At 36.9% G+C, this 144179-nt stretch overlaps 1 protein-coding gene across 2 annotated transcripts; it reads left to right on the forward strand.

Moving 5' to 3' along the window:
• Positions 1-6020: 6020 nt before the first annotated feature.
• On the forward strand, positions 6021-87711 carry Clvs2 (clavesin 2). Of its 2 annotated transcripts, none has more exons than XM_048425432.3 (6): positions 6021-6689; positions 7245-8134; positions 25824-25998; positions 65044-65154; positions 76449-76669; positions 82682-87711. In XM_048425432.3, exons 2-6 carry the CDS (start codon positions 7746-7748, stop codon positions 82767-82769), a joined length of 984 nt encoding a protein of 327 aa, XP_048281389.1. In that variant the 5' UTR covers positions 6021-6689; positions 7245-7745; the 3' UTR covers positions 82770-87711. The 2 variants fall into 2 exon arrangements, with proteins under 2 accessions (XP_048281389.1, XP_085546149.1); XM_085690023.2 differs by having other exon boundaries at positions 6021-6319.
• Positions 87712-144179: the final 56468 nt, after the last annotated feature.

A 144179-nucleotide genomic window follows, 5' to 3' on the forward strand; every position in this document is an offset into this window, starting at 1 on the left:
AAGTGTCTTCTTCCCAGACCACTGATGGGCATCTTTGTGCTAAGAGTTCCAGTGTTTTCCATGAGGGCCCACACATGTGAGCCTGTTCCATCTTTTGAGCTTAGTTTTGTTCTTTCAAATTTCCAGAGGAACTTTCAGAATCTCAGTTCATAATGTCATGTAATTTTATAGGTATAATTATTTAATTTAATAAAATTTTTAACTTTTGCAGTCTTTGAATGCCTTTTCTATGTTTAGACATACACATGTGAACACTATTGCATTACACTTTGCTGTACTATTCAGTGTCGTAACATGTTCATGACTATAATCAACAAGCCATGCTATATAGTCAACAAGTGTAATGTCATGTATTGTTAAAGTTTGTATATTATGTTGACAAATGACAGCTCTACATCACATCAAACTTATCAGAAAATTTCTCTGTGATTAAGTGACAGATGACTATAATAAAATAATAAACACACAAGGAGAGAATGTACTATATATGTATATATATATGTATATACACACATATATTTATAATTACAAATGATACAACAATATTTATTCAGACATTTTAGTTAGAAAATATATCAAAATTATTGTTTGTTATTTATAAATAGATTGAAAAACTGGAACCAATATTACAGTATTACTGACATATCTCTGTGTATATGTCCTTGTACACATTCAGAAGAAATCCTCAAAAGAGTCAACATGATTTTATTGAAGAATTCAATGAAGTTAAGAGTGAAAGATAATTACAAAATGAAATAAATTAGAAAGAATGAATAATTATTTAACACACTCAGGGACAAGTATAAAAAAAGAGATGGGAAGAAAAATGATATCTAAAAAGAAAGTTTGGCGACTTACACTTTTTATACATCACCTGGAAGGCAGAATCCAGTGGATCTCCATGGAACTGAGGCTAGCCTTGCCTCTATAGGGAATTCCAAGCCAGCCAAAGCTAGATAGTAAGACTATGACAAGAAAGAGGAAATAGTAAAAAGATATAACATATGTATACCTGGAATTTGAAAGGCATAGAAAAAATGGAGTATAAAGAATACGTGCAGACAGTAGGATTTGCATCACTCCCAGAGTCTGTGAGTGCTTAGCATTGAGGAAAAGGCCCCAGTGCTCCAAACAGAATTTTTAAAACGTAAAAGGTTGCAAAAGATTTAAAGAATATTAGCAAAAATTGGTATAAAATGACTGAAATTTAAATATAACTAGACAAAATAGAGTCAATTAGAGCAATACCTTGATTACTTTTAAAAGAATAGTGAAAATGTTGCGAGTTTGCAACAGATATAAAAGTGAATCCCAGGAAAAAATGAAAAAAGTACTTAAAGCATTTAAAGAAAATTGTCATCAATCTAGAACCCAACAGTTATCACAATACTGTCTGAAAGTGAATGCAAATGAGATGATTTGGGTACACAGGCAAGTAATTTATGACCCTCGGATCTATACTGAAGAATGTGTTAAAATGTGTTCTTCAGATAAAAAGTAAAACAAAATAAATTCTGTACTGAAACTCAGAGATTTGGGAAGAAACACTGATAAGTATGAGATAGATAAATATGAGCATTAATTTCAAAATAATTAAAAGCACTGGTCCCCAAACTTTGTAAGTTCGTATGTCTTATAAGAATTTCCCAATCAGTAGATAAGATTTTGGATTTTTTTTTTTGCATTGGAATTTACATTTTGATCAAGTTCCCAGGTGTTTATCGGTATTACTGCTGGGACCCAACTATGAGAAACATCGAGGAATTTTGAGTATATAAAAGGCTGTAGGGTTAAATTTTATATTAAATTAAAATCTAGGTATACATGAACAGCTATTTGGTGAAAATGGTTGTCATATCTCTCCCACAGGGCAGGGGAAGGTAGTCTTCTCAATACATGATATCTATACATGGTGCAGAATCAATTGAATATTCTAGCAAAAAAATCATTTGTTGCCTTCCTCATGTCATTCACTATACTTATTACCAAGTGGACTGGGATATTACATGTTAAAGGAAGGATAAACCTTATAGGTGTATTGGAGAAACATGAAACAACAGTAGAAACCTCTTCAGAGGACCTAAAAAGTCCTTAATAAGGGGAAGTTGAAGCTACCTTAAGGTCTACTTGTAAATGGTCATTTTTCATCCTGACTGCCTGTTCCCGAATAAACACACTGAGGCTTATATTAATAGCAAATGTTCAGACAATAGCTCAGGTTTGTTACTAGCTGACTATTACAGTTAAATTAACCCATAAATCTAATCTACGTTTAGCCATGTCTTGGTACCTTTATTAGCATGGCATGTTCATCTCCTGCACCCTCTTTACCTGACTGGAGACTCCCGACTCATTCCCTTCTCCTTCCCATAATCTTTAGTTTGATCACCCCACATATATTTTCTGCCTGGCTACTGGCCAATCAGCACTTTATTAAACCAATTTGAGTGACAAATCTTTATAGTGTACAAGAGGATTATTCCACAGCATCTACCATTCTGATAGTCAATAAAACACCATCAGAGAAAGAAGAGTGAAGACAAAGAGTGGGCTATGCAAATCAAGGCTGCTTTGAGATTTCATCTCATACCTGTCAGAATGGCTAAGATCTGTTAGACAAGTGACAGCTCATACTGGGGAGGATGTGGAGTAAGAGGAACACTCATCCATTCCTGGTGGGAGTATAAACTCATACAGGCACTATGGAAATCAGTGTGGTGATTCCTTAGGAGATGGGAATTGATCTACCTCCAGATCCAGTGATCCCATTTTTAGGCACTTACCCAAAGGAAGCTTCATTCTACCAGAGAGGCACCAACTCAACTATATTCACTGCTGATCTATTCATAATAGTCAAAAATCAAAAACAAAACCTAGATGTTCCTCAATAGAACAAAGGATAAAGAATTTACACATTGCACTATTACTCAGTCACTAAAAAAACAGTGACATCATGAAATTTTCAGGCAAATGAATGGAACTGACAAAATCATGCTGAGTGAGGTAACACAGACTAAGTCAGAAAGATGTGTGGATATTAACTGGGAAGTTCGTGATAAGCTAGCTATAAATTGAACCAGAGATACAGAGTCAGGGACTAGAGGGAACAGACAGATATGACTAAACAAGTGAAGTAGAATGATAGTTAAGTATGGATGGACAGGGAGAGAATTACATCTAATGAAGTTGTGGACTGAAGAGGTCCCATGGAAAATCCCAACAACCCAGCTATTGCCAAGACAATATGAGTTTCTCTCCACAAACTGACAGCAAGGCCCCATTACTGCATGCACAAGGCAAGTGTGGGTCTGCACCAGGTCCTCTGAATATCTATTATTACTCCCAGTGTAGTGTGTTACGGATTCCCCAATTTGGGAACAAGTGTGTCTCTGATTCTTGTGCCTTCTCTTTAGCACTTTTCCTTCTGTGGATTGTCTTCTCCAACATTTATATGATCATTTTTGTTTCATCTTAGTGTATTTAATTTTTTTAATTTAAAAACACAAGAATGGATGAATAAAAACCTAGAGTAAAGGGTAAAGGTCAACAAATGAACTGTCATTTATACCTACTGGGAGAGGGAAAATCATTTTTCTCCATACAGTGACACTGGGTAGATAAACCACTCCAGGACAGGCTTTATGCTCACGAGTAGTTGACCAGCATGTAATGGACTCCATATTTTTTTTTGTTCTATTTGGTTACAATTTGGTGCTTTTGATTTGTTTTGTTTTGATTTTTTTTTTTGGACATGGTTTTGGGGAATTTTGTTCTTGTATTGGGTTTTTGTTTCTCAGAAGAAACTTAAAGTTAGATGCTGGGGGAGTGGTGAAAAGGATCTGGAAAGACTTGAGAGGGAAAAGAAAATGATCAAAATACATTTAAACTTAAATTTTTTTTAAATAATAAAAATACCATGACAAGGGTCTTGAGATATGTCTCAGTGGTAGGTAGAGTGCTTGTTAGCATGCTCAAAGGTTTTGGTTCCAACACCAGCACTCCAAGTAGCAACACTAGCATTAGAATTTATTTCTGTCTGTCTGTCTGTCTATCTATCTATCTATCTATCTATCTATCTATCTATCTATCTATCACCTATCTATCTGTAATTTATCTATTTAATTTAGTCAAATAGTTCTATTGTAGGGAATGATATTAGGCAGCTTCTAAAATTCACCAAGAAATCCATGTTTTAATTCTTTAAGGTAACAAGTGAACTGTCTATAGTTTCAAGGATACTGGTAGCAGATACGATGAATATTCCTGGGTTATTAACCCAGCACTCTGTATGAGCACCCCCATGCCAGGCTTTGGGTCCTGAGCTTCATTTCTACAGAGTTAAGAAAAAGGACTCAGGTGATATTTGTACATCCAGGAGGCACTTTTGGGGCAGTGTTCTCTAAATTCAGAGTATTTACAGAAACTGGTTGCCTTTTGCTCAGTGCAGAGACATTATAGTCCCATAGCTATATATAGACTTATCTTTATTGCAAATGGAGGTACTATTGTCTCCATCTTTCAAGGCCCCTCCAAGGTGACTGCTATATAAACATCTTGGGAAAGTTAGTCTGCAAAACAGACAGTATCCTTTTTTTGTAAAACAGAGTTGTAACTGGTGATAGCTCAAGCCTGTTTGTAAGCTGCTGACGCAGTAATTTCTTCCACCTTTTAGATATAATCTAAAGCAAATTCACATAGACACATTAAAATAGTCTTATCTGTGGTTTCTGTACCTTAAAATACTTGCAAAAGTTTCCTCTACTAACCATATATAGGCAGTCGTTTTCATCATTATTTTCTAAAGAATACAACACAGCAACTATTTAAACAGCATTTGGATTTTGTTCATTATCTTATGTAATAAAGAGATGATTTAAAGTACATTGAAGATGTGTGCAGAATATATACAAATACAGTAGCATTCTATACATGTAAGCCTCTGCAGAGTTTGTTATCTCCAGGGTGTGAGAATCAGTTTCCCATGGATTCCAAGGGATGTACAGTGTACATGTAAAATATATATCACAGACTCACACACCAGGTACATGCATAAACATACACATAACTATTTATATGACTAATTTCTCATCTCTTGCATTTAAAATACAATTCAATAACTATGTGTATATGATTTATTCCATTTTTTTTTCTGGTCCCTAAGTTATTTCACCAGAATTTAGTTAACAAATGGTATAACGTGTCATACCACACTCCTTTTGTTTTATCAATACCATGCTCAAGAAAACAAAAATAATGTTGTATAATTTGCGAGTCTATCAGTTCTAAATTGCACTAGCTTCCAGACCACTTCCTTTCGCAGACTTTATAACATTGCCCCAAACTGGAGTGCAGTAAAGAGTTGCTGCATCGGGGTTTTTGAACTCAGGACCCTTTCTTAACAGTTTGAGTAACACACATGGCGCTTTGAAAATTGAAAACATTTCTTCTTCCTTTTTAAAATACGTCTCCGGACACCATAAGCTCAAGGGCTCTCTTTATTTATGGTAATTCCAGTATAAACATACATCACAAGCGAAAAAGCCTGTCTCTAAAAGTAACTGAAAATAAAATTTATTAGGAGTCAAGTGCCTTCCCTCCACTCGCAACACGTCCTTTGACAATTGTCTTATTCTTGTGGGTATTGTTGATCTTGCCAGGTCATTTTCATTCCCTTCAACAGAAATTTAGTAGGGAGCATTTACAGCCCCAAACTAATCCCTGCAAGTTTCCTCAGGGGAGTAAACACCAGTATTGTGTTGAAACCTCTGTGGTCGTCCTTAAAATTAAATAGCTCTGTGTACCACTAACGCAGAAATTACAAAATGTTTCTGTACTCCTTCTGCGTCAAAAATCACTCCCCACAGGAACCAGAAAAAGATTTGTCAACCTCAATTACTGATCAAGAACAAGGGCTACTCTACCAGTACTCAAGAGTCAAGCACACAAAGGGTGGGCGAGGGGTGTGGGGAGGCTGTGAGGTAGTAGCTGTCCCTCCTGGTCAGTTGAAGCTCGCCCGGGCTGGGATCTGGGGACCTGAGGCAAGCTAAACTCGAGAATCGGGATAGATATTTGAACGCCTCCCAAATTGCGGTCCTACCCCTCCGAGGCAGGGAGAGGAGCAGAGTGCGTGCGTGAGCGCTTACGTCGCCTGAGCCCTGTGCTGGGATAATCAGGAGTTGGGCTGAGCCGAGTCCTCTTTTAGCAGCAGCAGCACAGGAGTGGCAGCAGCAGCCCCAGGGACGCGCGGGACCCAGCGGCTCTGAGCGCACGGGGGACAGCTGGTGCTGGCCGCGGCATACCACTGCTTGGGCGCACAAAGGTAAAGGCGGCCTCAGCTCTTGTGGCCTGCCTCGTCCCGGCGTTGCGGTCCTCTTCCTCCTTCCTCTCCCGAAGGCGATAATGGATGGGCCGGACGAGGACCTGGGAAAGAAGTGGTGGTAGCTCAGCCGGTCCCCACCCTTCCTGCTGATAGAGGTAGTCAGCTGTCCTTGGATGAGGTGGTCCAGGCTGCTTCCTGGCGAATCCTCAGCTGGGTCGCCGCCACGGGCTCTTTCTCTGCTTGCTCCATCCCTCTGAGAGGAGTTGATGCTGGCATCACCCCCGCCACCACCACCACCTCCGCGGAAGCCAGTGCTGATGGATGCTGGGGAGTGCCGCATTGCTTAGCGTCCCCGCCTCCGGGTTTGCTGGTAGGAACTGGCTGCTCTTTCTTCTTTCTGGCTTTGGGGGCGGCTGGGCTGGGATGGGGGGGTCACAGCAGAGATAGAGACATTTTTTTATTTCATTCTCTACAACTCCATACATCCACCCTGGGTTGGACATGTATGCGCCCAGAGAGGTCTCCTCCAGTTCTTATCCTCACCCTCCACTCCCTTGGCAAGTCCTCTGAAATAAAGGGCTAGACTAGACAGAAGTTGGGGGCGGGGATGGGGGAGCCCACGCCCGTGTCAACGGTACCCAAAACCCAGCTGGAGCCTTATGAGATCACGGTGTGTGGACGAGGGGCGGAGGGAAGGGTGCACACTATCTGCAGTCTCTCTTAATTGAACCACAATATCCTAAAGTAAAAATCGCACAAAGATATCCTGTAAAAATAGCATCTTTGAATAAGCAGAAGGAGAGATGAGCTCCCTTCTCCTTTCTCTTCTTTTCTTTCTGCCAAAGACTCTCCCTCCCCGCCCTGAAGCTCAGAGCTGAAGAGCCACCTTATTATTAATCAGAATTCCCGTCTTTATCCCTGGCAGGCACATCCTTCAGAAGGGACCGCAGCAGCAGCACGGTGCCGGGGCTGAGATGTGCGTGGGGGTTGTTTTCCTTACATCGTACAAGACAAGAGAAGAAGACAGACTCAAGACCCGGAGCGCCCATGCTAAGTGGAATTAGGGGTTCTTTTTTTCTTTTATTTTCCCCCTTTCTTTTTATTCGGAGAGATAAAGGACAAGAGGCAGGCTGGCAGGGCCTGCCCAGCGGCCCACTTCTAATGGGAGGCATTGTTTTTTAGTGGGGGCTGGGGTTAGAAGTTTAAGTACTCTCCAGAAAAGCTTTTGTGTGTGTGTGTATGGGGGGAAACAGGAGCAACAGGGTACTTGTCTGAACACGAAGAGAAACCATTTCCTGTACAGGAAAGGAAGCAGACAGTAGCTAGAACTGGGGGCTGGAGTGTGGTGTGGAGGTGGCAAAGGCCAGGTGCATTGTTGGACACACAAGGAGAGCTTCAGAGAGGACAGCTTGGGAGCAGGGGAACAATGACTCATTTGCAAGCTGGTCTCTCTCCTGAGACCCTGGAGAAAGCTCGCCTGGAACTCAATGAGAACCCAGACACTCTGCACCAGGACATCCAGGAGGTGAGGGACATGGTCATCACTAGGCCAGACATTGGCTTTCTGCGCACGGATGACGCTTTCATCTTACGCTTCTTGCGGGCCCGGAAGTTTCATCACTTCGAGGCTTTCCGCCTTTTGGCCCAGTACTTTGAGTATCGGCAGCAGAATCTGGATATGTTCAAAAGCTTCAAGGCTACCGACCCTGGCATCAAGCAGGCACTCAAGGATGGCTTTCCTGGAGGCCTGGCCAATCTGGACCATTATGGGAGGAAAATTCTCGTCCTGTTTGCTGCCAACTGGGACCAGAGCAGGTAAATCCTAAAGCTGAAACTTCACTTATGATCTTTTGATCTTCTATTTTTTTTTTTTAAGAGTCTATTCCGAGGAGTTTTGGAGTGTTGCAGCTTCGGTGCTTTTGATGGTTTGGCTAGAGGCAATGGGAAAATGGGACTGAGAAATGAGCTTTGGGTCGGCTCTTTGGGAAGGGTTTGTATTTTTTGCTTTTAAAACTTCCTTTGCTGACATAGTTCCTACTGTAGCTCTATGTGTTCCCAAAGCATATTATTATGCTGAGAACTAATTAACTACTGAATGGTGTTTGACTCCTAAATCCTGATGTTTAATAATGGGGGGAGAATAGAGCCAACTTTTTCTTCTTCTACCTCAAGAAATTCTTCAGTTCATCATTGCCGTTTTTGCCTTTCTCTCTCCCTTGTACTGGCATTTTATCTCACCCAAATAGGCTCGTGCTTAACCAAGAACAGGCAGCTTTATTGCTTGGGAACTTTTCTGCTTGGTGATGTGTAGATGAAGGCGTCATGTGATCTGTGTCACTTCAATGAGAAGGAAGAGTTGTCCCCTCTGTCGTGGAGCATGCTCCGCGACACTGAAAATAAAGGCTGACTGGTGTTCATGTTCGACACCTGCCACTAATCTGAAGGGTGTGCTTCCTGTCTGATGTGACTGCTCATCCTTTTGAAGTGGGAAACTTTAAGATACATGGGCTAGAAGACTGTGAGCTGAGGTGCTCTTCAGTGGAAGAGAAATACTGCTCTTCCTTCTACTTTACTGTAGAAAAAGGCTGACAGTGACGTTTCTATGTCCTTCATCACAACTATTTTCTCAGACTGGAAGACATAAAACGTATAAAAGGCTCTTAAGAAGGGTATGGTAGTTTCCTGCAATTACAAAGTTAAACGTATTTCATCAGATTCGTGAAACCAGTTGTTAAAACATTCGGTCTCTTTAGTCCCGTGAATAGTGTCTTGGATGCATCTGGTTAGTTTAACGTATTTCTGGAGCAATGCCAATGACTTCTGCAGTTAAAGAGAGATACAATAGCTCTAACAGATGCCCCGACAGAGTTCTGAGAGTATTATTGGTATCTTAAAATGTAAATAGATATTTTAATAGTTTTTTCTTTTAATTGGTCATGCTTTCCTGTAATTCTAGGTTGAGAGATTCTACTGATAATGTTTTTCTAGTAAATGTAAAAATTACCTATTATCTGAAGAATCAAAAACTTTAAGAGCTCACAGACAGGATTAGTCATAAAACGGGATGGCGTTCCCTTGCTGTGAATCTTATATTGATTTTTATTTGGAAGGGCGGGGAGTCAGGTAGAAAACTTTAAAAGACTATGAAATTCCACCCATTGACTACATGTTTTCTTTGAGTGTTTTTTCTCTTAATGTGAAAAGCTCACTATAGAGTTATGAAAACTATTTGTTTCTACCAAAATACAAAAATAAGATGGCACAGAACCTAATATTTCTTATGTCAGTTAGAGTGGAAGGGTACTCATTAAGCTATGATGCTATACTAAATTGGACCATGGTGATATAAAGAAATTTTATATTTAAATATGTCTTAAATCTGTTTGTAGTCTTTAGAAAGACAGGTTTCACACACACACACACACAGAGAGAGATTATATTGTATTTTTTTCTGTAAGTGTGCAAATAATCACAATTTAAAAGCCGCACCAAAGTGATTGTTACTTACAGTTCTCCTGCATGTAGGACGAGTTATTTTGGCCATAAGAAATAGAATGACTTTTAGTTGCTTATTGCATGCATTAATATAAAAGGCAGGCTATTAATCATCAAGACCGTCCTTGGAAATCTATAGTGGGAAGAAATTTATTGATTGGCATGTAGAATTATTTTCAATAAGCCAATATGAGATGATAAGCAATATTAAATGCATGTGTAGTTAAAATTAAAAATGAGAAGCCACCTTTTATGGACAAGGACTCTCAGGGTCTATGCCTAGGGTATCATTTCTCTGGTTGAGGGGGCACCTCTCTTCTAGAAGGCACAGTACATCAACAGGAAAAGGACAAACCTGGTTTAGGGCTTTTATAAAGTTCAGATATTTCCTCCTTCTTTACTCATAAAATACGCATAAAATTGTTCCGTTTCCTTTCTTACCTATACCACATTTCAAATCAGCATGTACTGATGGAAAGGGACACAGATAAAGAATTCTGAACCTTGGCATTCTCTGAGAGCCTTCATCTTCAGGATATGTGTTGAAATAGCGTTGTGATCTTTTCCCTAAGATGAAAGGGAAACTGTCTCTCCCAGGGCCAGAACTGCCCCAGTTCATCTCAGTCTGGATTTCCTCTTTCTGGTCTAAGTCTTGAGGCTTATATTACAGACGCCAGCAGAAATCTCTGGTAACTTCTCTATATGATACTTGGGAATAATGCTTTGTTAGGTGCACATGTCACACGCCACTTTTTCCTATTTCCTCTCCTGTTATGTGATTCAGATATTCACTCTTTCCTTTCTGTCATCTTGACAGTCCCAAATCACCTGAGTTCAAGAAGACTGCATGACTGAATTTAACTCTGACAACATACCTTGCACTGAATAGCTTTTTAAAAAAAGTAATGTTCTTTTAAGGAAAGAACACGAGGAGTGTAAATCACTATACAGTATCAATCAGAAATTGAGAAAAATCTTCAACCCACTGGGACTGAACGAGCATGTGATCAAACCGGATTCTCTGAATGTGGCTGACATGGGGGCTGACTGAGAAGCCATTGACAATGGCACTAGGTCTTGTTTCGTCTGCATGTACTGGCTTTTTGGGATCCTAGTCTGTTTGGATGCTCACCTTCCTAGACCTGGAGGGAGTGGGGAGGAACTTGAACTTCCCACAGGGCAGGAAACCCTGACTACTCTTAGGACTGGAGAGGGAAGAGGAGAGGGAGTGGGGGGAATGGGAGGGTATTGGGAGGAGGGGAGAAAGTGGAAATTTTTATAAATAAATAAATAAGTAAATTAAAAAAAAAAGCCAAGTCCACAGAAACTTAATCTGGTAAGAAAAGCTAGTGAACTAGAGTAAAGATACTCAGAGAGAAGCTGAGTTGAAATAAAAGTTACAGAGTTTTTACCAAAAATTCTACTTGGGAACTTATCTGTGATGAGTTTTCTCCTGTATTGAATAAAGAAGAAAAGTTTCGATGTTGCCCAGAACACTGGACCTTTAAGTGTATGTGAGAGGCAAACATGAAAAAATAGTGACTTTTCTATGGAAGTATAACACAACTTAGTTTGGATGTATTATGAAGAAATAAGAAGCATTTCCAAAAACTTTCTGAGATGTGGAGTCATCAAGAAGATTAAGTGGGAGTCAGTATTTGCAGTGTAGCCACTCTATAATAAATCTAATGCAACTGAAGATTCTAAAATGTCAAAGTGACTTTTGCTTTCATCTGCAGTTCTTTTAGAAAGGACTGGAATAGACTCAGATGACGTGCATTTCATCGATCAGGCTATACCTTGGAAGAGTCACACAAATTTGTCTTCTTCCTTTCAGATCGCCTAACATAAATTTTGAAAATAGAAGTAAACACAAGGAAATTATAAGCAACTTGATAGTCACGCTGCACCATCTGACTGTCACAGTTGCTTCTGGACCCCAGACAGCACATACCTCATTTGCCTCCTCAGTGATAGTGCCTTGCTTAGGACTAGTAGATAAATTCAATTTTTCCAGTCAATTTTGTCAAAAGTCTGGGGATAATGGTCCGTGAAGCTAAAAGAGATAGCTTCTTGTCGAAAGGAAGCTTAGAATAAAAAGGGAAAGCATTCTAGACCTTAGATTGTAAGAACAAATATCTGAGAAATTGGAATCCATAGATAACAGCTGTGCAGGTGGCTCAGTGTGAAAAAACAGTAGCCACCCACAGAATCATGGTAACTTAAGCTCAAATTCTGAAATCCATGTGAAAGCATCCCCTGTGCCTCTGTAAACCACAGTGCTCTTCTTTGTAAGAATATGATACAGGAGAATCCGTAGAATCTCATAGGTCAGTTTATTTTACACAGTGGCAAAACTGCAGAAACCCCCCTTTCAAAGAAGATGGGAGATGAGGATCGACAGCACCAAAGGTTGTCAGCTCTGGCCTCCACTTGTGTCTGGACACCATGCCTTTCACGTACGTGTACACAGAATGGGGGCTACTCTGTTGATGGACAGTAATATTGCCTGGAGATATTCCTGAATGAAACTTTCTCATCTGAAATGTGAGATGACATATTTGGAGGTGGATTGTGTATTGTCAGTTAGCTCACTACTAACACTTTTGTAGATAGAAACACTCTTACAGAACTGTCCATTCCATTCCAAACAGTCATTTATCTGGAACCTGGCTGGTAGTCACTAGAAAATAATTAAACGTAACTAGAGTTAAAACAATTCTTTTAATAGTGGCAATTCAGAGCATGTAGCCATCCTGTCCCTGTCTTTCACAAGGACTGGCGATCACATATAGTATTAAAGTTCTGGAAGAGGTAGGAAGCACACTGTTCAGATACGACTGGGATCCTCCAAGTTATCCAGACATTTTCTTTTTACTCTTGCATGTTTGTTAGTGTCGTACATCTTTTTAGTAGAAAAAAAATGTGTAAATGGACAATGATTTATGCCTTCCCTTCAAATTATGACCATGCTCCTATTTCTCCAAAGAGTGTGGTCAACATTCAAAAGAAATGCAGATTGCTCAGCCGCCTAACACTTAAGAACAGCCATAGAACCCAAAACTTGATTTAGTGCCAGGTGCAATGATTTAGTCTTCCTTAACGTGCTCTAAAAGATGTAAACTGAAGTGAAAAAAAATGACTAAGTATAGACTGAAATAGTCATGGACAATTAGCCGGAGAAGTAGGGAGACAAGCTGATAGCAATCCTGAAAAAAAAAGTTCATTAGTTTAGACTGATTTTTAAAAGACTTCCTTTCTCAGGAATATTTCTTAGTTGAGTCATTATTGTTATGTGCAGCACAGACCCGGCACCTTCTCAAACTCGAGGCCACTGTTGTGTGGTGTTACAGTCAGTTTTGATTAGGTTGAAGCTAGCAATGGGTGATGCGCATGTCATGGGATTTCTGTCCCGGAAGAACTCCCATAACTGTAAGGAAGTTCTCTCAACAATGTTCTGGAAGCAGCAACTGATGCCAAACGAAGGTACAGACCATAGAGAAACTGAAGGTGATTTAAAAAGCTGTCTTGGGAAGTGGTAAAGAGATAAGGTGACAGATTCCTGAAAAAAAAAAATAGGACAGTCTCTTAAAACTGGGCCAATTATGCCGCAACTAGTGAAATGGTATTAAAATAGCAGCAAAGATGAGAGAAACAACTCTTGCTAGCACGGTGACTAGGTTTGGCCCAGGCTCTTCTTATGTTACAAATAAACAGTATTAAACAAGGTTGAAGAGTAGCAAAGGACTTGCGTTACTACAGGATGACTCCAATGAGATGTTTAACAGTGTACCAACACAGGAGTCAACACTTAGTAGCTGGGATGGTTATGTTTAGTAACTGAATGAGTTTCTTCAATTTGGGGAAACAAAGACTGAGCTCCTATAATGTTGTCCTGAAGAGATACATAATTTTGTTATTATAATGAGCAGAGTTAACAGCAGGAGGAAAATCTATTCTGCTGTGTTATGCATAGTAAGCAACAAACTGAGTTATTATTTCATTCGATTTGATTTAAAAATAATTTTTGTCAGTGATTTGTTTTTTATCTAAAGATGTCTAAGTATTAAGGACGGGTATAATCACATATCATCTGCTTTGTTATGTTAAGGGTTATATAACTTTTCTGGAGAAAAAGGTGAAAGACCAAAGAACTAACCACCAATTGGGCCCCAAATTATTTGTTGAAGATACTATAGATACTGTTAGAATTTGGGGGCATCAGAGCAGCTGTGAACTACTCAGTTTGTGCGGGAAAACATTATCTATTTAGCTAAGTAAATTTAGTCTTATTGTTCGATTTCTTTCCTCCCTCCCTCCCTCCCTCCCTCCCTCCCTTCCTCTGTTTATCTATCTATTTATTCAAACACACTTCTGCATCTTTTGTCCACTAGGTTGTGGATGCCCCTGGCTTCCAATGATTAGTAAGTGAGTGAGTGATTTCTCTCTGTGAATAGATAGCTGCCAACCTGAATCAACCTTAATGTTAATTTTAAAAAAAATCCATTTGTGATTTAAAAAAACTTTTGCTTATCTTAAGAGTATAGAGAAAAGGGGGGGCACAAAATGCTAAGGTGAAAAAAGTGTTCTAAGAGCAAAACTGTTTGTAACAAGTGACATTTGCTTAGAGTAGCTAGTCTAGTCCTGGAATTTTGGCTTTCTGATGTGTTTTGTGTTGTCTGGAAGGAATCTGTTTTATTTTAGGCTGTGGATTTTGTTTTTTGCTTTTTTTTTTGTCCATAGAATGATTTTTTTTTCTGTGGCATAACTTCTTTCGTATTTCATCTCAGGCATGGAGACTTAGCCATTTCATCCTGCTTCCGTTGAATGTGCTACTGGTTTTCCTCTATAAAACCTTTTACTCTGGCTAGGTTTGAGAGTGCCATGTTGTATTGACTTTCCAGTATGTTCTGACACATACTTGCCGATAAGGCACAAAAATGCAGATCAAATTCATTAAACTGTGTTCTAGGTATAAGATACCAAAGGAAGTGGAAACAACCTTCTTCTACATGGTGACAAATAGACACTGACTTCTAATATACACTTCCCTCGTTCTTCCCACAAAGATTCTGTGAAAACTTTAAGTTCTCAGAGATCCATACAAAATAATAGACTCAAACCTGTACTGAGACATCATTATAATATTAAGATTTAAATAATATATTTGAAATTGCTTTGAAAGTCTTAACTATTACCCAGATAGAAGTATTATTATTATTATTGTTATTATTAATCATTATTGTCACCATATGGTAATATAAAACCTCTAGACACGTTCATCAGCTTTAGAACTAATGATACACTGCAGCATCAGGAAAGCAATTATTTGTCTTGTTTCAACCTCAAGCACATTTCCAACAGGAAATGCTTCCGACATTAGAAAAATGTGGTTTAATGAAAACTGAGGGGTTGGGCTAGCCTTAATGAAAAGTTTAATAATAGTTGATTGATTTAATGACAAAGGGAAATTGTTAGCTGTTGTGCTGTTCAGTCTGATACCGGGATGCTAGCTCTTATTTCCCCTGTGATACTGAAAAGGTTGGATATTAGAGGACACAACCTATTTGGCATTTCAGTTGGCCTATTTGCATGGAAAACAGGGATGCTGTAGACTCTAGCAGGGAAACATGGTCCAGGGAAAATATCGAAAATTGTTTGGCTGGAGGCAGGAGAACCTTGCCTGGTCACCTTGAGTATTTTTGAGAAGCACATTTTGTAATTCATTTTTTGTAATTCACTTCTTTGATTAAAAAAATTAAAGGTTTAATTTTTCTTCCCTACTAAGCACTATTATATAACTCTTTCTGTCCTATATAGGTAGCTTTTCTTATTGTTCTTTGGAGGGAGAGGGAAGTTTGAAGTGTGACATAATCCACATATTTACAACAAGCAATGGTAGCCTGTTTTCTTCTGTGTGGGGGAATAAACTATGTGCTTTGTATCCTCTGGAATATTTGATATTTTGCCTATCATGTTAGAGAACTGGGTATGAATGGCCTGTAGCTGTGGTATTGATGACATAAAGTAGTGTATTGAAAACCCAGTTGTAAAGGTAAGGTTAGATGTATGAGGTCAAAACCCAAACTAGGATTTCCTTGTTTGAGTTATGTAGATTTGTAGTGGAAAACAGTGCCAAAGTCTCAAATAAGTAGAGGCAATATCACATATCAGCATACTGGAGGAGAGAAGGGTAAAACTTAAGGAAAATGAGAAGACAGTGGCAAATTCAATAGACTGAGGAAAAGGAAGAGAAGAGACATATACCAGCGTTTTGGGAGGATTGCCATGGGACAGAATCTCAAGGTCTGGAGTGAGCTTGTTGGATGTGAGTCTGTAAGGTAAAAAGCAAGGGTTTTAAGGAAATGATAGGGTATGGGAAGAGCCATGGGTGACTAGTGCTATAGGCGGGTGTCAAGAAGACCAGATTCACACAAGAGAGTAGGTGAGATGTCTGGAAGACAAAGAGAAAGAGGCATAGTGTCATTAGACAACGGAGATCGGACTCTGGTAGAAAGGAGTCATTGGATACCAAAGACACATGAATAAACGGAAAAAGAAATAGTTGGGTTTTGTAGAGGCAAAAGGAAATTTAATGAAATATTATTCATTAAGTGCTTAGTGCAGGCAATCCCAGAGGAGAAGTTGGTTTGGATAACACCGAAATAAGTTACATTAGTACCAAATATTTCAGTCAACGAGGGATACTGACGTGTTGGTATTTACATAGCAACTGGGAGGATGAGGCATGCCTCAGAAGTGACACTGGCTCTGATTCCACCAATTGGGCTTTACCCAGTACCATGATCAAAGGTTCAGACCCATGACTCTGGAAGTCTGTGAGTTACCACATGAAGAAGCAGGCGACCGAATTCTATTTCTACATTTGGGAGACTGGAGGAAGAAGTGGAAGGGGAAAAGTAGTTTAGTGTAATAATGCAGAACAATTTAGTCTCAGCAGCATGATTGCAAAGACTCCTCTTGTTTTCATTACAGACCCAGCACCACTAATTGCTTGCTTACACTTCCCTTATTTCATTTTTATACTTATAAAATTTTTGTGAAACTAAGACTATTTACTCGGAAATCCAAATCCTGAGTGTAGAATAAGTGAATTTAGAAAGAAAAGATACCTGCAGGAATCATAGAACTGCACACCTGAGTATGGAGTCTGGTAGGCACAAAGCCGCACATTTTACAGTCTGTCCTACAGGGCCAATGGTATTATCTCTGACTTTTAAAAAGGAAATGAAAACTTAATGACATTCAACAGCTTCTTCAGTGCACAAAAGAAAGCTGGGATTAGAGAAATAAATAGTAGACTTCATTTTTATCTTCTATTTTGTATGACTGTAAGTTTTACATTAAGGTTTTAAGTTAAATAAAAATGACCCCAACTTATGAATTCAGGGCTGTATTATAGTCTGTAAGAAAGACTGATTTTTATAACTGATGGGCTCCAAGAGAGGTTCAATACTTTCTGACTACACAGTGAGTAAGGAGCTATGACTGTCAATGATTTTTTTTTGAAAAAAATTATTATAGAAGGTTTAATTTCCTTTGAGAGCAATGGTTTGCATAGTATGCTGCCCTTTGTTAGAAACGTGATTTCCTCTTATTATGTGTTCTGCATCTTTCAACTGATTCAAGCCTTGGTTCCTGCTATTTTGGGAAGCACAGTTGGTAGTCAGGAGCTGCAACAATGTGCTAATTTTTATTCATGACTCTTCCCTGGTCTGCAAGAGATGAACAGCAATGTCCAAACTCACACAGTTGAGGTCTATACCTCAAATGCGGACATGTAAAATGTTCCATTGTTGTGGACTTTAAAAAATATCATCTGAAAATAATTTTAAAGAGAAAATGATGGGAAGATACGTGAGAAGATGATTTTTTTTAGAAGATGTTATGTCTTTGCGGAGGAGATTTTCCAGGCAGTGGCGGGAGCCTGGAGTAATAATGCTCTGTTAAGCAAGCACCTGCTGCGTTGCTAATGGTGAGAATATGACATGTTTGACAACACAGGGCCAGAGGAAGTCGAGAGTGCTGTTGGCCTGCCCTCTGAATGAGCTTAGCTTGGAACCTTTTAATGTTTCTGTTCTCAAACTTAAACATTAAGATGATTTGTTTATATCAGGCTGTTTAGTTCCCTTTTTGAAGTAAGGCACTGAAGGTCTTTTAAAAGGTTAGACTTCCTCTTGAAAATTTTGCATGTCTGAGTCTTTCCCTCATTTATGCTGTGATTTGCCTTGTCTTGCTCCTTTAGGGATAATGATAAGCATGCATCTCTTGACTTTGATACAGGTTCGAAGGACCATGCTCCAAGTGTGTTTCTTGAAACAGATTGTCTCTTGGTTCATCCTCACTGGAGCCCTGATTGATTTTCACTACATACAATTTCATCACCCCCTTGAAGCATATTTCAGATTCAAATTACATTTTATAATGTTTTCATATCAATAATATTTGAGATTCTTAAGAATAAATCATCCCCATGAGGGAATACCCAAATTAGGCCTTTGCAAATGAAAATTTCTTTATTCAACATGGTTTTATTGTGAATTTCAGAAATTAAAAATGATTTTTTTGAATAGGTGCCCAATTTTAGCCTAAAACAAATTCCTTCTATTCTAACTTGCTGTGTCTGCAGGCTTAAAAACTCCAGTTCAGAACACTTTCAGAACATTGTGTTTACAGTGAATGTGGGTCAGCCACAGAGTGGGACCCAAACCTACCATGCACCTTCCTCAGATTCCAGGCACATAAGCTGCAGAGGTCTTCAGCTCTCCCTAAAAGTTTTCTGATATTGGTGACTGACAGGATGTGTCAAGGAACAAGAGCACTTGCCACATGACATTTGAATTTAACTCCTGGGACCCTGTTGGCGAAAGGAAATAACTTTTTTCCAAAGGTTGTTCTCTGATCTGCACCTAAACTCTATCATGTACACACCTGTACCCACCCTGGTCCAGACAAATAAATAAGAGTAATACAAATTTTGAGAAGTCTTATTTTACATATTCAAGGACTATCTTTAGACCTTTTACACTGAGACCTGTAGTAACCTGGATATATTCTAGGTAGCTGAAAATAATTTTGATGCTTACTTCTTATAAAAGTAGATAGTCTAACTTAAGATCATTCTTCTTAATTTTTTCTCAACTATGAGCATATGTATAATGAAATTTCTTTACTCTTACCTCCTACCTTCTCTTATTTCCCTCCTGTCTCTATCAAATTAGAGAGTGAGTGGTTGACTATCTCCATAACAGTCATGCATACCACTAGTGCACAAGAGTGCTTATCTTACCTTGTAGGTTGGCGTTGTATGTAAGACTATTGATAACTTTTCTCCTCTGGTACCCTGAATGGCACCTTCTGGAACTATGAAAGCTAGCCACTAGGGAGGAGACTTCTAGCTCAGTCTGACATCTATATATCTTGAAATCAAGGTTTGTAGTGTCTTCAGCAAATGGCTCTTACTGAATTCTGGTGTGGCAAGTAAGCGAAATAATAGGAACTGTCAATTATTTTGCTGTTCTTTGCCACCCATGACAAAGAACTCATAAACAATACTTGAAACCTGACAGTGGAATTTCATTTAATAATAATCTATAGCTTCTAGGAGCAGCATTGTCTAGTTATGCAGAACATGTCCTTTCAAATTCATTTAAAAAAATGTACTTTTTTTCCTTTTTTATTGATTTTTATTGAACTCTACATTTTTCTCTGCTCCCCTCCCTGCCTCTACTCTCTTCCCTTCAGCCCTTCCTCAAAGTCCCCATGCTCCCAATTTACTCAGGAGATCTTGTCTTTTTTACTTCCCATGCAGATTAGATCTATGTAAGTCTCTCTTAGTGTTCTCATTGTTGTCTAAATTCTCTGGGATTATGGTTTATAGGCTGTTTTTTTTTTTTGCTTTATGTTTAAAAAACACCTATAATTGAGTACATGTGATAATTGTCTTTCTGTGTCTGGGCTACCTCACTCAAAATAATGTTTTCTAGCTCCATTTATTTTCCTGCAAATTTCAAAATGTCACCATTTTTCTCTGCTGTGTAGTACTCTTTTGTGTGAATGTATCACATTTTCCTTGTCCATTCTTCAGTTGAGGGGCATTTAGGTTGTTTCCAGATTCTGGCAATGACAAACAATGCTGCTATGAACATAGTTGAGCACATGTCCTTGTGGCACGATTGAGCATCCTTTGGATATATACCCCAAAGTGGTATTACTGGGTCTTGAGTAACGTTGTTTCCTAATTTTCTTAGAAATCACCAGACTGACATCCAAAGGGGCTGTACTAGCTTGCATTCCCACCATCAATGCAGGAGTGTTCCCTTTACCCTACAACCCCTCTAGCGTAAGTTGTCATCAGTGTTTTTGATCTTGGCCATTCTTACAGGTATAAGATGGAATCTCAGAGTTGTTGTGATTTGCATTTCTCTGATGACTAAGGATGTTGAACATTTCCTTAAGTGTCTTTCAGCCTTTTTAGATTCCTCTGTTGATAGTTCTCTGTTTAGGTCTGTATTCTATTTTTTTTTTATTGGATTATTTGTTCTTTTGATGACCAATTACTTGAGTTCTTTCTACATTTTTGAGATCAGACCTCTGTCTGATATGGGGTTGGTGAAGATCTTTTCCCATTCTGTAGGTTGTCGTTTTGTCTTGTTGACTGTGTCCTTTGCTTTACAGAAGCTTTTCAGTTTCAGGGAGGAGTTTCAGTTTAATCGGTTTTACAAGATAATTGGTTTCTATATGACCATTTCATACATTTAATTTAGTCAGCCCTCCCTCTCTACCCCTGGTTTCCTTAGGCAGTATTCCCCCTTGTTCCTTAAGCTTTTCCAACCATGGAATTATCATGATATTATCCAACCCACCCCTGCCCATGGCTTCTTTCTAGCTTCCTGTTATCTGGGGGTACTTCAAGTTGAATACTCAAAATTGGAAATTTGAAGCTAAGATCTACATGTGAGAATGAAATACAGTGCTTGTCTCTTAGGGTCTGGGTCATTTCACTCAGTATAAGTTTTACAGTTGTATCAATTTGACCTCAAATTCCATAATGTCATTTTCCTGTACAGCTGAATAAAAAACTACATGGTGTAGGAACTACATTTTCTTTAGCTATTCGTTAGTTGATGAACATCTAGACTGGTTCCACTTCCTAGCTGTTGTAAACAGTGAAAATAATGGTTATGGGTGAGCAGCCATCTTTGCGGTAGAGTCCTTTGGGTATATGCCCAGGAGTTGAAAAGTTATGTCTCATATGGTTCCATTTCTAGTTTTTTTTTTTTTTGAGGAATCTCTATGTTGATTTCCATAGTGGATACACTAGTTTACACCCCCACCACCAATGAGCGAGTGTTCTTTTTTCACATCTTCTCCAGTCTTGGTTGTCATTTGACTTTTTGATAATAGTTGTTCTGTAATGGGAGAAATAAAAACTCAAAACAATTTTAGTTTGCATTCCCTTGAAAGTTTTCAAAATGGGTTTTAGCTATTAGTATCTCATTTCTTTGGGTCTCTTTCTTCAGATTTACAGCCTGATTTTGACTTGATTGTTTATTTTCTTGATGTTTTATGTTTCGTTTTTGTGATTTTTCAATAATATTAATTCTCTGTCCAAGGGTACATGGGAAAATTTTTCTCTCATTCTGTAAGCTGTTTTTCCACTCAATTGACTATTTTCTTTGCTGTATAGAAGCTGATTTGGAGTTAGTTTATATGAAAGGTGAGATATAAAGGTCCAGTTTAATTTTTCCACATGTAGATACCATCCATTTTCCCCAACATTGTTTGTTGATGACACTGTATTTTCTCCAATGTGTAGTTTTGGCTTCTTTGTGAAACAAATCAGTGGGTGGGTGATCTTAGTTATAAATTTTCTATCTACTTCATTAATACATGTGTCTATTTTGTGAGATCATCATGCTGCTTTATTATTATTCTGTGTTTCAATCTCAAGACTGGATATTATAATGCTCCCAGCACTATTTTTCCCAGGGTTGCATTTGATGTACGGGAATTTTGTGTTTATATATGAATTTGAGGATTATTATCTAGTTCTGTAAAGAATGGAATTGATATTTTGATTGGTATTGCATTGAATCTGTACATTGCTTTTTGTAAGCTGATCATCTTTATAATGTCAGTTCTTCTACTCTGTCAGTATAGGAGATTTTTGCATCTTTAGGGCTAACTTAATTTCTTACAAATATTTAATTTTTTTGTTAGTTTTACTTCAAATTTTTTTCTTTTTATTAAATATATTTTTTCATACAATATACTATGATTACAATTTCCCCTCTTCCTACTCCTTCCAATTTCTCCCCACCACTTCTCTCATCCACAGCCAGAAGGATGGAGAACACTAAGGAAAAAAAGCCTTCTAACACAGCTTGAATGATGCACACATGAACTCAAAAAGACTAGGACAGCATGCACAGAGCCTGTAGGATTCTGCACCAGATGGGTTCCAGGAACAGAAAGAAGTGAATACATGTCCCAATCTCTAATCCAAGAAACTATATCCAATTGATAACCACTTGCAAATAAAAACATTCGTTTTATCTAAGTGAGTCTTAGGGAAATAAACAGTTCTTAAGGGCAGGTCTCATGCCAGACATAGATGGCCAACACAAAACAAACTCAACATCATTGTTAGAAGTTCTTTGTCTCATAATGTTGAGTTAAGATGTATTTTTTTAAAACCTCATAGGGCCTTTGTGTATATACTGTGTTTTCATGTTTTTTTTTCTAAGATTTCTTTGTCTTCAGATGTGTGTGTTTATGCATCTATATACATTTCTTGTGCTTTTACTTTGTGTATGTTCATTTGTTTTTCTATTATGAATGAGAGCAGTTCCCCAGTTTCTCATTTAATATGCTTGGTCTTGGTATGTGGAAAGGCTACTAATTTTTGTTTTAATTTTGCATCCTGCTACTTTGCTGAAAGTTTAAGGACTTCAAGAAGTTTTTGGTGAACTCATTACTTATTTTATTTACAGAATCAAATTATTGGCTGATGGAGAGCATGACTAAATTTCCTATTTGTATCCTTTTAAAATTCTTTGCTATCGCATTGCTTGACTTTTCACATTCTATTGAACAGGAGGGCAGTAGTGAGAATAAAGCCCCTTCTTGTTCCTTATTTAAGTGGACTGCATCAACTATGTTAGTATGGGCTTTATCACAATTATTTTGTTGTGGTATGATTTCTCTAAATCTATCCTCTCTATGACTTTTATTGTGAAATGATGCTGGATTTTGTCAAAGTCCTTTTGTGCTTTTGTTAAAATAACCATGTGATTTCTGTTTTTAAGTTTACTTATATTATTTATTACACTTATTTGTTTGCCTATCTGTGAGATAAAACCAGAGTGATCATTTTGTTTTTGCAGTCTCAGTCCCAGTGATATACAGTTACTACTACTTTTCTCAGATACAGGAAGTGCATCTCAGAATTATAAACCAGCGCTACATTGGGGCCACACAGATCAGCTTACCATAGGTGTGATAGAGATTCCATCTTGAAATTTTCTGAGATCATGGCATTGCTCTGTCAAGGTTAGAATAATAAAGCTGAGTCTGGTTCAAAGTCTTAGCTTTACAGGCAGGGAATGGGATCTCAAGGGGGTAAGAAATCGATTGAAGATCCAGTGTTAACTATTTTTTTACTTCTAAACTAATATACTTTCTCTATCAGCCTCCAAATATTTTTACAAGTAAAGAGAGAATAACTTCCTTTTAAGTGTACACGGTCATCCTGCAATCCCTTCTCTTTCACTGAGTGATGAAAGTTTCTACTCCTAATTTACCCACTCTCCATTTTCTTCTTTGCCCCAAGTTCCCGGTTTCTTTATAGCTTTCACTGGGAATCTCCAGGTGAATTTATCTAGATAAAAGAATCAAAATCAAATACTACTGCTTAACAATTAAATTGTCAACAATGTTCATACATTTTCTGACTCATTTTAAAGTATGCTATTCCTAGCAATTACTTTCTTAGACTAATTTTTAGTGTTGTCTTATCCCTTAACTTATTTGATTATAGGGTCTATTTGCTTCTGATTCCAGCATTTTTGACTCTGAGCTCTTTCCTGAGTTAAAGATATACTTTCTCAAATGTTTTACTAATGTATCTTTCTGGGTACACTGTGTTTATCAACTACAACAGATTGTCTTCAAAAATTCTTTTCAAACCACTGCCTTGCTTTATTTACCTACATTGTTGGATTTTAGCAAAGATTTTTACTACTTCTCGGTGACTGAAGCTATACTCTTCATGGCAGCCTTTATTTTCTTCAGTCTACCAACTTTTCCTAAGATTACCTCTAAAACTACTTCTCAAATTAGCCATGTGATTCCTCCTTTTACTTTCCTTACTGAGGCCATGTCTTAACCTAAGTCTAGTGTCCTTACACTCATATTTGATGCTGTTTTACAGGAGAGTGTGTGCACCTATTGAGTTTCTAAAATATGTGAGGGCACAGTGCTAAGTGTAAGGCAGTAAAACTAAAGATACTAATCCTTAAATTTGGATAGCTTAGTTTATAATAGAGGTATGGATTTATTTAGTTTTTTCCTTTTGTTTTTATTTATTGTTTCTAATTCCATTCCTCCTATCTTCTATTTTTCATATTATGAGAGAAACACAGTAGAAGTAGTTAAGGACTTGTGATTTTTATACATAGCTCTCACATACAGTGTTCTTGTTTTTTGGATGAGAATCTGAATCTTCTCAATTTTTCTCAAGTTTAGTTCTTTCCCAGTGTCTTTGGGCATTGGTTTCAGCATTCTACATAGGCACCCAAAATTTTAGCATGCTTAAGTCTCTTGCTAAAATGGCAGTGTATTTTTGGTGATTTCTAAGCCTCTAATCTATATCTTAGTGTCTCTATTTAAGTATCTCTTGATGACTTACAATGTCTAATTAAGTAAAAAAGCTATGCAAATATTTGTATTTATTGGATAATAAAGAGTGCCCATACGTGTTCATGGTTGTAGACAGACTGCGTTTTCATTTCCTGGCCACCCAGACCCAAATAATCACATAGACGATATATTAAATGCAACATTGTTCAGTGAAAGGTTCAGGTGTATTTCTAGCTTAAGTTAATCCATTTCTATTTGTCAATATTTAGCCACGTGGCTTGTTACCTTTTATCAGTGCAGCATTTTCATTTTATTTCCACTGCATCTGGGTGGCAACTGACTCTCTGCCTTTCCTTTTTTCCAGAATTCTCCTAGTCTGGTTGCCCCACCTATATTTCCTATGTGGCTACTGGCCAATCAATGTTTTATTAAACTAATACAAGTGACAAATCTTTACAGTGTACAAAAGAATTGTCCCACAGCACATGGTTTAAACATTAACAAAATGTATTTGATCCTCAGTTGATTGAGTGCTCAGATCCATGGAGGGCCTAAAAGAAAATAAAAATACTACAAAATTTTAAATAAACTGTAGTGTTACAAAAAAGCAACATTGTCGTTTGTTAGGGGAGAATATATGCTTCTTTCTTAAAGTTTTTTATTATTTTAAATTATGTATGGGGGAAGTATGTGCACATCAGTGTAGGAACCATCAGAGGCAAGAAGCATTGGGTCTCTCCTAGAAATGAAGTTACAGAAGGTTGTGAGCCACTGGATACGGGTGCTGGAAACTGAACTTGCCTGTTGTGCAAGCAAAGTAAATGTTCATAACCCTCTGAACTGTTGAGCCACTGCTCCAGTCCCCGCCTGCCAACCTCTACTTTGTTCTCATGGCTCATTTCAAGTCACTCTCTTCTTAAAACCTTGCATGAAAATCTTTTCCTGGAAAATTTTGAGGGCTTTAAAAGAGAATCCTTAGTTTGCTAATGAAAAAAAAAGGTCAATCAAACAAATAAACAACACATCCTCCAAACTCCACCCAAATATAAAACCTTAATGATTTTTACCCACGCAGCTATGAAAAGTGGCTGGTAGCTTTAACTCAGTCCTTCTCTGTTGCTGCTAGGTACACACTGGTGGATATTTTGCGTGCCATCTTACTTTCTTTAGAAGCCATGATTGAAGATCCCGAGCTGCAGGTAAATGGATTTGTTTTGATCATAGACTGGAGTAACTTTACCTTCAAGCAAGCCTCCAAGCTCACACCCAGCATGCTGCGACTTGCCATCGAAGGCCTTCAGGTAAGGGTAGACTGGTGTCATTTCCTTGTCTCCTGTTCTTTACTTGTCTAATATGTTAGGATATTGGATATCCTATGAAATAATGAACAGAAAGCAAAAGGGTATAGTTTGTATTTTTAGCACAAATCATAAGGACAATACTGGAACAAAAAATTGAACAAGGAAAGTACAAAAATCTTCTAAGAGGTGAGGCCTGCCTGCTTTCAGTCTACACATAAGTATAAGGGTTGAATGAAGGTTTTTGTGTTGATGGCCAGAACATGTAACTTTATATTTTTGGTTTTGATGTATCAGTATTTAGTATTTGTTTTTTTGTTTCATTTCATTTTCTGGGATGTGAGCAAATTAACAAAACATTACTTAACGACTCTATAAACTAACGAACTTGAGACTGAATTATGCTTTCTTGTCTATAATAAATAATCAATGACTTTACAGCTCAATAAGTATAGAAATCTGTTTTGAATTATCTCTTCAGATGTAATTGGAGTTATTGCTTTCTTTTTTGTCAGTAGAAGGGGTGGTAATATGTAAGTTATGCAGCAATAGTGAGTCTTTCTAGGGAATAATATTTAACTCGTACGGAATCATAAAATGGGAAATGAGTCTTTATGTGTGTCATTCATAATCCTGCTATTGGTAAAGTACTCTTTGGGAAGGGTACTCTTTGTGAAGGCTCAAAAATGTGAACCGATTTTCACCATGTCCAAAGGTCAGAGAGTTTAAGCATATTTGAAGCTTTTAACATCAAGTCTAGCTAGACACTCAAACCTAAGTTGAGGTTACTTGGTGTTTTGGACATTAAGATGGCCTCTACAGGTAGATCCATTCCACCCTGACCAAAGGTCAGAGAATTCAAGCATACTTCTCTTCCTTCTTTTAATTGAAGAGGTTTCACCTAAGAAGTTGTTGTCTTCAAAATACTTGTTCTGGGGCAGTGATTCACTACCTAAACAACAGAATGCTTTTCTCATGAATTAGTGGCTTGTTGTCTCAAAGTACTGAAGCAAGTAATTGTTCTAGCCGTCCTATGTATCATGTTGAAACAGTATTTTGCCTTCTCCCCCCATTTTATTTGGGTATAAATGTGTATAAAAAATTAAATGCTTTAGCTTTTCAATAATTAGTGGAACTCCCTTCCAGTACTAGCCTGTGCTTCTGTTTTATTCTTTTCACTCGTATCTTCATTCTCTGTACTTATTTTTCTAATCCCATGCCTCTAACTTGGTAAGTGGTATCTTTGTTGAAGTTGGTCTCTAACACTCTTCTGTTTCTCTCTGTGTCCTGAATTCCACTTGTTTAATTTGTGGAACTCCTTTAGAGCTCATAGAACATTTATAAGTTCACTAAAATGTTGTTATTTAGTATTTATCGTATTACCAACATATATTCTAGAAGTATGTAGGTTACCATTTTTTTCAATCAGAATATCTCTTATTTTAAAATGACAAATTGTATATTTAATGCTCCCTTAGGAAAAATAGTGCACTTTCTTGAGATGATAAATAAACCAAAATAATATTTATCTCACTCTATCTTTGTTAGTTTCTGCAGGAAACTTAATCAGTAACCGCTGACCTCTTAACAATGGTGCTTCCTTCAGGCTGCAGGACATATTAACCAAATTTAGTTCACAGTTTTTGACTTGTCATTGTACTGAATCAGATACACTGATCTCCACATAGGTTTTTCATGAAGCAAGCATCCTGACTTGCTCTTGTTGAGTCAGCTTTGCTGCTGACTTATTCTTTTATAACTTCATAGAGACACTTAATAAGAACAGAAAGAGGGTAAGGATAATACATATTGCACAATGTGCATATCATGCATTCTGCCCCTTTCTGGCAATCCATAAAGTGTTCTTTAACTTGGGAAGAAATTATCACCAGCAACCACTTAATACAGAATGGTCACCTCAGCTAATTATTATTTCTATTTAGCATGGGTCTCATTTTTATTTATATAGAAGCTGAACTAGGCTTTCTGTTATAGGGAAGATGGAGAACTCATGAACATCCAACACGTGCTGGATGAGATACCCTTTAATAACTTCACTAAGTCATTGATAAAAATCAGCTTTGGGATTTAAAGTAAGCTCTTGTTCTGACAACTGTCAGAGCTTTAATTGGTTGGTGTGAACCTCACATGAACTACAGTCAGTTATATTAAAGCTTCATTTGTGTCTAGAATGGAAATGTTTTCTATTTTCCTGTACAGACTTTATTGTACATATTCCTTCTCTTTATTCTGCATAAATTACTCAAGTACCTATTTTCTCCAAAGTGAACATGTGGTAAACAGGACTAAAACATTTATAAGAATAGCCAGGAAATGTTTAAAAGAAAGAAGGTCTTCCTGAGAATGTATTTTACACAATGTATTAGTTATTGTTCTGCTGTTGAGAAAAAGAACTATGACCAAGGCACATATTGAAGAAAGAATTTATAAGGATTTATAGTTGCCAGGGGGTTAAAAGCGGATGATGGCCAAATGCAGGGGCATGGTGGCTTGAACAGGAAACTGAGACTTCAGTACTTGAACCAGAACACAAGCAGAGAAAAAAAAGGAGAGATTGTGAGTCTTTGAATTCTCAATAATAAATTCTCAATAAATTGCATACCTCTTCTTACAAAACAACACCTCCTAAATTTAACCAAACAACCCTACCAACTGAGCTCAAATACTCAGACATCTGAACCTATGGGAGTGGATTTGAACCACCACACAGTGTACTAAATTTTAACTCCAAATCATCTTCAGTTAAAATTATTTCTTTTGTTGAATCTGTGTCTATACAACTACCTCTAAAATGGTGGTGATTCTCCATCTTAATACTGCTGAAAGTTTTCCATTATGACACACCTAAGCTTACATTTAGTCTCATACTGAAGTAAGAAAATGGAGTTTTCAAATTAAGTCTCTAATTTAGCTTGCATTTACTATGTGCAAAAAAAACCCCACTATTACTGAGCCCTGTTTCTTATTCCAATCAGGATATAAAATTAGCTGTTTTTCAAGATAAACATGAGTGAAAAAATGTGTATGAAATAAAGACACACAATTTTAGATACCTCTCCCTAAAGTTATTTGAACCAAGACCACCACCAGTACCACAGTGTAAGCCCCCTCCCCCAACTAAATCAACCAGGGAAATTAAGAAATCTGAAGGTTTTTAGTAGCTCAGCGGTAGTATACTGCAATTCTGCAATAATGTGACTTTTACTTAGATAAATATAAATAATATTCTAAGGTGTTGAACCAAAAATAAGAAAGGCTACTGGTGAGCCTTATGGAAGATGGGAAGTTTATTTTAAGGAGGCCTTTTATGAATGCATGTTATTATTTTGAAGGGGTTCTATCTCTCTTCTTGATTCAGCTATGGAATTTGTCTTTATATAATTAATCCCCATTTTTCATGAAGAAAATTATTTTGAATGACTTGGATAGAGTTAGGATCTCATCCCCACATTATACAGATACATGGGAAGTACTGTCGGTCCACCTGTGAACCCAGGACAAGGTCGCCTGAGAGACCACATGAAAGGATGGGTGCAGGATATGCTCAGGAGCCAAGCAGATCTAGATCCAGATGGCAGCCCCGCTGCACATCAAGTACGTGTGAAATTGCATTCCTTGCTTGAATCTCATTCTAGGTCTTTACACTAACTTAAAGTGTCATTATGAATAATACATCTTGCACCTTGCAGGTGATATCTTAAGCTAAAGTTGGTGAGGATCAGATGATTTTCAGGTAACTTTTCTTTTTTTAGTTATAAGGATAGATTGTTTCCTTTTTGAGAAATTTAAGAATTTAGAAAGCCATCAATTTCTCAATCTGAGATATAATAGTCTCTTTTTTCTCTTGGTGCTCATGTTGTATATAAATAACTAAATTTTTAAATGCTTGTTTCCTGAAGTAAAATAGCCTCTATATACTTCACAATGGATATAAACCATCATATTCTTTCAATTGGGAAGTCAGGAAAAAAGAAAGAGATTATTTCTCTTGGAGCCATTTAGCATTTAGTTCTTTGATGAAACAGTCCTGCGGTAGCTGTAAAGGTGCTGTTTGTGAAGAAAGTGTTGGCTTTGAATGTTGTGTAAAAGTTTGCTAAGGGGACAAGGACAAGAAGGAGATTCAGGCAAGGGGACTTTGAACAATTCAACTCAGAACTAGAGAGACTTGGGAATACGTAATGAATCCATTCCTGTGACTACAGGAAGAAATAAAATAAGATCAACTTGGGGAGGCAGGCCATGATCTAAATCACTGGGATAGACGATTTCACTCTATGTCATTTGGCCAGTGCTCTCCAGACAGAAGAATTGGGGATGGGAAATGTCTTGATCACTTTTCTGCTTTGCAAAGATTTTCTGAGTAGAAGGAGAAATGGGGCAAAAGAATAAGAACTGGATCTTGAGAACCCCCAAATTACCCCTAAGTTAATCAAGTTCATTTACAGAGTTGGAAGTGAAAGTTCATAAATTTTCTCAGTGGATACTTAGTATTGAGTCCATATTACCTGTGTCTGGACATCAATGCCTTTCCGAAGTCTCGGGTTCCCAAGGATTTCTGTTGTTATTGTTGATTTCTGACTTAAAACAAAGAAATATTAGGTGGCATCAGCTTAAAGTAACTCCAAATCCTCACATTTAAATACAGTTGAAAGGTCCATAATATGGAACTTCACTTCTAGTGAAAGAAGTCACAAGTGACTGTCCTGTTTTTCTCACGTTGTCGACACTCTCCAGATTCATAATCTGTTCTCCGGTGAATAACCTCCTTGACTGCCTACTGACTCAATTCTCTGAGGGAGAAGGTAAAGACAGGTTTTGTTAGCATCCAGATCTTTTAAGAATATCATTATACATTGACAAGGTATTTAGTTTTGACACAAAGGAGGTTTTGTATGTTTTGCTTGTAAAGAATATCAAACATATTCAAAATATAAAAGGCATCAAATGTTTTGATCAACATAGTACATTTTCTTGACAAATATGGTCAATATTAGCTCTGCTTGAAGGAAGAATATATTTAAGCTTCTTTGAAGAGAAAGAAAAGAAAATTGTCTTACCACTTACAAAAAGTTAATTGATTAGTGTAGTCACGGAAACAGGAAGTTTCAATTAAAATCAATGTAAGATTTAATGAATGCGACCTATAGATGGAAGGCTCCTTCCTGGGAATCCCGTTAAAGCATGAAAAGTTTGGAAATACCTGGAACAGATCAGTCTTTGAGTTTGGAGCGAAATGAGGATATACTTTTTGAATGTCTTTTATTTCTCTTGATCTATTAATTTCTTGGGTACTTCTTTAAGCAATTTATAAACATTTTAAAATGTGCTCCTCTTCCCCCCCAGTGTTGTGTGCTGCCTCTCAGATATGCCTTTCTGCCATTCTCCTTGGTGCTATCCTGCTGTGTCTCTGTGGTTTTGCTTTCACAGTTGCCCTGGAATCCCCTAATTCCATCTGCATAATGCATCCAAGACATGCTTGCCAGCAAAGGGGTTGGCTGTGACAAGGGGCTGAATAGGTCTTTGATTGCTACATAAAACACAGATGTAGGACCATTGTAAAGTACCTAACATGGTGCCAACTACTCCAAGATTCCTTATTAAGTAGGACTTGAGAAAGAATAAAGAATATGTTGTCAATTCACTGGCTCTTTCATTTGACTCAAGGACCTTGCTAATGCAGAGAGCTCTGATAATTCATGCAAAAGGCAGAAAGTGCTGCCGCTACACATTCTGATTCTGACTCTTTGGAAGGCCAGTTACACATGGGGAATCTTGACGAAGTCCTAGTACACGCTAACAACTTGGAACATACCTGTTGAAGGCAAATGAGTAAGGAGATCCGTTAACTTCAGAATAGCCTTAGTGTATTTAACCTTGCGAATCCTACCTGTTAATGTGGGTAACTATGAAGCCATATGTGTGCATGCACATGTGTGAAGAGGCTAATCAAGAATAAGAAAAGAAATATTGATGGACTTAGGGGTTCATGGGAAACCTAGAGTCTGTTCTTTGTGGTGCTTGCTACAAGTTTTCAGGCACACAGCATTTGGACAATAGCAGACACCTCTTGCTTACAAATGACCTTTGAATTATAAGGCAGGATTGACTAGATGGTGTTGAAATGATACCTAGCTTGAATAGGAACACACAGTCTCATGATCTATATTCATTCAGACAGCCTGAGAAAGCAGCGTTTACATCCACATTTTGTATGCACAGACAGAACTGTATTGAGAAACAGTGACAAGGGCAGTGTGGGAAAAACAGTCACATTTTCTTATCACATGCATAGCTGTCTGGGCTAAGTATGCTTCCTTTCAGGGAGTTGTTACTGAGCCTGAAACAAAGTGAGTGAAAATACTGAAATCGCTTGATTTTGTGGTGTGAGAATGTTTTGACTGAGACGTTTAATTCGTAGAAGTAGGGCACTGCTTCCATTAAAACCTGACATTAGGTATATAAAAGTTACATATAAATTTAGTTCAATGAGCTGGTCAAGACATTGGTACTAGTATACACTAGTGTTTTATATATAGACTCACACATACGCAAGTATATATATATATTTACACACACATATATAGGATCTACATTTTTACTAGATCAGACTGCTATTCATTTCCTTTGTTTAACAGCAAAGTGTGCTCAAAATACCTAATTGTGAGGAACTAGGTGTTAAATTTGAGCAAATACAAAGATTTCTGTGCTGTAGAGTTATTTAACACATATTTTCCGACTCAAAAAGCAGTAGTAACTACCAATAAGACTTAATACGTGTCCTCTTTAAACTGTTGACAAAGAGGCTTATTATCATTTACCTTCAAGTAGTTGAACCAATGAAACTACAAAAAGGAAAGAAAGAAATTACATCTGTTTTTTTGTCTGTGCCATTGAAATTTTAATGAATGAAAAGGAAACAATTATCTATCAAGAATACTCAAGGATATAATGAAGTATTCTGAGTTTCATTTCTTTAACTCGGTTTAGATATATCTTCAACCAGAAGATAGAGATGAATGAATATATCTTCTCTCTCTTACTCATTACGGCAGCAACATAAATACATCATGCATTCTTTCCTCTTAGCATAATCTCATTTTAATCAGTATCTTCATATCAAAGATGTAAAATGGTTGGACTGGGGAGATGGCGCCAAGGGCAAAGTGTTTTCTGCACAAGCCTGAGGAACTGAATGGGAAGAATTCACAGAACTCACTTAGAAGCTGAATGGTCAACATGAACACTGCAATCCTAGCACCCTTCAGACACTGGAGGTAAACAAGAGAATCCCCAGTCAACTAGGTGAAAACAACAGAGACACTGTCACAAATATGGAGTAAGGTGAGGACGGACTCCCGCGGTTGTCCTCTATCTCCACACTCTGTGGCTCCTGTGTACCTGCATTCTCATACATGAACACAGAGATGTGCATGTACATAGTACAATGCCAAATGTGAACATCTACTTAAACTTTTATAGATTTGTTTATTACTTAAGTGGCATTGGGTCTATATGTTGCAAGGAGAGTGGGGGCCCTGCTTTTGGTCTCAGCCGCTTGGTGCCACACTGTTACAGGGAGAGTGGTCTCTTTTGTTCCCTCCTGCCTGGGAAGCTTACACCCAAAATAATTACACAGAAACTATATTCATTTAAACACTGCCTAGCCATTAGCTCTAGCCTTTTATTGGCTAACTCTCACATCTTGATTTAACCCATTTCTAATAATCTGTATATAATGACGAGGTCGTGACTTACTGGGAAAAATTTAGCATGGCTGACCTGGTGTCTCCATGGCGGCTTTCTCTGACCCTGCTTTCTTCCTCCCAGAATTCAGTTCTGTCTACTCAGCCTACCTAAGTTCTGCCCTATCAAAAGGCCAAGGCAGTTTCTTTATTCAACCAATGAAAGCAACACATAAACAGAAGGTCCTCCTACACCATCTATATAAAGGTATTATATATTATACTTACACACTTAGCCTTCAAATTTATACTCAGCTCTCCTTTAAAATTTCTAATCCTGAGCACTAATTGAAATCTTTTGAAATATCAAGGAAAGTGTTGTTTTGTTTTTCGTATATTTAAAATTCCGCTATAGTATTATCTCATTTGTGAATAAAACTGATTCTATTCACTTAACATTGTTCTGGAAATAAAAATACTTCCCATCTCTCATTGTCATTCTTGTGAGAGTCATTTCCTGCCCTAATGTGCCTACTTTCTTTTCTGCAACTGAAGAAGCCATAATAAAGGCATAAGAGGAATGTCTCCTTGGAGTTTTCTAGGGAAATCTTTGACGCACAGCTAATAGTGTGGTATTTCTGTAGCCTGAAGTGGACTGCATTTGAAACCCCACAATCAAACGAGATAATAAAATGTGAGAAAGGTACTTAAGTGAATGCTGGCTTCTGTAACTGACAAGCCAGAGTATATACCTCGGCTCAACCATCTCTTACATGAATTCTGTAGGCATTTTCCATCAGCAGCCAGTGCTACACGTGGCTCAGTGGCCTGGATTTTTTTTTCTCCTCATTGCCTGCCATCTTCTGCATGTGCTTCCCAGTGACTTTGCTCACTCTCATTCACTGACCTTGCCCATTGGTAAACCTGAAGGATCACTGTCTCAGATCCCCAAGCTGGGTTTGCAAGTAGTTCACATGTTGCTTTTGGCATTCCCTTTACTATAACTGAAGTAGTGAATGCCCACTGTTGCAAAGGAAGAAGCAAAGCATTCCTGTGATACCAGGGAGAAGAGGGATCCATGTTGACCAATGAAGTAACTTTGATGACTCTTCAGTAAGCCTTTTAAGGAATGTTTTGGCATTTTCCATGAAAGAAAGAGATAGCGATTAGACCGTCTTTCAAGGAACTCCAGTTTCTACATTTAAATCCAAAGGAATAACTACATCATTCCTAAAATCATCCCATGTCTTGACTACCATTTCTTGCCTAACTTGCATAATTTGCAGCCCATCTCTACCTTCCTATCTTAGTATAATATGTCTTTCCAATAGCTATAATGTAATGAATTCTGCATTCCAAACATTACTGTGGTTCCACAAATGATAAGAATGTCCTAAAATTTTGAATTTAAAAGGAGAAAAGTAAATCCTCTAAATTCTCTCCCCCATGCTCTAGTGCACATATGTGTTAATGTGGGTCTGTGTACAATGGAGGTCAAAGGTTGATGGTGATGTCTTTCTCCACTGCGCTCCACTTTATTCTTTGATGCAGGCTGTCCAGTTGATTCTGGAGCATATCAATTCTGGTAGGCTGGTTAGTTGATGAACTTTAAGGATGGGCCTGTTCCTACACTCTCAGAGCTAAAGTGTAATTTATTCATTTACTTTTTAATGTAATTCTCTATTGATTCTTTGGGTATTTTGCAACATGTACCATAGTTCTACCCACTTCCTAGTCCCTCCATATCCTCCCCTTACTCCTGCATTATGCCTCCTCAAATCCCTCCACTTAAAATCAAAATGAAACACACTCAAATAAACCACCTCAGTTCTTTGTCTTCCCAACAACTTTCGTTCATCCTAGGGACACTGGATGCTGTGTCAGGCAGTAGATCCTTTTGTCCAATCAGCCCCACTCACAAAATGTCCACTGCAATGACTCATTGACTTGGTTCAAGTCTTCTAGCCTCTTGTACATCATCATCACTGGGCTATCATTGAAAATTCTCTTGGACATTCTGCTGTTGCTCCAAGTGACAGTTACTCTTCTAGAGGACCAGACCCTTCACACACTTCAGCAGACTATAGATGTGTGAGATGTTAGTGTGGCCCAGTCGAAGGCCCAGGATGTGGGTCTGTGTGATAGTTAAGCTGGTCAGTTATGGCCACTGGGACCACACCCTCAGGAGAGTTGTAGAGCCAGCTCTTGTATGCTTATATCATAGGGGTTAGCCCTCTCATGCCCAGGTATGAATGGGGCAGGACCATCTCTCCTAAGTGTGGAGCCAGCTAATCCATGGGGATCAGGGCTAGCCCTTCTGCTTTAGTGTCCAATGTGATAGTGAGGGATAGGGTTGGCTCAGCACAGTCCTTGGATTTCAACATGCATGATTTCTATGCCCCCCCACCCCTCTGTGGCAACATGGGCCATTGATATCATCAAAGGCTTCAGGTTCAGTTGACAATGAAGCCAGACATGATCCTCAGTGGTCCTTCCACAGCCAGTGTATGTATTCACCGTGATACCAAAGGCCACATGGATGCCTACGATCTAGGTCAGGCCATGTTGATGTCTGAGAACTGTGACACCACGTGGCATTGCCGACCTGGGCTGCCTGCACTGCCACACTGAGCCATGGTGTTATCCAGGCCTGTGCTGCTGCCTAGGGCCATGTCTGGGTTCCTGTCCCAGCAACCGCCAGATTCTGGGTTGATGGACATGGCTCCTATTGCTATACAGATGCCCAGTGTCTGTCTGGACCTGAGACCAGCCACGTAAGACCCTGTTGGTGTTTGAGGACCTGGCTGCTACAGGAGCCACAATGGTCTAGGTGGCCTGTATAGCCACTGAAGCCATGGTGACATCTGGTCCTGACCTGCAGCTGAGAGCTCAGGTTTTAAATGCCTGCCACCATGAAGGGTTTTTACACACCTTCTGGAGATGTAAACTCAGGTCCACGGGAGCAGCAGACACAACCATCTCCCTAAAGTTCAGTCCTCTAAAAATGCTCAAGATGGTTTCCAGGAACACTGTATTCTCGGTTCTCTAGAGTACAGGAACCAATACAATGCAACAGATAGAGTGAGAAAAAGAATGAGTCTGGAAGGGCCTGGATCTTACAGACTGACAGAGCTGTTTTAGTTCTTCTCTGAAGGTTAGGTACGTCAGAGATTCAGAGGTGTCTGTGGTACAAGATAGATCTGAACCCAGGACTGAAGGAAGGGAGATATTAAACGACAATCTCAGGCAGAGTGAGGAATGGAGAAAGGGCATATGGGAGGAATTTCCTTTTTCTTTTATTCTGTCTTTTACACAGGCTTTCAGTCGATTGAATGGAGCCCACAGAATCTGGTTTATCATTCTAAATTCACATCTTAGTCTTTCCTAAATTCATCACCACGGATACCCAGAGTACACATTTACATAAATTCTGGATACCTCTTATTCCCTTTAAGTTCACACATTATATCTATTCTCTTTTTTGTTGAGACAAGGTCTCTCTATGTCTCCCTTGTTGTCCTGGAACTCGATATGTAGACCAGGCTGCTTTAAACTCACAGAGATCTTCATGCATCCACCTCTTACCAGTGCTGGGATTAAAGGTGTGTACTATGACTGACTTCTCTCAACTTTGATATGGGTGAGAATGAAAATACATTTTTCCTTTCTGTAGTATTTATTTAGACTGGAATAGTTACTGCTTAAAAGTCCTATGTGTTGTTGATTTACATTATTTCTGACACGTCGAAAGATGAGAGTGACATTTGTTTCCAACAGCTTATGAACATTTGCTCTGGGGTATGTGCTGCAGAATCATATCCGAGGGACTGCCATGATGCTAGTCTGGGTCATGAGTTTCTACCTAGTGTGCTTTACTACTCCTGTGCAAGTGTCTCAGTTATTCTTTATTGCTTTTTTGAGATGACATCTCTCAGTGTCTATTTTTGGTCTTAAATTCGCTACATAGCACAGGTTGGCCGCGAGCTCTTCTTTCTGCAGTTTTTACCCCAGGAGTCCTGGGATTGCAGGCACAGACTGCCATCCCTCACTTTTATTTTTTGAAGGGAGGAACAGAGAAAGATGTGGTTACCTTCCCTTGGAACGGACATAAGAGTTGCCTATATTTTTCCTCTCATGAAATTTATTCAAAATATCTGATGCATTAAAGTAATTTTACTTGTTTTGGTTATTTGTAAATTATTTTTAGTTTGTACCTTTGGCAGTCTTTTCTGTCATTTAAATTTCTGGATAGAGATAAAAATTATCCTTTAAACATCAATTAAGAAGTTAACCCTTTTCCTATTTTATGATCACAAGATCACAGAAATGAAGGACAGGAGGCACTGTTTTTACCAATTCTCTAAGACATGATTATTTTTCTGAATGACAATAGTAAGATGATGGTGATGGTGGTGATGAAGATGCTAATGCTCTTTGGCATGCATGAAATTTTAGAGTATATTTCCTCATGGGGTGAAATATACAATACACTTATTCCCCAAATTCAGAATTCCAAAAGATACACTAAAATTGATGATAAATAAATCTGGGCAGATTGAACTCACACTCTACATCTGAGAATGTCATTTTCATTTGCAAATAGACAGTGATTTAGGGAGATGGGATACTTTATTACCTAGCTTCATAATAAGATCTCAGAAAAATAAGTTTGGTAAACTCACAACAAGAGAGTCAAGGAGAAGCTCATTATTTGCCATATAGAACCTGTGAATTCTCAGAACCCATGTAAAAATGCAGGCATAATGCCTGGAAAGTCAGAGCTTAAGATGTGGAGAAAGTAGGATGCTCAGGCTCGCTGCCCAGCCATTCTAGCCCACCAGTGAGCTTCAAATTCAGAACCTTGGATCAAGAAATAAGCTGGTATGGGTTTGAGTTATGGCTCAAGGTGTAAAAGAACTCACTACTCATGAATGAGGATGTGAGTTAATATCTCTAGCACCCATGCAAAAGTGAAGCATGTCTGTACATACTTATAATCTTAGTGCTGTGAGAGAGGGGATTAGGAGAGAGAAGAAACAAGAGAGTCCCTTGTGCTTGCTGACCAGCAGCTTAGCCAAGAAAATAACAAGTTCCAGGTCAATGAGAGATCCTTGATAGAATAAGAAAGAGAGTTACAGAGAAATACACCCAACGACCTTCTCTGATATGCGAAGATGTGTGCACATGCATGATGTGGGATTCCCCTCTGTATGCTGTGAATACCGTTAGTTAGTAAAGAAACTGTCTTGGCCTGATAGGGTAGAGTAGAGCTAGACCAGGAAAAGCTAAACTAAATGCTGGAAAAAAGGAGGTGGAGTCAGGGAGAAGACATGGTGTTGCCGCTGGAGACAGGCACGCCGGGACCTTGCTGGTAGACCATGAGCTTCATGGTAAAATGTAAAATAATGGAAATGGGTTAAATTAAGATATAAAAGCTAGTCAATAATAGGCTATTAGGCCAAGCAGTGGTTTAATTTATACAGTTTCTATATTCTTATTTCAGGAGTCTGGGCGGCCCGGAAACAAAGAAGTGCCCTTCTACTACACATGCACATATACCTTCACACACATGTTCATGCATGCACATACATTAAGTCACACAATAAAGTGGAAACCAATTGAGAAAGACATGTTGTTGAACTTTGGCTTCCACACACATACAAGTACACATGTGTATCTCCTTCAAACATACACACACAGAGACACTTTTATATATGCAGACACACACAGATATACACGTAAGGAAATATAGACGAGAGGACAATAAATGCCCCATTTTAAATATTGAACAAAATGAAATTAATGGAGTGAGGACAGTGAGTCCAATAAATTTCAAATATCATGCCTCATTCCTAACGTGGACCAGTTTTCAGACTCCAAGTTCATAAAGTAAAGAATGTAAATTTACACACAGAAGAACATGTATCTTAAGATAATTTTTTCATTACTTTTTATTTCTTTTTTATTTTTGAGAGGATCTCATGTAACCTAGGCTGGCCACAAGCTTATTCTGTAACCAAGAGCAGTTTCTTGTTCTCTTGTCTTCTTGTCCTCTGTGTTGGGACTGAAGGGTATACATAATCATATCCAGTTTATATGGTTTTGGGAATAAAACTTTTGACCTTATACAGGCCAGACAGACACTTTACAAACTGATTTTTACCTCCATTTTCAGTTAGATCCACAGCCATTTATTTGGATCAGAGCACATTGGAATAAGTGAGTTACACAGCCATTTCAAGGGCAATTGAACACAGGAACCAAGGTGCCATTTATATCTGGTGACATGAAACACCTTAAACAAAATACTCTCTCTACATTGGAGTGGAATTTACAGGGATGGATAAAAGTTTACACATAGTATGTCCTCTTGATCCACAGGCTCATATCAGGCCCATCTCACTCCTTTCTGGAAAATAAACAATACATTGCAAGGAGGAAAGTCTTTGAGACCCATAGTTTTAGTGAAAGCTGAGTTATGCATAACCTTTTTCTTTTCACAATTCCAGTGTAAAGCAAACTCAACAGGACACTGGGGTTGCTGTTATGAAAGGTATGAGCTTGTTATATGAAGCAAGTGGAGGCGCATAGCATGAAGGGGTTGATGTACGTAGGGTGTTGCTCAGACTTCTCTCTAGAATCCAGGGAGTTTTTCTTCCAGGGACTAGATGCTGATGGGTTAATCTAGTGTCTTAGCTGTTGTTTTATCGCTGTGAAGAGACACCATGACCACAGAGACTTTTATAACATAAAACATTGGGCCTGGCTCAGAACATTGGTTCAGAGGTTTAGTCCATTTTCATCCCAGCAAGGATCATGAAAGCAAGCAGGCTGACATGGTGCTGGAGAGTGAGCTGAGCGTTCTACATCTGGATATTCAGGCAACAGAGAGAGACAGAGAGCAACTAGACCTTGAAGCCTCAAAGTCATACTCCCAAAAAGGCTACACCTCTGATTAGTACCATTCTCTATTGTCTTATGAGGGCCATTTTTATTCAAACTTCAAACTACCACACTTGGGTTTTTTTTTTTTTAAATAACTAACTACTTTCTCAGAGTATATTTCCCTAAGAGATCTACAAGCACATGGAATAAGAGGACCATATAAATACAAATACATTGTCTTCTTTCCTTCATTCTGAGTAGTCCTGCAGGATTCCACACCAGAGCATAAAGTGGGATAAGCCGAGGCCTTTGTTATAGCGGTTGGATGTCTATTTCAGCTTAGCTCTGCTTTCCTGGATTCTGATGAGATTTGTTCTTGAGCTATGGTAGATGTTCCTTTCATGTCAGGGATAATTCTTGGTTGCAGAATTTATAAATAATATGGGAAATGTTGCATATAGTGTTAAGTGGAAAATGACATATGCACCATAAATTAATGTAAAACATTGTCATATTTATGTTGCTAATATATTCAATGAGGGAGAGGAAAAAATTCATTTGAGTAGAAAAAGTGATGCACCCAAGTGGCAAAAGTAGGAAGAAATCTTATCTTTTCTGCTCTGTGTTTCCAGGCATCACCATTTTGGAATATAGTATTTCTACTCATAGAGATACTTTCATTCAAAGAGTTGTGATGCACAGTACAAAATAAAAAGTCATTTAACAAATAACCAAGCAATGTGACATGTTTGAAAGATAGTTTCTATTTAAAAATAATAGCATAATTTGATGAGTTAACGAATAAAATGAAGACAGCTGCAGCTGTTCTTCTTAGGCAGCTTTGCCATGCTTGGACAAGTCATTGTTAGCATCCTGATGGCTCATGTCTGAGTCTATAGCCCAAAAAAAAGGTTACATCAAGACCCAGGGAAACATGATCAACAGAAATCTAAACATATATTGGTAAAAAAACCACACATCCTTTAGAAAGCTTGTTTTTGAAGCCACCAGACACATATAAAATGCCAAATATAGTGCTAATATTAAACTCAGCATATGCTAAGCAGTTTTTGGTTGGAGGAGGGAAGTTGAATTTAATCCAGTAACCATCAGTAGCATGATTTAAAATATAATTTTTTTGCAGTGACAGATTAGCATAGCCTATGAAAGAAATACGTTAATGATGATAAAGATCATTTTATTAAGACACACATACTTTTATTATATATGTTGTAACTGTTATATGTGGCAATCTTGTATTATTGAAATTATTTCAAAGCACAAAATATGCATTTTGTAGATAGGAATTACTTAAGAATGTTGCTTAAAGTACACTGATGAAAATGCTGGAGAGGGTTTATGAAGCCTTTTAAAATTGAGCTAAATCTCTAAATATAGCACAATGGCTATATGGAGAGATGAAGTGAGAATATTTATTTGTTTATGTGTATATTTAGTAACAGTGGTTACAGAAGAAGATGCCCCATGAATTTGGAATGGAGTGAGGGTAAGTAAGTAAGAGAGATAGGAAGGAAAGAGAAAATTATATATTTATATTTTAATTAAATAAAAATTTATGGAATGTATTTTGGGCATAATGAGTCAAGAAATCTCAGGTGAAGGTTGTTCTAAGAGGGTCAAGAAAGAGAAGCTGAAGAAATCTGATTGATGGAGAAAAATAGGTCATTCTTTGAACTTAAACAATAAACTATCATGTCTGGTGCCAAATGGTTAGCCCTAGAAACATACACACAGGTAACACTATATGGACTAGGTAGGTTATATATAAGAATATATATGTATATGCACACACATACACATGCAATAGCAATTAATGAAAAAAAGAGTCCGTGAATTTGAAGGAGAGTAGGGAGGGGTATTGGGTGGCATTGGAAGAGAGAAAAGGGAAGCAAGAAATGTAGTGAGTATAATATCAAAGATTAAAAAACATTAAAAAATAAAAAGTTAATGTGTAATTTATTCTGTCATGGTTTTGTTCTACTTGTACTCATCAGGCGGTATAGTTTTAAGAACTAAAAAATTAAAAAATTATTTTTTCCTACGAAGGTGTGTTTGTGTAAGAGTATATGCACATAAATGCACATGCTCACTGTTGCCAGAACAGGGCATAATATCCCCTGGAGCTAGAGTTACAGGCAGTAGTGAGTCTCCCAACATGAATCCTGGGAGCCACGGTCAGTTCCTCTGTAAGGACAGTACATGTGCTCAACCACCGAACCATTTTCCAGCCCAATCTCAGAGATGTGAAATAGTCTACTAGAGAGATGATGGAGGACCATATAATAATGACTGTGGTCCTGGTCATGTAATAATGTACAGAATGAGAGGACACCTTTCCCCTTATTGTTTCCTATGTATTTTCTCCTGTCCTTACTTTATTCCTTGTCACAAACCACTTCAACTTTTTCTTTGGAAAGAGAGAAGTAGATTTGTCAAAAGCCTGTCACTGCTCCATACCTATAGATACTTATCACATTGATTCTCCCAAGCACAGGTTTTCTCAGTAGATACTCACTCATTCTTTTGCAGAGAGGAGAAATGAGGACTTACCAGAGTGTTTGTACTCAGAGCTCATCTGGCTTAAGAGATGATAGAATAATCTAGAGGTTTAGACAAAATAATGGTTTGAGACCAAAATCAGAATGTACTGAAAGAATAATGGATTTTCTAAGTTAAATTCTCTTGTGAAAAAGAGTTGCAGAAAAAGACTTGTGTTTGTGCTTGCTTAGACTCTAGTGATAAATTTTGTTCACCATATGAGTGTACTGCACATTTTTAGGGAAGTAAATTTATGAGAATATCAGGAAGTCTGCTGTGACACAGTCTTTCTTAGAAACGGCCGTAAAAACAAGACTGGAATTACAGCATTTTTGCTGGCATGTTAACATGGAAGATGAGAAATTTCAGGGTTCCACCCCAAAACAATGAACTAGAGGCAACTGTTGGGAGAAGGCAATTGGTCCATTCCAGAGATGAGGGTCCTTATTGATTGTCCAATGCAGGGTGGTCAGCTTTGGAACTGTATACACCTCAACAACACAAGGAACTCAGGATTTTGCATTTATGTATTTTTGCATACACATGTTTGCCTATATATGTCACAGTAATAATCAAAGAAAAGAGGCTATCAAGCTGAGAGTGGGGCTATGGATGATTTAGAAGGAGGCTAGGATGGAGGGAACAGAGGGTAAAGTGATGCAATTCTATTTGAACTGAAAACATTAGAAAACAAAAACAGTCATTCATTTTCTTCTAAAGTCTGGTAAAATATTAATAAGCCAAAATTAACTATTGTATGATTTTATTTCCTATGATTTTTTGATTAATATTTAGTCCTCGATAACTATAAATTTTAATATTAAAATTTCAGATTCCAAAATAATCTTCCTCAATTAATAGTTATGACATGGCATTTCTTTTATCTTTTTTGTGGTATACGTGTGTCTGTGTGTGCTATGTGCACATGTATGTCTGTTTACATGTATACATTTATTTGAGAGGGCAGGCATCCTTGTGACACAGTGCAAGTATGAAGTTCAAAGGAAAATTTTAAGTGTTAATCCTTACTTTTCTTTTACTCTTTTTGCGACAGGTTTTTTGCTAGCTGGGCCCTAAGATTTCAGGGTTTCTTCTATCCATCTTTACATAGATGCATTAAAATTATAGGTGTATGTTACTGCATTGAGCTTTACATAATTCTGGAGATCTGCACTCAGTCCTCATGCTTCTGTGACAAGTTCTTCACCCATTAACCTGTCTCCCTATCCCATGAATGCTGTTTATTAATGTTTTATGATTATATATGGCATGTCTGATTGGACAAATAGATCCAAATCACTGTTAGCAGATCCACACTGCAGATGTACATGCTGTGTCAGACTGTATAAGGGAAAACTTAGTGTAGAGGAAAAGTTGAGAATCCTAGACTCTTAGAAATCATGTGGGACACTACAATGGAAGATTATTTCTGCAGTCTTAAGATACTGCTTCTTCTTGTACAGGGAGTACTAAATCACTTCCTAAAGCAACATTTTCCATCTCTAAGACATGAAAGAATGTTCTGAACTTCAGCTAAAGTATGCCCAAGGACCTTCATTGTATAGCAGCTGTTGAACATAGGATTAATGTCCTCTTCTGAATGCACTGCTACATACATAAGCAATTTTTCAAAGACATAGAAGGTCTACTCCTTTAGAAATTTGAAGCTATACATTCCTGGTTAAGGAAATGTATTTGTGTGTCCAGTTGACAATAGGCTGTGATAGTTAATCTTGATTGCAGTATCAATTGGATGGGGAAATATTTATGAGGTGACTAAAGCACACCTGAGGGTACATCATGAGGGTAGTTACAGAAAGAAATAATTTCTGCAGAGAATTCCCTGAATGTGAGTGGCAGGATTCCATAGGCTGAGTACATGGATAGAATCCAAATGGGGGAAAAGACAGACAGCTAGTGTGTGCATGATGTCTCTGCTTCTTTGTCTCCATAATCCGAGCTGCCCCGTTTTGCCTCTTTACCCTTGCCAGGGTGCAGTGGAACCTCTTAAACCATAATCCCAAATAATTCTTCTCATCACTTGGTTCTCCCATGTATGTGACACAGCAATAAGAAGTCTGATTGATCAGTGCCCTCCCCATTACATTCCATTTATATATTTTGTCTTGCGTCTCCATTTCTTCATCTTATGAATTATTTTTTTAAAGAGTGCAGCTTTCAGGGGCTGGAGAGATGGCTCAGAGGTTAAGACCACTGACTGCTCTTCCAGAGGTCCTGAGTTCAATTCCCAGCAATCACATGGTGGCTCACAGCCATCTATAATGAGATCTGGTGCCCTCTTCTGGCCAGCAAGCATATATACAGACAGAACACTATATACAAAATCAATAAATAAATCTTAAACAAAAGAGTGCAGCTTTCTCGTACTGTCTACAAAAATTCATGTTCATTAGCTTATCTTCAAGGAAATGGGCTTGATATTTATATCCTTTTGAAGTTAACACGAGGAGAGATCCTTCACTGTGGGATTATGCTCTGGCAATAGATACTTAGGAGACTTGAATCCTCAATTTGTCACTTTATTTTTTTTTTAGAAAGTAATTTTATTAAATTATAAAAGTTTCCATTTCCGCCCCTCCTCCCAACACCCTCCCACTCCCCCCACTCCCTCTCCTCCTCCCTCTTCGTCCCTAAGGGCAGTCAGGGTTTCCTGCCCTTGGGAAGTTCAAGTTCCTCCCCCCTCCCTCCAGGTCCAGGAAGGTGAGTATCCAAACAGACTGGATCCCCAAAATCCAGTATATGCAGAGGAAACAAGTCCCAGTGTCATTGTCAATGGCTTTTCAGAAAGACTCCGGGCCAGCCACATTCAGAGAATCCGGCCACATTCAGAGAATCTGGTTGGATCACGTCCTCGTTCAGTCCCAGTCCAACTGGCCTTGGTGAACTCTCATTAGATCAGTCCCCTTGTATCAGTGGGTGATCGCATCCCTCGCAGTCCTGATTTACTTTTTCATTTACTTCCTCTTTCTGCTCCTCATTTGGACCTTGGGGGGCTCAGTCCGGTGCTCCAATGTGGGTCTCCGTCTGTATCACCATCCATCGTCGGATGAAGGTTCCCTCTGGTCTTGCCTTCTTTGCTCACGTTCTCTTTCCTTCTGCTTCTCGTTTGGACCTAGGGAGTTAAGTCCAGTGTTCCAATGTGGGTCTCTGTCTCTATCTCCATCCATCGCCAGATGAAGGATCTATGGTGATAAGCAAAATATCCATCAATATGGTTATGGGCCAAGGCCGGTTCAGGCACCCTCGCCTCTGTCCAGGGAGCAATCTGGGGATCTCTCCTTGGACCTGGGATCCCATATATAATCAAGTCTCTAGTAAACCCTAAACTGACTCCCTTAGTTGAAATATATTCTTCCCTGATCTCATATTCATCCTTCCTTTCTCCCCCCCATCCCGGTCCACCGAGCTTTCCCCATTCCTCCCCTACTCCCTTCTCTCTAACCCTCTCCCCTTCCAACAACCCTCCTAACCCCCATGCACCCGAGGTTACCTGGGACTCTTGTCTATTTCCTACCCCCTGGCGGATAGCTAAATAATCTTCATCAGGTTCATCTTCTTATTTTGCTTCTCTAGAATCACGAATAATAGGCTCAAAGACCTTTAATTATGGTTAGAATCCACTTATGAGTGAATACATACCATATTCCTCTTTTTGGGTCTGGCTTACCTCACTCAGAGATATCATCTTACACCTGTCAGAATAGCTAAAGTCAAAAACACCAATGATAGCCTATGCTGGAGAGGATGTGGAATGAGGGGAACACTCATCCATTTTTGGTGGGAATGCAAACTTGTGCAGCCACTGTGGAAATCAGTGTGGCGGTTTCTCAGGAAACTGGGAGTCAACCTCCCTCAGGACCCAACAATTCCACTCTTGGGAATATACCCTAGAGATTCCCTAACATACTACAAAAGCATTTGTTCAACTATGTTCATAGCTGCACTATTTGTAATAGCCAGAACCTGGAAACAACCTATGTGCCCCTCAATAGAAGAATGGTTAAAAAAGGTGTGGAACATATGCACATTAGAGTTTTACTCATCGGTAACAAGCAATGACATCTTGAATTTTGCATGCAAATGGATGGAAATTTGTCACTTTATGCTAGCTATATGAGGAGATATCAAAGTCAGCCTTCTCCTGATGCTACCTGCTTTAATCTTGGCCTTTTAAATCCTCATAACCAAGAGAATGGAGTGGTGTTTAAGACAACTGATGTGTGTTATTTTTGCTATAGTACCCAAAGTAAAATACTAAATAAGGAAAAATAATAACTGCTTATATATATCCATATATATATACCCATATATATATATATGGATGGATGGATATTATACAGTATAACAATATTCATCATTAGAAAAATATACAATTATATTTTCAAGGGTTATGTTAATTTAAATTGTAAAATGTTTAGCAAAAATGCTATTAATTTGGCAATGTGTCTGAAAGACATATTGAAATTAGAACTTTGTTAGGAAAAGAGCCCAAGAAAATATGGCTAAAGGACTTTTTAAATGATTGCAAATGAAAGACAATGTACAAAGTGACATATTTGTACGTCAGAAACCACTAATTCAGTCATATCTTAGCCTTTGTTGGTTGTCCAGTGACAAATGGTCACCTCTGGAAACATGCAAGCAGCCTAGTGCATGACTCACTAGGATACATTTGGGAAAAACGTATGCAAGTACATGCATGGATACAATACTAATTGATGAAAAAAGAGACTTGAATTTGAAGGAGAGTGGGGAGGGATACACAGAAGGACTTGGATGGATGAAAGGGAAGGGAGAAATGTTAGGATGAAAACACATTTTCAAAAATAAACTAAAAAGAAAAAAGATAAGGGACAGTTTTCGATTTCAGTGGAGGCGGAAGAGTAGAAGTTCATTGTCTTCCTTTTCCTGTTGCTGGGATAAAATATGCTGACACGAGTGACTCACAAGTGTTCCTTCTGGCTCTCAGTTGAAAGGTGCCACCTACGATGGCATGGGCATTAGTGTACCAGGGACTCAAAATAACCACATCACACCTATCACCAAGAGACCGAATAATAAAGTTAACCTGGCTCCTCAGCTTCCTTTCTTTGTGGATATAGCCTAGGATCCCATTGGGAATGGTGCCCCCAACAGTCAGTGGATCGTCCCATCTCAATAAATATAATCAAGGTATCTCTAACAAGCATGCCCAGAGTCATTCTCTCAGGTGATTTTAAATTTTGTCATTTTTGACAATTAACAATAAATACTGTAATAAATGCTGTACTTAAAATTCTAAAATAATACTTTCTGAAGGGTAACTTTTGACTTGACAAAATAAGTGAATTCTAATAGCTAAAGCTGGCAATCCTGTGATAAAAGATAATATAATGAGAAATATAGTTAACAGCTACAATATGCGGGCAATTCATTTTAAGTACATCATAAACCACGTATTTAGCAAATACAGCTTGATGATGGAATGCATGGGCACCAAGAAGCTCATGTATAAAAACACAGATTGGTTAAATAGGTTTTTCTAAAGCACATTGTGCCAAGATCTCTTGAATCATTTGCACCAATAGTTCATAACTTGTGGACTGTGACCCCTTTGGGAGTTTAACAACCTTTAACTGGAGTCACATATTAGGTGTTCTGCAAATCAGATATTTACATTATGATTCATAACATTGACAAAAATCACAGTTATGAAGTAGTGACCAAAATAGTTGTGTGGTTGGAGGTCAACACAACATGAGGAACTATATTAAAGGGTTGCCACATTAGGAAGGTTGAGGACCACTATTCTACACGGAAAATGGCTGTTAAACCTGAAGAAACATTGCCTTACCTTAGTGAAGGGTTTGTAACCTTTGCATGGTTTTAGCCAGTCACAGAAACCACGATAAGAGCTGCGTAAATGCCCTTAAAAAGAGGTGTATAGTTTATCACTAACACAGGTTTGTCTTGTCATATCTCAATATTGCTCCTTAATATCACTTTCCCTATTTTCATGATATAGACTTTTAAGTGGGCTGTTTAAAAAAAAAAAAAAAAGGTGTGCAAATTTAGATCTTTTCTGTTCAGCACCATGGCTGGTCTTTGATTTTATCTCTGGCCCTTTCCAGCTATTATAAGAGACAGATAAGAGACTGGGTTCTTGAGTTCACTGAGGAATATTTAATCTTCAGTGGAGTTCCAGTTACCTAAGAACCGTTTCTAGTGTTCTGCTTTAATGTTCTCGGTGCCTTGGCAGTGTGAGGCAGGAATGAGTCATTTCGAGTCATGCTCTCTGCCAGCTAGCCCTCTGTTGTTTAGACTCCTGTGTGATCACCTGCTTGGAGAATTGCTCTGTCCCTGCTGGTTGAACATAAAGGTCAACTCGACCTTTGGTCACAGTCTCTCCAGATCTGCTTCTCTTTGCCGCTCTCCACTGTTGCAAACCAATCTCAAAGTCCAGCAAATATCTGAGTGACATGAGCTCTGAGCAGATTCCCATGAAAGCACATATTTCTTCTGTGTTCACATCTGAGACTAAAACTAGCTCAGCCAAACTAAATAAAGTAAGTCCCTGAGTCTGAGAGATAGAGATAGATAGATAGATAGAGAGAGAGAGAGAGAGAGAGAGAGAGAGAGAGAGAGAGAAACTGTGTTAGCTAGCTGTAAGGTAGCCTCTGACAATATTACAGGAAAGGTCATAATCCTCTCTTAATGTTTGTTACTGGGATCTTTATAGAATGTGGGAAAGAGGATCACTGTTGTGTGCGGGGTCTCTATGAGGATAGTTGTTCCCACAAGAAAGTGACAATGTGGGCTCTAGCTCACATATTTGCTAAAAGAGGCAGAAATGAGGACAGGTTGGTTAGATGACAAGAAGTTAACTTATGGAAGGTGAGTCTCCTCTAGGGATGTATCATTCAGCAGGATGACTAGCGTGAATGATGCCATCTGTATTAAATGTATGCTTTAAATTTCCTAGGAGAACAGACTTAAGTGCTGTCCCCCCCACCTCTCTCTCACACAGACACACACACAGACATGCGCAGACACAACTATTGGAGGTTATGGCTATATTATTAGCTTTATTATTATTTCACATTATAAATATATTAAAACACTATATTATACCATATTTATGATAATTTATATACATATAAAGAGAGAGGGGGATCTTAATATGTAGCTGTAGATGACCTGGAACTCACTATGTAAACCAGGCTGGCCTCTCGGATTCATCTCCCTTTTCTATGTATACATTTTTAATGACCAGTTTGTATCTTCAAAGGAGCTAAAGAAAAAAATATTGGATGATCTTTCACATGCCCCCCTCAGATGACTCTAAGGGAGTAAAACTCCAAATTCTGCTACTAAAGCAGCTAATAATGCATGGAATGTCTTCCCATTGGAGTATATTTGAAGAAGCACACTGGCCTGCCTCACTGGGAGGCTCTTGACCTTATTTTTCCTTCTTCCACACTTGACTTAATATTATAGTATTAAGTAAGAATGTGTCTCTAAAATAATAAAACGCATGGACTTGTAATTAGAGACACTTCTGCAGGGCTATGAACTGAATACACAATTCTCCCCTGTAGACTCATGACTTAAAGTTTTGGTCACAGATAGTCATCCTGTTTTAGGATGCTGTGGAATGAGGGACTGACTGGGGATGGGCTTTGGAGGCTCATCGTATTTTACAATTTTTTGATTTTTTTCTCTGATTTATGTCCAAATGATGTGAAGGGCGGTCTTATATCACATATTTTCACGGTAATGAGTCCTCTGAAAATGTAAGCCCAGAAAGTCCTTAATCTTTTCAGCTGTTTCTCCCAGCTATTAGCTTAAAATAACAAAATCCTGATTAACATACCTATGATCTATTATCATTGTTTTATAGTCATCTTTGATAAAAATTATTTGGGATTTTATTCTGTTTCCTTCTCAAAACCATTCTTTTAGGCAACCCACACGTTCTTTCTGAGTTGTCTGGCTGCTCTCTATTTTGGTTGCATGGCTTGCATTCTGAATTGTTCTTCATTTAACTCGTGCTTTAAATCTACTAATCCATGTTTAGTATGGCTGCTACTTCACTACTTCCAGCGAGCAAAGAGACTGGGAGTTTTCTGGGACACAGTAAGCTCTCTCGCCACTCCTGCGCAGACCACAAAAGAGGCAACATGTAACTTGCTCAGCTGAGAAAGGTACGGAGCCATGTGCTAACATAGATATTGATAATGGATTAATGTAAGTTACAAGGACTAATAAGGAGCCTGATCTGATGGGCCAATCAGTTTATAACCTTATGGAGTCCTATATGTAATTTCTCTTTGGGATTTGCCGGCTGTTGGGGTACCGGGCGGGACGGAAACCCCAACAAGCCGGCCCTCATGCTACATATTGGCCACTTGTCTACTTTTACTATTTTAAAACATATTCAGAGTAATTGAAGTGTTCAATGTATTCTTCAGTTCTGCAACTGTTTGTGGTTTTACTGCCTTTAAAATATTTCTTGGACTTAGGAGAAGGGAAAGTGGTTAAATTTCTTCTTGTGCAAGCATAAAGATCATCATTTATGTTTGTGTTTGGATTATCAACATTTATGTAAAAACTAGGCTGAGTGTAAGAGGGGGAGACAGGTGACTCCTATGGGTTTCCTGACCAACTATTGTATTGTAGCTGAAACTTGAACTCCTGGGTCAGTAAAAGACTTGTCTAAAAAGTTGCATGGAGAATGATAACAGGAAGTAATAGAGGCAGACACCAAACATGGACCGCTGACCTTGACAGGTGTGTGTGTGTACTGGAATGTGCATCTTTATTGGACACACATCTCTGCATACAATACCCATACACATATTCACGTGAAACTTTTTTTCTCACAACTTTTAAAGAAATCTAAAGAGCAGCAGAGACAAATGAATGCATTCAGACTGCTATTTTTATTTCAGGAAACATCTGCTGTTAAATAATTTCATTTAAGATTGTAACCTATCAAAGAGCTTTCTGGTCAAACACAGTATGTAAAAGATACTTTAGTTAGATGGTATTCTAGTTGGTATTAACTGTTAGACTGAATCTATAATCCCCTGATAGAAAAACCTTGATTGTCTAATTGCCTTGGTAATATTGGATTGTGGGTAATTCTTCATTGACTTTGAGGGATTGTCACACTTATTAATTGATGTAGGAAGACTGATCTTACTATGGTCATCCTTAGGCAGGTGTCCTAAATTGTCTAAGAAAACTAGGCAAGCAAGAGCTAGGTAATTGTTGTCTTTACATTTTTGCCTTGAGTTTTTGCCCTGACTTCCATAGTGATAAATTTTAAAGATTTTTTTTTTAAAAATACCATGCTAAAAAGATGAAAAAAAACTGCTCGTGGGCAAAAGAGTTGTAAGTGACATACCCAATTTTTCTTGAATACCTGTAAAAACGTCTTACAAGCAAGCAATAAGCAAATCATTAAAATGGATGAAGGAAGATTTCACCAAAGTGGACCTGCAGATGGCAAAGAAACATATGAGATGATGTACAATATCTTTGGCTTAAGAGAAGGGAAATTCAAACCTCACTGACATGTCCCCAATCTAGGAAACTGGATTGATGAAAGAAAATAGTAAATTCTGAAGTAATTGGATTGCTTAGACAATGTTTATATGAATATCAATTGGTCACTCTTTATTATGAATATTATTGTGGTTACACCCAACAAAATAAATGATAAATTTACATGGAAGTGCACACATACACACATGCACGCAAATACACACACACAGTCCCACTATAATATATTTTTCCTCTAGAAAATGTGTATGTTCCTACAAATTGTATTCTGCAGTGATTTGTTTGCCTAGAATTTTGTATATAGCATGGCTAAGATTTTGGAAGGAAAGGTTACAAATGTCTGTGCACAGGAATATAAACATGATTGTATGTCTTGATACCCTTGTTACCAAATGTCTAATGCCACCCTCCAGTCCTCATCATGATAGTTAAGAGTGAGTGGTGACTCTGAATCCAGAGCAATGCTATAGTGGACTTACAAGCTAATATTGACAATATTGACATATTGACACTAGTATGGTGTCCCATTGTCTAACAGTTTGATAAGTTCTCTGTTCTGTAAAGTTTTGTTTGTAGGAAGAGGTTAGTTATTTGAAGGAAACTAAGAAAACTTTGGGGTGGCTGTTACATGCCAGTAAAACCACGGGGGCTTAAGCAAAAGACAGAAAAGTCCTGATTAGGACAAATCAATTTTCTGATGGCTTAATTAATATCTTAATCAAAATTGTTAAGTATCTACATTATTTGAAAGGAAATGCAAAAAGCACAGTAAAATCTTTGGAGCATTGAACTAAATTATTTTAAAATCATATTTAGAGATACAGTCAGTGTTTCTGAATTTTGAAAGCAGATAATGATACCAAAATGAAACACATTTTTTTTGGTTGTTGTAAAACTAACAGGTAAGGGAAATTCTCATAATAGACAAAATGACCCACCATCTTTATCACCCCCAACCTTGCAACAAATGTTTGGAGACTGAATGGGAACTCCTCAGTACCTAGATCATGAGGAGCAGCAGCTGCCTTCAGCCTGAGCCACATCCTGTTGTTCATATGAGCTTCTTTGAAAAAACATTTGCCTTAGATTCTCTCAAGCTATCTTTATAGTCTCCCGCTTCACAACCCATATGCACACCACAGAAATCTTGGAAAGTGGTGTAGAGCTAAAAGAATTCTTGCAAATTATTGGAAATCATGAGTCTCGCTTCAAGCAATCTATCTCCTCCATTTCTGTACTCTGACCAGTTTCATGACTATGGCTAATAGCTTCAATGAGGGAAAACCACATAATAATACCAAATAATTACTATTTGATAATTGCTATCAGTTATTAAAATATTTGATCAAAAATATTATTCTTAAGATATATATATATTTCATACTATTAAGATGTTTTTATGTGCATCAATGAATCAATTCCTGCTTTTCCAAGTACCTAGCCAATATATAGTATTTTGGTATCATCTTTATATAAGCAATCTATTGATACTTGAAATTTAATATTTTTCCTTAAACACTATTCTTTTCATATTTTAGTTTCTAATACCATGTCTCAGTTTACCAAGATTGAACTGAACAGTATACTTTTCTATGTCTCTTCTGAATCCTCCAGTTATTTGTGAAGTTATGTAGCCTCTGCCTCCTCCTATTTCTATCCTGCATGCCTTGTTTTCCTTTCAGAGTTCATACAATGTTATAATTTAAGACTCAGGCTTCTGTCTTTTCTCACATTTTTTGGAAGTCACTTGCTTGCATTTTCTGCTTACTCAGTTATTATTTCCTTCTTGGGTCCCTGAGGGATTTGAAGACAAGATAGCTACAGTTTGCCTTGTTTACCAGACACAAAAAAGTAAGTTATGATAGAAAGTAAATTAATAATAAAAATTTGAACTCACCAAGATAGAATAAATATGAAATATTTTCTCTGAATTTGTCAAATGCGAAGGACTAGACATTATTGATGTATTTATTGCCTTTATATATTATATATAGTAATTGAACTTACTGTATATAGTTTTTCTAATATTAATTACAGCCTTCTTTTTTAGTTTAGACAAAAAGGGGAAATATAATAATATATTATTTGCATTTTAATAAATTAATTTTGCCTGAAGACCAGAGGCAAAGCTAATATCACTAGATGACCTGACCACTAGATGTCAGGTAATGGTGACACACAACTTTAACCTAAGGATTTGGGAGACAGAGGCAGATGGGTCTCTGTGAGTTCAAGTCCACTCTGAGCTACCCAAGATCAATGCAGAATCAAATCCAGGTGGTGCTGATCTATACTTTTAGCCTCAGTACTAGGGAGTCACATTTTTAACCTTAGTGCTAGAGGGAATATAAAATGAAAGGAGAGTCTACTTAGTTTATGGCTGCCCAGCTTTGGTAGAGGTAAGACTTCTAGTGGCTTAGCTGCCTTACTTTTTTTGTTTTTGGGTGAACCCCAATTTCTATCTCTGGGTTTTTATTATTCGTCATACAGTGGGCCTGTAAGTTTCATGAACTTGACCAATTCTGAATGTCATCATGGGCTGAGTGATCTGAGAATATTGCTTCTGGTTCCCTTGAACGACAACTAAAAATCACATCTTGTCCAAACAACAAATCCTGTTAGAGTTATCAAAATGATGTGGTCAAACGCTTCCCTCTTCTAAATGTTGTACGACATTGTTGGTTTCCCTATAGTACACATCCATAATAATTTGAAGGGCAACATTCTTTTGTAGGATTCACTGTGATAACAGGGTTGCTAGGAGTGTGCAGTGAGAAAATATGTCTTTCTATTGTGTCTTTCTAACATCTACTTATGCAACCCAACTTTCAGGCAACAATATTGTATCAGAGCATCATTTCTAACAAATTTAAGAAAAACATGCCTCAGACAGAACTGAAAAAAAGAAAAAGCTAGACTATTTCTGATATTACAGAGGAAATGAATTTTAAGAAAGAATAGTGACGATAGGAAAGAAATTTTTAAGTGTCATGTCATTATGAAATCTTTTTTGTGCAACTATTAATGAACACAGAATGGGAGAATGAGAGTTTATCATTATTACAACTTTTTGAGACAAAGTCTCATCATGCAGCCCTAGAAAAAATCAAGTTACTGGTAATCCCCCACCTCAGCTATCTGTGAACTGGAATTGCAGGCATACACAAATATGTTTAATAAAAATTTTAAATAGAATGTGAGAAATGATATATATATATATATATATATGTATGTATGTATATATATATATATTACCTTCTACAACTATTCTGATGAGTAACATATACTGACATGTGTTTTTATGACAGATGAAAAAAATACCTGACAACTGGTTCTAAAACAAATACCTTGTTCACTATACAGGGCCAAGCCTTAAAAGTCAGCCTTCTGATTAAACCTGAACCTCAAATGTTATCTGAATATTTGGGTATATTTGTATTAAGATTTAAACTGCTGGTAATATGAAATCATTTCAAAATACACTGATATTTCAAAAGTTTAAAACTCAAAAAATCATACCAAGAAAGTCCCATAAAAAACAAACGTAAGCAACTCTTTCTGTTTGTTTTGTTTTCTCAGGAAAGGGATTGTCTATGTAGCCTGGTTATCGTGGAGCTCCCTTGGTAGACCAAGTTGACCTTAAACTCACAGAGATCTGCCTGCCTCTGCCTTCTGAGTGCTGAGATTAAAGGTGTGTGCCCCAACCAACGACCTTAAGTCATTCTTTTCTCAGCAATTTTTAATGTCCATTGGAGCATATCCATATTACTTTCTTAAAATACTTAAACTAGCACACATTTGTTTAGATAAATGGTGAGAGTATAAATTTGTGTTTTGCATACATTTTGTTTCAGAGATTAGAATGACTCACAATGTGTTTAGTTTGAAACAACGGGCTACTTATCTTTGAAGGTTGACTTGAGTCTTGTAAGAGAAATTGACTTTTCCTTTTGCTTTAGCATTTTTAATTCTTGTCTGTGATAAATAAACTACCAAAGGTTAAATAGCATGCTTATGGAATGTGTGATTCATTATTTTCCTTTCTGGCCAGAGCAATATCTTGGCTTATTGCTGAAGTATTGTTTCTATACAGTGCTTTGAATCAAGTCAAGTTCATTGTTTGCCTTCGTGAGTAGCATGACATGTTAAGGATGAGTTAGCAGTTAACAAGAGAGATAAAGAGCCCTGTAGCAAGAGTACAATCTTAAGATAAATCCTCATATATGTGTTCTATGAGGATCAAACCCTTTCCTTTCCAGCCTATTATTCACATTCGTTTAAGTATGGTCATTACTACTTATAAGATCGGCAAGGGAAAAGACATTCTTATTAGTTGGAAATTCAATGGTTTCTTGGTGTTATCCCCTAAATTTGGCAGAACACATACAAGTTGGGATGTTTTTGCTATTCTACATGGGAGGTACAAAAAGACAAGATGTCCTGAGTAAATTGGGTTCATGGGGACCATGGGAGAGTGTTGTTGAAGTGGAGGGAAGAGGCAGGGAGGGGAACAGAGAATAATGTAGAGCTCAATAATAAATCAATAAAAAACTTTGTTTTGTGATGGAAATAAATGAAGCACTTTCCTGAATTCTCCATCCAGAAACAATGACACGGGGAATGCAAGGAACACCAATAATCTACCTCTTTTCCATTGCAAATGTTAGCAGTAGAGGCTGAGCTAGGGTTTTGAACACGTGCCAGCTTGATCTCTTTTAGGAATCTGACCTTTCTAGAGATGAGATGCAAATACTGAGTAAAACTATAAAGGATGGGTATGCTAGTTTAAAATATTATCTTAATATCCAGAAGTGATATCCCCAAAAGATGTATTAAGGGAAAGAGTGTGGTTAGCATGTCAAACAACAACACAGGTATAAACACAGAGGAGGAAGACAAATAGTGACTCTAAGACAGAGCCAGCTGCACCAGCTGCTGGAGCAGTCAGTCACTCTGCTTCCTGTTCTACGACACACAAAGCAGTGTTGTGTGTGGCATGTATGTATGGATGGCTAATACCACACTTACAAGCTTCTTTAGGAGAGCTCCATGTCATCTGTACAAAGCTTAAGAGAATAATATTGGAATTATTGACCAAGGTGCTTATAATATTCCTCTTGTTTTTGATTGGCAACAACACCAGTGGCACTTTAGTAGTATTTTGCAATAGTTAACCCTTGCTTATAAACAGGTTTTATATTGATAACAAAAGTGCCATAAAGTAAGGACACAATGCTCTGTGTCAAAGTGACATTTTAAAAGTAGATTTGTGGGCCAGACATCTTGGTGCATGCCTGTAATCAAGCTATGTGGCAGGCTGATGCAAGATTGTGAGTTCACGGTCTGCCTGGATTACAGAGTGAGTTTCAAAGACAATTTAGGCAATGTAGTCAGACTTTTTCTCAAAATTAAAGAAAACATAATGAATCAGAGAGACATCAGGTGGGGAGGTATGTGGAAAGTGTTATAGGGAGGAAAGGAAGGGGGAATATAATTTTATTTTAATTTAAGAAAACTTTTAGAAGGTCAGTGGTAGAATGCTTGCTTACCCAGTATGATTCTGTACGTTCAATCCTTAAGGCTACAAAAATAAAGTAGATTTATAGTAGGAAAATTGTATCCCTGGGTGCTGATTGCTACAATTTATAATTATATGTGATGCACCAGTGAATCCATTTGGCTTAGGAAACCAAGACAGTCACACTTTTGAAATGGTTCCACAACTATAGATTCCATTATTATAAAGTGGTTCATTTCTCTTTCATTTATAGCTTAAAAGCAATACCCTAACTACATTAGAATTATATTATTGCTTCCCATTTGGCAAAAATACCAGCTAATAATATTATCACAGTCTTTATATTTTAAAAAATTAATTTACTAATTTTAATAACATGCTAGTAGTTCAAAATCCCTATCTGAGGCACACATTTTTTTTGTGAGAAAAACAAGAGCAACTGATATGACAAACTCACAGATATTCATGTGTATTAGATATATATTCTCATTCACAGTGTCTTGAGAGCTGGATGAAAAACAGAGGCTTGCCTTGTGACCCATCCTCATCTTGTGTTTGCAGTAGTATCCACTATGGAGGGAAGTCATGCTGTATGCTGGAGCCACTTCTAAATCCAATGTTTCCTAAAGATGGATATTTAGTAGTCATTACAGCACAGGCCTAGAGAAATGCTGATGTTGGTGGGTTGTTGGTGGGCCCACTCTCTGTTCTCAACAACACAGAGGCAATGCAGTCTGTGCATCAAGCACTGACATGGGATCAAACTAGTCCCTCTGAATGTGGTTGGCAGTTGGGGCAGACTGAGGGACCAATGACAATGACACTGGGATTTGTCTCTACTGTATGTACTGGCTTTTTGGGATGTTATTCTCTTTGGATGTATACCTTGCTCAACCTGGATATAGTGGGGAGGTCCTTGGCCTTCCCATAGGGTAGGGTGCCTTGCCCTCTCTTAAGTTTGGAGTGGGTGGAGGGAGGGTGTATGGAAGGACTGGAAGGAGGGGAGGAAGTGGGAATTTGGATTAGTATTTTTTAAAGTATTTGTATTTTTTAAAATAAACAACAACAATAATAATATTAATAAAAAGAAAAAAGAATGAATGGAAGCAAGGGAGCCAGCAGAAGCACTTGGAAGGTAGAACACATTTGCATTTTCTTCATCCAATTCGGCCACCCTTTCCCTAAACGCAGACCATTCCTTATATTCTTGGTTGTCGAGTAGAGCTGTGATGTAGGCAACGTCAGTGATAGGCATCTTGTGTGTTTTTCTCTTGTATTCTATAGTGCTATTTTGGGCCAAAGGACTCCCTTTATATCACATGATAAAATATCTTCAGGATTTTTTTCTCTTTTGCACAATGGACTGATAGTGGGTGTACTAGTCCTGTTTCTACAAGATATGCTCAGTAAGTAATAGAAATTTGAAATTAGCATTCCTATTAAGTGTTGTTCCTTACAGAAAAGAAAACCTGGTTTAGAGAAGACAAATAATTTAAATAGTTTATTTAAGTTGTAAATACCAGAGTGTCTTTTATGTGATCAAATTTGCCTATCTCTGTTCTGCGATGCATTTGCAATTTCAAGGAACATAAACGTAAATATGCCATGGTTGGACTCCGTTTCATGCACAAAGCATCTTCCTGTGTAGTTCAAGAAAATGTAGATTTATTTACAGGGTATAAGTGCTTAAAGTTTTATGGAAAAAACAAAGCAATGGAGTTCCTGGAGGATTTCCACAAAGCTCTAGGTTTGAGTTCCCATCTCTACAGCTGTGATTCAGGGGCCTATGGCTTGCTGTGTTCATATTTATTGCTATTGCCCTTCAGGCCTCTTGTCTTCCAAATGTCATCTACAAAGTAGAAAGGGGATCTCTAACCTAACTGCTACAGTGTCCTCTCTGGGAGCTAGTTCCATACTTGTCACCAGAGCGGAAATGTCCCTATTATTGCTTTTGGTCCTTCAGACTTGAAGTTCATCTCACTGGCAGAAATTTTTCATTCCTAATTCCACTAAAGATCCATATTTGACTTTCCATGCCCTGTCTCTAGGGTAGGGTGTGATCCTTGTAGTGTGTTTAGAACTCACAATGTCTACTCAAAGAGTTCACAATTCATTGTCAAAGACAGACAACAAATGATTATCAGGGCCTAGGAAGATGGCTGTCAGTAAAATGCTTGCTGCCTTCCTATGGAAACGTGAGTTTCGCACTCATTGCTCATGTGACAATTTAGACGCAATGGCACACACTTATAATCTCAGTCCTAGGAGAGAGACAGGAGGATTTCTTGGGTTTACTGACTAATCAGATTAACCTAACTGACAAGACCCAGGTCCCAGTAAGAGTTTACAAAATGATTAGATGTCAAAAACGACAGAGGAAGAACTACATCTGAGGTTGATTAGGGTTTCTTTTTTAATTGATTTTATTGTGCTATACATTTTTTCTCGGCTCCCCTCCCTGCCTCTCCGCTTTCCTTCTACCTTCTCCCATAGTCCCTATGCTCCCAAATTACTCAGGAGATCTTGTCTTTTACCACTTTCAATGTAGATCAGATCCATGTATGTCGCTCTTAGGGTCCTCATTGTTGTCTAGGTTCTCTGGGATTGTGATTTGAGGGCTGGATTTTTATGTTTAAAAACCACTTATGAGTGAGTAATGTGATAATTGTCTTTCTGTGTCTGGGTTACCTCACTCATAATTATGTTTTCTAGCTCCATATATTTTATTGCAAAATTCAAGATGTTGTTATTTTTCTCTGCTGTGTAGTACTACATTGTGCAAATGCACCACATTTTTCTTATCCATTCTAGGTGTACATGCACACATATCCATAAACACTTACACACATGTACACAGAATCATGCACATGTACACATATAAAGACAGGTAGAAGGTATGAAATGAGTGCAGGGATGGATTTTGGTGTTGCTGGTAGCTGGTGCGGGAGAATTGTCTGTATTCTGTAAATCATGTTTTAAATAAATGCTGATTGGCCAGACAGGAGGTATAGGCGGGAAAACCAGACAGGAAGTAGAAAGATGTAAGGAGAGCAAGAGAATTCTGGGGAGGAGGAAGTTGACTCCTCTCACTCCTGCCCAGATCACCGAAGCAGCAGGATGTGAGCTGCCCCACTGAAAAAGGTACTGAGCCACATGGCTAACATAGATCAAAAAAAATGGGTTAATCAAGATGTGAGAGTTAGCCAGTAAGAAGCCTGACATAATGGGCCAATCAGCTTTATAACTTACTGAGTCCTGTATGTGATTTTCTCTGGGACTAAACAGCTGGAGGGCTGGGCAGTACAAAAACACAAACAAGCAGGCCCAGCCTTTTCATGTTACAGGTAGCAGAGAGAAGGCTTTTGTGAATGAGCACTCCGATGAGAAATGAGAAAAGGAACCAAAATGAGCATTGTGTCAATGATGTTGACTGAGTTAAGCACAAGAGCTTAGTAAGAGTAGAAAATATGTCAGGGGGTTGAGGAAGCCATGCTGGCATAGGGAGACAACAGTCCACAGTAATGACTCAGATAGTCACCACAGGGAAAAATGTGAAGGAAAGTAATGTACCGATTTTGGGGTTTGGAAACATCAGATTTACCTTGCACTGCTTGGGCACGTGAAACTTCAAGAATCTTGGAGGTCAGGGATGTTAATACTATAGCACTTCGTGGATGCTTAGAGGAAGATCAGAGTGAAGGAGAAGAAGGAATCCATAATCATGCCGTGGACTTCTACACGTGATTTGAGTCAGAACTCTGAGCTAGATAAACGTAATTGGAAAGTGGAGACTCTTCCTGTTATTTCTCTTCGACTTAACTGTAATTCGGTACGATCCAGTTGTATATTTAAAAAGATCTGTGTATGCAAGTGTTTTTTGTTTTTCAGGAGAGAGAAGGCAGTGACCTCCCTGAAAATGTCAAAATTTAATCATCCTGATTCGAAACTTGTAGAGTCACATCCTTATGACTGACGCTCATTCAGCTTGGTTGTAGATGTCAGCACCTTATATTTCAAACATAGAGTAAATAGTTCTATTCCAGACAGTGCAGCCTGTTTCCAATCCTTAAAACATCTTTCTGTCACGAAGGAGAAGAGTGGTGAATTTATTAGAGCCTAAATAATTCTCCTTGCATTGTTGAACTCTGAGGAATGGAAGACAAACACAGACAATACTCTACAATAACAATCCTGAGAGTAGCTGAGGTCCAGGCAGTTCTGGAGTAAAAGGCCAACCCAAGAACCCAGAGCTGTAGGGGATCATGGACACTCAGGCATGGGTGTGCTTGTACATGCTGAAGGCAAGTGGGGGACTGGATGTGATGCTGTTTCTTGAAATAAAGCTTCAGCTGGTCAGGAAAGCATCAAGAAAATTTCTCTGCCATTTCTTTATCTTGCTGAAAAGTAACCATATCAGTAGTCGTAATGACGATATTAATAGCCTTCTCATTTGCCCAGGATCATAATTATTTCAAGAGTGTCTGAAATCTGAATATATGCTGGAGTCAGGGAAATCTCAGCATAGGTAATCTACTTGAAGTCATATGAGTTGACTAACATACCTGGTGAAAACTTAAGCAGAATTTGTGTAGAGAAATCAGTTTCTTCTATATGCTTGATAATTACTGTTAGCCAAGGTTGAGTTAATCATAAACAGGATGCCATAGAAAAATCCGTAGAGAGCATACAATTCACACTCTCAAGAACACAAAATGTAATTTTGTGCTCACAACTTTTATTACTAATGATGAAAATAACAAATATGTACAGAGACCAAGAATCTAGCAAGTAAAGTTTGTGTGAAAATTCATTTTATTTCTAGTAGATTCATAAAATTTGAAGGTGGTAATATACCAGCTATGCAAACTAAATGGAATTGGCATGCAGTACAAGGGGACGGAGGAGTGTAAATTGATTCAGTCACTCTTGTTGGTTTTGTAAACTTGAGTAGCATTTGCTCTGGGAAGCAGCAATGCTGAGAAAAATGTGTTACTACACCCTTGAATGTGCACGTGAAAGATGTCTTGAGTGCTGCAGTGTGGGCCAGGGCAAACATACAAAAGATCTGAAAAATGACATGCATGAATGAGAGAAGATAATTTAATTACCATATACCATACTATAGTCATAGTATTCATGGGTTACATTGGATTACAGTGACACTAAGCATGTGTAGCCACCCACAAATGTGCTGAATGTCAGAAACGATGCTATGTGAATATACATATACATACATACACACACACATATATATATACAATTGTATATGCACACACGCCAAACACACACACACACACACACACACACACACACACACACACACTCATACATACTCAAGTTTACATACTTATAAAGTATCCCAATTAAGAACAGCCCTTTTCTTACAATGGCACATGCTTTGGATCAGAAAATCTTATTCAAAAGCACATGTAAATAAAATAATACATTAGATTTATCTTCCCTATGACCCTTATCTTTTATTCGTTCCTATTCATGTTCTGCAGAAGAATATTCCAATTGCTTATGGTGCTACTTGAAAGGCAAGCTTAGTTAGAGGAGTTTAACTAACTCCTTAGATTTTGTGTGTTTATGAGGGCCAATGACGCTCGTTCTTGTGGCTTTGACAAACTGGAAGAGAGAAGTGTCAGAGCTTTTGGAGGAGAGTCCTCAGCATATTCAACCAGGTGTCAAGGTTGTGAGTCGTGTGGTTTGGCTATCGCATTATGCTAGGAACTGAGTCATAGAAGCATATCCCTACCCACAGATAGGCAGAGCAGACTTGCTTCATCACTCTGGTCTTGAACTTACCCAGGTATGTTTTGGTGACGAGGAAGTAGGTTGTAACTGAGTTCCTCCTTTCTCCACTGGAGTGAACTCGGAGCATTCTTGGTGCTCATTTAACCCACTGAATGTATCCTGAAGTTTCCTGTGCCACAACTGTGGGTTTTCGTCTTACTTAAGCATGATTCCATTTTACTCGTTGAAGTAAGGAAAGGCAGATATTTATAATAAAGCCTAGAAATGATGCGAAGAGAATAAGGTATGTTTTAATGTATCTTAGTTTATATTTTAATTTAATTTTTAAATTTTGGCATGCAGAGGAGCACAAGTTATGTGTGGAGGTCAGAGAACATCTTCCTTCCTTCCTTCCCTCCTTCCTTCCTATGATGTAGACCCCAGGTTTGAACTCAGGCTATCAAATGTCCTTAATCACATCCACTGAGTCTCTTTTTGATTTATTTATTTATTGTGTGGTCAGGGGTAGGTGTATTCACCAGAGTGCACATTTGGAGGTCAGAGGACAACCTGCAGATTTTCTGCTTCCACCATATGGATCCCAGGGATTGAACTTAGATCTTGAGACTTGGCAGCAAGCATCATTTTTTGCATTTTTATATAAGGTATCACTCCCATTACAAATGGTTACTAAAGTGAATAAAATACTTGAACTTAAATATATCTTATTATCTATATAAATAATTCAAATAAAACAACTATTCTACCTGAATCTGGTATTTGACACTTTTTTCTAATCTGTCTGTTTATTGTGCTTCTGCTATGGTGTCAACTGTTAGAAGTAAGCAGACTTAAATATCAGTCTGAAAGATGTTGAAGTTCCTTTCACTAACCTGTTCTTGAGAAGGATTCACTTGATTACATACTGTTGGACTTTCTTCAGAGATTCTCTCTGTAACAATGCTTGCTCCTTTTTCTTTAACGTAAAGTATTCACACAATGAAGCAACATGCAATATTTCCTGGGCTATTTCAGTGTAGATGAGTCTGTATTGATTTCTCTACCTTTATGTTGCTCCAGGACAGCTTCCCCGCAAGATTTGGAGGAATTCATTTCGTCAACCAACCTTGGTATATCCATGCCCTGTACACTGTGATCCGGCCTTTCCTGAAGGAGAAGACTCGGAAAAGGGTACCTTTGCTTTTTTGTTTTAAAAGTTGATGTCTGTTCCCACCCACATTCAATGAGTTATGAGGCACATTTCAACTGCTTAATGTCAGCCTTGCTAGAATTTCTTCAATCTTATCATGTTAATATTCTGCATAGAAGACATGGGCAGAATTTTAGAGAGCTCATAAGCTTTCTAAATTCTCAACAGTGCTTCATGAACAGGATATTTGAAAATGAGCTTTTCTACTATTTCACCAATAATAATAATAAATTGTATTAGTACCTTTATTCATATCACAGTCTCACTATGAACCACAGAAAACTATGCTATGTTATTCCACTATTGTGGGCACAATTAATTTTGTGAAAGCTCTAGACACAAGATATTATTTTATTTATTGACAAATGAGTGTTACTATTTCACAATATTTACTGAAATAAATAAATCTTGTAGAATCTGATATATCTGTGTAGTGACAGGCATGATCTTATCAGAGGTTTCGATAACATTGCTGATGTGTTGAAGTTTTAATATTTTTCTAAATAGCATGTTATATGATTTTCCTCAAGATTGAGTTTTATCATACAAGGATGGTAATAAATATACATGAATGAAAATATTTAGTGCTAGCACCACAGTACGTGATAAACTGAGGCATGTTGACTGAACATAGAATTTTTAAATATGTTTAACTGTACGCTATTTCATTTTTTTCATTTAGAGCTCTGTAAGGAATATTTAAAGTATTGTTCAGCTATTTATTTATTTATTTAAACATATATACATTTTGAGCAGTTCAGAGAAAGATAAACATGTATCTTCTTTAAAAATTAATGCTTCTTTGTGATGAAAACATTCCAAATATTGTAGCTTAAAAAACTGGACAGTGACTATAATTATCAAGAGTCATCATACATATTTTTCTTATCCACCAGAGCTTGAATAACTTGTACCCACAGACCAACCTATTCCTAGCTCTTCTTTGCCAGCCTCTGATTACTGATTTTATGCTGAACTCTGAAAAGTAAATTTAGTAAACATGGTCTCCTATTTCCGAGCTGAAAAAGGAAGTCTGAGGATGGATAAGCAGCTTGCTTCCCCACAGATGCAGTTGGGAAGTTGTAGAGCCAGTAAATAACCTCAAAGCATCCAGTTCTGTTTACCTCTGTGTCCTCGTCACCATCCAATGATTAGTGACACTCAGAAATATACTTACTTCTAAACCTATGCGAATGACAATAGCGTTGTGAATCTCAGTGATTAAGCCCTTAGTGTCTTCCAGTACTGCAAAGTCCTCATTCTAAGCATGAAAGCTCAGTAATTATGTGTTCACATCAAGCATTAGTGAACAGAGGGTTGACTGTGTATGAATTTGTTAAAAATATTCCAGTAGTTCAGGAGGAAGAACTCTGCAAACAACTGTAATTTATACTAAGAGTTGTTTCTACTGCTAAGCATGAAATCATGCATATTTTGGAGTGTTTAAAAATATAATGAAGTGGTTCACAAATGCACCTTCAAGTTGTGCTCCATGAAGTGGTAATCAGGTTATTCAAAACATCTGCTGGGGATTTTAGCACAAATCCCACTTATGTTTGTTCCCTCCTGCCCCATGCTGTTCTCAGGGCATTATGTGTGTTTCATTTAATACTTACAATGCTTTAGAGAAAGTATTTTTTTTTTCTTTTTATATGTTGAGAATGAGACTTAGGAGGTTAAACAAATCTACTATATATTGCTGTTAGTAGATAAAGGAGCTAGAGGTTGAGGCTTATTTGGAAAATTCCACAGAGGGGAGTAACAAAGACAAGCCTTAGGTGTGTATGCGTCTAAGATATTTAACAAAAGCAAAGAGAGCAGAAAATCTGGAGAATGAACTATGCGGACAAGTTAGAAGGAAATTTGGTTCATTCTATCTTATGTGGTCTTGACTAGCATTGCAAATGCTTTGATGTTCAACCAGTCTTATTGTCACATGATCCTGCTTTCTTGAAGGCATTGCTAGCCAGATGGAAGCAAGGCAACTGAATTCTACATTTTTTTTTTTTGCATACCAACCCTACTTCCTCATCCTTCCTCTTCTCCCTCTCACCCCCACCTTCCCACTTCTTGTTCCCCATCCACTCCTCTGAGGGTGTAGAGCTTCACTTGGGAAGTCTAGCATACCAAGTTGAGGAAGGAACAAACCCCACCACCCCGACCCCATGTAAGGCTGAGCAAGATATTCCATCATTGGGAATGGGCTCCAAAAAGGTAGTTCACGCAGCCGGGATAAATCCTGGTACCGATCAAGCTGCATAATCGTCATCCACATTCAGAAGGCTTAGGTCGGTCCCATGAAGATTCCCCAGCTGTCATTCCAGAGTTGGTGAGCTCCCACTAGCTTGGGTCAACTGACTCTGTGATATTCCTCATGACGATCTTGATCTCCCTTGCTCAGATAATCCCTCCTCCTTCTCTTCAACTAAACTCCAGGAGTTCAGTCCAGTGTTTGGCTGTTGGTCACTGCATCTACTTCCATTAGTCACTGGATGTAGGTTTTGTGATGACAATTTGGGTAGTTAGTAATCTGATTATAAAGGAAGGCTTGTTCAGGTACCGCCTCCACTATAGCTAGGAATCTTAGCTGGGGTCATCCTTGTGGGTTCCTGGGAATTTCCCTAGCACCAGGTTTCTCTCTACCCCATAATGGCTCCCTCTATCAAGATAGGTCTTTCACTGCTGTCCCTTTCTGTCTCTCGCCCAGCTCAGCCTACTTGATCCCTTATGTTCACATGCCTTCCCTTTTAACCTTTCCCCATTCCAGATTTTCCAGAAAATTTTAACTATTTCCCCTTTATTAGGCCCTCCAAATGTGTTCTTCTTAGGGTCCTCCTTTTTTACCTAGCTTCTCTGGGGTTGTGGCTTATAGCTTGGTTATCCTTTATTTTATGTCAAATATCCACTTTTGAGTGAGTACACATCATGCTTGTCTCTCTGGATCTGGGTTGCCTCACACCTCACTCAGAATGGTTTGATCTAGTACCATACATTTGCCTGCAAATTTCAAGATGTCATTTTTTTCACTGCTGAGTAATATTCCATTATGTAAATGTACCACATTTTCTTTATCCATTTGTTGGTTGAGGGGCATCTAGATTATTTCCAGGTTCTGCCTACTATAAATAGTACTGTTATAAATATAGTTGATCAAATGTCTTTGTTGTATGATTGTACATCCTTTGAGTAGATGCCCAAGGGTGTCATTGCTGGATCTTGAGGTGGATTGATTACCAATTTTTTGTAGAAACCACCATACTGTTTTCCAAAGTGACTATACAAGTTTGTACTTCCACCAGCAATGGAGGAATGTTCATCTTACTTCACATACTCTCTAGCATAAGCTGTCATCAGTATATGATCTTAGTCATTCTAAATAGGTTTAAGATGGTATGTCAGACTCATTTTTATTTGCAATTCTCTGATGGTTAAGGATGTTGAGCAATTCCTTAAATGTCTTTCAGCCATTTGATATTCTTATGTTGAGAATTCTCTGTTTAGATCTGTACTCAATTTTAAAAATTGGTTTATTTGGTATTTTGATGTCTAGTCTCTTGAGTTCTTTATGTATTTTGGAGTTCATCCCTCTGTCATGTGGGGTTGGTAAATATCTTTTCCTCTTCTGTAGGTTGCCATTTTGTCTTATTGACCTTGCCCTTTGCTTTACAAAAGTTTTTCAGTTTCAGGACATCCTGTTTATTAATGGTTGCTTTCAGTGTCTGTGCTACTGGTGTCATATTTAGGAAGTAGTCTCCTGTGCCCATGTATTCAAGACTATTTTCCACTTTCTCTTCTGTCAAGTTCAGTGTGACTGGATTTATGTTGAAGTCGTTGATCCATATGGACTTGAGTTTTATGCATGGTAATAAATATTAATCAATTTACTTTTCTACATGTTGACATCCAGTTATGCCAGCACCATTTGTTTAAGATGTTTTCTTTTTTCCATTGTGCACTTTTGGGCTATTTGTCAAAATCAGGTATTCATATGTGAATAAATATCAGGGTCTTCATTATGATTCCATTGATCCTATATCTGTTTTTATGCCAACACCAAGCTGTTTTATTACTATATTTCTATAGTAGAGCTTGTAGACAGAGATGGTAATGCCTCCAGAATTTCCTTTATTGTACAGGATTGTTTTGATTATCCTGGGTTTTTTATTTTTCCATATGAAGATGAGTATTGTTTTGAGGTCTGTGAGGAACTGCATTGGGATTTTGATGGGCATTGCATTGACTCTGTAGATTAGTTTTGATAAGGGTGGTATCTTTGCTATGTTGATCCTACCTATCCAAGAGCATGGGAGATATTTCCATTTTTTGATATCCTCTTCATTTTTTTTCCTTAAAAGACTTAAATTTCTTGTCATATAGGTCTTTCATTTGTTTTGTTAGAGTACCTCAAGATATTTTATGTTATTTGTGGCTATTGCAAAAGATGATATTTCTCTGATATCTTTCTCAACCTATTTATTATGTGTATATAGGAAGGCTACTAATTTTTTTGAGTTAATCTTGTATCTTGCCACATAACTGACAGTGTTTGTTAGCTATAGTAGTGCCCTGGTAGAATGTTTGGAGTCACTTATGTATACTATCATATAGTATACAAAGAGTGGAAGTTTGACTTCTTCTCTTCCAATTTGTGTCCCTTTTATCTCCTTTTGTTGTCCTATTGCTCTAGCTAAAATTTCGAGTACTATGTTGTTTTGACATTGAGAGAGTGGGCAGCCTCATCTTGCTCCTGATTTTGTTATGATCACTTTGGAACTCCACAATTTTAATAAAAGTTACATGACTTGAAGATTTTCATGTACAATAATTAAAGGTTAAATTCCTTTAATTTTTACTTATATAATAAACTTATGTGACAAAGGTATTTTATTCTTACTGGCATTAAAGTGTTACCCAGTCATTATTCAAGTACCTCATATTACTGACATTATAAATACATGCTCTGAAAAACTTAAGGAGCATTGGGAGCCTTCCTCTACAGAACCAGGGGTACAAGAAATGGCTATGACTTCATTTTCTTAAATTAAGTTAAATGCCACCATAAAAGAGTGGTGAAGATTTCTCTGTTTACTATTATGAATTCCCTTCTCATATTTTCATCGATGCCTTGAATTTTCATACCAAGCTTCTTTCCATCCATCATAACCAATGCCTAATGTTCTCATGGTTCAGTGTCGTGATAATTCCTGGAGTTAAGTTTTTCTATTTTTTTTCCCCCTGTTTTGCTCCTATGTTGCCAGTCAAATAAAACATTGCTGCTGACTCTGGAAAGCAGGGGCTCAGGTTTAAATCATCACCCCACTTTGACCTTGAACAAATCTCTGCTTATGGTTTTGTCACCCTGTGAATAAAGGTAGACAAGGGTTCTCCATCAACTAGCACAGAGTTTTTGCCTGTCCTCAACACAGTGGGCTCTGAATTCTAAACTTTACTGATTCTCAGGTTGATGTCACTTTTTCCATTTCTCTTTCCAGTCACCTGATGTAGTTTATTTGGTGGCATAAATGGCACAGAAAAATGAATTAGAAAACAACATAAACAGTTTTCAGGGTAATTCTTAGTTTTGTGATGCAAAGGAACCCATAAAGATCAGACATCTTTCATATCAAAAGAGCAAAACAAAACAAAAAAGAAAAGAAGCCAATGATAAAACTTTAGTAGATATTCTTAACATAGAGCCATTCAAGACAAAAAGTAAAAAGAAAAAGAAAATCTCCAAGAGCAAACATTTTTCCTGTTGAGCAGTCGTGATGCATTCCTGATGCCCAATCAGAAGATCACTTTACACTGAAAGTTCTGAAGGAGTATCTTTTTAGGATTTAATAAACTATGGGTTTTAAGAAATGGTAGTGTGATGATTTGTAAATTTTAAAAGCTGTATATATATATATATATATCTCAACTCTAAGTAAATTAAGTGTTATGTTAGCAGGTGAATGTTGTTGTTTAAAACACATGATGCAGAAAATGTTGATACTTGTTTACCTGTGGGCAGAAACAGAGAGTTAAAAGTGTTCACCATTGAAGGGCTTCACACCAAGAGTATTTATAAACAATGACTACAGAATAGTGGCTCCGTAGGGGCGGAAATGGAAACTTTTATAATTTAATAAAATTACCAAAAAAAAAAAAAAAAGAGAGAGAGAATAGTGGCTCCGGCTCCTTATCAAGGACCTCTGGGTGCCAGCCTCACTGTCCCCTTCCGGGCTCAGAAGAAGACTCACAACAAACACAGGACTTAGATCTGAGAGTGAAAGGAATTCTCCACTCTACTTTTCTGCATCAGTTTCTTTATTCTTTTCTTGCTATTGTCCCCTTATCCAGTTTATATACACATGTAAAACAAAGGCAGTTTTCTGAACTTGGATGCCCCTTTATCTTTGAAGATCCCAAATGTGATCTATATGAAAGAGTTGTTTTTTGACTACATATCCTGACGAATGGAAGATAGTCACAGAGAGGTGGCTTCTAACGTTTCTCAGGGAACAAAGTGGAGATGAGACTGTGGGAACCAAGGTTACTGACTGTGTGACTAAATTTTCCACTGAAGGTCTCACAAAGGGTGGGGGGATGACCAAATATACCAGTACATGGAAAAGAATTGTGCCTAATAATCCATACTCTGCTGAATTTTGCACCACGGAAAAGTGCTTATGGCGTCACAAGAGATCCATTATGAAAATTAGTCAATATGCAAAAGTGGTAGGCCCGGCACTTGCTAACTGGGTTTATTTCCCTCAGAATGCATTCATTCCTGTGGGTTAATCTTCTGCTCTATCAGCTGAAATGTCACTGCATGATTTCTGCAGACCACAGGAGTTCATATATATGTTGAGGCAGAAATATTCAAGAAAGAAAAATGCACAACAAATAGTCTAAGGCAGCAGTAGGAGATGGATTAAAATGAGTAGATCTTGTAGGGAATATGGGGCCATAGAGGGTTTGCTTATTGCAGGCAATAGAGTAGTCAGTGATGGACTGTGAGCAGAATGATGCAATCTGGTGTATGTGTTGTCATGGCCATTCTGGCTGCCATCTCAAGAGCATTCTGAAGAAGAGTGGCAGCAGGATGACCCAGGAGATCTGAGCTGTGGTAGAACATAATGAAAGGTGATTTTAGTAGTGGGTTTATAGCTACTCTGAGTGGTATCATCAAAAAAAAAAGAATTTTTTGACAACTTGGGTGATGTAATAAGTGAAATATGATTCATTTTTATTGGTCTGAGATACGGGAAAGATAACCAAATCTTTACTGATGCTATGAATAAGGAGAAACAGTTTGGGGGTAATATTTTTGAATTTAGTTTGTACCTTTTGAATTCAAGAATTGAACACTGAAGTGAAAATTTCAAGGGGAGAGAGAGAGAGAGAGAGACAGAGAGAGAGAGGGATCAAATAAAGGGTTCTAGCATAAGTCTGGATTCAAGATGTTGGTTTTTAGAGTATAGTTAATATAAATCTGCAGATTGAACAAAAATCAACAACGATGGTAATTTAATAATAATGTCTGGTTTAAAAGTAGAGTCTTCATGGGCATGATAGTACATGCCTTTAACTCCAGCACTTGAGAGGCCATGGAAAGTGGATCTCTGTGAGTTCATGGACAGACTGGTATACATAATGAGCATAATGGATTCCCGATCAACCAGGCTATATAGTGAGACTCTGTCTTAAAAAAATTAGAATCATCAGCAAAGGAGATTAAAGAAGAATGTAGTTTTGCTAAGGGTTGTGTATAAATGAGATGAAAATTGGACATTGAATTCATCAGAGAGAGCGATATGAACAAAAGGTGATACCATGTACTGTTAAGAGAGTGAGTAGAAATGGGCTGGGCTTATAAAATGTTAGAGGAGAGTATTTGAACAATGCATAAAAACAATTTCCCTTGTGAGTTCTGCTGTTAATAAAGAATTGAAGCTAAGATAAGAATCAAAGAGCCAAGAGAGTTTTTATGCATCTGTTTGCAAGGTATTGAAGACAGCAAGCTTTTTTTTTTCCCTCCATAGATGGGAAAGAGAGATTGATGTTTTAATATGGGAAAAACAAGTGTAATTGTTGGGAAATAAAACTGGGTTGAGAAAAGAGAATAGATCTTGTTTTGCTCGTGTAATGGTTAGTCTTTGTGGGGATTATGCTGTCTCTATTCAAGTGGTGAGGCAGAACACATGGGCACAGATGCTGGTGGGTGGATTGCAGCTGAGTGCCCTATTTCCTCAGTAAGAGTTGAATCAAGGCCAATGCTGAAAGTGATGCTGAGGGAGGAGGCAGCAGAGAATTGCAGAATTTACTGCTCTAAGGGTTGTTTTTAACCACAACACCTTCCTTCATGACTCGATGGAGGGTTCTGTTATGAAGAAACACATCTGATGTTTTCAAAGTTAGAAAGTGGGTATAACAAGGGTTTAGAAACTTAGATATTTTTTTTTAGGAGAAATAATTTTAACTGAAGAATATTGTTATACATGTGTGTGTTCCATACATCATACATGCATGCATGCATACATAAATATATACATATACACGTATATGCATGCATATGCATGTGAGCATGCACGCGCGTGCGCGCGCACACACACACACACACACACACACACACACACGCAGGCTGTGTGGTCTTAAGTTGCAGTGGAAAGATGTTATATTTTCAATTAACCTGGTTTATGGGTGGTGGAGCTGGCGTCTTCCAACACTGCAATTGCTTATTAAAGAATCTGATTATTCTGTACAGTGGCCAATGTTTGGCTGACACCTGTTTCTAATCTTCCATAATTTGTTAAAATTAATAGTGGATTGATAATTGCAATTTCTTAAAATTTGCCTGTTGTTAAAGATATTTTTTCCTATATATTTACAAGTGTGGATTCTAAAGATACAGAGAACAAATATGAATGTGCTAGTTAACCTATTCATCTTGAACACAAAATGTGAAATTAAGTTACCTATAAACTGTACTTTCAAAATAAATATTACAGAAATCTGCATGGGATGGTGATGTGAGATTGAGATTACCCTCTGTATGCAATGAATATGTTTTATTGCCATTGGTTAATAAAAAAGCTGCTTTCAGCCAATGACTTAACAGATATAGCCAAGATGGATAAGATATATAGAGAAAGTACGCAGGGTCAAAGAGATGCCATGTAGCCGCCAAAAGAGGATGATGGCTGCGTGCTGGGACAGTAAACCACAAGCCTCATAGTAAAATATAAAATAATAGAAAAGGGTTAATTTAAGATGCAAGAGCTAGCTAGAAATAATCATAAGCTAATAGGTCAAGAAGTGTTTTAATTAATACAGTTTCTGTGTGATTAATTAGGGTCTGGGCTGCTGGGAACAAACAAGCAGCCTTCATCAACAGGCTATTAGTGATGCTTTTTGATCAATTTATAATTTAGTGATGATAGAATGAAAATGAAGTAAAGGCAAGTTATAATTTAAAAATCTTTTGTTCTCGGATGGGAATGGAGGGTCCATAGCTGACGATGAAAACATGATTATAAAGGAAGTCTTGAGAGTAACACACTTTTTTAACTTTTTAAAATCTAATTTTGCACAATTTCACATGTTTATGCACATAAACATAAACTATATATATGTATATATATATATATGACATATATGTGTATACAGTATATTCTGGTTATTGTCACCCATCTTCTTTTCTCCATTTTCACCCCATTACCCACAGCCTCGTCTCTCTATTCACTGAGTTAAACTAGGGCATTCTTTGTGACCATGGGTTTGGAGTTATCCCCTGCAGCCTTATTATCTCATAAGTGGACACAGAATTGCAGAAGATATTGATACTTGTCCCAGACCCTATCACTTTCAAATAATTCAGGAAGAAATGGGAGAGCCTTGTGAGCATCCATTATTGGCTGTTGGCAGGCCTGTACCTATTGCAATGTAGTTGTAGCAGTAAGAGATTATGAGTGCGTTGATTGTGCAATGTCCAGAAGAAATTATTTCTCTGGCTATTCCAATCTTTTTGTCCTCTTTTCCACAACGTTCCCCAAACCTTAGTGTAGTTGAATAAAATGTCTTGTTTAGGGCAAAAACATACACATTTGTATATGGATATAAACATAAATCATTAGAAGTCAATTTGGCTCTGTGTCATGTCAAAAAACGCTAAGGAAAGCATACACAGAACCTTCTGAAATTACGAAAACTAGTCAACAGGTAGGAAGCATTCAGCTCAGTTTCTAGCTTGCTTTGTCTATATTTTGAAACCTCAGTGTGTCATGTCTCTTTTAAAAGGCTTATTAATAGTGATGCAAATTGGCTATTAACTAATGAAAATAAGTTTTTATTCACTGATAAAATCTTATTTTATTCAAAGGTTTGTTATATCAACATGTGAATGAACAATGTTCTAATATTTGTATTGTTGAAAACATTTAAAGTAAAATAATTTAAATGATTCTTAATAAAAATGTAGAAAGGTTAGCAACTGATGGAGGTAGCAAGTAATTGAAACTGTACTTGAATTCATTTTTAGATTATAAAAAACTCCATGTAGACAATAATACCAATAATTTAAGTATACTTATGATGTTGCCCTTTCAATTACATGTTCTATTTTCACTTGGACAATAAATATGAAAATCTCTAGGACAGAGGATTTTGTCAATAATGCAGAACATGTGTCCTTTGGGATGCGGGCTTCGGCCAGCATTACTTATGAGGTTGCTAATCAACTTTTCCTTACAGCAGATGCTTCAAATTATAAGGCTACAGTAGAGTAGTTATAGTATTTTCATTTTCATTGACAATAATGAGAAATGGATATGGAGGCAGCTTTTGGTCTGGATAACTTGGACAGTTCTGAAATTGAAGAATCCTTCATGAGAAAAAGTTGTTTGAATAGCACCATTCCGTATATCACCAGGTTGGCACAGCTAAAACAAAGGTGAGGGTGAGCTTAGACTACTCTGCTCATAGTTCTCACAAATAAGCAGAAAACCAAACGTGTAATTCTAGGTCTTTATCCAAGTAGCTGTCTGACCTTCTAGAAACTAACTATTCTTGCTCTTCAGGAATTTTATACGAAATGTTGTATAACGGTACAGTCTTGTCTACTTCATTGAGTAGAGAAGAGACTTACATGTTGTCAGAGACACATGTTTCTTATGTGTCTTATGTGTCTTCTTCTTATGTTTGCTTCTCTAGCCTCTCCCCTTCCCACCAGCCTTTGTGTGGTATTTAGTTTTCTCTATGTGATTCCTTTACATATGTCATCTTGCATTTATAGATATTCTTGCACGGTAACAACCTGAACAGTCTACACCAACTCATCCATCCTGAGATCCTGCCTTCTGAGTTTGGAGGAATGTTGCCCCCATATGACATGGGGACGTGGGCCCGAACCCTGCTAGACCATGAGTATGATGATGATAGCGAGTACAACGTGGACTCCTACAGCATGCCTGTGAAGGAAGTAGAGAAGGAGCTCTCCCCCAAATCAATGAAGAGGTACGCTCCAGATCGACTGGGCAGCCGGTAAAGCTCCCGGGAGAAGGGACACTGAGTTTGACTTCCTCATTTTCTTGTGTGTGTCTTATTTCCTTACTAATAGAATTTTAAAGTCTTGCTGTGACAATGACTTTTTCTAAGTACATAAAGTCCACTTGATCACTTAGGAAAAAAAGTTTTATGGGTCATGTAGACACATACAACACACACACACACACACACACACACACACACACACACACACACACACACATACGTTACCTGTTCAATCTCTCCAGTCTTTGTCTAAAGACTCTGCCAACCACTATATCCTTACAGGTTTAATCATCATAAGGTTCATTACTGTGTTACAGTCCCTTTTCCTGTTTTGACTCACAATGCTTTATGATGTTTCTTTCAGTTAGTGGGTGGGAAAATTGCAGATGCATGCTTGCATAATTGGCTCTGCCTCCGAATCCTGTAGCAAACAATATGACTTTGATTCTCAGGATTCCCCAGGCCCCAGCAGAGTGCAGCTTAACGAGGCTAACAGATCACACAAGTCTAATCACTATCGACAGAAATAGGTGGTGCTCTGCTACCTCTAGGAAGATGCAGATGTTTCACTTTTCATGCCAAACCCTATTTTGCATCTTTTTTCATGGAGGTTTCATGGTTCTTTGGTGAAAGCATTGATTGATTTAGGATCAAACATGATCCTAAAGAATGAGTCTTCTTTTTCCTTCCTTTAATTTTCCCTTGTCCTATCCCCTTTTCTGTCTCTGTGTGTCTTTGTCTCTCTATCTCATGTGTGTATGAACATGTACATGTCTTTGTGCACGATGTTTGTAAATGATGTTTGCTCACTACCGGCAGCTGTATACCTCCTGGAAGTAAAAGGAAAGGACTGGGGAATTTTCCCCTGCTACCTATCATTTCCTTACTTGTTAGCAAATCTGATTTTAAGCTGACGTTAGGTTTTTTTTAGCTCCCTTCACTTGGCAGCCTTATACAGTAATTATCAGCAAACCTGAGGGTTCATTAACCTCCTGAAGTGATTGTTGATAGGTTGCTGAGGATTCTCTTTAGTACTGAGTTGCCTTCAAAGTCTGTATGTGTGTAATTAAATGGGTATGTGTGTGTATTTACACAGTGTTTCTCCAACTCTAAAAGGGTTCCTAAAACAAAAATCCTGAAAAAGTAATTGTCTCTGGATAATTGTCACCTAACAAAATTAATTCTACTAACAATTGTTATTATATTCTAACACTTATTACTTATTTATCATAAAATGGCTCTTAATGTTCCACCTTTTAGTTCTCACAGAAAACTTGTTAAAAAATTGTGTTCTCAGTGCTTTTCCCATTCCATGTGTGTGTTGAACAGAGTTCATCTGGAGACTTTCAGATTGTTGACAAAAAGCTAGTCCACCCTTTTATGATAGTAGTGGCCTCTCTGGAAGTGAGCTTTTTAAAGTTTCTACTATATACAACGCCCGTTCCCTTTATTTTTCCTTCTGTGACAGTTTTGCTCACACAATCCCATCACATCCCATAAGTGCATTTCTCTCTTCAGTCCAGCGTCATCTCTGTTGCTCACAGTTTGTCTTTTCCCTTCCCAAGAATTTTCCAGTTGCATTCTTAAATTCCATTGTTACTTCATTCCCCTTCGCTTGTTTATAATCTGCATGGAGATAAAAACATTCTTTTTAAAATGTAATTTAACCATTACACAACTCCCATTTAAATTTCAAGTGACTGATAATTGTATCACGAATAACAACACTTTAAGCCCCTGTATCATCTGTGCCTGCTGTATTTCTCTACTGGATTATGACAGCAACTTCCTCCCCTACCTTCAGATGCAGTAGCCTTCTCTCTGCTCGTCAACTTCTCCAATTAGTCCCTTTACTTGACATCTCTGGCTCGAGTTTGTTTTCCATGTATATTGAAATGGCTGGTACCCATCACAGGACCTCCTCAAAAGGGTCTCTGCTCCCTTTTTCAACCACCCAGTCTTAACCATTTTTATGTGCTACTCCTGCCAGCCATTCCATATCAATCACTGTTCTTTCAAAATTCTTCTTCCTATCATTTAGCAATGCAATGACGGGCTAGTTTGATATTTACTGTATAGTGTAGCGAGGAGCTGTGGGCAGGTCTGCTTTTCGTCCCACATGGCTCCCGCACTGCTAGCTTTGTCCTGGAAATAACAGCATACAAATTGTATTCATTTAAACACTTCCTGGCCCATTATCTCTAGAGAGTTAGTTACTGGTTAACTCTCACATCTTGATTAACCTATTTCTAATAATCTGTGTAGCACCACAAGGTGGTGGCTTACCGGGAAAGATTCAGCATGTCTGACCTGGTAGCTGGCTCCATGGCGTCTGCCTCATTGCCCTCTTCGCAGCATTCTGTTCTGTTTACTCCGCCTACCTAATTTTCTGTCCTATCAGAGGGCCAAGGCAGTCTCTTTATTAACCAATGAAAATAACACATAACAGAAGGCCCACCTACATCAGTATAGTGTAAACTTTGTGGAGACAATGGTGGCTGGATTTGTTCTGTTCTCTGAATTCCTTGTTCCTGGAGGAAGTCTTCTCCCATGGTGGCCCACTAGAGGCCAGCTGAGTGAAAGAGTGAGTTGTTTTCTGTCTTTCAACGGCTGCCTAAGGTCAGTATTCATAACTAATAGGCAACAGCTGTATCTACTGTGACTAGTGGTGTCTACGTGTCTTGCCCTTGTTAGCTTCTATTCTGGTTACCAGTCGTTGCTATGAAAGAAATCAAAACACATTGCTGGCTCCCAATGAGCACCTTAAAATGAAGAATCCACTATTAGCCCATGACCCCCTAACTGTATGCTCAGTATTTAGTCTTGTCACAGGAACGTGCTTTGGATAGAGTAACTTCTCCTTGTTAGATAAGCTGTGTAGCCCTAATTTGAAGTCAGTTTGGATTCTGTTTCTTTACTCCAATTCACTGGGGCATTTTCTTCCATGACAAGCAGGCTTTCTAGCTCATCCACCATCCCAGTTTGTGTATTTTGCTTCTGATGTGAGATGATTAGAACTTTAGAGGTTCTTGTTTGTTAGTGTGTGCTTGTAGCATTTGAAGGTTTTGCACTCCTATCGGGGTTGTCTTGCTGTGTGAATTTGTTGGGAAGAGAAGAACAGGATCAGCTGAGAAGATGCAAAGTTTACTAGAGCATGTCTGTCTTTAGTGCTGGGAATGTTTTGTATCTTGCACCTATGGGCCCTAGGCTAGTACCTGAGAACATGCAGCAAGATTAATACTATAGTTTTGTCGAATCATAAGTAATCTCTCAGGGATGATATTCCTAAAGAAAATAGACTCTCCCTCCTTTATAAGTCATCAGTTGTCAATAGTATCTCAGTGAGTGATGGGACTGCATGAGTTGCTCCAACCCCAACTCCTACAGCTCATCCATGCAGAGACTTTGCCTGGCCTATTGTTATGTAGGTTTTGTGCTTGCAGCCACAACCACCGTGAATTCATATGGCCTGAACAGCTGTTTGGCTGCAGATAATCATTTTGCTGAAAGGTATGAACACTTCCTACTACGTGTTAGTCTGTATTTTATAACTTGCAGAAATTCATACTCTTGCTTCTTGCAATTAACTGACAAGATAGTACTTGTCCAATTTTATTGATTAGAAGAGTAAGAGACAAGAAGGAGAGTGAATTCCAGTTCTAATTTCAGTGACCAGATAATCATATTCTGTGAGCTACTTCCTTAACCCTTTCTGTTTGTCATGTGTGTGAGGTTTAGGTATGCGTTATTATATTTTATCTTTACTATGCTAATATAGAGGTTCTCCCATGATTTTACATATAAAAGAATATAATCTTAGAGCTTTTCATAGCTTTCCTGTGTTAAAAGGTAAGCAAATTAGCTATATAAGCAACTGGAGTTGAAATACTTGTTTCTGAAGTCTAGGTCTGAAAGATTTTATTGCATCCCATTATAGCTGCATAATTGCTGATTACTGACAAATTTTACTTTGTTTTTGTGTTGTATATGATTGTGTATATAATATGTGTATGGGTTTAGGTACTTGTGTAGGTGTATGTGTATGTGTATGTGGGTGGATATATGCTCCAGATCAACTGGGAAATCCCGGGGGAAGGGACACTGAGTTTGACTTCCTCATTTTCATGTTAATGGTAGACAGTTTCCTACATCATGGCTGGAATAAAATACTTAGGAATAATTGCGATTGTACACAATTCTCTCATAAAAAGAATTACACGCCTTCTCTCACAGAAGAGAGTAAGAATAAACCCCAGACTAAGTCATAGTACAACTGGGGCAGCTAAATGCCAAAGATAACATTAATTATCTTTTTGAGTGTAGTTTTCTTTTCTCTTGTGAAATTGCTGTGCAAATGGAGCCAACGTTTACCCACCAACACTGTAATGCCTGAGAAAATAAAGTAGCAATAGAATTCCAATTCAGACAATATATTTTATATTAATAAAATGTCAGATTCCATTTAAACTGAAAATAATGTATGTGCGTGTCTGGGAGTGTATTTTAAGAGAATATTATGGTAAACACAGCTTTGGATTTTACCTATTGGAGACAATTAAGAGAGTTCAGAGTCTAAATAGTAGATGTAGTTTTATGATATTTTGTGTTTTCCTAAATAATTTTCAATTTTTCTTGTTGCTTTTCAATTTGAATGCTTAATATCCATATTTTGTATGAAAATTCATTATAAATTGAGACATCAAAGTCTTACTATGCATCTTATCCTGTGATCCTCTACTCTGCCTCTCCCCTGTTTTCTCTGTCTTCTTTTCCTCCTTTCTCCTCTTTGTTCATTGTCCCTTTCTCATGAAAACATACAGAGAAACACAGGAAAGTTTAACTGGTCTGTTTTGCAAGATCTGGTGCCTATTTAATATTTAGAGAAAAGAAAATGTATCTAAGAAACAGACCACCTCCCCACTTGACAAAAACTTCATTTTCTTTCCTGAAATAGGATTGTTTATTTAAATAAATGGAGCATTTGTTGGTGAATCTTGTGCTTCTTGAAAATATAATTAGTTCCATTGCATTCTTTTTATTAGCATGTGCAATTGTAATTTAGCTGAGAGTTTTCCTTTTCGGGATTTAATGAAGTCTGCTAAGAGGCACATTGCTACTGCAAAAGGCAATTGGCTGGAGTGCATCAGTGTGGAAGAATTCATTACCAGTGAGGGCTCTAAAAGGGCAGCTCCTTCTTAAAGCCTTAGCTGTTGAAATGGCATCTTCCTGCCACAATATTAGCATGTGTCATTGTTCTCTCTTCTTCCCATTCTCATGCAGTTTCCTAATGATGAACGGGTATAGAATTCCACCTTGCTGTCAAAAGAATTTACATATGGGGGTTTTGAAATTGTGTGCTTCCTTATTTATAGAATCTTCCTTCCCAAATAAGCACTTTTATTTTAAACATCTTTAAACGTTCAAATATATGCTTTATTTTATTTGGAATTTCTAGTGGAAACTTAACATAATTTCATTCCAATTCTGGTTTATTTTTGTTTGGGTGGTGATGTAATAATTAAAAATGAGAGATGAATGATAAAGAAATGAGTTATAGTTATCTTGGAGTTGTTTTATAGATTATTTTAAGGCAGGAATTCAGGCTCTTACTGATGTTGAAATCATCATCAAAAAGCACCTACCTATTTCTTTTTCCAGATGGAAATTTTTTATTAGAAAATATTTCTTGTTCTAGAAAATTTCAGTGTATTAGAGAGAATCCTCTTGCTCAGCTGTCAGGACAATATTACTCCTATTATTTTGTGCTCAGAACCTCTTGCTGCTCACAACTCAGGAAGCCAGAGAAAATTGTTTGCTGACTTTGATGCCATACTCTAAATGTGCGGTATCCACAGTTCATAAATCCCTCGATGAGACTTCACGGCCCTTAGAGAAGCAGTGGTGGATAGATGGGAGATGGTGCCTTGCGGTTAATTCTGGGTGCTAACTCCTTGCCCCTGGCTTTATTCTTTCCAGATCACAATCAGTGGTGGACCCCACAGCCCTGAAGCGCATGGATAAAAGCGAAGAGGAAAACAGGCAGCCTTTACTTTCTCTGGACTAAGGACTTCCCCACTTCTACCCCACGGATTAGAAATGGGAGGTATTGGCTTTCAGCAACAGGGACAGCACTGTGGCATCTACCTGCTGGAAAACCTTATTCATGTTAATGTAGCATAATGCATAAGGCATCTGGCTTCCACATTTGCCTAAACCATGGGTGCCCCGGGCTAGATTTTAAAAAGTCAATAACTTATTCTGTAAGTGCCAAGTTCTTTGTAAATACAATATAGTCTTCACATCCAGTTTGTAAATTTTGGTAGTAAAGTAATTTGAGAAAGATTGACTCACAAGTTTGAGCCAGTGAAATGGACTATAAGAAGAAGCATAAAGACACACACACTATGAAATTTAATTAAATGTATCCCTGTTTCCTATGAAGCCATATTTCTGCTATCATAGTGAATTGTTTCATCGTCTTTCTCTGAAACACTGTCAATATTCAAACAGACTTTGGGCACAGCAAACAATTTTTCCAGGAAATTGTTATGATTAATGTTTTCCTGTTTAGTGGTTTTCTTTTCAGAGGAAGTATTCTACGACCTTCCCTGACTGCATTCTCAAGAAAAATAGTGGATGAGGAGCTGATGAAAGGAAAACATAAGTGGTTCTCTGTTGTTTGATTCACAGAGTCTTGCAGGAAAATGCTTTTCCCGACTCAAGACACAGAATTCTGATAGAGAATGGATATTTGTTCAAACTGCTGCTTCCACAATGTCCCCTTTACTTAAGAGTCCCATTGTAATCCTTGTTTGATGTACTTTAGAATATTTTCATCCAAAATTTGACTAGGAAAAGATGAGCTAGTTCCTGAATAATTTCAACAGCCAGCTTTGAACACAGAGTTTATCAATTACAAATAGGGACCTAATTTCAAATCATTGTGCACTTGTAAAAAATATCAATATTTAGAAAGTGGAAATTTTTATAAATAAGTAAATAAAATAAAACAATAAATATTCACACACAACATATATTTTCATTGAGTTCAAATAAATTCTTGATATGATAGACATTGAGATACCCTGGAAAATGACTTTCAGTGAAGTAAAGAGAAATGAAAACATGAGACAGACCTCGGGATACCTATTTAAGGGATTTCAATATATCAGAACATGAAATCTTGAATATGTGACACCTTATCGATTGTGTTTTCCCCCTTTAAAGACACAATTACTCTCCATAAAGCATAGATAGCAGGCAATGAAAAGCAAAAGAGTTTTTTTTTTAAATTTAAGTTAGTAAGCATGTTATTCTTTTATGCTCACATTTTTTTTTACATTTTTTTTTGAGAAAAGATTAAAAGTACAAGACATTTGACAGACACTTTGAGAGTATTGGAGGGCATCTAAGACAGCATATAGCAGTTTAAGTCTAGACTCAAATTTATGTATGATTTAAAATTTTATTTCATAAATTATATAATTATAGCCTATGTTAAACATCTTAATTTAAATTTCAAATTCCTGTGTAGAAAGACAAAATTGTTATCACTTTCCTGGCATGGTGAATTTTGAGATTGTGAATTTACCATTTTTTTTATTTTTTTTTAAAGATTTATTTATTTAATATGTATACAACATTTCGTCTATGTATGCCTGCAGGCCAGAAGAGGGCGCCAGATCTCATTATAGATGGCTGTGAGCCACCATGTGGTTGCTGGGAATTGAACTCAGGACCTCTGGATGAACAGTCAGTGCTCTTAACCTCTGAGCCATCTCTCCAGCCCTACCATTTTTATTTAAAAAAAAAATCTTCAAGAACTTCTGGAAACCAGTTCCAAGGAATAAGAGCCTTGATACACACATTAGCCAACATTTCAAAAATCCAGTTATATTCCTGCAGCTCAAAATCTCAAAGTTGAATCAACACACCGGTCTCAAGCAACATGGGCTGTTTAATGATTGTAAAATTATAAAAATTATGAGTTTTTGAAATATACTTTAAAAGATATTTTTAAGAATGGCAACCTTCAGTTGAATTTAGAATAATAGTGATGGTCTTCTGTCTATCCTTGTAGCAGAGATTGAAATGAAATGGGAATTAAATGCCAGGGCAATTCTATTAAGTAATAACTGATGCCCCAATAATTGATGTGTGTGGTTTTTTGTTGTCTACCTGACATATATTCTATAGTCCTGGACTTTTCTCATGTTACAAACACGCATCAGGCAGAAGTCCTTGAAATAAAAGAAACGTAATGTACGCATAGACAGTCAATCTCATTCTCTTGACACTCACTGTTTGTTGACAGTTTTCAGAGTACTACCAACTTCAGATGTCATCCTGCATGGCCAGCATCCTCTCCAACTGTAAAGTTACTGTCACATAAAAATAACTAGAATCATTCACACTCTCTCCCAATCCATATTTGGAAAATTCATATTGGCATTGCCAAGCGTCTGCTCCTCTTTAAATGAGCAACTGAAAGTTGGCTAGATGGTGTGCAATATTTAAAAAAAATGAATGAACAAATTAAAACAATGATGTCTTTTGATTTTCTAGCAATGGTTTTGAAGCTGCTTAGTCAAGGGGCATTTATTCAAATTTATAAATTTTCCCCTCAGCATCAGCTAAAGCACGGTTTAGGCAACTTTTCCCTACTGTAATGTTTTACATCATGTAGCAGTGTTTATGGTCCATTCCCTAGTATATAAGCATGCAAGTGTTCTTTCACTCTAGATGGTTCTAATGGCTGCTTCTCTTTCCTTTGAATCCTATATTCTGCCATTTAAACGGTCTCATTACCTTGACATTTATGAATTTTTATGAGATATCACATCAATTTGGAATAGTTCACTGCTTTTTAAAAAATGGTGCTGGGCATGGAACCCAGACCTGAGCATGCAGGCAGGTGCTCTACCACTGAGCTCTATGCCAAATTCCCATTTTTTTTTCACTTTGTCTGTCCTATGTTTTCTTTCTTTCAGTTGTCTAAAGAATGACTACTTCTGAAATTGGCTTAAAAATAAAGAACTCTTCTTCTCATGTTCTCAGCAACACATTTTGTTGGCTACTATAAAACATAATATGACAATACGTATTCTAGAGAATATGAAACAGTGCCTCTTTAAAAATAGAACAAAGCATCAGTAATAACTTACTCAGTTTATTTGCACACTCTTCTAAATAAACCCAACATATTCTTCAGTATTGTAAGGGTAACATGTAGATATTTTCAAAGAAGGCTATCTAAGGGTGTGGTTTAACAATGTTCATACAGTATTTGTTGTGCAAGATCAATGCAGTAACTTCATTCCAAATGTGATTTAACGTAGATTACTATGTTAAAACAGTATAAAGGCATTAACTCGAGTTTTTCAAGCAAGGTGTTTACATGGGCGTGCATGATATTATTTCAGCAATTGTTTGCGTTTGTGTAGGCACAAGCATTCCTTAAGCCATTTCATAGAAAATGCTTATTTACACTACTAAAATTTCCATAGCCCTAAGGAAGAAAAGCCTGTAAGATGTTCTCTTTAATATGTGTTTGCAAGTAACGTAGTTAAATCAAGCATTTAAGGTTTCTGCAGCAATCTTAAGGGAACAGAATGGACTGAATAATGCCATGAAAAGGAGAATCATCTTAGGCCTCAGTTTAGAAGGAAACCTTTATAGCCACGATAGGCTGTGTCTATTTCTACACAGAAATTCAAATTTATATCCAGACCTATGGTTGTTTAAGGGCATTTTATTAAGGAAATCTGATGAGAGACTTAATACTTCTGATGCTTTATTAAAACTGCCTGTGTTGGGTTGGTTCATATTGTTCCTTTGCTTCTGTCATTCACTGCATATTTATTAATGATTCCTTAAAATGTTACCCTGAGCCATAATGACATTCCAGAAAGATTCTCAACATACACAGTAAAATGACCCAAGTCCCAGCATGTAATCTTTCAGCTTTTAGGTGGCATCAGTAGGCCACAAGCAGATATTCCAATTTAGACCTGCTGTGTGCTCAGGTAGCCTGAAATACCTGTGTGCTCATTGAACCTTTGAGGCTGCCACTGGAAAGAGTACACATGGGGGGAAAATAGCGTTTTCATGTTTTTAATTGAGAAAAATAGCATCCTGTATGCTGCTATAGTGATCGATCACTGTTTAGCATTGGAAGCTGCCACTGGAAGCGGCACATATGGGGGAAAAATGGACTTTTCTTGTTTTCAGTTGAGAAAACTAGCATTCTATAGGCTACTGTAATGGTTGATAACTGCTTAGCACTTTAGATTGGGAAAATAGAAATACAAGCAGGTCTGGACTATGAAATTATTCAGTCAATGCCTTTGCAGTCTGAAGGAGAGCTTTCATACATTCAAGATTTTAGCTTATAAAAATCTAGAGGTTAGTTAGTGCCACACATAATGCTCTGAAACTTGTTATTTGAGAAATATGGAAATAAATCCACATAAACTGTATGATGTAGGAAAATCATAAAACTGCGTTTCTTTGTAGTGAAATGCTCAAATTGGACCTTTTTTTTTTGTTTAGAGGAGCACAATGTTATTGTATAAATGAAGATCATTTAGAAACCAAATAGTTGTGGCCACGACAACTGCACTTTATGACAAGAGGTGGGAAGTGTTGACAGTGTTGGTGTTTGTCAGGGTTTGACATAGTTTCAGATCACCATGCAAATATTTCTGCCCTTTCTGTTTTCGGAATTTCTGATTATGTAAACAGTTTTGTGAATAAATTGGACCTACAGAAGACATAATGAAATTTTATCAACATATTTAGCATGGACAAGCCCCAACCTATTTTGAAAAATCCCAATGATCTATACATAAATGATTTGCATTTCACAGGTTCAAGCCATTGTCTTAGTTCTGATCTAGTTTTGTTTTACATTTTTGTGTCATTGCATGATGTTTTTTGTTGCAATTTTTATAATAAACAAAATAAATTTTAAAAATTAAAAGTAAATAAAGCGAAAGATAAACATTTTTTGTCTCCAAAGTTCCACTAATATCTAAGACAAAATTATCCAAGTGTTTCAAAAGTACCAAACACTGTATTCTTTGACTTAGATGTAAAAACTATTGCTATTATACATTGCTTGTGTTGCACTACACATTATTTACTATTTGATCTCTTGAGAGAGTTCTTTGTGGCAAAGCATTATGATAAAACATATCTCATACATTCTAAGAGACAGGAGTTCTTGCTAGACCTCACAAAGTTTAGCATATACATTGACGTTACTGAAGATTTAAGACTGCTCTCCTACTGTGTGCTCAGCCTGCTTGTGTCATTTTCTTTTAAGAGAACAATGAAATAATCAACCTTACTTGTCTTGGATTTCCCGTGGAATCAACTTGTCCAACCTAAGATAACGCGTAGCTGCTATCTTAAGTTATGTACTCTTCCATGCCGCCTCCAACTGGAGCAATGCGTTTGTATCGTTATTGTTTGCTGACAGCAACAAATACAGATATAGAAAACAATCTTCTAAAATGAATGCCCACCATAATTTGAATATTGTTTGAGAAACAATAATGTTCATGGTACTGTTTGTTATCTGATCAGCTGGGGTATGTTGACGCCAATGCCTTAATCTCTTGTACAATTCTGTTGAAGATTTCTGAAAAATAGCCTTCATTACTTCTCCATTAGGTGCTGTCTATGCTGCTCAGAAAAGCTAACACCTTTTGTTAGAGACAGAGACAGTCACACAAACAGACCCACAGGACAGAGTCACAAGACACTCTGCAGTCAGAGAAAAATTCAGATTCACACAAGAGACAGACAAAAGGAGGAAGACACCAGGAGTAGAAAGAGAATTCAAATCGGAACTCACTCTTGTTTAAATTACTCCAAGAAGAAATGTTTTTATTTTTTCTTCTTAATGCAGCATGAATGCTCTCTTAGTACCCTGATATTAATCATCAGGGTACTACCAAACAACTCATTTATTCCAACAGAATTAAAAATTGCAAAGCAATGTTTTGTTGGTTTGTTTTACTTTGGCTTTATTTTTGGTAAGTATATGGTTCTGTTTATAATATTTATTTTACATGTGACAGAGTTTGAGTTTGTAGGTGCTGAATGGTCTACATCTAAAAATATAGTGATTTCTAACGGAGCATATAAAAGTAGATGAAAATTTTGTTTGTAGAGATTATTGCTGCCTCTTGTGCAGGAATGTCTTAATTATTCTAATATTTTAAAACAGAGGTAAATATATAAGTGCATAATTCACTTCACTAAAATGAATCATAGAAGTTGATCACTTCATAACCATTCAATGGAGTATGAAGAAGCAGACTCTTAAGTTGTGTACTTTGGAAAATAACCTCAAACACAATGTGATTTTCATTCCTTCACATAAAGCAACTGGATTAGGCAAGAGTTTAAATTCAGACATTAGAATTACAGTGCCATTCATATTGATTTAAGTGAATCTCATTGAAAATAATTTCAGGAGAAAACATTAAATGAAATGAAAATATTCATCCTGACCGGAGTTATTTCAACTTTTAATTTCCCTTAACTCACCATTTTTTATTTTGTGTGCATGTGGTCAATGATCACCTTAATGTTTTTTTTTTCTTCTCTCATTCAGCTTAGGATATGCAGTCACTAAATTAGTAAATAAACACCACATTTCTTATTTAGTGGATAGTTTCTTCAAAATTAAAACTATATTAAAATAAGAATATGAAGACAAAGACATCAAATATTAAACAGAGGGCACAGTATTGGTTCAGAGAAGACTAACTCTGCATGGATAGATGCACATATGTATGTATTTCTTACTTTCATTTTTATTAAAAAACATTTTTCTGTTTTTTAATAAATAATATATTTATCAAAATATATTCTGATCATGATTTCCTTTCCCCCAAGATCTTCCCCACTGTACCTCCCATCTAAATCCACTTTTTTTGGTCTCTACTTACACAACAATCAGATAGCTACAGGATAATAATATATAAGATAAATCAAAAGCAAACAATCTGAAATTGGACTAAACAAACAGAAGAAAAAGCGTAGGAAACACATATAGATGCAGAGATTCATAGGGCTGCATTCTGAATATTTTGTATGTGAAATTTTTGTATATAACACTTTCTCTGAGTGAGTTACCCAATTCTTCTATCTTGTCTACAATGCCCAAGATTCTGTCTTCTGTTTTTTGGATCATGTTGATTGTCTTGCCTCTGAGTTTACTCTTCCAGTTCCTGACTTTTTCCTTTCCAGTTTTCCCTAAGTTCAGGTTTTCTTTAGTGATTCCATTCCCACTTTCAAATCTTCAAGAAGTTTCCTCATTTCATTCCACTTTTCATATTTTCACTATTGGATTTATTCCTCTCTTTAAGGTCTATGTGCATATTCATAACAGCATTTTGAAGTCCTTTTTTGTGCTTTAGTCATACTGGGTTTCTCAGGCCTACTGTTAGAGTTGCTAGGATCTAGTGGCATCATACTGTATTGACTGTTATTGATTGTGTTTTTACATGGCTATCTAAGCATTTGTGTTTTTGAATGATTCTTGGTGCTAATATCTGATGGATTCACTGATCATTCTAGTTAACTGCTCTCTCTCTATCTGTCTGTCTATCTATCTATCTATCTATCTATCTATCTATCTATCTATCTATCTATTTATCTGTCATCTATCTGTTAATTTATATTTTCTCATACTGAAAGCCAGATTAGGAGAATGTGCCTCAAAAAATACCTATAGAGTTATTTTTAGCTTATAGGAGAAGACAGAGCTACAACATAAAGGGAATTTGATCATCTCTGCTGCCCAGAAAAGTAATATAAATGAAGATAGAGTTTAATTATTTAAAGATCTCTCCGTGATATAGAAATTATACACTACAGCCATATATTCTGCAAGCCCATCTGTCAGAACCTTTGTATCAGTTGGGTTTTATATTTATGACTTTATGTTTGACTTTGAGGTTTTGTAGTTCTGACACATGATAAGAGTCATGTGCTCATGTATTCCAATTAGCTCTCCATGGCTCTTGTTTCTTTCTCTATTTCAATTCTAACTCTGTTTATGGAACCTTACACACTTATTGGGTGTCCTTAGTTATCTCTATATTCTTATTGCTTAACTATTTGCACTGAATTCTTAATTTTAGCAATGAGATATTCTAGATACCACCTTTATGTGATGTGTTTCTCATTTTTGTCCTGTTTTAATATTAGTTCTTGCCCATATCAAGTTATTCCATTTCCTCAGTAACACTGTTGTGCCTTTCCCAACATTGCAATCACTAAAACCTTCAGTTTCCTGAATTCCTACTAGCTATACTATTAACAAAACACAAAAGAGAAGGCGTTGGCATTGGTAGGTGATATTGAGAAATGACATAGATATTTGCATACATTTCAAAAGTCAGTCATTTTGTGGCTTTGGATTTAAGGTCTGTGTTTCTCTTTGTATAGACTGTAGGATATTGTTGACCAACGAATAGTCATGTCTTCTGTCAGCTTACAAACACATGGCAGGGACAATAGACACTGTGAGAAAACATCTTAAGAGAAGAGAATAAAGGTTCTTTTTCAAGAACAAGGTAACAGTTCCTTGTTCTAGACAACTGTACAGTAGGTTCCAGTTGCTTCTATAATGTCTTTTTTTGCCAGGTTTACTAATGTACTTAGTATCTCTCAGAAGTGGAGTTCAAGCTCAAGTATACACAGGTCCCAGAAGGTATTGCAGTTTGTGCTCTCTTTTACTGAATTCTGAAGATTTTTCAATATAATTATCTTTATGGCTGATCCTAAAATCTGCTCCCAAAGAAATTTAGTTATATACACATTGCAATGTATTTAGAAAGTTTTACATACAGATTACTGTTTTATATTTTTTAAACCACAGGACTGATGTCTTCAATTTTTTTAAAAAGGGACTATGCCCTTATTTTTATTGTTGATGACCAATGGAGCTCTGTTAAACACAATGTCACAAAATGAAATCCCAGATTCATAAATATGAATATGTTTCCACTCTCACAGTTACTTTTATCATAAACTAACGACCTGTAAATTCAAAACCAAGCAAAACAGTTCAGATATAAGGAAAATTGTTACTGCAATTGGGATTAATATTTGGGGGAAGAAATACTTTTACAACTACGTTTTTGCAAACATGTTGTAATGTCACAATGCTGTTTTAAATATTCATTTGATAAATTTTATATATGCTTAAAATCTTAAAAACGAAAGCTAAAGTTTTCTGATTTCTAAGATGATAAAGTGCATCATGACATGCATGAAGACAGTGCCATGTAGGTCCCCTCGAAGAGCAGTAGTGGGAGACACATTCCAATCGTTTTATATTAGTAAGCTTATAGAGCTCTTAACTGCACCCAAATGCCTGTAGGCACTGAAGAAACAAAAATAAGAGCAAATTCCTCACAATTATGGAGGTCTTGTTCCAATGGGCAAGACTTCTGTAACGAGAAAATGTCTTGGACCTTGTCCTGGAGACATGCTAATTCACTTATGTAAATTTAAGTACACTATGGTTCCATCGTGAAAATGGGGAAGTGACAGTACCTATACTAGGAAACTGATCTTGTTATTTGTTCATTTGACACCGTGGACAATTATTTTGCATGAAAAGATTCAATGTAATCTCCCGTTACACATACTGTTTTGAGGGACCTTCTGACTTTTCTTGTTTCCTCTGTGCATGCATAGAGCTTTTAGTGGCTTCTTGAAGATGCTCAGGGGCAAATCACTATGATAGTCAGTTCCCTTAACATCATTCTTCTAAGATATATTGATTTTATACTTTATTTCATAACCCTGCAATAAATTTCTACCAGAAAAACAAAAACATTTATAACTCTGATTCAGTCTTTCCATTTAATCTGTTGTTTCCCCTGACCAGAGCACTTCCTGTGTCTGAGATTTAATAAGAATTTTTGCTTTCTGCTAAGTGATTATACCATGAAATATGTCCAAAAACTCATTGTAGGAAAGCCTGAAAGCATGGGCAGAATAGAATGCCGAGAATGTAGACAATAACACCTCAGAGGAGCCGTGAGGAAATAATGGAAAAGAAAACTAATAAACAATAACAGCCTGGAGGAAAAATTTATCTCTGTAAGAGAGAAGATCACCGAGAAAGAAATTGTACTAGTAACTAATGAACCAATGACATGACCACGTCTCTCTTTTATTTTTTTCATGTGAATGATGTACGTGTATGTGTCTGTGGATGTGTGTTCACATGTGTGTGTGTGCATTTGCACGTTTGGGTGTTTGGGGTCTAGAGGCTGACTTCCAGTGTCTTCCTCAATTCTCCACTGTATTTGACTGAAGCAGGGTCTTTCACTAAACATTGAACTTGCAATCCATTTGGTAGTCCAGCTAGCCAACTTACATGAAGATCCTGACTCCATCTCCAGCCAGCTGCAATATTAGGTGGCTATTGCACCTACCCAACTTTTAAATGAATACTGCGGCTCTGCACTGCAATCCTCATATTGTGTGACAAGTTGTTTATTTCCCAAGCAATCTGCCAAATCCCAAGATTCCTCTTGATTAAAAACCATAACAGTTTCAAAAGCATGCAAATTAAAAATTATGCCAACCTATAATGTTGTGTTAAGAATCAATCAATCGTTAAAGATCACTCAAAAATTATTCTTTTTCAAATATTGGTTTTCATAACGAAAAGGTAAAGGACAGCACCATTTTTTTCATAAATTTTACTAACAGGGCAAATACTGGTTATAGTCATAATGAAGCATTTCATGTCAGCAAGTAGGAAGACACTGGCTTTTTAATTGAATTGATATTTTAATATTTACAAATATATAACCTATATTGCTAAATATTGAAAATTTAAATTAGTTTCTACAATATGTATTATGACTGCACATAACTTATTTATTAGAAAGTACACAATAGAGTTTTCTGTGGCAAAGTACTTAAAAATGTTATTGTAGTTGGTTTCTGTCATTTGTCTAAATATACTTAAACAGAATTTTCTTAAAGAAGTAAAACACTAGAGATAATCGAATGTGTTTAAGGAAGTACAAATATTTAAGTGTGCACTTTTTAAATTTAGATTTGGGGGTCATCCAATATCTTTGATTAATTGAGAATGCCAAGGAGGTAATTATCAGAATCTCTGGAAATAACAAGAAGAATGCACAGTGTGTGTTTTCACAGCAATCAACAAGTATCTCTCTTCTCATTTTCTTTGCAATAATAGATGCTTCTGCTGGAAATCTGTTAAATATGAAGAAATACAATCATGAATGTTACTTATTTGAAGACAATTCAAGTCTGGCTCACTGGAAAAGTTAAACAGCGAATGAAGGAGAATGTAGAAGAGCCTGGGCCTCAACAGTCCAATGATGTGTTGTTTATACTTATTTCTCTCTGACTCACCTAACTCAGAAATTAAATTCTGCTCTATCTGCACAGGGCATCATTTAATTCATTGAACAGGTCTCACTGTAAAACCATTGTCTCCCACAATCTTATATAGCCTGGGAATACAGCATATGTACAAATTTTCTAGTATGGACATAACATAGTTTCTAGTGTGGACATTAACTTAGTTTCTAGAGTGGGCATTAACATAGTTTCTAGAGCGAACATTAACTTAGTTTCTAGTGTGGACATTAACTTAGTTTCCAGTGCGGAGATTAACATAGTTTCTACTGTGGACATTAGCTTTATTTCTAGTGTGAAGAGTAGCAAGTTTTAGTGTTGATATTAGCATAGTTTTTCCCATGGTATCCTAACATGGACTCATACTTACCTCTGCTCTTTATAGTAACAGATGTTGGCAGATTTAATCAGGCTTATGTTAAAATAATAATAACAACAATAAATAAAATAATAACAAAAACTCTTGGTGAAACCAGTTATTCTGTTTAGAACCATTTACTTCCAGTTCTTGGGAAGAAATCTTTGGTCTATGCTCTTTCTGTTTATCGAAAATCTTCCATTAGTCAATTGAAAAGACAGCAGCAAATGACAATTACTCCATTTAACTCTTAATTTTCTTCTTTATATTTATCAATGGTTCCAGGCCTAGAAGTTGGAGATATTTTCTGTAGTTACAGTTGTCATGTAACTTCAAAGATCTGTGGATGATTCAGGAATTATTGTTAATTTATGATTATTAATTATTATACCACAAAGTAATTTTATATATTATATTTATCATTATATATTGTTATATCTTTATCACATATTTTTGCATTACTGTATATATTATATGATATATAATATAGTATCACATAGAACATATATAATGTATGTTAATTATATATAAAATAACTATATATCATATTACATATTATATTAATTATTAATCAAAGGATGATTCAGGAATTATTTTTCTACCTCTACTAACTGACAACATGCTTTTTTATAAGATTAATGATTGAGGGCTGAGGATATGGTTAAATCTGTAGAATGTTTTCCACACAAGCATGAAAACCTGAATTTGACTTGCAGAACACAAATAAAAATGTTTAACCTGGACCTGAAGTCTCACTGCAGATATACAGCAGAGACGGAGGACTCCCAGTGCTTGCTGGCAACCCAGCCGAGCAACTCTGAAGTTTTGTGAAAGACTGTCTCAAAGAGTAAATGGAGGATGAATTTAGAAGACTTTGACCTCTGACATCTACATGAATCCTACAAGCAAATATACACCTTCTCTCTCACACCGACATAGACACACACACTCAAACACACAAAGAGAAACAGAGACAGAGAGACAAAGTGTCAGAGAGATTATTATTGAAACTTCATGGACTTAAATTTAACAAACTAGATTTTCTTACATTTTAAAGAAAAAGAAAACCACAAGTTAGCTCATTATCACCTGTTGTTGAGTTTACCAAGGCTGACAATAAAGCCTTTTGACCACTAACATGTTGTCTAACTGCTTTTTGTGGTTTTAAAAGGAGGTTGTGTAAATGTTGCATTGACTCTGCAGTAAGGATGCAAAGGTTACATAGAGTCATGCTCTTTTAATATAGTGCTTTTGGGAGCGTTTGCAGTTGACTTTGGTACAGTGAATGTATTTTATACATTTTCCTTTCTTCTTTCTTTCTTTCATCCTTTCTTTCTTCTTTTCTTTTCTTTTCTTTTTTTTCTTGAGACAGGGTTTCTCTGTATTGCTTTGTTGCCTGATCTGGAACTAGCTCTTGTAGACCAGGCTGGCCTTGAACTCACAGAAATTCTCCTGTCTCTGCCTCCCAAGTGCTGGGATTAAAGGCATGTGCCACCACCGAATACACTGAAGAAAACTGAAAAATTGCCATGTGTTAGTTAAGTTTCCAAATACCCTTTCTGCATCATGAAATATGCATAATACATTTATTATGTTGAGATGTGGGTAGTTACATTATCTAGGTTGTGAAGATTATACAAGAAGAAATTATAATAAAAGGGATTTTTTTTAAATTTATGACTTCAAGGTAAACTGAGAGTAAAATCTTTTAAATATTATTGCTCTGAGAGAAAAGAAGTCAGGACTGAAAGCTGCTTAACCCTAAATAACATAGCATATTACTTATTACATAAATATTATAGTGTATTACATTTTATTCAAAATTAATATTTAAAAATCCAAATAGAGATGAAATAAATAAAACTATCAGTATTATGAAATAATATTACTATCATCGTGGAATAGAAACATCTATTCAAATTTGAATATTAATTATTCTGCATAAAATCATTAGATAATTTAAAAGACACCTAGAAAAGTATAAAAATAAATAATTTCCATCAGAGAGTTAAAATACCTAAAGTATTAAGGGCTTTTCCTTTAATTAAAAATTTTATCCTTGAAAATTTGCACACATGAACATACACACACACACATATATATATAAAAAATACATATAACAGTTTTAACAATGAAATATCTTAAACTATTTGAAAAATAAGATAATCCCCACAAAAGGACAATATACAGTTTTTTAAGTTATATAACCCTTCAAGAGTATATTATACAAAAATAAAATTGTTTAAATCATATGTATTAAAATAAGAAAAAGAACTCCAAGGTATATTATTCAACAAATTAGAGTAGGAATATTATATTGACTATGCTGTACCAACTCAAAATTAGAGCTAAAGGAACATAAACCCATAATTTTGTGGAAACTCTAAAAACACTCAGAAACCATGAAGCTATTCAGAGCTTCAGTCGTTTGTTACAGGAATTAGACGCTAAGGTTTAAAAATTTTCTATTTCTACCTTGTTAATACAATTAACAATTGAAAAATATAGGCTTAACAATGTTTGTTGTTTTACATTATTGTCATATTGATACATGGTCATGATAGGTAAAGCTCATATCTCTTTCTCTCTCCTCTCTCTAAATGAAGAAATACTAAGGCAACACCAATCAGTTTAAAAATGCAGACCATTAGAAACTGTTTTGCTTGTATGTCCTTACCCGATATCATTTAATTTCTGCATCACAGAAAATACAATTATTCCCAGCTTATCACCTATATGTGCATCCTTACTTGTGCATATGCAAGCTTGACCTAAATGCCATCACCCTGGATGCATTTTCTGTGACTTAATATATTCACCCAAAAGTATGCTTTTGAGCATCCTTCATGTTTTATTGACAGTTGTTTTTGGCACCCGTATTTTGTTGATCAGAAATAATTCATGTGATATTACAATTATGTCTTTTCTTGACAGGACTCCGAATTCTTTGAGACTAGACTTTTCCTTCTGGAAATACTTAAACTCTTAATTTCATATCCTCAATGATTTTAGAGTGATCATGAATTTCAGTGTCTAGCTGAATCAGTTTTCATCAATTTGTTTCTATTTTTTAGGAATTTGGTGAGTTTCTCACTGAGTTTTTTAAAAATTATCTGTATAAACTTTATAATATTCTCTGTTTCAACGGTATGATACTGTCTTTGTCTTTGTCCCTTTTTCTGCACTTCCATATTATTAGTATGATGTTTTATTAGTATTGCCATATCCTTCTTATATAGTCTAATAAAAGCTCTAATCTTCCTTTGTTTCCCATTTCACCAATTCTATTATAATTTTTATTGTTTGCTTCATTCTTTTTTCCTTAATTTTTTTTAGAACTTCCTAATTTTGTTCTAAACCATTAACTTGTCTATAATACCTCTTACTATTAATATATTAAGTGATTGATTTTCTTTTAGGAAAAGATCCCCCTTCTGCTTTTACCACTTGACACATGATATGTGTATAATTGGTATATTTATGGAGCAAATAATAGAAAGTCAATACTGTCCTCCCTTTCAACCATCCCATGTAGCTTAAGTCTTCACTCACTGATCTTTATTTTAATTGTTTCAATTTGCTTAGGCTATGGACTTTATTCTGTGCCTTTACCAACCATTTTAACTCAAATTTCCTTGAAACATAATTAGTGAATAATTTAGGTACTTCATTGCTTAGATATGCATACCTATTTTTATGTTTATCATCTGAGGACTTTTATTTTGTTCCTAGTTTAGTAACAAGTTCAATTTTACTACGATTTTTAAGTGACTCACTATAACTTTCTCACTATAGTGTGAGATAATTTGGATCATCAAATTAACTGGACTGAAAATCATGAAAAGACATATGTTTGGGAAATACCCATGAGGGGCTTTCCAGCAGGGTGTAACTGAGAAAGGAAGATTCACCCTGAATATGGGCAACAGTATGATGTGGGACAATGGTCTATATTCTGTCAATTATATTTTAAATAAACTCTGATTGGTCAGTAGCCAGGCAGGAAGCATAGGTGGCACAGCCAGGCAATAAGTAGAGGTGGGCAAATTAGAACAAGAGAATTCTGGGAAGAGGAAAGCTTGGTCCACAGTCCATACCCATCCATAGAAGAAGTGAGATGTGACTGCCTCGCGGAATAAGGTACTGAGCCACATAGCTAGCATAGACAAGAATAATGGGCTAACATGAGTTATAAGAAGCCTGAGCTAATGGGCCAATCAGTTTAAAGTTAATGTAGACCTCCATGTGATTTCTTTGGGACTTAAAGACTGCGGGAACCAGGCAGGACAGAAAACTCAGTCAACAACAGTATCTCATGGGCTTGGACTGAATAAAAGAAACAAGACAGCACCAGACTCTCTTTCTTTGCTTCCTGTGTGGATGCCATATGACCAGTCACCAAATTCTTCCTACCATGAAGGACCATATTCTACCAAAACTGTCAGCCAAAATAAGTATTTCCTTATTTTACTTCCTTCTTGTCAGGTATTTTCTTACATTAGTGAGGAAAGTATATGAGCCCTAGTGGGATAACGTTTAAAAATATATACCTAGAAACAGCACAACATCTTTCAAATTGATTTCCATTGTAAGATATTTTATTGCAGAAGAACAAAGGTATTGGAATAAGCTTACTTTTTTTTAAAGATAGGTATATGATAGTCTCCGTGCTCCCAGCGATTTTATTACTAATGCTTGTGACATGGGTCTTACTGCATTTTGTCCTGATGTTGTACATTAAAGAGAAAAGAAAAGGAAATACTCTAAGTGTGGGAAACGAAATTGCTATTGTTTTAAGAATAAATATGTGGGAGAGGGTATTAGGAGATGGGTCAGCTCTAAAGACCAATTGTTTTTTCAGAGGACCAGAGTTAGTTCCAAAAAGCCACTATGGTTGGCTCATAACCACCTGCAACTCCAGCTTCAGGCATTCAATATCCTCATCTGACCTCCCTGGGAACTTGTTGGCATGTGCATGTACATAAAACAAACACATACACCCACCCACCCCCCCCCCCACACACAAATAATTAATAATGAAAAGAATCTTAGTTCTTAGGGATTGTTGGTGCACATTGAGTAACCCCATATTGGTTGAGGTTTCCTGAATGTTTTTGATGGAATTACAAGGGGTTGGTTCTTTAATTTTCTCCTATAATAACTTATGTATTTTTCTAGGAAAAATACAAGGTCATTTGTCACTGACTGTCTATGCTTCCAGAATATTAGTCAAGATTTTCAGAGAACCTGAGTTCACTGATACCATTAAAGAAAAGCTCTTCTTTTCCTCTTGCTTCCGTCTCTGTCTGTCACAATCACAGGGCAGAGAAGGACTGTGTTGGGAAATATATGGGTAGTTATGATGACCAAAATGTTCAAGTAGGATTCTTTGGTTTCTGTGTTTTAGTGTTGAGATTATCCACTTTGTCTTAGAAGTACTTCTTAAAAAAATCATAGCTCTCACATGGGCTTTCCACTGTTACAAAATCCTTTTAGATTTCCCTTTCACGGGATCCCTAGTGCTATCTTTAAAATATTTGTCATTTGTGGAAAAAGAAAGCCATAATTAGTGACTCGGAGTCAGAACTAAGTTATATTCCAAACTAGTCCCCTAAAATTGCCTGAATAAAAAAAACCCCAAGTATTCTATTCATCTGTTTGTCTGTCTATCTATGTATCTATGTATCTATGTATCTATGTATCTATCTATGTATCTATCTATGTATCTATCTATCTATCTATCTATCTATCTATCTATCTATCTATATCTATCTATCTGGAAATATATGCTTATTTGAAACACTGGAGACCAAAAAACCCAAAAGCAACATCATGTCCTCACATGACCAGAACCTGAGTTTGTATTTTGTATTATTTTCTTTTTATGGTCATGAGAAAAGACTGTAGACTGAGTGACTTAACAGAAATGAATGTTCTCACAGTTCTGGAGTTGGGAGAGGAGGGTATGTGTCATTAGGGGTGGTACTGAAGGGAGTGGAGGAAAGGGAAATTGCTGTGCTTAGGATGTAATGTTTCAGAAAATAAAAAGAAAACTGACATCAAAATGATAGCAGGTTAGGATTCTTCTGGTGTCAGGCAGTTGTTTGAAGCGGCACAGTTATCACTGTATGCCTGGGATTATCCATGTGCTAAAATTTGCTTTACTTATGAGAACACCTATCAGAATGAATTGTGGACTTAATTCTAAGTTAATTACACATTATCAATCCTGTCACTAAATGCAGTAACGTATAATATACAAGGTCCAGGGTTTAGTATATGAATCTTGGGGAAAAGGAGCATAAGTTAGGCCAAAATCAATCCCTTTTATCTTTTACCACCCTGAGATATCAGTCTTGTTTTGGTTGTTACTGTGTGTATGTGTGTGTGTATGTGTGTTTTACCTACTTTGTACTTCTCAAGTTGTTATAGTTGTAATTATTAAAGACTAAATCATACGTAGAGCACTTAGGAAATAGCAAATGCTAATATTGGACCAGAAGTAAAGTGCTTACTACATAACTGTAAAGAATTCCAAAGTTAAAAACAGCAGCAACGACAAAAACTGAGTCTGGTGTATGTGTTTGTAATCCCACTCCTGGGGACACAGAGACATTAGAATCCTTAAGACTCATTGCTTGTCAGCCTTACCAGCCAGTGAGAGAAACTGGTAAGTCTTGCTCTGGAAAAATAACATCTGACCTCACATGCACATACATAGTTATATAAAAGGATAAATAACCATGTTAGTATGTATTAGAATGTCTATCTTTTTTATATTTATGTTAGTACAATGTTAATATGAAGCAAAATAAGCATAACTTAGGTCATAAACTTAAGTGTTTTTTTCTTTATAAATGTCTTTGTCATTTAATTTACCAATGTAATAAGCACTTCTCAGGTTCTGGGATTATGTGTGAAGACAGAAAGAAATAATAGCAGCATTGTGTTTTGTACCATTTCCCTTGTTTTATCCATTCCTATCTACTTTGGCCACTGCCTAATTTACAGCCCAACAACTAGAGAATACAGCTTTCAAAGGATGAATGAGACTGGAAAATGCCAAAAGCCATAGGAGATAAGAAATTTTTTTTTTAGATATCTGCTCATATGTAAAATTGAGACCTATGGCAAAGAAAAGTCTCAGAATGATGAATTCTGAAATATTATATTACTGTTATTCATAGCATAAATAATAAAAGAAATGTTTTGCTGTCACTAAAAATACTAAATCACATTTCTTTACTTGTTGTTTAATATAAAGTCTATTATGCTTTTTAGATGTTTATGAAAAACATGGAATAAGGGAGAACAGACATAATGTCTTAGTCAAAGGAGGAAGCTTTTAGCTTGTATTTGCTTCTTTTCATGAGTAAATTAATACCTTTATGAATATGAGTTCAGAATAAATGGCAGTCAAAAGATTTCAAAGCTGAGTTATCTAACATCTATCTATCATAACTTCTAACATTATGTTTTTGCTTTTCTGTAGCCTGGCCAGCCTCTGCAGTGCTAGAATTACAGGTACCACCACTATGTGGGGTAACCATGTCTACCACAGCTTTCTGTTAAAGTTATTTTCATGTTTAGGGTTTCTATTGCTGTGAGGCAACATCACAGCCACAGCAACTCTTATAATGGAAAACATTTAAATTGGGCTGACTTGCAATTTCAGAGATTTGGTCTATCATCATCATTGTGGAAAGCATGGAGGGATGCAGGCAGTCATGGTGCTGGAGAAGGAGCTGAGAGTTCTATATTTGGATAGGCAGTCAGAAGGAAGAGAGAGGCGGGGGGGGGGGGCGACAAACTGAGCCTGGCTTCACTATCTGAAACCTTAAAACCCAACTCTAGTGATTCATTTCCTCCAACAAAGCTACACTTATTCCAACAAGGACAAACCACTTAATAGTGTCACTCTCTATAAGCCTATGGGAGCCATTTTCATTCAAACCACCACAGTTGCCTTGAAATAATCTGAGAATTAGTTTAATCAGATTATCCTTCATTTTAAAGAAATCCAATCAGTAGAGAATTCAAAGATACTGCATAATAATATGTAATATATAGACCATGCCATATCAAAACATGTTTGTTTAATGTAAATCTTTTGTTTGCTTAAAGCCATTATATTAATTTTGTCACTTGATAGTAGCAAGAAATTCTTTCTGATATTTGTTGTTTTGTGGTTTTTAATATTGACTCATTCACAAAACATAAAAATGAAAAAAAGGTTCAAAACACACAAAACATCAATCATAAGACAGTACTGTCTAAATATGTTCACAGATTTTAATGTAATGCAGTAGCTGTAATATAAAAGTTTTTGTATGCAAGTATCATTGACTCAATATGAAAGGCCGATGAGCAGTTTTGAAGAGGCAAGTCAGAAATGGATACTGGCTTCAGGACCCTAGAAAACCATCATTGTGTAATTGCTTCGAGTATTTTGTGATAGCAGCGAACAAACGTGCCATGTATTCACATATGGAGGTCTGTAGAGAATTTTTGTAAAACGCATAAATTTATAAAAGCAGAAATTTGCTCATAGACAAGTGTGCCTTTGCAGATCCACGTGATCTTTGTTGTATGATGACTCGGGACCCAAGAGCTCTCTTGCTCTGCTGCCTTGGGAAGGGACTGGCATTCTAAGTAGAAATAGAAAATGAGGTATGGCAGGAGGGGCATGTAAGCATGTATCCTCATCTTCACCTCTTTGGTTTTAGAAAGACTGTAGAGTCAGATCCTATCACACTGCTTATTCCACCAGATAAAAAGAGACAGGGGAAGCTTCCAAAAATGCTAACACGATGGTTCTTCATTTGGTCGATTAGCCTAACTGAAGGCCTCCTACAGGAACCTCATGGGGAAATGGCAACACACATTTTTAAATGATTAAAGAACTTAGTCAGTGGGATGACTAAGTAGATAGAAGGACTTGACATCTGGACTCCTGCAAATTGTCCTTTGACTTTCACAAACATGCCATAATACACATGTGTGCATACTATTATAAACTTACACACACTAAATACAGCTTAAGGATTTTAAAAAATAATTAAAGGAACATGGAGGAAGGAATATTCAAAATATATTTTGGTGACTGATTTATTTTTCTGGGTGAAGCATGTTAAAATGGAAATTGAGAAGTTATAAAAATTGAATCACTTGAGTCTGTATAGCGGTAGATAAAATATTAAGAATAGAACATCTACCTGATTAGAGAAAAACACTTTATGAACTTAAAAATATTATTGGTATAAAATGGAGAAATTAAAATTGACACTGCTCTCTCTCAAGAGACAGAAATAGAAAATATTTCTTAATATTCTTATAATTTTACTTGGGTGTCTTTGTAACTTTCATGACACAAGAAATTTGACAGTCACAATCAATGAAGAATTGTAAAAACTGTTAATGATTTTTTATGGAAAATTAATCTAAAAATTTCAATTTTAAGTTCACATGTAATTCCTGATTCATAGAAATGTTGGAAGCTATAACAAAGACACTTTAAAAATTTATCTGACACCATAAAGCCTATAAACAAAATTAAACTGTGACAGTAAAATAAATGAATTGATATATAATATTTAATAATAATAACAAAATAATGCTTAAATGACAACAGTGCAAACAAACAACACACCTAGAATTGACCCAAGGTGTTTAATACTTAGAAATAGCTAAGCAGAAAAGAATATAATACCAAAGACTTTTTGGAAGAGTCCTATGAAAATCTACTACCTCAGAAGTTTCCTAGGATGTACGTATATGAAGAGGTTAAGTGGAGCTACTCTGTAACGAGCAGCATGTTTCTATTAGACACTGTAGTGAACAAATAAAAAGTCCAGTAGGAGATAAGTTACCTCTTTTGGAATTGTTTGCCAATGAGTTTCCATTGACCCCCAAATATTAGGCTATTGCTAATATTCTTGGCTACGCTCTAGAACTTGATAAAGTCCTATTGCTGAAGACACCACAAACGTGAATCATAGAACATGGAGAAACAGTGGTACTGACCTGAAAGCATCATCTTTACTGGTGACCTAATATAGTGCTGGAAGGTGATTTACACAGCTATTGAAGAAAAGAGGTCCTCGATATTGCTTAGTTGTGAACCCTGAGAGCTACAAAAATGACTACCCTAGTGAGATATGTCCACTTGTACAGTAATGGTATAGATGTCATGGAAGGAACCAAACACTGATTGGATTTAAGGTCTGCTCAACAAGGTAGACCCAGTTTCTGACGCTGTTATCAGGACCAAGAACCTATGGCTAGACACAGTGTGAGGACGTGCAGGAGAACCTACCATTAGCATAGTGTCAAACTAATTCAATGACTTATTGTTAAATCCATAGATCAATACATCTCTCAAGCCTTATCAGAGACGCTTCTGCTTGCAGTAGATGATGATTAACTCAGAGAAATGCATTGCTTAATATTTAGACAGAAAGAGACTGGGGAATACTCAGCCTTAAATAAGACATCTGTATCCTAACTCCTCCTCACGTGGCTCAGGAATCCTTGTTGGGGAGAGGAAGCAGAAAGATTGTAAGGACCAGAAGTGATACATGACTACATCATCCAATGTTTTATGGACACAACATAGCAGTTGCACTTATGAGTTCAAATCATATATGACTGTACATACAAGACCTCCACAAGTTCAGGTCTGACAAAATCCTAGCATGGAGTGAGTACTGGATATTAATTCTTACCCCTAGCAGAGATGTTAGTGGTTATTCATAGCTACTGGAGATATACAGCAAGCCGACAGCTAACATCAAATTGAATGGAGAGAAACTCAAAGCCTTTCCACTAAAATCAGGAACACGACAAGGCTGTCCACTCTCTCCATACCTCTTCACTATAGTGCTTGAAGTTCTAGCAATAGCAATAAGACAACATAAGGAGATCAAGGGGATTCGTATTGGAAAAGATGAAGTTAAGCTTTCGTTATTTGCTGACGATATGATAGTGTACATAAGTGACCCCAAAAACTCTACCAAAGAACTCCTACAGCTGATAAACACCTTTAGTAACGTGGCAGGATACAAGATCAACTCCAAAAATTCAGTGGCCCTCCTATACACAAAGGATAAAGAAGCAGAGAGGGAAATCAGAGAAACATCACCTTTCACGATAGCCGCAAATAGCATAAAATATCTTGGGGTTACTCTAACCAAGGAAGTGAAAGACCTATTTGACAAGAACTTTAAGTCTTTGAAGAAAGAAATTGAGGAGGATACCAGAAAATGGAAAGACCTCCCCTGCTCTTGGATTGGGAGAATCAACATAGTAAAAATGGCAATTCTACCAAAAGCAATCTATAGATTCAATGCAATCCCCATCAAAATCCCATCAAACTTCCTCACAGACTTTGAGAGAAGAATAATCAAGTTTATATGGCAAAACAGAAAACCCAGGATAGACAAAACAATCTTATACAATAAAGGAACTTCAGGAGGCATTACCATCCCTGACTTCAAACTCTATTACAGAACTACAGTATTGAAAACAGCTTGGTATTGGCATAAGAACAGAGAAGTCGACCTTTGGAATCGAATAGAAGACCCAGATATTAACACACAAACCTATGAACACCTAATTTTTGACAAGGGAGCTAAAGGTATACAATGGAAGAAGGAAAGCATCTTTAACAAATGGTGCTGGCATAACTGGATGTCAACCTGTAGAAGGATGAAAGTAGATCCATATCTATCACCATGCACAAAACTCAGGTCCAAATGGATTAAAGACATCAACATTAATCCGTCCACTTTGAACCTGATAGAAGAGAAAGTGGGAAGTAGTCTACAATATAGGCACAGGAGGCCTTTTCCTAAGTAGGACCCCAGTAGCACAGACAATAAGAGAAACAATGAATAAATGGCACCTCCTGAAACTGAGAAGCTTCTGTAAAGCAAAGGACACTGTCAGTAAGACAAATAGGCTGCCTTCTGACTGGGAGAAGATCTTCACCAACCCCTCATCAGACGAGGGTCTGATCTCCAAAATATACAAAGAACTCAAGAAACTAGACACTAAAACTCTAATTAACCCAATTAAAAAATGGGGTACTGAACTGAACAGAGAATTCACAACAGATGAACTTTGAATGGCCAGAAGACACTTAAGGTCATGCTCAACCTCCTTAGCGATAAGGGAAATGCAAATCAAAAACACTTTGAGATACCATCTTACACCTGTCAGAAAAGCTAAAGTCAAAAACACCAATGATAGCCTATGCTGGAGAGGATGTGGAGTGAGGGGGAACACTCATCCATTGTTGGTGGGAATGCAAACTTGTGCAGCCACTGTGGAAATCAGTGTGGCGGTTTCTCAGGAAACTGGGAGTCAACCTCCCTCAAGACCCAGCAATTCCACTCTTGGGAATATACCCAAGAGAGGCCCTATCATACTACAAAAGTATTTGTTCAACTATGTTCATAGCTGCACTATTTGTAATAGCCAGAACATGGAAACAACCTAGGTGCCCTTCAATAGAAGAATGGTTAAGGAAGGTGTGGAACATATATACATTAGAGTTTTATTCAGCGGTAAAAAACAATGACATCTTGAATTTTGCATGCAAATGGATGGAAATAGAAAACGCTTTACTGAGTGAGGTAACCCAGACCCAAAAGGAGGAATATAGTATGTACTCACTCATAAGTGGATTCTAGCCATAGTTAAAGGTCTTTGAGTCTATAATTTGTGATCCTAGAGAAGCTAAATAAGAAGGTGAACCTGAAGAAAATCATATAGTTATCCTCCTGGATAGTGGAACTAGGCAAGATTGCCAGGCAAACTCGGGTGCATGGGGGGTGGGGGGTGGAAGTAAGGGAAGATGGTCAGGGAGAGGGGAAAGGGGGAGGATTGGGGATGGCTTGGGGGAATGGGATGGGGGGAGGGAGGAAGGATGGTTGTGGGAGCAGGAAGGTGTATATCTCAGCTAACGGAGCCATTTTAGGGGTTGCAGGAGACTTGATTCTGGAGGGGTTCCCAGTAAAAATTAAATAAAAAAATTTAAAAATTAAAAAAAATAATAATAAAAAATAATAATAATAAAAAGAAAACGTTTTACTGAGTCAGGTAAACCATACCCAAAAAGAGGAATTTGGTATGTATTCACTCATAAGTGGATTCTAGCCATAATTAAATATCTTTGAGCCTATTTTTCGTGATCTTAGAGAAGCTGGATAGGAGGGTGAACCAGGTAGTTTTCCTCCTGGAGATTGGAAATAGACAAGAGTCCCAGGTAACCTCGGGTGCATTGGGGGGTGGGAATGTCGTGGGAAGGGGAGGGGGTTAGAGACAAGGGAGCAGGGGAGGAATGGGGAATGCTGGGGAACTGGGAGGGAGGAGGGAGGAAGGATAGATATGGGATCAGGGAAGAATACATCTCAACTAAGGGAGTCAGTTTAGGGTTTACTAGAGACTTGATTATAAATGGGATCCTAGGTCCAAGGAGAGATCCCCAGAATGTTCTCTGGGCAGAGGAGAGGGCGTCTGAACTGGCCTTGGCCCATAACCACACTGATGAATATTTTGCATATCACCGTAGATCCTTCATCTGGCGATGGATGGAGATGGAGACGGAGACCCTCTTTGAAACAGTGGACTTAACTCCCTAGGTCCAAACGAGAAGCAGAAGGAAAGGGAACGTGAGCAAGGAAGGCAAGATCAGAGGGAACCTTCATCCGACAATGGATGGCGATACAGATGGCGACCCACATTGGAACACCGGAATGAGTCCCCAAAGGTCCAAATGAGGAGCAGAAGCAGGAAGAAAATGAAAAAGGAAATCAGGACTGCGAGGGATGCGACCACCCACTGATACAAGGGGACTGATCTAATGAGAGTTCACCAAGGCCAGTTGACTGGGACTGAGCGAGCATGTGATCCAGCCAGATCCTCTGAATGAGGCCGGTTTCTCAGAATAGGGCTGGCCCGGAGTCTTTCTGAAAAGCCATTGACAATGACACTGGGACTTGTTTCCTCTGCATATACTGGATTTTTGAGATCCACTCTGTTTGAATGCTCACCTTCCTGGACCTGTAGGGAGAGGGGAGGAGTTTGAACTACCCACAGGGCGGGAGAACCTGACTGCTCTTGGGGATGGAAAGGGAGGAGGGGAGGGAATGGGGGGAGTGGGAGGGTTCTGGGAGGAGGGGCGGAATTGGAGACTTTTGTATTTTAATAAACTTCGAGGAAAAAAAATAACAGTGTTGATGTTAACATAATTAGAAAACAAGATTTTGAATGTTATTATCACAAAAAATAAAAAATATTTTATATGATAAAAAAAAGGGTGTCTTTCTTGGCAGGTTGTTTATGGTCCATGTGTGAAAGTCCACAAGCCAAAAAAAAAAATACAGAAAACATGAATTGAACACAAAATTGAATATGGAAAGAGAGAGTGTGTTTGGGGGGTTAGTGGATATAATTAAAATATAATATAAGAAATTCTCAAAGAAGTAATAAAAATAACAAAAATATAAAGTTGTTCACCATTTGAGTTATAATGGGTATGATTTTTTAATATTGGAATGAAAGTCAATGGATTAAGGAAGTTGTTAACCAGTTTTGTTTGAATTTCTAAACCTTCCTGAGGGCTTGCATTTTACTGCGGGAACAATCAGGACTTAGAGATCCCTAAGGAGGACAACATCAAGGCTAACACTTCTTTTTTTCTTTTTTTTATTATTTTTCTTTTATTCTTCTAATAATTTTTTATTACTTTATAAGTAATATCATTCAAAATTTCCACTTTCTCCCCTCCTCCCACTTCCTTCCCACTCCCCCACTCCCCTTCTCCCCTTCCCCCTCCAGTCCTAAGAGATGGCAGGGTACCCTGCCCTGTGGGAAGTCCAAGGCCCTCTCCCTCCATCCAGGCTTAGGAAGGTATGCATCCAAATAGAATAGGATTCCAAGATTGATTTTCCTGGGCTATACATTTTTCTCTGCTCCTCTCCCTGTCACTCCCTTACCCTTCAACCCTCTCCCATGATCCACATGATCCCAATTTACTCAGAAGATCTTGTATTTTTCTACTTCCCATAAAGATTAGATCCATGTATATCTCTCTTAGGGTCCTCATTGTTGTCTAGATTCTCTGGGATTGTGATTTGTAGGCTGGTTTTCTTTGTTTTATGTTTAAAATCTGAAGAAGGACGCCTAAAAGGAATCCCACACTAGCTCAGAGTTGAGAATAATAGATGATTAATTATTAGGGGTAGACTTCCAAATCAATATTCTCTGCTGGAACAGAGAACAGCAACCGAATCCCACAGCCGGAAAAGATGCCAGACACATGCCTTACATTGGCATAAATAGTATAAGAGGTCATGTCCCAGTGGGTGAATAAATTAAGGGCTACTGGTTGTAGGATTTCTAACAGCACCTCCCCTTCTTGTTTAAATAAGAGAGTTCTAAGCCTAATACAGAATTATATACAATAAGAAAAAATATATTCAATAATTATCTTATCTTAACCAGTTTAAGTCTTGGATAATAAATAACTTGACCATGTCATGAGAGGAAAGTAATTACAACAATCTAGTCTTCAATCTCATCAAAGATTCGAGAAGGGAAATAATATTACGTTAGTAAGCAGGAGGTGCAATCAAGCAACTTCTAAAATGTGCAACAAATGACAGAGACAACAGGCTACTTGGGCAATCACCCAGAGTCTCATTTGCAACATTGAAGAAACCAAATTTGGCTAAGGCTTAGAGTAACTGACAGACCATTTTCAGAGGCAGGATAATTTTTCAAAACCGTCTTACCTTGCCTCTGTCTTGGCAAGATTTCCCAGTCTTTTTCCTTGTGTCCTGTTTATCCATTTCTGGATACCATGTTCCTTGAGGCATGGGCAGATCCTTGCCCAAAGGCCAGTTTTGCCAAGAAAAAAAAAAACAAGCTTCAAGTAAAATATCTTTGGTTCTCAACATTCTCTCTGGAATAGATCAGTGCTGCCAAGAGCAATCGTGTCTTACTTCAACAGAACTTTAGGTTATTTAAATGCCATATTCTACAGCTCTTTGAAGTGGTTGAAGATTACCTATCTATGCAGAATACAATCATTATGTATATAAAGAACCTGATAAGTCTAACTATAAGTATAACAAACATAGATGACTATCGCTCTATAATTCTTAATACCTATGTAACTTAAAGACTAAGATTTTATATTAGAATGTTATACAATAAACAACTGTGCAACAAATAAAGACAATGACCTCAAAATGTAAACAATGTATAAGTACCTCGATCAGAGGTAGAAATGTACATTGTAATATGATAATTGTATCAATTCACAAAAATGTTTTAAGCAGAGGTACAAGCATGCATGCATAAAATATGACAAAATAACTTTTCCTAGATATACAAATATGTTAGACAAAAATAGAAACATATTCAATATAATTTAAGTTTATATCAATACACAAGAATCTATACCAATATAAATTGCCTACAAATAATATCTCACAAGTATTTGCTCTATTATTCATTATTATTATTAGTGTGAGTAAACTCACTCTAATCTATTATTAGATTAGAAAATCCATCCAATTTTCCTTTTTTTCAAAGAGATCCTTGAGCCTACAAAATTTCCCCCCAACTCCCAACCCTTTACCAATTATAACCAACCCCTAAATGATGTCCCTAACCCTGAGGACAAACTTTGTTGGGAGAAGAAGTACCTTCTTCAAGATTTACTTCTAGCTTTTATGGGGGCGATGTTCTTTCTTTGGGATCATGTGAAATTAAAATGATGGATAAGTTCCAAAATTACTGTCTGGTATAATTGCAAATAATCCCCGAGTATTTGGTAGGGTTTTTCTGAGGTTTTTCTTTGGAGTTCTTGCCAGGATATTGTATAAAAGTACACCATGTGAGCTAACCAAGTTGGAACCATCTTGAGCAGCTGGTACTCAAAACAGGTCTTATAGTAGCACCATCAGCATCACGACATCATATCTACCAGGTGGAGTTGTCGATGGGGGGTCCCAATCTTCTTCCTAGAAACTTAAAAGATTACTGCAAGAAAATTCAATGTTCATTGTGGAAAACTTAAACATTATTTATACAGACATATATATTCAATGAAAGGCACAATACAGACAAAAATAGGTATGAAGGAAAGTAAATTTTTTTCTAAATTCTTTCTTCTTTCTGTCTGATACCAGATGGCTCTTGACATGAGACAGAAACTCTGAATTTTTCTTTTAACAACATGCTTGAATGTAGAGAAGGACAGAGCTGTTGTCCAACTCCCAAACCAGCTCTATATATTCTTGTGTGTGTCTGTGTCAGTTATCTGACATCATAAATCATATTCCTTTTTCTCGATAATCCTTAGTGGATAGTTATTTTTTCATTTGTCAGCATTCAAACATACTCGGTCTCTTGAATTTTTGAAGATGAATATTTTCCTGCAAAGACAAGAATAGAAACCTACCCCAACCCTGTATGCTTTCCTTACCACCTATGAGGTTTTTTCCATGTGGATGAGCTGTTATTTCTTTTTTTAAGAGATTTCTCTTTTTCAAACCATATCTTTATAAATTTTGATAGTATTTATAGGTTTTCTTCTCCTGTGGAAACAAGAGCAAAACACCTTCCCCAGTGTAGCACATCTGGCTTCCATTGTGAGGTCAACACATCCTTGAAATAAACTGGTTGATTTAATTCAGGAGACTTTTCTATTATCCAATATCTCTCTACTGCTGTTGTCCCTTTCTCATTAGCACTAAAAAATTCAAGGCTAATAAAGCATTATATAATCATTTTTGGGGTATTTTCCACCTCTTTCTGTTTAACATATCTTTTATAACTTGACTTGATCTTTCTATAAATGCATAACCTGTATGATTGTGTAATATACCTGTAATGTGCTTAATATTACAATAAACAAAAACTGTTTCATTTTCTTAGAGACACATGCTGGACCATTGTAAGTTTTTGTTTGTGCAGGTAAACCCACATAACTTCTAATGTAATATACTGAATATACTTCTAATATAATTACTGAACCAGCCTTTTCTGAGCTTAAAGCATTTGCCCACTGAAAACCTGAATAAGTGTCAATGATGTGGTGTGCATATTTTAATATTCCAAATTCTGCAAAGTGGAACACATTCATCTACCAAATTCCATTCCTTTGATTACCTTTTGGGTTAGTCCCTGCAGGTAGCAGTGTTTGGTTATAGAAAGAGCAAGTAGGACATCTATTTATAATCTCCTTAGTTGTTGCCATGTAATAAAAACTTCTTTCTTTAATACTTTGCTATTGACAAGATGTTTTTATGAAATTCTAGGGCCTTCAACATGCTTCCAATCAATAATTGAACAATTTTTGCATTACCTTGTGCTATGTGACCTGGCAGACACATATGGGATTGGATGTGTTTTATGTATATAGGACAAAGTCTATTCCTGATTTTGTCTTGCATCCAGATAAATAATGCAGTCAATCCTATATCATCCGGTGTAAATTTAGTTATTTCAATATGGAAATGTCTCCCAATAATCTTTGAAAATCATTAAGAGTCTGTGACTAGTCTCTCCCAATTTGTGCCTTTTGTGTTCTAATTTTCTGCATACCGATTTTATAACCTTTGTAATTAACAGAATCTCCCCTCTGTATTTTTTCAGAAGCAATTTGTAATTCCCATTTTTGGGAAAACTTTTTTTACTTCTTCAAACATCCTATTTAAAGTATCTACGTTTGAATCAGATAGCAAAATATCACCCATGTAATGGTAAATTATAGACTTAGGAAATTGCATACATATTATTTCCAATGGCTGACTTACAAAGTATTGGCACAGAGTGAGACTATTGAGCATTCATTGTGAGAAGATAGTCCATTAATATCTCCTAGTAGGCTGAGAATTATAATAAGTAGACACCGTGAAAGCAAATGTTTCTCTATTCTTTTTTTGTAAAGGTATAGTGAAGAAACACTCTTTCAAACCAATAACTATAAAAGTTCATCCTTTTGTAATAGACAAGGCAGAGGTATTCCAGATTGTAGAGGGTCCATAGGTGGAATTACCTTATTGACTGTTCTTGATCTATCACCATTCACTATTTACCAAATTTCATTTTAACAACAAATACATGAGAATTCCAGCGGCTGGTTGATTCTTCAATATGGTGAGCATCTAGTTGTTCTTGTACCAGCTGTTCTAAAGTCTGAAACTTTTCTTCAGCTAGAGGTAGTGCTTAACCCATATTTGTTTTTTCAGTTAACCATTTCAAAGGTAGGGCTGTTGGTACCTCTAAAAGTTTGCTAGTTGCTTTATGTTCTTGTACAGACTAAATGGTTAGTGACCTTTGTGTATAGTACCTTATAATATCCTTCCCAGAATTACGAGTTCCTGGGATGGCAGGAATGTTAATCTGGGTATTCCATTGCTGCAGCAGGTCATGACCCTATAAATTTACTGCAATATTAGCCGCATATGGCCTCAGCTTCCTCTTTGACCTTCGTGCCCAATGCAGTCAGCCTATCACATGCTTTGTTTAACTTGATATATGGTTCCAATTCCTAGTAATTGAGCATCTGCTTCTTGAGGAGGCAAATTTGGATGTCTCTGAATCTGGAGTAATGATACTCACATCCACACTTGTGTTTATCAAATCAACAATTACAATGCCATTTATACACACTCTTAGCTATGGTCTTTCACCATTTATAGAAGTCTGCCAGAACATATGTTCCATATTTCCTATTGGAAATTTTTACTTATTCTCCATGTTTATGCCATCATCTAGAACAGTATAGTCTTTTACAGAAGGCTCTGGATATTTTAATTTTTCTGGTGAGACATGCCCTCCACATTGACTGGCAATAATTTGGCCACTCTTTGGCTTGGGGACTGGTGAGAGGTCACTCAAAGAATTTCCTGATGGTATCAAGTTGCCTTGTCTGTTTTTGTTGATCCGCATTCATTGGTCCAATGTTAGCCATTGCCCACCTTTCACATATACCTGAAGGCTGAGTCCTCCTATTCTTTCTATTCCCAGAGGGGATATTATTCCTAGGATTTCCTTGTCTACATTCCCTTCCTATATGTCCTATTCTACCACGATTAACCATTTGGTATTTTGATGTCTTTGCATTCCTTTGGAAATTGCTTCTATTAGTCAAGATTCAGTATTATAATCAAATGTCTCAGTGTTCACTGTATGCAGGATTCATTCGCCCATAGGTGCTGATCTAACCTTTAAAGGTATCTTTTTTCATTCTAAGTTGGCATTTTCAAAAGTCAAAGATTCAGTAAGTATTCATCTAACATCTGGGTCTGTTCCTCCAATGTGTACAGTCTTAGTTAATCTTTGTAAAAAGTCATTAAAGGGTTCTCTCTGACCCTGTTTAACCCTGGTATATGTTTCACTTTATTTTCCTAGCTCTTGAATCCTGTTCCAAGCATTTAAGGCCACTTTATGACATAGGGACAAAATTTCTTCATAGTAAAGAGCTTGAACCTATGGGTCAGAATAAGGGCCTTCAGCAAGATTTTGATCTTGGGAAGTCTCAAGGTCCTTTGCTTTTCCCTGCTATTCCAATTTTTTTTTCTTTTCCATGAAATAACATTTAAACATCAATTGGGGCCCATCATCCAGGAATTCTAAAATTAACTGAATCCAGTCATGTGGTGTTGCCTTGATGCTAGAAGCCCACACCTTAAAAATGCAGAATGCAAGCCATAAGTTACAACAGCTTGCTTAATTTCTTTTAGATCATTCATTCCTATAGGTATCGATCTACCTTCTTTGGATCTTTTTGGGCCTTTAGAACTTTGTGCTTTGTCAGAGTAGATTGCAGGGTAGGAAGCTAAATCCCTGAGTAATTCATCTTTGATAGCTACTGGCAATGTTGAATCCTGTCCTGTGTTTTCTTTTCCTGTTCATGAGCTCCAATAATTTCCTCAATCATTTCAAAACATTTTGCTATTGTTTGTTGTCAAGCCCGAATCTCCTGGTCTGTATATATTTCTAGATTTCATTTAGGCACCTTGCCTCTGGTCCTCATTTTGCACATGTGATTCCATGGTCTGAAGTTTCTCCTTTAAAGATAATACCTCATCCTTGGAAATTACTTGGATAGTGTGCAGATTTTCATCTTGGAGAGATACTCTATCTACTAATCTATCATAACTTTTTAATAAATTTTAATTGTCAAATTCAACAGTATGAATTCTTTCAGATAATTTCTCTGCACTCTTAAATATGGATTCAAGTTTGTCTGAAAAATTAATGTTACCCTTTTTAGTAATATTATTTTTTCCAGGTAACTTTTGGTTTTCGATGGTATTAATCCTGTCAACTAGCTGTTCATTATTAGTCTGTAAAGACTATGTCATTCCTAAAAGTGCCACATTCTTTCTTAATGATATAATATGAGCAAAACAATTCAGTACCAATATCCAGTAAATTGAAGTATCACCATAACCATATAAGCCTCGCAGAATACAATCCATAGTATTAGCAAAAAGGTTACTAAAAGTTTCAATATTAGTGTAGTCTGCAATATTGTTTTGTTAATAGCCTGTTATGAGATCAGGTAAATTGTTTTAGTTTAATATTCATTGTCCAGCAGATGTCATGTTTGCAGAGTTGTGACTAGAATCAATGCAACCTGTGGCGACCAGATTGGTCCTGAGCCACTTTAGTTTCCCACCTCTTACTGGTTAAATAATGAGAAATATGCTTTTCTTGACAAATTAAAATCAATTAAATCAATTCCACACATGGAGCAAGAAACGCAGAACTTACATGCAGAGAGCACAAACCTGAGCTGCACAAGTTGCCACTCAGCAAGGAAACATGCCAGAGAACCATGCCAGGGAATGCGGCAGTGGTGCATGTGCTTAGGAAATTTTTAAGTTGCTGCACACAGTAAGCCCTGTTGTGGTGAGGGTTCTCCAAAAATCCACTTAGGTAAAAGTAAGCCAAAGGGTCAGGGTTGGGAGACATTCTGGGCTGTGAATAGGCTAGGCCTTTAGGCCATCCACCCAGCTGGTGTGGAATCTGAATCCTCATGGGTATCAGCTGAAAAAGGACACTTAAAAGAAATCGCACACTAGGTTAAGATTGAAAATTATAGATGATTATTTACTTAGGAATAGACTTACTAATCAATATCCTCTAGTAGAATGGAGAACAGCAACCAAATCCCACAGCTGGAAAAGAGGCTTTACATCAGCATAAATAATATAAGAGGCCATGCCCCAGTGGGCAAGAAACTTAAGGGCTACTGGCTGGAGAATTTCCTACAGCAAAAAACCACTTATAAGTGAGTACCTATGATAATTGTCTTTCTGGATCTGGGTGACCTTACCCAATATGATGTTTCTAGCTCCATCATTTTGCCTGCAAATCTCAAGATGTCATAATTTTTTCTGCCATGTAGTACTCCATTTTATATAGGTACCATATTTTCCTTATCCATTCTTTGGTTGAGGGGCATTTAGGTTGTTTCCAGATTCTGTCTATGACAAACAGTGCTGCTATGAACACAGTTGAGCACATGTCCTTGTGGTAAAATTGAGCATCCTTTGGATATATACACAAAAGTGGTATTGCTGGGTCTTGAGAAAGGTTGTTTCTTAATTTTCTGATTAATTGCTATACTAATATTCAAAAGGCTCTACCAGCATGCATTCCAAACAGCAATTCAATAGTATTCCCTTTACACCACAACCACTCCAGCATAAGTTGTCATCAGTGTTTTTGATCTCGACCATTCTTACGGGTGTAAGATGGAATTTCTGAGTTTTTTTAATTTTCATTTCTCTAATGACTAAGGATGTTGAGCATTTCCTTAAGTGTTTTTCAGCCATTTTAGATTCCTCTGTTGATAAGTCTCTCTTTAGGTCTATACTATATTTTTCATTGGATTATTTGCTCTTTTGATGATCAATTTCTTGAGCTTTTTGTATATTTTGGAGATCAGACCTCTGTCTGATGTGCGATTGGTGAAGATATTTTCCTTATTTTCCTATTCTTTAGGCTGCTGTTTTTGTTGTTGTTGTTGACCATTTTTTTTTTTGCTTTACATAAGCTTTACAATTTCAGGAAGTCACATTTACTATTTGTTTCTCTCAGAGTCTATGCTGCGTGGGTTATATTTAGGATGTGGTCTCCTGTGTCAGTGTGTTCAAGTATCCTTCTCACTTTCTCTTCTATGAGGTTCAGTGTGGCTGGCTTTATGTTGAGGTCTTTGATTTATTACGTTTTGTGCATGGTGATAGATAAGGGTCTATTTTCATTCTTCAACATGTTGATATGCAGTTATGCCAGCACCATTTGTTAAATACACTTTTTTTCTATTTGATATTTTCTGCTTTTTTGTCAAAAATTAGGTGTTCGTAGGTGTGAGGAATATCTGGATCCTCAGTTAGGTTCCTTTGGTCTTCCTGTCTGATTTTATGGCAATACCAGTCTGTTTACAGTACTATAGCTCTGTAATAGAGTTTGAAGTCAGGGATTGTGATGCCTCCAGAAGTTCTTTTATTGTACACAATTGTTTTAGCTACCCCCAGTTTTTTTGTTTTGTTTTGTTTCTCTTCCATATGAAATTGAGTACAATTCTTTCAAGGTCTGTGAAGAATTTTGCTTAGATTTTGCTGGGCATTGCATTGAATTTGTAGATTGCTTTTGGTAAGAGTGTCATTTCTATGTTAATTTTACCTACCCAAAAGCATGGGGGAGCTTTCCACTTTCTGGTGTCTTCTTCAAAGATTTAAAGTTCTTGTCTTACAAGTGTTCCACTTGTTTTGTCAGAGTTACTACAAGATGTTGTATGCTATTTGTGGCTATTATGAAGGGTGATGTTTCTCTGATTTCTTTCTTAGGCAATTTATAATTTGTGGAAAGTTGGGCTGAAGATTTTTTTGAGTTAAACTTGTATCTTGATACATTACTGAAAGTGTTTATGAGTTATAGAAATTCTTTGGTTGAATTTTTGGGGTTGCCTATGTAAACTATCATATCATCAGCAAATAGTGAGAGTTTGACTTCTTTTCTGATTCATATCCACCTGATCTTCTCTTGTTGTATTATTGCTCTAGCTAGAACCTCAAGGGCTATATTGAACAAATATGGAGAGAGTGGACAACCTTGCTGTGGACAATGCTCTGTACCCTATCACTTGTATTTTAAATAAATGCTGATTGGCCAGTAGCCAGGCAGGAAGTATAGGTGGATTGACCAGGAGGAAGTAGAGAAAGGGCAATGAGAAGAGGAGAATTCTGGGATGAAGAAACAGTGAGTCTGCAGTTGTCACCCAGACACAGAGGAAACCAGACACAGAGCAAGCAAGATGTGACTGCCTCACCGAACAAAGTCACATGGCAAACACAGACAAAAATTATGGGTTAATATAAGTTATGAGTTAAAAGAAAAAGGCTGAGCTACTCGACCAACCATTTTATAATTAATGTGGATCTCTGTATGTTTTCTTTCAGACTGAATGACTGAGGGACCAGGTGGGACAGAAACCTCCTTGTCTTGTTTCTGATTTCAGTGAGTTCACTGTCAGTTTCTCTCCATTTAGTTTGATGTTGTCTGTTGGCTGGCTGTGTATTCCCTTCATTATGATGAGGTATGTTCCTTGTATCCCTGTTTTCTCCAAGACCTTTATCATGATTAGATAATGTCTTTTGTCAAAAGCGTTTTCAGCATCTAATGAGATGATCATGTGGTTTTTATTTTTTAGTTTGTTTATGTGGTAGATTACGATGACAGATTTTCATATGTTGCACCATCCTTGCATCTCTGAAATAAAGCTGACTTTTGGTCACAGTGGATGAAGGTTGCAATGTGTTCATGGATTCAATTTCCCAGTATTTTATTTAGTATTTTGTATCAATGTTCATGAGTGAGATGGACCTGTAATTCTCTAACTTAGTAATGCCTTTATGTGGTTTGGGTATCAGGGTTATTGTAGCCTGTTTCACAGTGTTCCTTCTGTTTCTATTGTATAGAACATTTTGAGGAGTGTTGGTATTAATTCTTCTTTGAAAATCTTGTAGAATTCTGAGCTGAAACCATCTGGTCCTGGGCTTTTTTAGTTGGGAGATTTTAATGACTGTTTCTATTTCTTTAGCAGTTAAATGTCTATTTATTTTGCTTATATGATCTTGATTTGATTTTGGCAAGTGATATTTGTCCAGAAAGTTGTCCATTTCCTTTAAGTCTTCCAATTTTGTGAAGTATAGGTTTTCGAAATAAGGCCTATGATTCTCTGGATTTCCCCCATGTCTGTTGTTATGTCCCCCTCTTCATTTCTGATTTAGTTAATTTGGATATTCTTTCTCTGCTTTTTGGTTAGTTTGGGTAATGGTTTGTCTATTTTGTTGTTTTTTCTTGAAGAACCAACTCTTTGTCTCATTGATTCTTTGTATTATTTCTTTGTTTCTAGTTTGTTGACTTCAACTCTCAATTTCATTATTTCCTGCCATCTAGTTTTGTGAGAGTTTGCTTCTTTTAGTTCTAGAGTTTTCAAGTGTTCTCTTAACTCACTATTGTGGGGATTTTTCCAGCTTCTTAATGTAGGCATTTCATGCTATGAACTTTCCTTTTAATGCTGATTTCATTGTGTCTCATAAATTCGGGTATGTTGTTTGGTCATTTTCATTGAGTTTTAGGAAGACTTTAATATTGCCCTTTATTTCTTCCTTGACCAATTGATGATTCAGGTGAACATTGTTTAATTTTCATGTGTTTGTGTGCTTCCTGGAATTAGTGTTGCCATTGAATTCTAATTATAAACCATTGTGATCTGATAAATTACATAGGGTTATTCCAATTTTTATTGTATCTGTTGAGGTTTGTTTTGTTACTGAGTATCTGGTCAGTTTTTGAGAAGGTTCCATGAGGTGGTGAAAAAAGGTGTATTCTTTTTTTTTGAATGGAATGTTTGTTAAGTCCATTTGAGTCATAACATCTGTTAGTTCCCTATTTCTCTGTTAATTTTTCTGACTGACCTGACAAGTGATGAGAGTAGAGTATTGAAGTCTCCTACTATTAGTGTGTGGAGTTTAATGTATGAATTAAACTTTATAAGTGGTTGTTTTTTTTTTAACAAAGGAGAGTGCCCATGTATTTAGAACATAGGTATTCAGTATTGAGATTTCCTCTTATGGATTTTTCCTGTGACTACTATGAAATGTCCTTCTTTGTCTCTTTTGATTGATTTTAGTTTGAAGTCTATTTTGTTAGATATTAGGATAACTGCTCCAACTTGCTTCTTAGGTCCACTTGATTGGAAATTTTTATTCCAGCTCTTTACTTTGAGGTGATGTTTGACTATGAGGTTGAGGTGTGTTTCTTGTATGCATCAGAAGGATGGATTCTGTTTTTGTATCCAATCTGTTAACCAGTGTCTTTTTATAGGTGAGCTGAGTCCATTTATATTAAGACATATTAATGACCAGTGATTTCTAAATCCTGTTAATTTAGTTTTCATTGTTGGCGTTGTTATTTTGTGTGTTTTTCTCTTCTATTGGATTTGCTGCTGGAGGTCATCGATTGTCTGTGTGTTTGTTGATGTAGTCAAAATTTTTGGGTAAGAGTTTTTCTTCTAGTACTTTGTGTAGGGCTGGGTCTTTGGCTATGTATTGGTTAAATCTGTTTTTGTCATGGAATATCTCATTTTGTCCTTCTATGTGATTGACAGTTTTGCTGAGTATAGTAGTCTCTTACTGTCTGCATGACACTTGACCAGGACCTTCTGGCTTTCATTGACTCCATTGAGAAGTCAGGTATTATTCTGATAAATCTGCCTTTATATGTTACTTGGCTTTTTTTATTTTGCAGCTCTTAGTGTTCTTTCTTTATTTTGTATGTTTAGTGTTTTGATTATTATGCGATGAGGGAACTTTTGTTTTTGATCCAGTCTATTTGGTGTTCTGTAAGCATCTTGTATCTTCATAGGCATATCTTTCTTTAGGTTGGGAAAGTTTTCTTCTATAATTATGTTAAGTATGTTTTCTGTGGTTTTTAATTGAACTCTTCTCCTTCTTTTATACCTATTATTATTAGGTTTGGTCTTTTCATGGTGTCCCATATTTCTTGGATATTTTGTGTTAAGCTTTTGTGAAATTTAGTGCTTTCTTTGATGAGTATATTATCTCTGTTGTATCTTCAGTACTTGAGAGTCTCTCTTCCATCTTTTGTTTTCTGCTGTTTATGCTTGCATTTGTGGTTCCTCATCATTTTCTCATGATTTCTGTTTTTATAACTCCTTCAAATTGTGTTTATTTATTGTTTCTATTACAGTTTTCAAGTCTTGAATAGTTTCTTTCATATGTTTGATTGCTTTTTCTTTGTTTTCTGTAAGGGATTTGTTAATATGTCCCAATTTTTGTTTGTCTTTTCCTTCATTTCTTTGAGGGAACTTTTCATTTCCTCTTTAAGGGCCTCAGACATTCTCCTAAAGTTATTTTTAAGTCATTTTCTTTGGCTTCATCTATAGTTGATTGTTCAAGTCTTGCTGTTGTACAGTCCCTAGTTTTTAACTAGTGTTGTGTTGCTCTTTGTGTGGTTGTTTATGTTCTTACCTTGTCTACTCCTATTTTACTCTGATTGGTGTAGTTGGGATTGTCTGTGACTCTGTTGATCAATTTTTTACGTGCCAGTGGATCCAAAGCCCAGATGGTTGCTCCTCATGGTGCAGTCAGTGCCATGGTTCCAGTCACCTCACTGGTCACTCTGTGTTCCTTGAGCTTTCTTGGTGCTCCTGGATTTTGTTCTGCTCTTGTGGAGTTCCTAGTCTCAGGCCTGCTCTTGTTGCTGGCTTAGTCCTATTTCTGTAAATGTCCCTTGCCTGGATCTACTCCTGTGGAGGTCCCTGGCTTGGGATTGGTCCCACATAGGTCTCTGGTTCCAAGCTACACCCTCGGAGAACCGAGATTTGGATGCGCCCAGACCAGCAGAAGTCCTGGCTCAATTCTACTCCCTCAGAGATTCCAGACTCATGCTTGGAACCACAGGGGTCTCTGATTTATGCCTACCCACACAGAGGTCCCAGACTCATACTCTGGCCCCTGGAGCTCTCTGGCTCTCGCCCACTACCTCAGTAGTTGCTCCCTTGTACCTGTTCCTGTGGAGTTTACCATCTCAAACCTACTCTGGTCTAGGTCAAGGCTCAGTCCTGCTTCCACAAATGTCCCTGCTCTGGATTTGTTCCTGCTCCTGTGAAGGAAGGCTAATACATTTAAGCAGAGTGAAGTAAGTAAAACTTACTCATTCTCATAAAGAGTTTGATAAACCTTCCAGTCTGATGATAAAACTCAGAAATTTGCCTAGGAATTCAGAACCATGGATCTTCTGTCTGACATGAATGGGAGTTAAATTTACTAGCAGAAAAAAACTACTGTCTTTGGAAGCAATAAAGTTATGTCACTCTCAGGAAAAGAAGTGTAACTGCTGATAACCATATTAAATCACTTAAGCCAGTCTCAGAAACACAAATGCCTTATGTTTTCTCTCATATGTGTCTTCCAGGTTATACATAGATATATAAAATTATGTGTGTATGTGTGTATAAATAGGAGTAGAAGTGAAGGTACTTAGATAAACAAAAGGGACTAGTTTGAGGGGGACGGGTAAGAAAGGACAGAGGGATTATAAAGGAATAAGTTTATCGTACATAATGAACTTCCAGGACTTGAAGTAATATGGTATCAGATAACCTCATTATATTCTTCCCTTCCCCCAACTCCTAGATCCTCTCCCACCTCCCTTTCCACCCAACTTCATATTGTTTCTTTTAAAAAACAAAACAAAACAAAAAAGAGTACAAGTGTGTGTGTGTGTGTGTGTGTGTGTGTGTGTGTGTGTGTGTGTGCACATGCACATACACACAAAGTCTGGTTTGCTTTGTATTATGTGATTTGCCCTGAAGCATGGTTGTGTGGTTGATATACGTTACCCTAGTAGGTATCAAGTGCAAAAGGCTTCTTGGTTTGGGGTGGAACTTTGTGTCAACTTGTCTTTCTCCATGCTTAGATTTTGTCTGGCTTGAGTTTGTACATGTTCTGCGCATGATATTCTCTTCCCTGTGCATTTATATGTGATGTGGGATTTCCCCTCTGTATGCTGTGATTACCATTGATTAATAAAGAACGGCTTTGAGCCTATAGCAGGGCTATAAGTTGTGGGGGGAACTAAACTAAATGCTGGGAGAAAGAAGGTGGAGTCAGAGAGAAGCCATGTAGCCCTGCTGGAGACAGATGCCAAAACTTTACCCAGGAAGCCACAGCCTTGGGGCGATTAATAGATTAATAGAAATGGGTTAAATTAAGATGTAAGAGTTAGCCAACAAGAAGTTAGAGCTAATGGGCTAAGCAGTAATTTATTCAATAATTTCTGTGTGATTATTTTGGGAGTCTGGGTGGCCAGGAAAAAAACAAGCAAATCTCCCTACAACACAGATGTATGTCAAAGCTGTTGTGCTTGGAAAATGCTGTTTCCGTGTGTTACCACATTTGGCTCTTAAATTTTTTCTTCCTCCTCATCTGCATAAATCCCTGAGCCTTGAGGGAAGGAGTGTGATACAGATATCCTATTTAGGGCTATATATTTCAAAGTCTTTCACTATCTGCATATTATTAACTTTTGGATATCTTTGTTAATTATCACCTACTCTAAGAAGAAACTTTTCTGGTAAGTGTTGATGGGTACAATCCATGAGTATAGTAATATGTCATTAGGAGTCATTTTTTTGCTATATTAATTTAGTAGAACAATAGTAGTAGGTTTTCCCCCTAGGGACTAGTTTCAGGAACTTGGCATCATTAACAGTGTCAGGTATTGGGTTATTTATGAAATGGGCCTTAAATTCAATCAAAAAGTTGTGAGTTATTCCTATACCTTTCTTCATATAAGGCACAAATATTAAAGCATATTTATAGAGTTAGTAGGATGTCATAAGTGATTTTCTTTTTTTGTAAAACAATTTCAAATATAGGAAAATTTAAGGAAAAATGAGTATTCATATATACCATCATTCAATAAACTATGTTGTGTGTGTGTGTTTAAGACGTTTCACTAACTGTATAAATATTATGCTAAAGATAGAAATAATTTTGATGAGAAAATGACCTTTTTAATTAATTAATTAATTAGAAAATGACCTGATTATTCTTCCCACTCATACTTCCAGGCCCTATGTATTTTGATTATTTTAGCACAATTTCATAGGTGCATTAAATTTCTTGGAAATGGTGCATTATAATGTCAAACTCTATTAGTACTTTACTAAATGGGGTCATGGAGGTTGATGCATTAAGTGATGAACCTGCAAATGTGTGATAGACTACATTGTGTTTTCTGAAACTGAATACATTGAACCACTAACCTCAGTGTTACTGCATTTGGTGTAGGTCCTCTAAAGAAGTTTCAAAGGTTAAGTGAGGTCATAAAGGTGCTCCTTAATATAATGGAACAGATGTCCTCATAAAAAGAGGAATGGGCCCCAGAGGCATGCACACATACAGCAAATGCCACAGTGACTGTCGCTAAGAGGCCTCAGGAGACATCAAAATGTTGGATTTCTGGCTCTCAAATCTGTAAAAGGCTTCATTTCGTTTCTTTTAATAAAGTCTGGCTGTGCTATTTTGCAATGAGAACCCTAACAAATGAATTCTACTCTCATCTGAACATTAGAAGATAAGAAAAAGGACTCCCGAAAACAGGTGAAAGACTAGAAATAGAAAAGCTATGTACAAAAATAAGTGTGAAAAGAAGAAACAGTAGCTATGCACTGCTGCAGGGTGTGTGAAGAGAGGGCTTCTTAAAGATGGCTCCATTCCTCATGTAACTGAAAACCCTCACAAACATTGTCTCTGTCCTCCGGCAGAAATTAAGTTCGTTTCATCTCTGGGGTGTGTATGAACTTGGTTTGCTTTGCATTCTATGCCATATCTGTATTATTTTTATCACAATACCTTATAAATTTTGAGTTAGTAGTAAATGCTCCAAGGTTAGGTCTCCATTTTTTTTTAACAGAAGTTCCCTCTTTATAAGAAGTCATAAATAATAATAACAGACAGGCAAAATATCATTACCGGTAGGTATCAGCTAAGCCTAAGGGCCAACTATTTTCAGAAAGTATTTTTCAATTTTTGAGTGTCTCCCTGACATAGGTAAAATCTCATCTTGATTCCTTTTAGATTAAAGGATTGTTTTTAGTTGATAAGGAAAATGCAAAGAAATTTACTGAGTAGATTTAAGTCAAGGAAATAACTAAAGATGGATGTGTGGTGGTATTGACAGCTAAAGATTATTCTATAATTACAGAAGTGAGTCACATCTAATAACAATAGCATCTGCCAGTATGTGAGACCTTAAGTGAACCTAGCCTTTGTTATTGATATTCTTTTTACAAATTGTGTTTATTTATTTTGTGTATGTGAATGTATGTCACATGAATGTGTGTCATAAGAATGACTAAGAGCTATGGTGGAATGTGAGTAACCATGTGGGTGCTGGGACTCAACCTTTGTTCCTCTGCAACAGCTACAACTGCTTTGCCTGTGAACCCTCTTTCTAGTTGCAGTCTTTAGCACTCTTAAATGAATAATGGATTTCAGGGACATTTCAATTTATGTAGCTTTGCATTTGCTTAATTATTTAGAAATGGGACTCATGTTGCTTCACTGGTCTTGAACTCAAGCAGCCCAGAATGACGTTGAAATTTGTATTTTTCTGTTTTTGCCTCCTGAGTGCTGGGATTACCTGCTTCACCATATAGTTTACTTTTTTTATGTAGCTTTGCATTTGCTTAATTATTTAGAAATGGGACTCATGTTGCTTCACTGGTCTTGAACTCAAGCAGCCCAGAATGACGTTGAAATTTGTATTTTTCTGTTTTTGCCTCCTGAGTGCTGGGATTACCTGCTTCACCATATAGTTTACTTTGTCAGCCATGTTTAATGCAGGAATCAAACCCAGATTTATGCATGCTAGGCAGACAATCTACCAAAATCAGTCCAACTCATTTATTTTTGATTAATAATTTTAAGACTTTTAAATAGTTTATGTGGGATATTAAAACAAAATAAAATAGGTCAGATGTTCTATAGACAACAGATGTTGATATTCCATAGTTTGCAAGGTTGAGAAGTGTGAATTCAAAGAAAAGCATACTTATCCTGGAGAGCAGTCCCTCACATTTCCAATTTACACCCAGACACATCAGAGTCTCTCAAGCTCGTTCCCTAATGACGCCCATTACATCCAGGAGTACACTGCTGGTATGACCTAGTCACTTCCAGAGGCTCTGCCACGCCCTACCACACCCTTGGGAGTAAAATTTTAACATACGAATTTTGAGAGACATAAATATTACCACTTCAGTCTGTAACCTCTACAGGATACTGCTCCATAAAAGACAGATGTTCCTTTTAATGGATTATAAAAGTCAGCATGAACCTCTGTAATCAAAATCTTCCATGAATTATCAGCAGTCAAAAGAGAACGATGTTGATGCCTGCTTCTGCTTAACATCATTTCAGGACACCTTGTACTCCAACTCATGTTTGCTAATGACTTGGAATGGCAGACATCCTTACAGAACACCACTTAGTCGGGAAATAAGGCTAACACTGGCCCTTTGTGCTACTGTAAACCAATCAGATCTGCTCTCAGATTACTCTATAATCAGATTTGGGGAGCCCTGGAAGGAGGTCAGTTTTTTATTTAAGGAGTAGGCTGAGATTCAGATGCAAATGAAAGAGAAAGGCTACTGCCCTGTAGCCTGGATTGTTGATTTAGCATCACTGTGGCAACGATTCATCTCTGAGTTGATAAACATGTTTTCCAAAGGAAAAATCAAGCAGCCTGGATGTATCCCTCAAGGAGAAGGGTTTTCTATTGAATACCTCAGCAAGGAACCACTTGGCCCATGACTGAGTCATACTAGACATGGATTGGTGCAAAAGGCACAACTTTCCCTTTCAATGAAAATCAGAAGATGGGGGAATTCTAGGAGTTTATTATATTACTAAGCATTTGGCTTAACTTTTCTTTAGAGTTTATAAATTAACATTGCTCAAGGGTTAATACCAGAGATCACAGCAGTAGTAAGTGTAAAAGATGCTCACATTCATTGATATGGTTGCCATTGTAACCCTTGTTATAACTGAACCTTTAGGAAGCAGGAACCATCTGAAAGGAGAGTCTTGCCTTTGGTTATACATGGCCCCTGGTTCATGCTCTTCTTTGTGTCCTTGTCTGCCTTTGCTACAAATTACTGTTTTCATGAACGAAGCCTCACCAGACCAGGCCTCCTCCTCCAACTGATTCCATATCAAAATGTGAGCCAGAATGGATCTTCCTTCTCTCATATTTTCCTGTTAGGTATTTTAGTCATGCATGCACAGAAATCACTAATATATCCCTCAGTGCTCAAGGTTGAAGTGAGAGAAGATCTTAGACTTACAATCTGGAAACAATGGACACTGTTTACCAAGGCTACATATAGACAGAATGTACATATAGACAGAAATCAGTCATATGAATTACTGGGAAGTCACTGGGAATTACTTAATCTGCTATTAACAGAAAATTGGAATAAGGAACATGGAATTCTAAAAGCTAATCTCTTATGAATATCCATTACATCCAAGAAAATTATCCATAAAATTGATTACAAAGTTCAGATGACCCTTAAGTAATGTACTGCTTCTTCAGAGCATCATGAGACAAAGCAGTACCTCCATTGTTCTAGCTATGGTTTTGCTTTCCTCTGCTTTAGTTGTTCCTGATGAGAAAATATTAGAAATAGATTACCAGAAGTAAACAATTTGTAGGTTCTGAGCAGTGTTTTGAGGCATTATGCTGTCTCATGCTGTTCCACTCTCTCATTGGTGCACCCACACAGGGCAGACTACTCTCTCATCATCATCAGTTACTCCTGCAGTGTGCGCAACACACTCATGAGTCATCACAGGTAGTAACCCCACTGTTGAGGTGTGCTACACTGTAGGGTTTATTCAAGTAACTTTATCTTTAGTTAAGAAAAGTACGATAAAGGTAATGGAGATTACAAGTTATGAGATGCTTTTTTTTCAATGAAAGAATGAAATAAGTTCATAACTTAGAACAAGAAAAGATTGTGTGCTGAGGTTGCTAAGATTGGCAGGAAGAACAAAATTTAACCCTTGAACTTGTGTAGAAAGAAAGTAGATTGTGCTAGCTTTGCTCTCATACCTCAAACTGCAAAATATACAGCCACTGTGCCCAGTAAGCATTTAGTTAAGGTAGAAAAGGCATTAAACTTATACTCTGTGCACCTGCACACATAAGAATACCTGTAGAAGATATAGTTTGGTGTTACATGTATTATCAGGCATCTATGAAGATGCCTGGGAACACATTCCACACGGGTAAAGGTGGTGGCTGTGTAGAAACAGCATTTATCACTATCATTCCTGCAATAAAGACCTCATTATTTGTTTCCAAACTTTAAGAAACGTTCATAAAAGAGCTACCCAGCCACAGCACAAACTCAATTTACAGTCTTCAGATAGATATTTATCAGGAAGCCACAAGTATACATATTAAATTATCCTCCCTTATAGGGATATTCTGCCTATTTATTTATTTATCTATTTATTTATTCAATTTTAAGCTAGAATATTGCTGTGTTGTTTAGGTCATGGCTTTTGAAACTTTTTCTACTTCCAAACATTTTGCCCCAGCAAATTTTTTTGTGACCCTGGATATATAGAGAAATTATATCAATGAAGTAGTGGTATAGTATTGTCACTGCTTTCTCAAATCAGAGGATTTCCACATACCTAGCTTTCATAAACATGCTGGTACAGACCAGATGATGATTGCTCCTTGATATAGTTGTTACCTACATGAATATCAATTGTGTGGTAGCCTCCAATAATTGTTCCCAATTCTCAAATATCAAAGGGCAAGAAGCACCATCAGCATGCTACAGGGCTATGTCTAAAGTCAACATCTAGTTTCCTTGAGGTTTTTAGTTTCTTCTATGCTGTGGAATAACCCTTCTATTCGCTGTGAATACATGTTGCTCTCATTGATCAATAATAAAAGCTTTTTTCGGCCTATAGCAAGGCAGAATATAGCTAATCAGGAAATCCAAGTGGACATATAGGGAGAAAGAAAGGTAGAGTCTGGGAAGATACCAGCCAGGACCCAAAACTATCAGAACATAGAGAAAATGAAGTAACCAGTCACAAACCTTGGTGTAAGGGAAGGTTAATAGAAATGGATTAATTCTAGATGTAAGAGCTAGTTAGTAATAAACCTGAGTTATATGCCAAGTATTTTGGAATTAATATTAAGACTTTGAATGATTATTTAGCAGTAACTGTGGGATCTGGCGGGAAATAGAAACCTCCATTTATACTTCTGTCTCTACTGTTGAGTATTAGGCCAAGTATTGTCTCTGTTTCCATACCTTTTAAACCCAGACTAGATGGCAAGCCAGAAGCTGCTGTGCTAAGGGTACCAGAGGCCTTCAGTAAATCTTCCAATTCCACATCTTATTTTATTTAGATAGAAAACAAGAATTCCAAATTTGGTTAATTTGAAGAACATGTAGTATATTTGAGTGGATGGTGAATATCAATATTAAGTCTTCTTCTATTTTTTATAGAATGTGAGATAGAATATCTATGTGTGTGATTTAAGAAATTTTGTACTTAAAAATTTAACCATGACAGTTAAATAAAATAAACTCATTAGACATAAAATTAAATACAAATAAAAATAGACTTTACTTTTGGTGGAAATAAAGAGTAATTTGGAGTAGAAATTTAGTTTTCATTTGATTCATTCATTTATAAGATAGTAAAGCAATAAGGCAATATATAAACTTCCATTTTTCTGTTAAAGCATGCTATAGCAGTTTGAATGAAAATGACCTCCATAAGGTCATACATTTGCATGCTTTGTCCCTGGTTGATGAACTGTTTGAGAAGGATTAGGAGGAGTGGCTTTGTTGAGTAGGATATCTTTGTTAGAGGAAGTATGTCATTGGAGGTGGGTTTTGAGGTTTCAAAAAGTCCACATTAGGCCCAGTGTTTCTCTCTGCCTGTTGCCTTGAGCAAAAGATGTAAAAGCTCTTTAGCGCCATGCTGGACTGAGACCAAGCTCCCAGCTATTATGATAACAGACGAACCCTCTAAAATGCTAAGCAAACTCCCAACTAAATGCATTCATTTATAAGAGTTATCTTGGTCATAATGCCTCTTCACAGCAATATAACATTAACTAAGACATATGTGTTAGAATAAATTAGTAGATTTTACTGTAAGTTCTTAATGAATTATTTTAGTAATGTTAGTGTGGACAAACTCTAGATATGCCAATATTGCCATGTTGTCACTTCTCTCCTTAGAACTGGACTTCTTACTCTGGGGTTCTGAAATATACAAATTTCATCTTTATTTCAAAATTAATGATTCATGTAGTAATTTTAGTAATTTATATAATAATTAAATAATTTAGGTAGTAAATTACTACAGCTGTAGTAAGTTCAGGGTAGTAAGTTCTGGTATCACTGAACTGGAATGCAAACCATTTGCAAGCATCACAAATAAATCTTGCCCATTATTAAAATGTCAAATGAAGAACCAACTATTTTCCTTACACAGAAACATCAGATGCCTTTAAGTAAAGTGATTCCAAAGAGCAGTTGAATTAACATAAACTATTTTTAGAATGATGTTATTTATTTCTGAATTTCTGACAGTTTTCACAATTTAAAATATGACCTTTTCTTTAGGCAGAATTAAAACTCTTGAAAATAATAGGGCAAATATATAAAGAGGTTGGAATTGTTAAATCAAATATTTTATAAATGACCAAGAGCTAACTTGAATTAAATTCACAGAAACAAGTATATTACATAATTATATAATTTATATATTTACTTAAAAATTCTTTGATCAGAATAAATACATTTGTAATACTTTTGTTATCAATAAATATTTTTTGGATTTCAGAAAAATATTGACCTTAGCCTCAAAATGTGCTTGGTTCTGCAGTATTTGTAATTTTTATACAGAAACCTGTAAAAAGTAAGTATGCTCTGAAATGATTTGTTCATATAGTATAGTCACTCTGCTACTTGACATCCAGTATTCAGAGATCTTGATAATCAAATTTTATTTCATTTTTCCATTTCAATCTATGTGGTTTATACATTGTTTTGTATATTTATGCTTCTACTCCCAACACTATTTTACGTTATGAAATTAATTCATAATTATTTTACATTTCAATGAAAACAAATAGATAAAAAGGTATGAAAAGACTCACATAACTGTGGAAACACAGAGGCTTAAAATCTGAGGTAGACCAGAAATCTAGAAACTAGGGAGGGATTATAATTTAGGTTTGAAGGTGGTATTCGTAGAGGTCCTGCTTTCCTCTGGGGGAGCCACAGCCCCCCTCTTTTAAAGTCTTCAGCTGAACTGAAGAGATAAATCTGCTTTATTTAAAGTCTTCTGGCATGCATATTTTAAATATGTTCATGGAAACATGTTTAGAATAACATTTGAGCTCAATATCTGGATAGTATGGACTAGGCAAGTAGATAGGAATTTACACTTCCTGGTTGAGACATTATTTATTGACAATTTTCAGTACCTTCTTCCAGCCTGTGAGGACCACTTATACTTATAGGTGTGTACACACACACATACACACACACACACACACACACACACACACACACACATATACATACACAAACTAAAAACTGGAGACAGTGAAAATAAAGAAAACTTCAAATAAAATTTTTATGGCAATAAGTATGAGTCTGAAACTAGCAGGAAAGCAATGTAACGTCGGGGGTGATTTGCTTTGTTGATTCCTTTCAAACAGGGAAATAACAAATATTGTGTGATACTGTGACTAAATCCAGTTAGAAGAAAAGGTGATAATGCCAAAGGAAAAGCAAATACTTCAGGAGTGAAGTCCCTTAGTACCAAGCCTAAAATACATTCAGAACATTGGTTGTCCCTTCTGGAGACACCAGGAACAAGTGGCTTCTGAGCTATCAGGTCAGTAGTCTAGTACATTGACACAACACCAAACAGACACTTATTGCCTGAGTAGGAGCTCTAAATACAGTCATCCAAAAATATTTCCTACTTAAAACAAGGACTACTATAGATACAACCTGTTTTTTACCCAAGGGATGGATTTGAACATTTTTATTTCTTGGTGCTAGGGTCTAGAAAAGAAGATTTTTTTGGAAATGTTATTAACTTGTCAAGATTAGTAAACGCTTTGCCTTGTTAACTTGCATATATTATTTTGAGAATGACTTATTAGGCAAAGAAAAATTGAAGCTTGTAAACTATTTATGTCCTAATCCCGAGACTGCCCTGACTTATAAAATGTATTTGAAAATATTTTCTAGGCCTTATCCATTGCAATATGATCAAAACACTTAGTTACCTTGAATAAAATAAAAAGCAAGTTTATTCGGCTCAGTTTGATATCTAGATAATTTTGCTTACAAATGTATTTAAAGTTTCATTTAAAATCAAGAGATAACAGTGCAACCCTTTTAATAACTATGGAGATGATGTATGCAATAACTGTACAAGTTTTATAATAATAAATTGAACATTGCATGGTGTGATTTACAGTTGTACATTGTAACTGCATGCACATATAGCAGGAAATGCATCTTTGGCTATATCAATATATTCAGAAGGTAGAAATTTAATAAATCCATACTGTTAATTACATTGTATAATTCAGCTTCATTTGATTGCATATATCCCCTATGAATTGCTTGGTGAGATAATTCGCTATAGCGATGAATATTACAGACTATAAAATCTTATAATGCACTTCTTTGTAATTTTGAAGTTAAAAATTTAAAACTCTTGAGCCTTTAGAATATATGCTATGCAAAACCAGTCTATTTCTATCCTACTCTGAATTCATTTGGAGTGTTTTACTAAAGGCCGGCATTGTAATACTAATTGGATCAAATTCCCTTAAGCACATTGTCATCTTTTTCTGATGTGCAACAAAATAAAATAGCTGTCACTATAGATACAAAATCTAAAACTGAAATATAAAAATATCATTGCATATGTCAAAACACTAAGATAGTATTTCTGCAGAAGTTCGCTGACTTTCCTTTTCATACATGGATTTGTGCCACCATTTTTACTGAAATATTATTTTAAAGGAAAGTAAAGAAAATTTTTATATCTGATTTTATCAACTTTTAGCAACAAAATATAAGCTATTTATAACTGCTTATAAAGAACTTTTATGGACAATCTAGAACATAGTTTGTTTACAATGTACAATAAAAATGCCCCTAATTGTTCATGTTTCTTTAACAAAACACTGAGTAGTGAATTGAGCGTTTATTTCTTTTAAACATACTAATTGCTAATAAAAAGTAGCTCACTTTCAATATTATATTCTGGGGAGGCAGGGAAAGGTTGCATCATATAACATCATTCTGGCCTGTGGTCCTATTTATATGACTTCTTTACCTATTCCTTGCTCTTCCTCTCATGAACCCAAGAAATGTGCTTTCTCAGTTTTCTTCCCTTCATACAAACTAAAATACACAAACTTTGGATAGGGTTCTTGAATTTGGTCAGGTTCATTTACCATTGTATCTTTAAAGTACACAACTACACAAAGGTTGATAGTAGGATGGTATTTATTTGACTGCTTACATTCATCAGTGGGAAAACATTCCATAATATACAAGCATCATCTTAAGCATTTTTACCTTTATTGTTGTACTTTGGCCTCAGAACAATACAATACAATAAACAGGTTATGTATAAGTAAATTTTGTTCGGTATGGCTCACCAAAGGTGAACCAATGTCAACAGTCAATTGCTTGTTGGTCAGTGAAGTTTTTAAAATAGGTCTCTGTCTTCTACGAGGGCTCAAAATTTTTATCTCATGTTTCTTATCATAAACTACTCTAACTCATAAAATATGTAACTGAATAAATCACACATGATCCAGGTCCTCATGGACTGTTAAGTCTAGAGGGCTGAATATATATATATATATATATATATATATATATATATATATATATATTAGAAAATTATGATAGCACAAATAATTGTTGGTACCCGGGCCTTTTCCTCTTTCTTCGAGGCGCTATGCAGGACTGTTTTCTCCAACCAGCCTAGCTTCCTGCCTCCTCTGCTTGCTAGCTACACAGGCTTGGGGGATTAGTTTAGAGAGAGCTTTGTTCTCTTTTGATATGGTAATTCCACCTGCAAGCAAAGGTTCCCACCTCGGCACCTAAAGCATCTGACACTGCAGCTGCTGGCACCCCCTCCCCTCAGTTCTCTAGCCGCTGGCACCGGGCGCCTGACACCCTCATTCCCTATCCCAGGTGGGAGGAGGCTCTCGTCCTTTTGCCCTAAGTATATAAACCCGACATGTGCTAAATAAAGTTGACATTTACCCTTTGGGCAAATGATCTTGGTCTCTGTGTGTGTGTGTCTGTTTAACTCCTAGGATATTGATCCAGGCTCACGGTTTGGTACGGGAAGCATGCACTCCTATCGGAGAGTGGGTTTCACAGATTCGGGCAGGACAAATAATTAGTTACAATGTTAAATAATTACCTCGAGATAAATCATAACTTAATTAATAAACTAATTCATTAAGTGTACCATTTGCCCTGAAAAGAATTATTTTATTATTTAAATTTAACTTGAAAATTATAAATCAAGTCCTTTCATATTAAATATTATGTTCAGATTTCTAGGGCAGAATACTATCAACTGGATGGCTTACAGAACAGAAATCTCTTTCTAACAGTTTGGCTTTGGAAAAGTCCTAGATCATGATGTTGGCCACTGTGGGATCTGCTGAGGATCTAATTCTCACTTGTCATTTTCTCATAGGTCTAAAGAACAATACACTGAGGTATTTTTTAATGAAGGTTCTTATTCGTTTTGTGAGTGTTTTACCCTCATAACCTAGACACCATAGACAATCTCTCAATTCTGTCACATTCAAATGTCCACATATCAAAACACATCAATCTTCAAAGAAACACAACAGCTGAGTATATGTGCATGTATACACACACACACACACACACACACACACACACACACACACACATATTCTATTTATGTACATATGCTCAAGTGGTTTTTTCTCTCTCCTTCCCTAAGAAAGAGAATTTACAGATTACTATTTAATTGGAAAGAGAAAATTAGGCATAGTTAATGTCTGACCAGAAGGTACTGGTTGAGTAGAGCTGAGAGAAGTTATATTGCTTAGGTGTTCAGCACCCTCTACACCATTGATTCTCGGCCTGTGGGTCATTATCTTCATGCAGGTTGAACAACAAGTTCACAGTAACCACATATCAGATATCCTGTTTATTAGACATTTACGTTATGATTCATAACATTAGCAAAACTATAGTTATGAAGTGGCGATAAAAATAATTTTATGGTTGGGGTCACCACAACATGGGGAACTGATTAAAAATTGCAGCATTCCTGTGAATCCAAATGAATGGACCCCCCCCATCAGTACCAAGGGCAATAGAGGAGAGGGGGCCTGATCTTGACTTGTCTTGTAGTTAGACTGATGATTATCTTAAATATCACCATAGAACCTTCATTCAGCAACTGATGGAGGCAGAGGTAGAGACCCACATCGGAGCACTGCACTGAGCTCCCAAAATTCAGATGAAGAGTAGAAAGAATGAGAATATGAGCAAGGAGGTCAAGACCATGATGAGTTTGCGCACTGAATCAGTTTGCTTGAGCTATTGGGAGCTTACCAACTCCATTTGTACTGGGAAGGGATAAGCACAGGACCAAACTAGTTCCTCTGAATGTTGTTGACAGTTGCATGGCTGGGGCAGACTGAGGGTCCACTGGCAGGGGCACCAGGATTTATCCCTACTGCATGTACTGACTTTTGGGGAATCCTGTTCTCTTTGGATGTATACCTTGCTCAGTCTAGATATGGTAGGGAGGACCTTGGACCTTCCACAAGGCAAAGTGCCTAACCCTCTCTGAGGATTAGCTGGGAGTGGGGTGGGAGGGTGTATGGAGGGAATAGGAGTAGGGGAGGGAGTTGGAACTTGGATTGGTAGTTTAAAAAAAAAGGTTGCAGTATTAGGAAGGCTGAGAACCACTGTCCTATGCCATCATACTCTTAACTACTTTAGTCTTTATTTATTTATGAACAAAACTATCTGATGAAGGTATCTGAGCTTATGTCTGATATAAGAAGAGTTTGGTAAATGTTGGAATCAGGGATGATCAAGTCAAATGAAATTTCATATCCAGATGAGTTGAACAAAATTCTAAAATGATTTTCAAGGAGTTATATTCAAGAGATATATCTGGAAAGGTAATCCTCATATCCTAAATTTTGTTGTGAGAGAGAATATGGTAAAATGTGACCTCTTCATTATACTAGCTGTATCGTAAAGGTAAGACATATATGAGTTATAATTACTGTCCCTCATTGGTTGACTATAAACTACCCTAAAGGATACATTTTCTTAAATGGTTGGATTCAAAACAGCCAAAGCATCCAAGTATAGATTCTATCTGCACTGAAAGAATTAATGAGAATTGAAAATTCCAAGAGGGAATCAAAAGTACTATGTTTTTGATTTTAACTAGTGATAAGGAACTTGTGAAATGGAAGAGAAGGATGAAAAGAACAGTAAGTTCTTTTCTGTTCAAGTTCCCACAGAAAGACCAAAGATAATTGTCCACACTAGGGGAGGGCCAAAGAATGAGACTCGAATGTTAAATAGGGTCTAAATTTGCAGAGCATTGTCTTCTGTGAATAAACCTGGACAGGATCATCATTAAAGCTAGAAAAATTGCAACTCTCAATCCTTTCCCTTACGTTTGCCTGCTCCAAGGAGCAAAGAATGGAGTCATGACCTTTTAACTCCTAAAGATGTAAATCACTCCTTTGATTGCCCATTCTTCCATGTGGAACTAGAGATCTAATATGCTTCTGATTAAAATATATCTATCTGAAAAACAAATTTTACATAGGAGGAAAATACAAAAGTAAATTACTGCAACGTAGAATAAAATGATGACAGAACTCTTTCTGCTTCCAGGTTAAAAGCCTCTGTTTCTTTGCCCACCTCTTTGACAGTATAAAACTTGTCACTGAATTCTCCTCTCTGGCTTGACCACCTGCCATGATCAGGCCATATTCTTCCCAGTCTTCTTTCTGATCCATTCCCACAAGACTCCATTCTGGGACTCTTTCCAGTGGATGATAACTTGTAATACATACCACAAACAGGCTGGTTCTCTGTGGTCACTCACTCACTTGTTCTTTCATGAACTAAGCATGTCTTTTTCACTAGTCTAACTGGAAAATAATTTTTTCAGACTTCTAACACAAGCACAAGTGTGAGCTCCTAGTCATTGATTTCTGCTTTCTGTAATTCTGTATTTGTTCACACCTACGTGTAAAAAAAAGTCTTTTCATCAGTTTTCTCACTGTGCTTTGTGCTCAACTATGCTTTCTACTTTGTTATTTTTATTTATGTTTATGGAGGGTATGGGGTATAGATGCTCTGTTTAAGGCTGAACACTCAGATCTTAACAAGTTGGCCAGTCATGAGTCTTTGGGTTTACCATTTCTCAATGCAAACAGAAACTTCTCCGACCAAGGGTGAGATCAACACTGACGGAACTATGAATGTAAACATAAATATTTAGAGGATGGATTTATACCATGAACATTTAGCAAAATGACAATATTAGACTCTGCATTGGTGTCTATGACTTCTCCAGTATAAGCTTTGTCTATAATTGGTGCTCCAATTTGATGGACTAAATCCACTTAAACCTGAGAGGGCTTAAAAAGGACAAGGAGAGAGTTTAACACAGCTTTTTGCGTGCTGTAGAGAGATTTCCTGATTCAGCAACAGCAGCAGAAAAAGAGCTGTGCCATTTTAAAGCTCAGCTTCCTGGGCCCTGCTGCCAGTGCAATCTCTGACTATGGAGTATTACTGGACCCCAGACATTTGTGGGCCCACTCGGGGTCTTCCTGCCTGAGTAGGCAGCGGGATCAGGTCTACTAGAAAGTGGTGGCTTTGAAATACCAGTTTCTGGGCTGTACCGCCATAGCAATCTCTGTCTGGCTCCTTGGGAGACAGAGCTTTTGAATGGAGCATTTGGAGTAAAGTGCTACTATTTATTTGATGGCAACTAGACTTGCTGTGTGCCTGAAAGGGGGTCATTGCATGCTGCGTCTCAGAGGCACAAGCAGCTCCGCCATGGTAGCGATGCAATGTGCAAGGCTCAGAGACACGAGCGGCTCCGCCATGTTGGACCAGGCGGGGCAAGTCCACAATACCTGTTTTTGACCTAGGAATGTCACAACTTATATTAAGTGCTTGCAAAGCAAAAATGTTCCCAGATAGTAAAATATTGCAGATTCACAACAGGACAGATTCAGACATAAAAGACCTCTAAATGGGTCACAGTGGTGGATGAGTGTTTGTAGGCTTGGGAGAGAGAAGAAAAAGAATATAGAGAATAAAGTTAATGCCTTAAAAAAAAGGAGTAAAGTCTTTAAATAGAGTACAGATAGTTATAGATTAAAAGAAATAAATAAAAATTAGCCACGTAAAAATGGAAAATTCACTGAGAGCCTGGATTCTGTGTATTACTGTATTTTCTTTAAATTTTCTGACTGTGAAGGAGCTAAATACAGAGAGACATTTCATTGTATGAACTGCTAGGCTAAACCATCATGTATATTACTATAAAAGTATTATGACTGCAGAATTTGGGTCTAAGGAGATGGTGCTTGGGAAAGGAGGTTCTTCTTTTGTTTTCACAGAGAATGAGACCCTGTGGATTGCTTCTATCCCAATATGGTATGATAGACCACGCCCTCCTAAAAGGTTGCTGTGAGCACCCTCAAAAAATTACTTCACTTCACTGACAACTGAGATGAACCTGGCACACAGGATACACCATGAAAGACTTGATTGACAGCACCCCTATACAGCAGGAAGAAGTTTGGAGAGAAATAACTACGTCCATATTCCCTAATATTGTCTATAAATGTTCTTTTACATTTAAAGGGGGATATGATATAGATACGAATAATTTGCATTGGTATGGATTTTAAGGTCAATTTTGTTATATGTAATTGTATTTCTGATCTTGATTAAGGTATTGTGACTGTGTAGTTCATTTAAAAATGTAATGTATAATTAGGAAATACAGGTTGTTAATGGATAATCATCAATAATAGTCAAGCTTGTAGTCACGTTAGTTAGATTTTCTAGATATATAGAGATATATTTCAGTTCAAAAGGTATTCTTCATATCTTCCAAAGACTACAGAATATGGCATTTAATGTTTTAATGACAATGAGACACATCTACTCCTGGAAGCACCAGCTACTTCAAGAGGAAGATGGGCATTGAAGAGGCTCCTTATGGAGTTTGATAGCCATTTGGGCAAGAAACTGCTCTTGCCTGGACTGTTGCATAAACTGGACACAAAGAACCCACAGAGAGAGGACTGCTGAACTTACCTAGAAGTGAAATGGTCTTTCGAGGTTCCAGATTCATGAAAGAGTCTGTGAGACATTCTGCAGGATACAAAAGAAAGTGACTGAACTGTCTTTGAAATTTCCTGCTTCATGAAAATGTCTGCTGGATACTATGGGCCTGTAGGCCGAAGATGGATATCCCAATGGTACAAAAGAACTTTGGGTAACTGTTCAGGCAGCAAGATGTCTCTGTCATTTCCAGAGTTTGGAAGTTGCTTATTTCTTGTTTGCTTAAGTAATATTATATCCTTCTGGAGTCTTTGATGGAGTTGAAGAATAAATAGATAGTTAATGTTTTCCTAAGTTATGATAAAAGATAAAGTAGATTTAAATATTGTAACTGTAATTCTTGCTTGATAACTGTTTTGCTATATGTAATTTTGCTATGTTAAAGTAAAAGCCTTTCTTTTTGTTTAAACGAAAAAGGGGAAATGTTGTAGGAGGATCATCTGTCTATGTGTTGCTTTTATTGGTTAATAAAGAAACTGCCTTGGCTTTTTGATAGGGCAGGATTTAGATAGGTGAGTAGAAAGAATAGAATGCTGGGAAAAAAAAAAGGAAGTGATGCAGACTCCATGATTCTCCGGCCTGAGACAGACGGATGCTCATTAGACTCATCCCGGTAAACCACAATCAAGTGGTGATACAGATTATTAGAAATGGGTTAGATCAATATGTAAGAGTTAGTCAATAAGAGGCTAGAAATAATGGATCAGGCAGTGTTTAAATGAATATAGTTTCCATATAATTATTTCTGGAGTAAGCTAGCCAGGAGCCGGGCGGCAGGAATGCAGTCCACTGCTCCTTTTTGCAACATTTAGAAAAACGACAATATTAGACTCTGCATTGTTGTCTATGACTTCACCAGTATAAGCTTTGCCTAGGTTTCAGTACTATATGTAAATTTCCTGTAGAGTGGGACTAAAATCCAATCAGAAAGTTCTTGGTTACTGCTATAATAGTCATGCAGCTATTACCTGAGTGCGGATATCTCACCTTACAAGTTGGTACAATAACTTACAGGATTAGTTTCTTGGTGAGTTTGTTGATGACTTTTCTCTTTGAAAGTCTGTAAAGCTCTTTCTGGAAGTATGAAAGCTGGCAAGAAGAAGGAAGCTTCAAACTCAGTAATAACTTGATTTTTATTTATCTTGTACCAAAAAATGTATGAATATTTGGCAACAGGGTTTTACCATCTAGCTACAATGGGTAACTGAAAAGTATGTTAGAAACTCTGGATTGCTTGTGGGACTCTGGAATCCTCCTGATAAACAACTCATAGTGAAGTTTAGACCCCATCTTTTCCTGAGGGGTTACAAACAGACCACGGTAGCATAAAAAGATGGCCTCACCCTTCTTTGAAAATCTATAAACAGTTAAAGGTCACTAGGAGATGTGGAAAACATATTTTCTACAGAGAAACAGCCACTACAGGGAAGATTATATAGGGAGGAGGAAGGACACAGAGGAGAGAAGCAAAGGAGAGTGAAAATTAAGGGCCATTTGAGGGGTCTTATGGATATATAATATAGTATAAGTTTTCCAAATTATATGCATGTTTGAAGGTAATATAAATGAAATTACCCAATAATGGGGGAGATAAAATCTCAACTGGCCATCTTTTGCCATTAAATAAAGCCTCTTCTGGGAATATATTCCATATACTGGAGTTCTTGGCCAAATGAGTCCCATGGGGAACCCCAAACAATCTAGGCTATTTTACTGATTGGTTTACCACAAATTGATGGTGAAATTTTATTGCCGATAACATCTACTCAACTCATTGAGCATGAAGAATTAAAACTGGTGCCCACATGGAGCCTTCACCTCTATATAAAGCATGATAAATAAAAGCCTAGAGACAAATATTGGTGCTCAACCTGAAGACCAGAAAAGCAAAGCAGCCAGCCATTGGCTGGTTCCTCTACCTCAGTCTGAAAATGGTGATTCTGCCTCAGGAAACCTCAGAATTAGACTGTGCTTGAGAGCTTCCTCTTCCTATATTCCTCCTCTAGTTCTGGTATTAAGGGTGTGTACCACTACCACCTGGTTTCTATGACAAACAAGTGTGGCTACTGGTAGTAAAGGTGTGTGTTATTGCTGCCTGGTCTGTAAGGCTGGTCAGTATGATTGTTTTACTTTTCTGATCTTCAGGCAAACTTCATTAAAATACAAATGAAATACCACTACATTTTCCCTTGTTCTGTAAAATAAAAAAAGAAGGCTATAACTAATACAAGAAAAACTATATATGATAAGTGCAATGACTATGTACAAAATATACAGGCAATAAATACATCAACAATGTCTAGTCCACTTGCATTTAACAAATTCAGAGAAAATATTTCATATCTATCCTATCTTGGTAAGCCTAAAATCTTATACCTAATTTACTTTCTATCACAACTTGTTTTCTGTGTCAGGTAAACAAAGAAAACTATAACTATCTAGTCTTCACTTCTTCAGAGACCCAAGAAGGAATTTATTGTAACTGAGTAAGAAGGACATGCAAACAAGTGACTTTTAAAAAAATGTGAGAAATGACAGAAACTGCTGGCTGTCCGGACACTTACCCAAAGTTCCTCTGCAGCATTGGGGAATGTATCTTTGTACTACTGGCTAGCATATCTGATAGACCTTTTTTTTTTTCTGAAGCAGGATATTCTGAAAGAATGTTCCTCTTTGTCATGACAATGTTTGGCAGTCACTTTCTTTTGTGTCCTGCTTGAACAATTAGTACAGCGTACTGTCAGCAGATGAGGCAAGGGCATTTTCTTGTCCAGTGGTATATTTTTGTTACAAAGAAAGTAAACCCTACGTGGTGTTTCCCTGGTGTCCAGTATCTTCTCTAAAGTATATTGGTGTGGCCAGGAGCAGACATGCCTCACTGTTATAAAAAAGAGCCTATGTTATTAAAACATCTTAAGTGCCGTATTCTATAACTTCATGAAGTGTTTGAAGATGACCTTGATTTATCTTCATTGATATTGGTTCAAACCAATATATCTTAGTTTGACTTTGAAAACATACCTAATGTGACTACAAGTTTGATTATAATAAGTGACTAATTACTAACACCATATTTCCTAAGTATCCTAACCAGTTGGTAATAATAATTTTCAGGGATTAGAAATTTTCATTACATTGATAAATGAGTTATACATAGGTTAAATACCTTGAAAAAGAGTAGAATTATATGTACAGTATGTGTTGCTTTTATTGGTTAATGAATAAATAACTGGCTTGGCCTATAGCATGGGAGGAAGAAGTCAGAGTCAGAGAGACACCATGGAGCTGTGGCCGAGTCAGACATGTTGAAATTTTGTGGTAAGTCACTATTACATGGCAATACACAGATTAATTGAGATGGGTTAAATTAAGATGTAAGAGTTAGCCAATAAAACACTAAAGCTAATGGTCCCAGCAGTGTTTTAAATAATATAGTTTTGGTGTGACTATTTTGGTTCTGGGCAGCCAGAACAAACAAGCAGCTCTTCCTCCTACATTCTAATAAAATTAATCTCAAATTTGGATCAATATACAAAATTTCTATATACTATAAAAAAATCCAATTCAATGTAAAACATTTAAAACTGGTAGTTACTTCTAAACAGTAGACTTAATAATCTATTTTTTTATCTTATCATATCTATATGTTCCCTTTTTTCTATTCAGAGTAGATTAAACAATCTACCCTTTTATCATATCATATCTATATTCCCTTTTTTCTTTTAAAAAAACCTTGAATCTTATTTCCTTTGTTTAGCTTTTTTTCTGATCATTATGCATAACAACTTGCAAACAACACAATAAACAAAGACAAAGATTATAATTCTTCTTTTGGGAATATGTTTCTAGGCTACTTCCTGCTGATAATGTTATGGGGACCCAAAGAAAATTTAGGATTATGTGTAAAATCCTCACTGGAGGTTTCTGTGAGGCTGGATCATCTCAGTCAGCAGCCTTGAGGCTCCTCTGGATGTAGAACTCAGAAGAAACTGCAATAGAGGTGTTAGATCTTTTAGAACTGACATTGCAGACAGTTATAAACTGCCATGTATGTGTTGGAATCTGAACTT

Source organism: Myodes glareolus, chromosome 1, assembly GCF_982192425.1.
Source record: "Myodes glareolus chromosome 1, mMyoGla1.1, whole genome shotgun sequence".
In the NCBI taxonomy this organism is placed as follows: domain Eukaryota; kingdom Metazoa; phylum Chordata; class Mammalia; order Rodentia; family Cricetidae; genus Myodes; species Myodes glareolus.

What these genes read in the sequence shown, in the direction of transcription:
- Clvs2 (XM_048425432.3), top strand. Translation starts at nt 7,746, where the DNA reads ATGACTCATTTGCAAGCTGGTCTCTCTCCTGAGACCCTGGAGAAAGCT. An exon ending in TTGCCATCGAAGGCCTTCAG is followed by an intron (nt 25,999 to 65,043) that starts GTAAGGGTAGAC and finishes ATGTTGCTCCAG; the next exon opens with GACAGCTTCCCCGCAAGATT. An exon ending in AGGAGAAGACTCGGAAAAGG is followed by an intron (nt 65,155 to 76,448) that starts GTACCTTTGCTT and finishes TTGCATTTATAG; the next exon opens with ATATTCTTGCACGGTAACAA.